The sequence below is a fragment of the Desmodus rotundus genome, chromosome 9 (assembly GCF_022682495.2).
Source record: "Desmodus rotundus isolate HL8 chromosome 9, HLdesRot8A.1, whole genome shotgun sequence".
In the NCBI taxonomy this organism is placed as follows: Eukaryota; Metazoa; Chordata; class Mammalia; order Chiroptera; family Phyllostomidae; genus Desmodus; species Desmodus rotundus.
In genome coordinates, this window is record NC_071395.1 from 89,858,555 (window position 1) to 89,965,500 (window position 106,946).

The window sequence follows — 106,946 nt, forward strand, 5'->3', positions numbered from 1 at the left end:
ATAATCCAAACATTTTAGGGGGTGGGGCCCCTGGAAACAAAAGAGCTACCCTTAGAAGAGTTAGCAGAGACCAGCTCTATTATTTTAGAGAAGAGATATAATGAACCTCTTTGTGCTTTAAGAATTTACTAGAAAGGGGCAGCTGCTCCCTGGTTCAGTAGATCTCTGGGGAGGGCTAGGGGAGCCAAAGTTCCAAACCTATGGGAGGGGTGTGGCTACCCAAATCTGAAGAGCCTTGCTCAACAGCTAATCCAAAGTACTGAGCTCTAAGAACTGTAGCCCTGGAAACCCATGCAAGGAGTCACCTTTAGCTGGACCAAGCCCTGAGGAAGCACATCAAGCTCCTGAAAAAGTAAGGGCAGCTTTTCCCAAGGGAACCTGGATCTGCCGGACTGGGAAGTTTCAGGAACTGGGTAGGACACTCTGGCAACAGTGCCACCATGTGGCAGTGAGAGGCAAAGGCGGGGTAGCCTAAGCCTCCAAGTTTCCTCCAAGATGGAACCAGGAAGTCCAAATGACCCCCTTCCTCCCTCCTGTTTAGGATTCACTGTGCTTCAGGGCACTAGGGTCACTAAGTGGGGTTTGCAGACTCCAGACTTGAAATAACTCCAGACTTGCGGCAGCTGATCCCAAGACACCGAAGTGGCCGGAGCTTCCTGGATTAGATAGTTCCATACTCTTTTCCTCCTAAACCTGTTTCCCCAAGTGCTCAATTCACAAAAGTGAATAATTTACATTACTCACATAATGAGAGAGCAGTGGCTACTATATTTAGTGGGAAATTGAGACTGAAAAGGTCATTTTGGGGGCATGCTGTTTTGCAAAGTCAAGGTATTTCCAATCTCCTCCCGGGAGTCCTGCCTTGGTCCTACGTTCTTGTACCCACCTGTGCTTTCCCCATCACAGGAGTTAAGGCACAGCTGTGGTTTCCTGTTGACTTGCTCCAGCTTCCCCCAGAGACTGGAAGCTTGTAGAAGGCAGAGAGAGTGTTTGGTTCACCATTGTATTCCCACTGCCTGGTATGAGTTGAAACCAAAGGACTGATATCTAATCCATACCCCAGATCAGGAAAGGTCTGGGAAGAATGAATTTTTTCACTTCGATGCCTGATAGTGCGTTCTTTCTATGTGAAAGGCTGTGGGCTTCTCTCTATCTGGAAGTCTGAACTTTAGCTTTAAGGGCAGGTCAGACAGGCTGCTGCCCTGAGCTAATGTACCCCCTGCCCTGGCTGGTTGTTTATGCTACCGACTTGACATTCTTAGAAATTGTACTTCAAGTGCAACCATGTGGCTTTTACCATGTCCCAACATTTCAGGGACCCACATGTGACTGATTTGGGAGAAAATATCTGGTTTTATGATTCCTGGTGTCTTCTCTTTCCATAGAGCAGAGAAGGAAGCTGAATCATACAATCATATAGTGAACATTGTTGCAGAAGGAGCCCCCCCAAAACTTACAGGAAATAGTTTGCAAACACATGAAAATACATATTTATTTATGGAAAGGGGGAGGCATAAACATGGCATTCTAGTCTAAAAGCCTGTATAGGTAAAACAAACAAAAAAAAGTACATGTTAAGTACAAACTCACAGATGTTTACCCTATAATGGATTCTGAAAAGGAATTCAGAGATGTTTAGAGCCCTTCATCTATGAGGCCAATTTCGTGGAAGAATTTCCGCATCAGGGACAGGACACTGAGCCAGGTAAAACCTCATGTGGAATGTCTTCTGACTTTTATGCTCCTCCAAGGCACACAAGAGATGGCTAGTGAGTGGAAGTCTAACAGGCTCGGGTCTGGGAGCCAGCACTCCAGAACCCCAGGTTAGGGGAGCAGGGGAGTGTGTAGACAGGAATAGGGTTCTGATTCTAACCCCTTTGTTTGGTGCTTACTCCCTTCAGAGTCCTGTCCCTGGACTAAGAAATTGGTTCCCACTTAGTTCTGAGGAAACCATAAGAAATGAGTTGCATTTCTGAGACATTTCTATCTCTGGTATTTGGGAGCAAAGAGCAGAGGTGATGGGGGTGATGAGGCACAGACAGGACCTTCTTTTCCGAGTCTGAGTGGACTGATTAAGCACACAGCAAGGAGAGCGGCCCCACTGAGACAAATTCCTGGAGACTACAGTGCACTCAGGGGAGAGCAGCTTGTGGATGGATTGGACACAGGGGCTATGGGGCCTTAGCATGTTTTATGGGACTTCATAACATAGATAGAGGATGTCTCCTCCTTCCTTCTCTACCCCCTTCCTCCCTTAGAAAACCCCAGTAGTAGAGGTCACCTTCAACCAAAGAGCTGTTTCTATTTAACAATTATGTGCGATGCACATTTCTGCCTGTTGAACCACAAACTGGCTTTCCTCCTCTTTGTTCTCTTTCTGCCTATAGGGCAATTTCCTCCTCTCTATCTTACAAGGCTGGTAATTCAAGTACAGTGCGATGGTGATGACACCTGCTCCAAGGGCGACAATAATGATGATGATGATGGTGGAGCTGATTCCTTCATCCAGTCCTGCCCAAGCACAGAAGACACAGAATTGGGAGGGTTCAAGGACAAGAGAATCACCTGCCCCAGCCCACCAAGCCCACTTTTCGGTCTCATCCTCCCCAGCCCACTGAAATCTTTCTTCTTTCTATGTTTGGATAAGAATCCCACACCCTGGGCAACTTCCATCCTGGGCCTGGTGGCAGGGGTGCCGCAGTCACCTTGAACAATGAGAGCAATGTCTTTGCTGACAGAGCCCAGCTGGTTAGTGGCCGTGCAGCAATAAATTCCAGTGTGGTTCTGGGTAGCCTTCTGTGGTACTTCAAGGTCAAAGATCATTCCATTCCAGGTACACACCAACAATGGAGTTGGGTTTCCCTTTGGGACACAGGCGAGCATCTGTTCCATCCCTTCCATCCATGTCTGGTTGCTAGGGCAACCAGATTCCTCTAACCGTGGCCTGTCTGGAAAAAAGAGAGTGCCCAAGGGAGCAGAACTCAGTGTGCACTTTCCCTCCTCCCTGGTCATGCTCCCCTAATCCAAATGCTGTGTCCCCTCCACTCAAGGGTGGACTGGCAGCTCCCTGCTTTGAGCCACTCTTCTTTCCCCTGGACACGACGGGCAAGGAGACTGAGGGGCAGCACAGAGCATTTTCTCAGATGCTGACTCGATGACGTGGATGGCTCCGCCAGTGGTGGCCCTGGGGCTCCTGCTTCCCAGCGAGTGAGAACATGGGTGGCGGTGAACCCAGAGAGGAGCACTTGTCCATTTTTTCAAAATACAAATTTTTATGTGGAAATTTCCTTTCTCAGGATAAACTCCAACTATCACTTCCTATGCTCCCAGCCAACTGGCCCGCAGCTAATGCCACCTGACCACTAACCCACTTCCTCTCTTCTGTTCCCAGTTTCCCTCATGTTCCTCCCCACTCACCTTGCTGGTGGTAAGGTAAGCTTGGAGAGCTTTAATTTAATTTTTTCTTTTGATTTTTTTTAAATTTTAACAAGAAAAAATGTGACAACCCTCATAATGAAGCCACTGGCCAGGATCTCTGGAAACGGGACAGTACTAACCCTCGCTTTAAGAAGAAGGATCGGGTCTGTACTCACATAAGACATGGAGCTGGACTGTAGTGGTTTTGATCAACTGCTGACCCTGAACCTCCAAAGAGGCCTCACAGGAGAAATTCCGGCCGTCATCTTCCTCTGTGGTGGTAAGTAAAAGCCAGGCAGGCTCCCCAGGGGCAGAGAGGACTGGGGCTCCTTGAAGCCGAAGAGTAGGGCTGGGTGATGTTAACACGTGCCCTGAACACGTCACATTAATGTCTGTCCCTACCAATGTTAATTCTTCTACCTCCAGGATTGGTGGTGGGAAGCCTATACAGAAAGGGAAAAGACAACCAAACATCTTTCTCAAAACTGGCAGCCACTTTGGCATTCCTGCTGCCGGTGGCATCCGTTGGGCCGATGGACAACAGGGGAAAGACTATGGAGACCATTTCTGCTCGGTGCTGAGTGGCAGGAGCAACAAAGGTGGTTTGGGAATTGAGAGCTTTTCCTACAACAAATGCGGCATGCCCACAGTTGGCTCTGTCTGTGCAGCACGGACAGCAAGATGTCTTTTCATCCTACAGATTTCCTCCTCAGCTTAAGTGGCTGTTCCTAGAAACGGGTTCGAGCATCCACAATCACTTTGTGAGTAGGATGGCCCAGGGCGAAGGCTGGGTATAGCTACCATCCCAATGCATGTCTCCCACCTTCCTGCACTGATCAGGAGGTCACCAAGGCTTTCAGTGGAAGTTTTCGGTGGCAGAGAACCTGCACGGGGAAGGGAAAAGGCTGGTAACTTACTGTAGACGTGCACTAGCTCTCTTGTTTTCTGTTCCATCGGACCCAGAGATACCCGGCAAGACAGCTCCTGATCGCCAGTCTCCATGGCCCGAACAGTGGCATTGGCCCACACGGTGTCTCCCTCCCAGGAGATGAAGGGGCTCAGCTCCTGGTCTCCAAAGAACATGAGGAATGCCACCTCTTTGGCTGGGAACACCCTAGCCAGCTCACAGCTCACGGTCTCTGCTGTCCCAACCTCCAGAAGTGGAGAGACCCAGATTTGGGGGCGCTGAGAGAACTCTGCCAAGAAATGAGGAAAAGGAAAGAAAGGAGAAAAACCATGATAAGTCATGTCATGTGGGAGCCAAAATGGGAGGAAGAAAGTAGGGCAAAAAGGTCTCTGTCCCCCAGGGTGAGCTTAAAGCCCAAGAAGAGGTGAAGCTCAATTATCCGCACACCTGCATCCTAAATGCTGTGGGAACTTAGTCCCAAAGGCCACAATAAGACAAAGAAAATGTGCCTCAGGATTCCTTCCATACCTGAGCTCCAACTCACCAAAAATCTGGAGCACCCTGCTGGCTGAGCTGGAGTGAAAGAGGCCTCCGCCATGTGAACTCAGGTCTAGTTTTGCGTGGCAGGAGAAATTGCACCTGTGATCCTCCCTTTGCGCTTGGACATTGAAGGTGACCTCAGCTCTCTCGGAGGCCACAGCCAAGCTCACAAAGTTCTTTCTATATAGTTCTTTGTTACCCTGAAGAAGGGTAAGGGTGAGGTTCTCCAGGGGTGCTACCTTGGGCACACGGCACCTCACTGTAAAGACTTCGTCCAAGGCCACCCATGCAGGCTGCAGCTCCAGGACCACCTGCTCCGGTGGCTCTTTAAGACAAAAACATGAGTTTGATGAGAGAAGGCTACTCACCTCTCCGGAAAGAAATGGTATAGCACAGGCAGCCTGTGATAGAAGGTGACTGCTCCCCTTAAACCATCTGAACAACAATGTCAGATGAGACAAGTTAGCCTTTGGCTCTTCTGCCTGTCAAAGGTGGCTAAAGCCAGAACCAAGAAATACGACTGCTGAGGGGAGGTGCCTTGCTTTGATGGTTGCTCCCGTTCTGGAGAGCGTTTACCTCTTACCAGAGTGCTTAAGGGGTATGAGCAGCTTCCGAGGGGTTCCTAAGCACCACACAGAAACCACACCAAGTTAACCACACTCTCACCCGACAGGGATCACACTTGTTCTTAAAGCCGTATCTTTGCCAATGCTATCTGCCCCCTGAAGACCCTCCTCACCCATCCCCATCACTTCAAATCCTAACCATTGTGCCGGAGTGAAGCTCCGGAGTCTCCTCTTCCATGAAGACTTCTCCAACTATCCCAGCCCATAGAGATCCTCCTTTCTCCAATCTCTACTTATTCTAAGAACTTGTGGCAAATAATTCAGCACCAGTTTTATACTTTTTTGACCATTTATAAGTAAGCATTATTATTACATGCTTCCTGTATTTGAACGTACTCTCAAGCACAGATGTCTGGATGCCCTCTATGGTATGCTCCTAATTTAAAAGCCTACAGCAAAAGGAAATAGAAGTCGCTCTAGAGTTCCCACAGTATGATGGAAATCTTTATTAAGGGCCCTAATTCTCTCCCCTAAAAGAAATCTCTGTCTAATTTCCCCCAAATAAGGCAGTCACACTGCCCATGCTTCTCTTCCTCCCCGGCCCTCAGCCCCACTCACGATACATGGTGATGCCCAGGCTTGCGTCCTTTTGGATCCCTGCGCAAGAGAAGAAGCACTGCAGAACGGAACTCTCCGTGACATCCTCCAGGAGAAACTCCTTCCACTGAGGCCCTTTGCCCACCTGGGTTTTCTTCAGGGAGGTCTCAATCCCACTGGGTCCTGGGTCTGGACAGCTGGTGCTGCAGTTGACCATGAGGGATTGTCCAAACTTTACCAGGGCCTGTTCCGGCTGAACAGAAACCTCAAACAGCCCTTCTGTGGCCCCTGAAATGATTAACCATGCATGCCAAAGACTCTGGTGAGGACCACAAGACCCAAAAAAATACAGAGCCTACTTATCTAGTTAGAGAGAACAGAAAGCTGCCCTGAACGAAAAGGTACAGGGAACTAGCCAAGAAAAAGACCCTAATGAACACGTTAGAATCCTGAGTCCACCACCAGTCCCTCCATTCATCAGCTTTCTTGAGATCTGATTTCCCCATTAGTGCCACCGTGGAAACTATGGAGTTGCTAAAAATTATGATCAGGAAACCATTCTCTTCCTAAACTTCCAGAAATCTTGGAAGCTCCCAGGATGACCCCCAGGGTCACTCATTTGCCATGGAACTTTTCACCTCTTCTCAAAGTGAGACTGTTCCATTTTGTTTGCATGCTTAAGCAACAGAAGTTTTTGAATGCTTAAGAGTTTAGTCTGTTAGAGAAATCTCAGGTGCAGTGAGAGAGACATCTCTCAGGTAAATTTTAGACACCTGATGTAGGTGAGGAGCACAGTCTCATGAAAGCTTCCCTACAGTCCCCTTAGCTGTGCCAAACCCATCACCTACTTCGTCTCTCAAATACCAGTCCCCTCTGGAAGTAGACCCTCCTGTAGCAATGCTACCCACTGAGGCTCCAGTTCCTCTCTTGCCATTTGCAGAACTCACTCCTCACACCTGTCCTATCAAAGTCCTACTGTGGCTCTTCATGACACAAAGGGTGGCAACAAAGAAGTAAAAATATTTTAAAGAGTAGAAAAAATAAGACAGCCCTGAGGCAGCAGCGAGCCAAGCTGAGAAGTAACAGTTCTTATGGAGAGTTCTTGCTGGTGGTCTAGTAACATGTCCCTTAATTTGGGTTATTCTAATATAACCAGAGACCCTTAGATTCTGTGTCCTAGTGACCCAAATAATAGGAATCTCTCCTGAGGGGCCAGATGTGTGAATACTAGAGTGTTTCCCCATTCAGGACTTCCTGTCCTCTTCCTCACTGACCTGTGCCCTGGCACATATGGCTAAAGAAACTTTGGCAAATAGCCTCACCTGGGGAAGAGATCAAAGCCAGCAGGGCCCAGACACTAAACGGTAGCATTTCCATCCTTATGAGAAAAGCCAACAGCTGGAGAGAAAGAAACAGCAGTGTTTTATGTATTTTCCCACATCTTACATAGGATTTAGAAAATATCAATTGTTTCTATCTAATGTTATTTTGAAAGTGGCATGAGAAAGGTGCAGGAAAATGACCTTCCCACTGTTTCAAGGGCATGCTTAACATTATTCAGCTGTATAATCTTTTAATATCAGTCACATTAACTCGTACATTGTAGAATCCCAATTAAGTTTTTAATTCTTTGAGATAAAGTATTCTCTTCATAACGCCTACACCAAGCTAGGCACTCACTACTGATCTACAACACTTTCTCAACCACATCTTGTCTAATAATTTTAACATTTAGTAAATATATATTATGTTCCAGGCACTGGACTGCTTTACTTTAATAATCCACCCCCCCAGACGACTTCCAGCCAAGATGGAGTTGTAGGTAGACACACTGTGCCTCTTCACACAACCAAAAGGACAACGATTTAAAAACAAAAAACAACCAGAACTGACAGAAAATCAAACTATATGGAAATCCAACAACCAAAGAGTTAAAGAAGAAACGTTCATCCAGACTGGTAGGAGGGGCAGAGACGGGCAGCCGGGCCGACAGGACTCACAGCAAGGAGGCAGCTGGAGGACCAGATAGGGCAACGGATTGTGGAGCGGGGTGGGCAAGGCAGCGGCTGGGGGAGCAGGCAGTCCCACATTTGCATGCAGATAAACCAGGAGGAACAACTGGGAGCGAGACAGACCATGCAACCCAGGGCTTCAGCACAACCATGCAACCCAGGGCTCCAGCGCAGGGAAATAAAACCTCAAACCTCTGATTGAAAACACGAAGAGGGTTGAGATGGCAGCGGGAGAAACTCCCAGCCTCACAGGAGAGTTCATTGGAAAGACCCATAGGGTCATAGAACGTACACAAGCCCACCCACTGGGAATCAGCACCAGTGGGTAGCGGGGGAAGTGACTGAAAACTGGCAGAGAGTGGAGCAAGCGGCATTGTTCCCACTTGGACCCCTCTCCCACAGACAGCTTCAGGACACAGCGATGTGGGTTGCCCCGCCCTGGTGAACACCTAAGGCTCTGCCCCTTATATGTAACAGGCTGGCAGAGACAAAAAAAAAAGCGGGGGGAGGGGCCCAAATGAAAGAACAGATCAAAGCTCCAGAAAAAAATACAACTAAATGATGAAGAGATAGACAACCTATCAGATGCAGAGTTCAAAACACTGGTAATCAGGATGCTCACAGAAATGGTTGAGTATGGTGGCAAAAGAAAGGAAAGAGTGAAGGCTATGCAAAGTGAATTAAAGGAAAATACACAGGGAACCAACAGTGACAGGAAGGAAACTGGGACTCAAAAAATGGTTTGGACCATAAGGAAGAAATAAACATTCAACCAGAAAAGAATGAAGAAACGAGAATTCAAAAAAATGAGGAGAGGCTGAGGAACCTCCAGGACATCCTTAAACATTCCAACATCTTAATCATAGGCATACCAGAAGGAGAAGAGGAAGAGCAAGAAATGGAAAACTTATTTGAACAAATAATGAAGGAGAATTTCCCCAATCTGGCAAAGGAAACAGACTTCCAAGAAGTCCAGGAAGCTCAGAGAATCCCAAAGAAGTTGGACGCAAGGAGGAGCACACCAAGGCACATTATAATTACATTAGCCAAGATTAATCAGAAGGAGAGAATCTTAGAAGCAGCAAGAGAAAAGGACACAGTTACCTACAAAGGAGTTCCCATAAGACTGTCAGCTGAGTTCTCAAAAGAGGCCTTACAGGCAAGAAGGGGCTGGAATAAAGTATTCCAAGTCATGAAAGGCAAGGACCTACATCCAAGATTACTCTATCCAGCAAAGCTATCATTTAGAATGGAAGGGCAGATAAAGTACTTCTCAGATAAGGTCAAGTTAAAGGAGTTCATCATCACCAAGCCCTTATTATATGAAATGTTAAAGGGATTTATCTAAGAAAAAGAAGATAAAAAATATGAACAGTAAAATGACAGCAAACTCACAGTTATTAACAACCACACCTAAAACAAAAACAAAAGCAAACTAAGCAAACAACTAGAACAGGAACAGAACCACAGAAATGGAGATCTCATGGAGGGTTATCAGCAGGGGAGTGGGAGGCGGAGAGAGGGGGGAAAGGTACAGAGAACAAGTAGCATAAATGGTAGGTAGAAAATAGGGGGAGGTTAAGAATAGTATAGGAAATATAGAAGCCAAAGAACTTACATGTATGTCCCATGGACATGAACTAAAGAGGGGGAATGTGGGTGGGAGGGGATGTGCAGGGTGGAGGGAAATAAAGGGGGTAGGGAATGGGACAACTGTAATAGCATAATCAACAAAATATATTTTAAAAAATAGCAATTCACCCCCCCCCCTTTTTTACAGATCACATGGAGGCTAAGAGAGGTGAAGTAACTTATCCCAAATCACACAACTAATTAAGAGGTGGAGCCAGAAGTCAAACCCAGGCATCGTAACTGCTGTGCAACATTCTTAGGACTTCACTGCTTCTATATATTCGAAGAGTCCAGATTGTCTGTGTTTCGATGGGGTCACACTGTCACAAACAATTCTGAATAGAGGTTAACCCAAGAGCTCCTTCTATTTTATTCATCTCTGCTTAGCTTGCTGATGTCACCTTTCTCTGCAAAGTCCAATCTTGTGAATGACTCTGGTAGATTATGTTCTGCTCCTAGAGCCTTAGCTAAAAAAAGATTTCCCATCTCTGACCACTATAAGCCAAGCTAGTTGGTTTGCCAAGCTAGTGGTTGTCACCAGTATGTGTCCATGCCACATAAACACACGTAAGAAAATTGGGGGGGGGGGGAGTCCTTTTGTTTTCGTACTCTCTAAATTTCTAGACCTATACTGCAGCCAGGGAGAGTGGTAGGCAGCGAGGGGAAGGCCGCAGACACTGAGGTGCAACAGGATGGCTTTTGGCTGTGTAGCCTGAACTGGACTTGCCCCGGTTTCGGATTCTCACCATTGACTTATCTTCCAGGGTTCCTTGCAATTTCTTGTCCGCACCTGAGTCACATTCCAGCCTTGGCGCGGTTCGCTCGCTGGCGCTCGCTCTCTTGCTCTCTCTCTCTCTCCCCTCCCTCCCTTCCTTCCTGGAATTGGCCTCATCCCTGAAAACTCCTTCACCCAGTTCAACGTATCTCTGCACCGAGGGCTGCCACCCCCAGCCTCTTTCAACCCCGATGGCGCGCCACGCCGCTGCACACCCTTAAGCTATGACACTGCTTTCTATCCCCACAGCACAGTCCGAACACATTCTCTCTTACTTCTTAGGCCTGTTACTATTGTCTACCTCCCTCCCTGGACGGCAGGCCCCGTGAGGGCAGGGGCCCCGGGTTTTTTCACTGATGGATCACAAGCACCCAGAACATGTGGGAGTTCAGCAGCTACGAACGCATGAGGACTGCGTGAGGACCTGTGTCCACCGTTTGGACGCGGAGCTCAAGAAGCGCAGTTCGCCCAAAGGAGTTTCCTCTCTACTGTGTCCACAAAATGGCTCTCACGCTCTGAGCCCCGCGGGCCATGAATGCTTTTAAAGGGGGATGGTATTTAAAACATTAAAAACAAACAAACAAACAAACAAACAAAAACCTTGTGGAAAAAAGATAATGAGTACCCGTTAGGGTTTCCAGCCCACTAAAGTGTGAGGAGGCGGAGCTCGCCGTGAGGCCAGATCTCCAGAGACCCCACAAAAAATCCGGGAGGAGACACCGGCATGAGCCCAAGCAAACACAACAAAACCTAATTCCTCACTGAGGGCCGCTGCTCGCTGCTCCGGAGGCTCATCGGGTCGCCCGGCCGGCTGACTCGCCCCCTTCGTCGCGCGCCTCGCCTGAGACGCCGTCGGCACCGCCACGCGCCGAGACCGTTGGGTCGCGCTGAGAGGCACATCCGGGCGGGGCGCGCGAGGACGCTCCTCCCCCGAGGAGCTTCCTGATCTGCCTAGAAACTCGTGACGTACGGGACGCAGCTTAGCTAGGGTTGGTCACAGTGACACCAGTGAGGCGCGCAGGGAGCTAAGACCAGAGGAAAAGTGCCCGGGGAAGATGAGGGGAAGGAAGTTTGGGTCCTGCTCGGCAGAGTGCTCCTATTTTACTCAAGATAATCACAACCAAGTAAAGCAAAAATGAAAACAAGGGGAAAGAGTTTGTTGCAGAAAATAATGGCTCTATAAGAAAAGCAAGGGGTTGTCTTCCCCGGTGCCTGTGCATCTTGCGGTGCCGTCTGAACACAGGAGCCGGTTCGCGCGGGAAGTACCCGGGCTGCGCACGCGGCTGCACTCCTGCCTTGGGTAGCGGAGCTCGCTTGGCGTCGGGCTTCGGTTCTTCACTGGCTCAAAATCCTACCGGGGCCCTCTCCCCGCTCCTCCTGGGTGTACTGAGAGATGGATTGGCGGGCCTCTACCAATATCCGAAAAGTCCCTTTCCGTGCCCTGCCCTCCACGTACCAGGTAGACGCTTGAGCGCCCTAGAATTTCCTCACTACCCACCGAACGTGCCTGCGCTCTTGCTCCGCCCAACCGCGAGGGAGCAGTGAGTCATAAACACAGGGTGAGAGAGCAGATCCACCTCTGTTCCATCTCGCCACCCTGCATCTCTTTCCTCGGCTTCCACGTCAGATGTCCTCCTGGTGTGGTTCTCAGAACATCTTTCCTGAGTCCAAATTGGGCCATTGTCACGGCCGTCATGTCATGTCTTTGGCTCCCCCTCCATAGTTGGTCTGAGAGTGAGCCATGGACTGTGTTCCTTGGTGCAGTAAGATTTGAGGAGTTGGGTTTTTTTTGTTTATTTGCTTGCTTGCTTTCAAAAAGACAGTGATTATGTGCATCCATTATCTCATTTCATATACCTACCATCCAGGGAGGCATTACTATTGATCCCATTTATGGATAAGACTTGGAGAGGCTACACTCTTCTCTATATCAGGGTGGTGGGCAGGGAGATTATTAATGTATTTGGCAATTTTGGTGTCCAGTGCAAGTGTTAAGAACCAAATTTTTTTTTCTTTAGTCTATGAGCGAGTGACTTTTTGCCCTGGAGCTAACTCCTTTGTACCATTGCCTTATCTGCTGTACTGACAGTGCAAGGGAGAACTTGGCATGAAACAGAAGTTTTGGGGCCAGACAAGCCTGTCTATGATTCCCTCTTCCGTGTCTCACTAGATTTGGGGGCCCCTCAGCACATGGCTGCACTGGATATTACTGTAATTCCAGAAAGTCAGAGTTTCTATACTGGGACCAGTGAACACCATTTGATGGTCACCTCTGGGTCATTTCAGAAAGATTCTGCAAAATTATTTTGATACTTCCATTTAGATTTTCCCCAAAATGTTAGTACCTTTCCATAAAAGTACAGAATCTAAGATGTATTAATAAATAAAATGTAATAGGGAAAAAGTGGGCGAGGGAGTAGTGAGAGGGGTGGGGCCAGCTCCACACCTCACCTCTCCCCATCCCCGCCTACTACCTGAGAGTCTCTGCCTCTAGTTCACCTCCCCAATGTCCTAGAGTTCATTGCTTCTCTATCAAAATGTATTTGAAGCTTCTCCTCCAGGCCGCCCCAGGCCCTCTGGCCTTAGGCTGGCCAGTGAGCTGGGGGTCTCAGGGACAGGCAGCAGGCTCTGTCCTGCAGAGACCCAGAGCCCTCCTTGTGGTTGCCCACTGGCCCGGCCCAGGCTTTGAAGCAGCAGTGAACCTCTCCCCCCGCCCCCACCTCCATGACCTGATGTTGGTGGCCTCTCCAAGCCCACATCCTGCGAACCTCTGGATCTCCGGGCCCAACCCTGCAGGGCCTAACAAAGCCCCCACCAAGGCACCAAGGACGTGCTGCCTTTGAGCGTCAGAGATGGTGGCCACTGGAAGGCGTGTTAGGGCCTTCAAGGGCAGGAGAAGGTGGGTCTATGTGGACACACGCTTGCCCACACATAGGTCTTGGAGCCCTGCAGATGGGGCACCTGGGGCCACTCCTCTGTCCCAGTAGGACTGACCTTACCTCATCCGACAACCACGGACAAAGGCCTTAATGGGATGAAAGGTGAGCAGAGCCCCAGTTAACCACGGGTGGAATGATTAGCAGGCCATCAGGCCACTTCTCTTATAGACGTTCATTTCAGAAGAGAGAAATGGCAGAATACCATACCACATTTAGCTAATACAAAGTGCCCACCACCCTTTAGGAAGATTGACTGGCCGTTTATAGAAGGGTTGTATATATAATATGAAAAAGCTGCTCTCAACTTCCCCCATAACCTGCTAAAGAAAACGTTGCTACATCCAGGCCTTCTAGATGTAAAGAGGTTGCTGATGTATGACAAAGTAGAGTTAGGAAATCACACGTCTTGCAAATGTCCATTTTCTTAAAAGAATCAAAAGACATGTCTTCTGGAAATGACTTTTTGAAATGGAATTGTTAGACTATCTCTAGAAGCGACATGTGACATCAGGAGAGACGCACATCCATGTTTGTTCAGTGGATTAGAGGACATGGAGCAGAAGCCCTTGAGGAGGAAGAAAAAAAGGTTCTGTGCCAGACTAGTCATATTTAGAAGATATTTTCATATTCTAATCATTGTTTTATGTGTGCATTTTATTCCTCACTATTGCATAATAGTTGACAAGGCTAAGTTCGTTTTCGAAATATCTATATACATGTTCTGAAGTGCCTGGTGAAAGAAGAGGTAGTAAAAAGGCATTTTAGTAAATATCTTGTTAAGGTTCACATCAAATATTGTTATTTTAGGAATGGCCAACCCACCTCTTTGAACAGAACACACTGTATTTGTGCACTGGGTCGAAGGAGAAGAAAGCGCAAAGAGCTATACGAAGTGGGTTTCCCAGTGAGGCAACATTGACCCCTGTGCTCCTGCATTTTGTTTTACTTAGCTGTGTATATAGTGTAAATAAAGGACAAGTGAGTCTAATTTACAACATCTAGTCTTTCTAAATGTTAAAGAGGCTGCCAGTGTTTGACAAAGTAGTTAGTAAAATTAGCACATTTTGTATACTTTGTGGTGAGATTCATAGGAAAGTTTGTCATCTGTAAAAAAACTTTTGGATATGAGTCTGTTCCACTACGTCTAAATATTACTCATGCCTGTCTGTACTTGTCCACTGGATTGGTGGTGGAGAGAAGGGAGAGAGGCCAACATGGTCCTATTTAGAAGATACCTCAGATTATAACTGTTATGTGTGCAGTTTTAACAGTGCTGTGTACACAGTAGATAAGTAAGTTCTTACATGAAATATCTAGTCTTTCTAGACATTTAGAAGTGCTTGATGTATTTAAGAGTAGAAGTAGTTGAATAACGCTTGTAAATAGCTTTAAAACCTGATAGGAAGTATTTTTAAACCATCTCTCTAAACAGTGTACTCTATATACTTGTTCACTGGGTTGCGGGAGGTGAGAGGGATGGAAAAAAGTGTATTTTAAGGGTGGAGTCCAAACGTTCGGAGGGTACAGACATCTTTAGAGCAGCTGGCTTCATCTTCACTCCCAAAGAAGACTAGAGTTCTAAGTAGTTAGAGCACTTCCCACTGAACTTAAAGATTTTAGATTTTCCAACTCTGTGAGAAATGACCACTAAAGATCCAGTGCTTTGACTTGAGTGTTTTCATGAGTTTTAAATATGCAAAATAAGGGATAACTCATTAAGTCACTAACAGTCTAGCATGAAATCCTTAAAAAGAATTCCATGATTTTCCTACACAGTTCTGGTGAATTGTGAATGTGTGTGTTTGTGGGGTTGGATGATGTGGAAGATTGGGAGGCAGGGTGAGGAGGAGAGGTAAATTTGGAAGAATCAAACTGTCGGCCCTAGTAGGGGACCAACATTGGACCTCGTGGTGCCTGAGAGGCTGTCCTAGGTGTCCTGATGGTGGGCTGTTTTGCAGAGTACTGCACTCACAGGGAAAGTAGGTCCTAAGAATCCCAATTTTAATCCTAGAATGTCAGAACCAGAAGGGACCCTACAGAACAGGTGTACGGAGGTTTCTAAACAACAACCCTGAGGGACTGTGATGAAGTTTTCACCAGTCCTCAGCAAAACAAGCAAAGGACACTATAATCAAGTAAAAAATTATAAAACAAAAATCTATTCCATTTTAGTATCTACAAATATGACCTACCTTCCCTTTTGATGCTAAAAATTAACTTATAAAGAGACTCTAATAGAAGATAGTTTTTTTTTGATTAATACTCTTATTTGGGCATTAAAATAAAAAGTTGGAAATCTTACCATGGTCTTAACTTTTTTTGACATTTTACTGGTCTGTGAAATCCAAAGTCTGGGAACCGTTGAACAGTCAAATCTCTCATTTTAGAGCAGAAGCAGTAAAGGCTCACCAGTTGGGCCCCGAGTGGTCCAAGATAACAGTCTTTGCATGGTCCTTAGCAAGCTGTACCCCACGTCAGCACCTTCCAAGCAAATCAGATCCTACCCAGAAAGCCTTTTAAAATCTAGATTCTAGCCCATTCTCCTAAAGAACCCCTAAATCAATGGCACCTAGCACCATTTCTCTACTCCACCCCTACTTTCTCTACCTCCGTATACCTGACCCTTAGCCCCATCCATTACCTAATTCTGAGCTTTTTCTTTGCTTCAAAAATAGTTGACTTTGGAGGAATTACTGGAGTCCTGATACTGTTTCAAACCAGTAACCGTAGATTTTATTATCCGTTTCGTTATCCATTGTATCCATTTATGTGTCCCTTCATCCATGTATCCATTTGTCCTGTGTGTCTGTCTTTCTCCACCTAGATTAGGAACACCTCAAGAACAATAGTTGTATTTTAGCTTCCTTCTTCTAGTACCTAGCATACCCCTACTACATTAGGTACTCGCATATATGTGGAACTAATAATGAATAAATTAACACATTCTTTGCACAAGGAATGTTTTACAGAAACATCTCCATTGTGGTCCTCTTGGTTTACAAATACCAATCAGGAACCAGGGGCTTGGGCCTGGACGGGAACAAGGAGGAAACCCTAGAAAACCATTTATTCCTGGGTCTCTGGTCAGTTTTATTTGTAACTGGGAAGGGAAGAAAATAACATGAAGTGGAGGCATGAGAAGAGGAAAGGAAGGTTTTCCAGGGAGGAGAGGAGTTTTGGAATGACTCCACAGCAGGCCTGCACCCTGTGTCATCCCAGGTGACATCCTGTCATCCAGTAGGAGAGTGGCCGGTCTGCACAGTGCATCCTCCAGGACGCCCTGTGGAGAGAAAAAGAGTGGTTCTTGCTTCCCACATAGTAGCCGCTTCTCCACACACGTGACCCAGCTCTTAGTGAGTCTTCCACGCAGAGCGGCTTCATTCCTAGCCCTCTCATCTATCTTCCTCCGGCCCCTCTGATTCTTCCTTTAAGCTTCCCTTGTCCACGGTGTTTGCACTTTTCCCCAGTCAGTCTGCTTTGACAGTTTCAAATCCTTATCTCCCTCTTCAGAGGGAGAACACAGGTTTACAGGGCAGAGAGTTACATATATATACAATTTTTTTTCCAGGTGCAACTACTGACTCCCTCCAAAAAGTCTCAGCCCAAATAGTCATGTCCCTTCTTTTGCAAGGTGTCTTTAGAGTATGCAAGGCACTTAACTCCTTCCATCCTCACGGCTGTCTGCAGAGACAGCCACTTATATTATTTATACATCCAGTTTAAAGCTCAGAAAAGTTAAGTAATCATCCCAACATCCAGGTGTTACTAAGCTGACACCTTTGGGGGTCACTGCCCAGCTGATGAGCAACACATTTTTATAGAAAATGCTGCTGCCCACTACGGAGATAGGAGCCCTGTGGTAGCCGAGATAGTATTGCTTTCGTTGTTCCCATGCCTCCAGCTGATGGAACCAAGTGGGGACACGGGGTCTAAGCTGAACCAGTTGGATTCTCTGTCCCAAGCCCTTAGACTGGGACTGAGCTTAGCCAGTCTCAGTGGTTGCTTATGATGTTAGACCATAAACTTGGGCGGCTGTAGTCTGTCTTGTGGACTGTGGAGCAGAGAAAGCTGGTCTGCAGAGGAACAGTGAAGCAAATGCACCAAAAGAAGCAGAACCCTGCCAGGGAAAGCTTGCTGACAGTTTCCAGTTCAACTTCCACTCTTCCTGAGGCCCAGCTGCACCCCCTGTGTGGGCTCAGCAAGACACCATGTCCTCTCAGATTAACTCTCCCTCCAGCTAGCTTGAGTTATTTTGTTACTGTAACCACAAGACTTTTGTTTCATATAATACCAGAGAAAGAACGAGATCCCAGGTCTTCAAGTCAGACTTCCAAGCCCTGTTACTACCCCATACCTTTCTAGACTGCAGAAAGCATCCGGTCCTGGCCTATTCTCCCTCCCACATCCTTTTGGGCCTCTGCCTGCTGGCTGAGTCCTACAGTGTCCTCCTCACCAGTTCCTCATCCCCCCTGCTCCGGACACAATCTTTTTTGCACAGTTGATGGTTGAGAGAAGATTGGGGCTCAGCAGCTCTGAAAAGGAGAAAGAGAATACCTGTGAGAGCAGGGGACAGTCCCAACAACTGAGGCAGGCACTTGCTCTCCCTGCCCAGGCCTGTGCCTCCTGGGGCCTGAGTACTTCCAGACTAGGCAAGGCCTCCCTTCCAGAGGCCATTTTAGACACCCCTACAATGGCTGCTCGAGGTCAGGGGTGGCCAAGGCTGGGGGCTGGAGGACTGAGGTTTGGGCCTGTTTACTGCCATAGTTTTTAGCCAGAGTAGACAGTGGTTCACCCAAAGTTTGGGGGTTTTTAGGGAAAGGAAATGCTGAAACAGGCAGCACAGAGACCAAGGTCTAATCCTGCCTAATGAGGACTCTTCAGGTGAAGATCCAGGGACATTAATCATAATACAAAAGAGGAGGTGAGGGGCAGAGTCAGGCACCTATGGAGGCTCCTGGATCAGTTCTGAAATGGGGACTTTGTCCTTGGCCTTTGGTCAGATCATCAGCCAAAGATAGTACCACTTGTTAATTAGAGCTGAGCCCCCAGGACCACCAATCTGGCCACTGACTTTATGATCCTCAGTTTACTCTTCTGTAAAGTGGGAATAATCATTTACACTGTGGGAAAAGTTGGATGAACTCAGATATGCATGTAAAGTGCTTAATCGATAATATGCTGTCAATAAATGTTGGCTGCTGCTCTACTGTTACAGGCTGTGCAGAGCCTTTCTGGATCACACTCGAGGATGCCCATGAATCTCCCAAGTGGACAGCCATTAAGGCCACTGGTCAGACCCGCTCAGCAAAAGAACCTCCTGATTCCCCAAGCCATCCCTCTGGGGACATTGTCAGACTGTGAGTGGAAAGAGAAGTCTGGTGAGTAGAGCTTGGTCATCTCTCCCCACCCCCCCACCTTGGGGCCCTGGACAGACCTTGACACTCCACGTGGCAAATGTCTTCCGAGTGACTCTGGTGGTCGTTGCACCAGTAGTGGCTGTTGATCTGGAAGATGCCATAGTCAAAGCTGCCATCAGTATTTTCATTTACCTTTGATATGTTGAAGTTGCTTTCCACAAAAGCCAGGCACAGCCCTTAGAAAAAAGAGAAGAGGTTATTTAGAGGAGGCCATGCTGAGGGAGAAGGAAGATGAAGAAGCAAGAGAAATGAGAAATCAAAAGAAAGGAGCAAGGCCTAAGAGGCTAGGTGGAGCTAGCAGGCTAGAAACAGCCCCTAGCTTCTCCTCTCATCCTTCAGTCCATCATCCACCCACCAGCTTAATCATTCATCTGTCCATCCGTGCTTCTGGCACTTTCTAATAATCATCTACTGTGTGCCGGGAACTGTACAAAGCCCTGCAAGGGACGTTTAGTTGAGTCAAATGCAGATGCTGCCTTCAAAGGGCCTATAGTACAAGAATGAAGATATGTACCTAAAAAAAAATCACAAAGCAAGTTAAAAGAAGGAGGTGTTGTAAGACAGGTGCACACAAATTCTGGGCAGAATGGAGGTATCCTTAACATGCAATGGGATGAAGCCTTTGCAACGGCAGTTCCCTCTGCCCAGAATGCTCTCCCTCTGGATATCCTGGTGACCAGCGCTGCTCAATGTATCCTCCTCACAGAGCCTTCCCTGACTTCCCCTGTAGAACAATATCACTCATCACTCTCCCTGCTTTATTCTTCTGCTTAGCACTTATCACCACCAGGAAGAGCTTTATATATTTTTGTGTTTGTTAGTTGCTTATCTCTTCCCCAGAATGTGAACACTTTGAGGGAAGGGACTTTATTTATATCCCCAGCATCTAAAATATTTCCTGGTACATAATAATAATTGTTGAATGAATATGGAATGTTGGGAAAGGTTTCTTGGAGAGGGTTGCTTTTTTTGAACTTAACTTTCATAGATGAAAGAGAGAAAGAAAGATGGCCACTTAGGGCATGACCAGGAGAGGCGAAATGGGGGTGGGGGGGTGAGGAAATGGCACTCACAGTCACTCAGGGAGTAGCCCTCAAAGGCATCCAATTCCTCCTGGTGCAGCACCTTGGCCAAGTCACAGCGGTTGATGAGGCCAGCCTGATTTATGGTAACCAGGCAGCTGACCAAGGAGATGAATAACGCCCTCATCATCCTCCGAGGGGAGTGGGCACTGCAGAGGGCCCGTGGTGCTCAGGGTCTCATGGACTTCCTGCTGGTCTTCTCTGACAATCTGGGGAATCTGGAAAGGGCGGCCAAATGTCCTCGCTCACTCACTCACTGCTCCCCCACCTGCTGATTCCAGTCTCTTCTCTTTTATTCTGTAGTATTCTGGCTAGGGATGCATAACCTGTATCTAATCCCAAGGAAATATCAAAGCCAAAGCCAAACAGAGGGGGCATCTATAAAATAAACCAGCCTATATTCTTCAAAACAGTCAATGCCGTGAAAACAAAGAGTGGGGCTACTTCTGTCAGTAGTGGTGTGTGCGTTGTGTGTGCGCATCTTTCCCCTTAAACTAGGTCTGTGTTCCTGGGGGCAAAGGCCTCAGTTTCTCCATCCACCAGCTCCATGAGTCTGGCATTCAGCAGCTTCGGCTTGGACAAGGTGGCCACCCCAATGGCTATGTCTCCTCACAGATCTTTTGTTCTGTCTTCTAAGACTCCATACCATCCTGAGTTTGAAACCATTCTTTTGTTTCTCTCTCCCACCCTAGAGTTGCCAGATTTAGCAAATAAAATTATAGGATGTCCAGTTACATTAGAATTTCAGACAAACAACAGATACTTTTTTAGTATGTCTCACACAACCCTACCCTGCTCTGATTCAGTAGGTTCCTTCAAAGACAGGTGTCACTGAGCCTTGGGAAGCAATGAAGTCCACTCTTGGTGTCCCCTTGGGGAAGACAGTGGTTCTGGCAGGTGCATTCCTACCTCCCCTTCTGCAGCTTACCTCTCTCCTACCCCTCTCTGATCCCAGGTCCCAGGCAGCCCAGGGATTTCTGTGAGAACCTGTAGAAAAAAGCTGTTTGGGTAGGAGCCTCCTCTTTTTCATGAACTGTACTCTAGACCCACTCAACTCACAGCTCTTTCTGTTCTAAAGAAGGGGGGAGTGCTGGGCCACGACCCACCCCACTCCGCCTTCTGGAACCCCTGTTCTGTGATGTCATCACTCTCCTGGAAATACTCTGGTCTTAACCATGCAAATTGGCTGTGTCTTGATGCCTATTGCAGCTTCATGGCAGACAGGTCTGGTAGGATAGGTGACAACTGTGATGAAGACCACTAGGTGGAAGAGGGTAGAGAGGGCCAGTTGTTCTGTCTGCCCACATCCCTCCCCTACTGGGCACAGGACTGCCTTGGGGGAGAGCTCCATTCCCCATGGGGTTTTAGTGGGGCTGAGAGTTGCAGGGTTGTGTCCTCCATGGGACAGTGTAGTCTGAACTGAAACTAAGTAGAGCAGCTCTTCTGAGAGGACAAGCCTCCTTGAAGAGGAAGCAGAGTCCAGACAGACTTCCAGTCCCAGAGTCCACCATTTCTAAACACACACTTGTCTTTACTACAATCCTGCAATTCAATAAATGTCCCTTCCTGTGAAAAAAAGTTTGAGTTGGGTTTCTGCCACCTGCAACCCAAAGAGCACTGCCTAGTAGAGTTGGCTTAACTGACTCTAGATGGGGTTAATCCTCTATGGAATGATGACCTGACACCCTGTCACCTCCCCATGAAGGCCACACATCTCGGTATCATTAGTCACCAAGGAAGTCTGGAAGACAGTTCCACCAACTGGAGTGAAAAGGAGGTAAGAGAAAGTTTTGTTACTGATGGCCACTCTACCACCTGAAACAAGATGGCAGAGTCTGACCAAAAGAAAGTAAGAAGCACTTTCTGACTTCAGGAACCACCGACCAAGATGGAGAAGTAGGTAGACATGCTTTGCTTCCTCACACAACCAAAACAACCAATTTAAAAACCAAAAACAGCCATGGCTGGTGTGGCTCAGTGGATTGAGTGCTGGCCTACGAACCACAGGATCATCAGTTCGATTCCCAACCAGGGCACATGTCTGGGTTGCAGGCCAGGTCCCCAGTTGGGGGTATGCAAGAGGCAACTGATTAATGTATCTCTCACACATCAATGTTTCTCTCCCTCTCTTTCTCCCTCCTTTCCTCTCTCTCTCTAAACATAAATAAATAAAATCTTTTTAAAAAACAAAAACAACTAGAACTGCTAGAAAATCAAACTGTATGGAAGTCTGACAGCCAAGGAGTTAAAGAAGAAACATTCATTCAGACCAGTAGGAGGGGTGGAAACAGGCAGCAGGGCAGAGAGGACATGCAGCAAGGCAATAGACCAAGCAGACCGGGTGGTCCCATATTCACGTGCAGATAATCCAGGAGGAACAACTGGGGAGCGAGACAGACAACACAACCCAGGTTCCAGCACAGGAAACCAAAGCCTCAAAACCTCTGTCTGTAAAAACCTATGGGGGTTGTGGTGGCAGGAGAAACTCCCAGCTTCACAGGAGAATTTGTTGGAGAGACCCACAGGGTCCTAGGACATACACAAGCCCACCCATATGGGAATCAGCAACAGAAGGGTCCAATTTGTTTGTGGGTAGTGGGGGAAGTCACTAAAAGTGGGGTGAGAGCTGAACAAGCAGCATTGTTCCCTCTCTGACCTCTCCCCACATACAGCGACACAACCCAGCAAGGTGGGTTACCCTGCCCTGGTGAATACCTAAGCCTCCACCCCTTACAATATAACAGGTGCATTGAGACAAAGAAATGTGGCCCAAATGAAAGAACAGATAAAAAGCCAGAAAAAGAACTAAGTGACAAGGACATAGACAGCCTATCAGATGCAGAGTTCAAAACACTGGTAATCAGATGCTCACAGAAATGGTTGAGTATGGTCACAAAATAGAGGAAAAAGTGAAGGCTATGAAAAGTGAAATAAAGAAAAATGTACAGGGAACCAACAGTGAAGGGATGAAAACTGGGACTCAAATCAATGGTTTGGACCAGAAGGAAGAAATAAACATTCAACCAGAATAGAATAAAGAAACAAGAATTCAAAAAAATGAGGAGAGGCTTAGGAAACTCTGAGACAACTTTAAATGTTCCAAAATCTGAATCATAGGGCTGCCAGAAGGAGAAAAGAAGAGCAAGAAATGGAAAACTTATTGGAAAAAATAATGAAGGAGAACTCCCTAATCTGGTGAAGGAAATAACTTCCAGAAAGTCCAGAACCTCAGAGAATCCCAAAGAAGTTGGACGCAAGGAGGAACGCACCAAGGCACATCATAATTACATTAGCCAAGAATAAAGATAAGGAGAGAATCTTAGAAGCAGCAAGAGAAAAGGAGATAGTTACCTACAAAGGAGTTCCCATAAGACTTATCAGCTGATTTCTCCAAAGAAATCTTACAGGCAAGAAGGGGCTGCAATAAAGTATTCCAAGTCATGAAAGGCAAGGACTTACATCCAAGATTACTCTGTCCAGCAAAGTTATTGTTTAGAATGGAAGGGCAGATAAAGTGCTTCTCAGATAAGGTCAAGTTACAGATGTTCCTCATCACCAAGCCCTTATTATACAAAATGTTAAAGGGACCTACCTAAGAAAAAGAAGATCAAAACTATGAACAGTAAAATGACAACAAACTCACCACTATCAACAACTGAACCTAAAAAAACCAAAACCAAAAACAAACTAAGAAAACAACTAGAATAGGAACAGAATCACAGAAATGGAGATCACCTGGAGGGTTATCAGCAGGGAGGGGAAGGGGGGAGAATGGAGGAAAAGGCATAGGGAATAAGAAGCATCAATTGGTAGGTACAAAATAGACAGGGAGTTAAGAATTGTATAGGAGATGGAGAAGCCAAAGAACTTATATGTACGACCCATGGACATGAACTAAAGATGGGGTGGGGTGGGGAGAATGCTGGTGGTGAAGGATACAGGGCAGAGGAGGATAAAGGGGAGAAAAAAAGGGACAACTGTAATAGCATAATCAATAAAATATACTTTAAAGAAAAGGGAGTGCTCTCTAAGTGGGCAGTGCGGCCCCATGCCCTAGGCCTGCAGACTTCTCCCAGTAGGGCAGCCGCACATTGCATCTTGGGATGTGAAGCCAGTGGGAGCTGGAAAGGAGGTAGAGTCCTAGGAGGAAGGCATCCTTGGGGTACTGTGACTGAACCCAACTGATTGGGGAGGTCCTACTGCTTGCCACCTACCAGACAAGTCTCCAAAGACGGAGTTAGGTGAAAAAGAAAGGAATCTTTTATTTGATGTTAAATTTCTGCCTCAAAGTATCTGGGTAACAAAAGCAAGGGGAAAGGAAAAGTCAGAGTATGACATCAAAAATAGCTATTTAAATATGTGTCATTACAACTACTACATCGGTTCAAGCACTGAAAATAACACAAGAACAAAAATCTGTTCACAGTGCTGACTATTATCACCAAGGTCTTTGGAAATAAGGGCAAATTTCTGTTTCAAAGATCATACCCTCTAAGACACCCAAAGAAAAAATCACTCAGTCACCCTCTTTTCCCACCCAAAAGTATCCCAAATGTGGGTGGCTTAACTGGTCTCCAGTCACTGTCCAGCTTCAGGCACCTTTTGGAGTCTGTGTCCCCAGGCCTCCACTCACAGGCCCCCACTGGCCACCATTGGCAGGCTGCTGGGGACTGTTGGCATGCCCCCTGCCCTGGGGAAGAGAAGAACCAACTGACTTTTTGTTTCCTGGTGCTCCAGTTTCTAAAGTCCTCTCCCAGAATCCTATGCATGCCGAAAGCAATAGGGACATCCAGACTTCCAACCAGTGAGGGCCAGTGTTGGCCATGGCTGCTTTTGCCCCTCTTCCAGCCGTGTGTTTAGCAAGGGGGCAAAGTTTCCAGTCACGTATGCGCAGCTCAAAGCCCTCCCCTATTTCCAGGAGGGGGTGTGTCCCTCTGTTACAATACTATTTTATAAGCTACCATTTGTGGCCAAAAATCTACAGGTGCCTCGCTGACCCAAATAAACTTGTCTGTGCAGGATGAGAGCCCTGGGTGGGAGGTCAGCCTTCTGTAGCCCAGGGCCACATGCTGGAAATTTGGCCAGGGGAACTTCTCCCTGTAGCTTAAAATCTTAGAGGGGATGATGTCAGCACTCAAAGGGGGACTGGAAGTACCCTCTGCCCCCACTTCCCCAAAAATGTGACAGACAGGAACCCTAGGTGGATTCCTACCCACTCAAAGAAACTGGAAAACCCAAGCTAGGGTCCATGAACAAATTCTGGATGTCACAGCCTGGGGCAAGAAGGCAAATGGAGGCCACAGATCATCTGTCTAAATGTTTAGAAGTTATAAATCAAACTAACAAGCTGTTAAATAAAATGTATTCTATACTCATATTCTGATAAATATTCCTTTAAAAGGATAAAATTTTAAAATGTGTATGAAGTTAAGGTGTATATATTATGACTGAAAGGTAGCAAAATGTCAAAGATGACCAAATTTAATTTTTATTGGACATGTCTGGGTGATCTGTTGACAGGCTGACACTGTTGGGATTAGTGACAAGTATACACATAACTCATAAATGATCATAACTATTCCATGAAATTTATTTTTCTTACCTTTCTTTTACCAAAATCACTAGTTATGTTATTATCAAGACTTTAAAATATATTTAAGCTTAAAAGCAATTAAATATATTTTCATGAAATATAAATTTATATAAATTTTTAATGATATATTTTCAAAGTTTTTCCAAATGTCAGCTTTTTAAATATTAAAAAGTATTTAATAATTCAAAAGGCAAAATGCAAATTAGAATTAATGCATATCAAATTTTTATACCAAAATTATTTACATAAATCCAAGCGTTTTACTTTACTCTTTGAGAGTTTAATTCAATTTTAAGTAACTTTCAATTATAAAACTTAAATTTTATTTAAATTACAAATTTAATTGAAATTTTAATTTAAAACTTCAGTAACTTTTTAAGCAAAAATGTTCAAATTCACAATCCTAGCATTCAGTGTCCATGTGCCAACGTAAAGAATCAGTATCATGTTATGTCTAAAGTCTAGACATACAGACAAATTTAAGAGTAATGAGTAATGTGATTTATACAATATGAAAATGTCCTCATCTTCCATTTACAGCTGAGGCAAATACCGTACTAGTTCATGTGTACCTCCAGAATCACTAACAGGATCACAAAACCAAGAAATTGTACACTCAGCATTACTATAAAGTGCTTTTTCATTGCTCTCACATCTATTGTCATCTGAGAAGAAAGCTCTGACAAGTTCCTTAACTTGTCTTTTCTCTCACCTAAGTGCTTTTCTGCTCACAGCCTCTTTGCACTTCCAGAGAGTACCCAGCAGGGGCCCCATTAAGCTTTCTTTAAACCTGTAGAGGCCTTTTTTTTCTCCCCCATTGGGTTTAGGGTAAGATGTGAAGCACCTCCCTGGGCCTTGAACATTACAAGTCAAGAGAGTGGATGTTCAGGGTTAAGTCAAGCTGTGCCGGGGCTGTGAGCCAGATCCTGCGTGACAGAGGCATCTGTGGTCGTTCATAAATTAAATCATTTTGTATGAAGGGGGCTCGAAAGTACAGGGCCCAGGGAGGGGATCCTCTTGCCAGTACTAAAGATGATAGTGAAAAAGTATGCTTCTGGAAATACATTGCTATAGAAAGCTGAGAAAAATGTGAGGAAACGTCCACTTTGAGTTTTCGATCGAATATGAGAAAACCCCTAAATGATACGGCCTGCTGAAATGCAGAACATGAAGAACTAAAACCAGTGACAGATGAAATCTGCCCTGAAGGCAGAAGAGAGCAAGATTCTCGTGCAGAAAACTCAGCCAAGGGTGCAGTCACACATTTGAGAAGTTCCCCAAATGCAGAGCAGAAGGACATGTGGAAAACAATGAGACAAAAGAGTACGGGTACAGATGACCAAGATCAGTGCCTTATACTGGGACAAAGACCCCAGCGCTGAAACAGGTGAGGATGTGGGTCTGACAGGTATCCTACATCCCAGGGAAACACATGAAAGGACAGTCACCACTTGCACAGATGCAAACTACATATTAATAACGCTGAATTTTTGGCCTTATTTCAGTCTTATACTTTCCCCACAGAATATATACCTTTTCAAATACTTTACATATTGAATATAAACTAGACTACAAATAATACCTGAACTATCCCCCCCCCCCAAGGAGGGATTATATAGACTCCATACTCTGGCTACAATTAGAAAACAAAACCAAATCAAACAATGAAACACACACACACACACACCCCGAGTGATTATTGGGCCAAAGGTAAATTGAAATCTGGAATTAAAGGTTTCTAAAACCATAAAAATGTCATTAACACATCAAGTTTATGAAATCATAGAGTTGGTAATGGTTTATGAAATCATAAAGTTGATAACAGCTCATGAAAAGGGGAGTTATGGGTCTGCCAAGGTTGAGAATTACAGCATCAGGTAGATTCAGAAGTGGGGAAAAGCTCCCTCATCCCCATCTTCAGGCCAACTCGTTGTGCAATTTACCCAGTGGCCACTAGAGGGCAGAAGCAGCTTATGCACAGGAAGTTGGGGTTGCGGGCACCAACACAAAATTCTCTCTGTGCTCACTAGCTGGGAAGGTGGGAATCAACATCTCCATTTTACACAGTGGTAGAGCAGGAATTTAGGGTGTGGTCTCTTTATTTCCCAACTCTGCCTTGTTGGTTGCTTCACACCAAGTGGCCTCGCTGTGCTACCATAAATTTTAAAAGGGCATCCTGCCTCCAGTGGGGCAGCAGTCATAGCCCCAGACTGCAGTGCTGATGTAGAGTAGTTGGAGATGACATCAAGAGATGTGATTCTCGAAGTGCCTCTAGAAGACCTCCCAGGCTGGGAATACTCTCTGTATAGACCTTCCACCTTGTCGGAAACCCCACCGTTTTAAAACAAAGCAAATGTCCATAACCAGACATTGCAACATCACAGACTTAGCCAACCAGGCTAAAGAATGGAACGCTGGAACAGTACTTTTTCTACGGTAGAGGGAAGGTTTACATAGGGTGGGGTGGTGATGGTGGAGCACTTACTGGGATGCTGCAGTGGAAACCTCTCAATAAAAATGATTGCTGACAATATTGAACCCTCTCAGTGTGTTAGGCAAGAGGCTAAACTGAATACAGTTAATCAAGACATGTCAGTACTGGACTCAGCTTGGGCCCAGGTGTAAGGCGGTAGCTGTTTACAGTCCTGCTGCCCTAGGTCCTGGGGCTTGGCTGTGGGGAGAGAGGAGCTGCAGAGGCTCGCCGCAGGGCTTGGCTGTTGGTGAGTACCTGCTACTGCAGCCCCAGTAGGGATTTTGTAGCTAACCATGGCATCAGCCCAGGAAGAAGCGTCAGGGTGAGAAAGCAGGTGGGCGCATTGTCAAGGACAGGCACAGACTCAAAGGCCAATAGCTGCTTGATGCCGTGAAAAGCATCCCCAAGATGATAAGTCCAGGGCCTTTTCCCAGGAGGCAGTGAAGTGGCTGATGACAACTGCTTTTTTGATTTAAAAAAAATTATTAAAAAATGTTTACTGTAGATTGACATGCATATAGAAAAGTACACAAATCATAAATATACAGCTCAGTGATTTTCACATAAAATTAATACATCCAAATAACCAGCACCCGGATCAATAAATAAGACAGACATTATTACAACCCCAGAAAGCCTCAAATGTCCCCTTCCAGTTACTATCCAGTCTCCCTCCTTCCAACGCCTCCCTTCTCAGCTTCAACCCCTTCCATGCCCACCTTCACCACCAGCATTTAAAAATTCTTTCTAGGGGTTGGATGTGAGAATCAACATGTTGATCAACATGAATCAACAAGCAAGTCAATGTTGAAAATAACTGTTTTTATAATAATGGTTATCAAACTTGGCTACCACATTCAAACAAATCAACTGGGGAACCTCCGCCTTTTGAGGTAGAGTAGGGAAGAGACAGCTAAGGCAATGTGGTGCAGTAGAGAAACTTGGAAGCCAGAGAGCCTGGCACTTACAGTGACAAAGAGAGAGAAGAAAAGTTAAGCAAGAGTTAGAGGCAGAGAGGTTCTGATGTGGGAAGGGGCTTAGCAGTTTGAGAAATTGTCAAGAGAACCTCTGCACTGACTTAGAGAGCCAAAGGCAGTGATTTAAAATGAGCGGAAGGAGGTAAGCAAGAGCTAGGCCCTGTAGAACCTTAGGTTTCATAGGAGGGACTGTGATGTTCAACCTAAGAGCAATGGGAGCTTGTTATCAATGTGGGATCTCGAGCCCTACCTCAGATTCTAGGCCTACTGAGTCATAATCTGCATTTTTGACAAGAGCCCCAGATGTTTCTTATGCTTATTAAAGTTTGAGAAGCACTGGTATGTATCATGGGGAGGAAAACCCAGACCACCAAGAGGATAGGCTACTGGGCATAGGCACTTTATTTTGAATAGCTTCTGATACAGGACAGTGGTTTTTGAAAAGGTATTTAATATTTGAAAATTACATACTATAAATCCTAGAGAAAGATCTTGTTTATTGAACTTCAGGGAGTTTTCTCATAAAACAAAATTCCTTCTCCTAGAAACAGTTCCTGTGGAGTCAAGTACTCAGCTTCCTTAAAGTGAAGCAGGGCCACATTAAAAATATGAGATACGAAATCATCGCTTGGGCCCTGGCTGGTGTGACTCAGTGAATTGAGTGCCCGACTGCGAACCCCAGTCAGGGCACATGCCTGGGTTGCAGGCCAGGTCCCCAGTTGGGGGGAGAGTGAGAGGCAACCACACATTCATGTTTCTCTCCCTCTCTTTCTCCCTGCCTTCCCATATCTCTGAAAATAAATAAAAATCTTTAAAAAAGAAAAAAGAAATCGTCGCTTGGCCCGGTCAACCCTTAACAGAGCTGGATTGGATCTGGGATAGCTCATGTCCCTTGGCAAGTCAGAGCCAACACGGTGGACTTCTAAAGAAAGTTAAGTTGGCAGCTGCTCTGTCCCTGAGTGCAGCTCTAAGTTGGGTCTTTAATGGTGAAAATGTAGAAAGGAGACTTGACAAACCTATTTCTAGGAGCAAAACTATTTCTAAGAGCGTGGCTGGGTATTTCGGCGAGTAGGGTACACGGGGTAGATGGCATCAACTAACTATTCTCGCTGAAGCCCAAGCTGACCTTCGACCTCCGACCCCTTGCCTCGCTCCGCGTTTCCCGGAGCAGCTTCCGCCTCCGCCCCTCCAGCGAAAGGCCCGCCCTAAGGGTGCGGGCAAGGCCCTGGGGTCGGCGGTTAGGGACCGGGCTTGTTGGGGGCGGTTCTCGCGAGGGGCGGGATTTGAGGAGGTATCCCAGCATTGGGCTGCTGGGTGTAGGCGGGGCCTAGCGCGGGGCTGAGTTGGGCGGAGCAAGGAGTTAGTTGCCACCTCTGGGTTAACTGGTCTCGGGTGTCCAAACCTCCGGGGGCAGCAGGCACACCCGAAGCAGGTCCCGCATCTAGGATTTCCCGGGCCGGAGCAGAGTCAGGATCAGCTCTGCTACACACCCAGTCTGTGAGGACCTCGCGAACTTGGATTAGGAAATCCCGGAACCTGGATCCACAAACCCCAGAACCCGGAATTTAGATCGGAAAGTCCCGGAGCACGGATCGCGGAGCGGACTCGGCGCGGAGCCCGGAGTCCGGATCTCTCCACCGCCGGACGGGACGGAGCGATGTCGGGCCGAGGCGCGGGCGGGTTCCCGCTGCCCCCTCTGAGCCCCGGCGGCGGTGCTGTTGCTGCGGCTTTGGGAGCGCCACCTCCGCCAACTGGACCAGGCATGCTGCCCGGACCGGCGCTCAGAGGGCCAGGGCCGGCTGGAGGCGTGGGGGGCCCCGGGTCCGCCGCCTTCCGCCCCATGGGGCCCGCGGGCCCCGCGGCGCAGTACCAGGTGAGGAGGACGGATGGGCGGGCGGCGCCACGAGCACGCGGGTGGCAGGGGACGAGGAGGGGTGTTCTTGTGGCAACCTCCTGGACAGAAGACACAGGGGCCCTGCAATGTAGAGCTCGCAGGACATTGTGGAGGGCAAGGCTAGGGACCCTCGGAATCTCTAGGTGGTGGTGGAAGACTTGGGGACAGGAGAAGAGGGTGGAGGATTTGAAGCAGTTGGGAGGCTCTGGGGGCTTCTTTAGAACAGGGATTCAGAGTACCTGAGAGATGGAGGAGTTGTGGGAGCCAGTAAGTTGTGGGCGAATGGGCTGAGAAATAGTGTAGATCCTACGGTAAAGGTTCCTGGGAAGTGATCAGAAAGTTTTGGGAAAGGGCCCTCCCTGAGAAACCAGGGTTACCGTGCTATTGGCCTTGGTCCCACTCCAAGTCTGCTTTGTTTTTTGTAGTTGGGAACTGGCATAGTTCTAGCCTGTCTTGAGATGGCTTCCAGCTGCTAATGAGGAAGAAGAACGGCCTGGCTTCCCATGGGCACGGGAGGCCTGGGCTAGGGCCAGGGGATTCTAGCCTGTGCAGTGGAGAGTTGACTCCTGGGTCAGGCCCAGGAGTCTTTGCACCGGACGACTCTGAGTTAGACCAGAGAGAGTGGTGGCCAGGCCCGAAGAAGGAGGATACAGCCCGTCGCGTTCTGGGCAGACTCTCTTTTTGGCTTTCTGCCTGGTGTCGCAGTGTCCAGGAGTTGATTAGTTTGGAGGAGCGGAGAGGCTCCACTGAGCCCTGCTGCTCTGGGGCTGGAGGGGCCTGTGATAGTTGCTTCAAAGGGTTCTGTCCTGACCCTTTTGGGGTTTGGCTTCAAAGAGAGCTTCTCAGGTTGCAGCTTCAAAGGCTACTGAGAGGCAGAGACACGGTGCCTGTGTGAGGAACTTAGCCTGACTCTGCTGGTGGGACTCATCAGTCTCCCAGTCCATTGTTTCTGGTTGTTCTAGAATGCTTGGGATTGCACCCATCCTTTTTCCTGCCCTCTCTCCACTTTTATTTAGCCTTTAGGTTCTAACAGTGCCATATTCCCAACCCAGGGCTCCCAGCTTTTGGCTTCTAACAAGTTTGAAGGAAGGAAGGAAGCTCGGACTTCCTCTATTCTCTCCTCCTGTCTCCAGGTAGAGGTCCCAGAAATGGATCCTCATAGAACACGGTAGATGCATGTCTTCCCAGGAGCCCTGGGCCCTTACTTTCTTAAGAGATGCTTAACTGGGAACAGTGATTTTTCTCTCTTACTACTCATTCTTGTTACTCCCTCTAAAAGAAAACAAAGAGTCTGGGTTTTGACAGACAGACCTGGTGTGGACTGTAGCTCTTCCCCTTGGGGATTCATGGGCCTAAGGTGTCGTTTAGGGATGCCTGCATCAGCCATTCTAATCCTGGGCCCGCTAGCTGAGAACTGGCCTGGGAGCCTCCCTGTGGGCCTTTGGCCTGAGAAGGATCTAAGGAATGTTAGGAGCCTCTCCAGTTTCCTCACCTTGCAACCCATGAGACAAGTGCCTTGGGAAAGCCCCTGAGAGGGTAGATTGGGACAATGGCAAGGCTGAGCAGGCTAGCTGGGTAGCCCCTGGCTACTGGGGCTGGTTAAGGGGGTGAGGAACATGAGGAAGGCACTGAGCTTCTGCTTCCCTTGGCCTCTCATCCCACCAGTTTCTCATGGCCTTCTCCTCCTCTTTCAGGGAAAAGTCATAGAGGTAGGTGGCAAGAGGGAGGACACAGTTCTCTGTCTGACATCAGGGGGATCACATTTGGCCCCTTACAAAGTCCAGCTGTGTGCTCAAGGAGAAGGGACTTGACATCTGAGGAGCAAAGAGGTTCCGTCTATTAGGGCGCATGAGGTGAGCTGGAAAGAGCAAGGATTTCAGGGCATTTCAGGGCCCAAGTTGAGCAGATAGGGAAGCCTGTTGACAGAAGGGAAGTGATGACCCACCGTCCTCCAGGCAGTGGTTCTAGCTGTGGATCACAGCAAAGTGTACAGCTGAGGGCCTTAAAGAAACAAAATTACCCCACAGATTGCTGGGTTCACTTCAGAAAGTTTAAAACACTTTTTACTGGTGGAGGGGTATGTTCTCTTCTTCTAGGCCCTAAGGCCCAGCCTCCAGGAGCACCAGTACCACCAGCTATGAGGCAGGGCCGAACGTGCTCTCTGGAGGCCTGGAGGCGGCAGCATCAGGCCCAGCCTTCTGTTCCTGGGTGGTGGAGGTCGAGTAAAGCTTAGGATGTGGGTTGGTGCTAGGCTACAGGGCGAGGAGCTCATTGCACACTTCTAGGGCTCAGGGCACTGAGCCAGGTCTACCTAACACTGCTGCAGGTGGGGAGTTAGGGAGCCTGTGAGTTCTGGGTTGCATTCTTTTTCATTTTTTATAACCCTTGGGTTGTTTTTTGGAAGAGGAAGAGTTACTAGTAGAGCTTGGCAGGGCCAAGCTGGGACTTCATGAACTGTAAGCAGCCTTCCCCTGGGCCCCTTCCCCCTCTTAGAGGAAGCTGAGGGCCCTCAGCACGCAGAAGGCTCTGTGCCTGGGAAGTCTGGAGCAGATGTCTGGGAGGGGCCTATTCCAAGCCTGCATGTGCCGCCTTGTCTTGGGACTTCCTGTTATTGGAGCACCTGCCCAGGAGGGGTGGTGCCGCAGAGGTTTTGTGAACACCCTAGTGAGTAGCTTCGTGGGGAACCACAGCTCACATTCTGCAGGTCTCATTGCCTCAGTTGTCCCTCCTCTTCGGATCAGGCACTGGGTGGGAAAGGCCCACATCTGGGATGTCTGAGAGCTGGGCTTCCAGCTGTGGCCACACTGACTTTTTTCTGTAATCTCTGGCCGTGGCTCGTTAAGTCAGAGAAACGACTGTCTTTTACGTTTCAACAGCTCAGATGAACCTCTCCTTGATGAGGAGAGACTTATGGCAGGACTCCCGAGGGTCCCTGCGTACCCCTGGTGTTTAACTCTCCATTCTCCCAAATGTTTCCTTTTCACCCTGCTCTTCCTTTTCCCTTCCCCATGTTTTGGGTCATGTTTCTCCCTATCTGCATCTGTTCAAGAATCTGACCCTCTGTAGTGAGAACATGGGTCTCATGCTACATGAGGAGATGGGGGAAGGATCTCATCTCCCTGATGCTGGGCAGGGGTCCTTTGATTTGGTGCCAGGCCCCACCCAGCCTGGCTCGGTTGGCTGGCTGTGCTGCTTGCATAATCTGGGCCCTGGGGCCAGCCCTGTGAAGCTGCCAGGGACAGTGTGTGTGTGAGGCAGAGCTGCCAAACGGACCTTGCGCGAGGGGGGCGGGAGCGGAGGGTACTCCCAGATGGGCTCCACAAATGTTGGGGAGCTGGACTTCTTCGGGAAATCCTTCTGCAGACTTCTAAAGAAGCCGTTTCTGTCACCCACATTTCCTCTGCTGACCTTATGACTCTGATTCTTGCGTCCCAGGATAATCTTATCTCCATTCTCCAGCTTGGAATTGTGAGCGCTGAGTTGAGCCAGGTGGTGTGTGGACCATAGGCAGCATCCAGGTGTCAGCTGCTTTGTCTCCCACAAGCCACCCAGAGTCACAGCTCCCCTTTTGGGATCTCCTGGTATAGGGGTTTGGGGGCTGGGCAGTAGGGAGGTGAGAGAAGGGTCTAGTTCTGGGATGTGAGTAGGGGCCATATGGTAACCAGATGGTCTCTGTGCTGTGCCTGCGGCCACCCCCACCAGTTGGGACCTGTCCAAGCCAAACTGTTGCAGCTTGCTCACCTGGAGTGCCGCTGCCTGATGGGCTTGCCAGCCTGCTGGACTTCTTTCCTCCTCAGTCATAACACCAGGCTGGCAACAGAGGGTGGGTGTAAGGGCTCTGCGCAGTCAGCCTGCTCATATTCCACACTCCACCCCACTGCTTGGCTATGACACAGCCCCTGCACCCCTGCCCCCTCTGCCCCCCGCCAAGCTTCCCATGTTGTGCTTCTCCATCCTAGAAGGATGGGAGGTGCTTGGTGGGACCATTTGAATGCCTCAAGAATGCCTTGAAGCTGGTCCCAGGGAGCAGGGGCATAGCCTGCTGGGGCTAGAAGGTGGCCATAGACCCTGAAAGACTCCCCCAGGCCTTTCCCTCTGCAGGCAGGATTCTCCTCCCACCCTGTGGACTCTGCAGGCCTCGTTCGTTGGCACTGCTGCCAGGGGTTGAAGGGGCGGGGCAGGTGTGGTTTACACTTCCGCTCTGTGTGCCTGCTCCCCTTTGTTCCTGGCACTCTAGCCCGGCCTCTGTGGTGTGCTGCTCAGGGCTGGACCTGGCCGAGGACAGAATGGAGGGAATGGGCTGTGGGTCTCATGGGGCCCTGCCACTGACCTACGCACCCCCGTTGGCTCACTTCCCCCAGCGGCCTGGCATGTCTCCAGGGAGCCGGATGCCCATGGCTGGCTTGCAGGTGGGACCCCCTGCGGGCTCCCCATTTGGTACAGCTACTCCACTTCGACCTGGCATGCCACCCACCATGATGGACCCATTCCGAAAACGCCTGCTTGTGCCCCAGGCCCAGCCCCCAATGCCCGCCCAGCGCCGGGGGTAAGCCTATTCTGTTTCTCCCAGCCTACCGAGCATAGCCTTAGTGGTAAGAGAGGGCTTCCTTCTGTCCTAAGAGCTGTGAGGACTGAGGAAGACCCCTCATTCCATTGGGGGAGGGTCCTGGGGACTGGAGGGATGGATGAGGAGGTCCTTTGGATCACTGACCTCTTAAGTGAGTTTCTGTCCTTCCCAGGTTAAAGAGGAGGAAGATGGCAGATAAGGTTCTACCTCAGAGAGTGAGTATTTTGGGAGAGGGTGTAGGAGGTCCACCCAGTGGCTAGCTGGCTATGGATAGAGTCAGTTTCCCCCAACCATGTGACGGAGAAGGGAGGAAAGAACCAGAGCTGCAGCTGAAACACGCTGCTAAATTCCTTCTTCCTCCAGATTCGGGAGCTTGTCCCAGAGTCTCAGGCGTACATGGATCTCTTGGCTTTTGAGCGGAAGCTGGACCAGACCATTGCTCGCAAGCGGATGGAGATCCAGGAGGCCATCAAAAAGCCTCTGACGGTGAGTGCAGCCCTGGCTACTCCTGTGCCTTCTCAAGTTCTCTGCCTCTCCTTGGCCTGGTTTTCCAGGGTCCAAATGAGGGGCTACAGTGGGTAAAACAGAATTTTCCACACTGCAATGCAGTCCTTTAGTGGAGCATGAACTCAGTTTAATGTGGTAGGACCAGCATGTTTTGATGAAATAAACAGTAGTAGAAGTTATAATAATAATTCTTCACAGTAAGGTATTTACCACAGTAGTAAAGGTATTATGTCATAACATTTTTGTTTCAGATGTTTATATAGGTGTGTGTAGAACCTGGGTCATGATTTAAAATGTAAATCATGTTGCTCATGGTCAGCAGTTTGAAAAGTGAGACGAGAGGGTAGATGAGGGTAATTCCTGTCTCCTTAGCTGTCCCTAGAGAAGCTTTCCTTTTTTTTTCCCTCTTTTTAATGATAATCTAGAACAATTCCCTGAAGGGTTACTAGGAGATGAGAATATTTGGGGGCCATGATGGGTAGTTGAGTTTCATTAAAAATGAGAGCTGGAGGTTTCTGGTTTGCCCGATAGCACCCCATGTCCCTCGGTCACACCACTGATCCCACTGTGTCGGAACTGTGGGTAGTGTGTCTCTCACCCCCCAAAACTGCAAGTTCCTTGAAGGCCAATACTTGGATTTCCTACTCCCAATTCCTGGTGTCTAACAACGTGCTTGGCCCACAGTCGCCACTCAGTATTGATGTTGAATGAGTTTGGATGGGAAGATTGGGTAGCATTGTTTCCTAACATGTTGGCCCACCTGTAGCTGGTTGTCTTTTCTTCTCTTCAGCAAAAACGAAAGCTGCGGATCTATATTTCCAATACGTTCAGTCCCAGCAAGGCAGAAGGTGACAGTGCAGGAACCACAGGGACCCCTGGGGGAACCCCAGCTGGGGACAAGGTGGCTTCCTGGGAACTCCGAGTGGAGGGAAAACTCCTGGATGATGTGAGTTGGGGAAGGAGGTGTCTGGAGAGGACGTGGCCTGTGGGATTTAAAGGCTGGGGCCAGACAGTTGGGTACATCTGGGGAAGTCCTGCCTGAGGGAGAGCGCAGTGCTCCTGATCAAGCTCTGCACAGGGCCAGGCCAGGCCAGGCCAGAGGTTGGAGATTTGTAAGGTTATTACAACAGTTCTCCTGCAGGGGGCAGTCAAGGGTCTTGAGGAAAGGTTCCCCTTTTTAATTCATAATCCTGTGCTGGCAAACAGTGGGGCTGCATGGAGAGTCCTTTTCCTGCCTCCAGTCTCTCACTCTTCCCTGCTTCCTTCAGGGCCCAAGAATCCTCGGTACCCTCAACTTCAGGCCTGAAACAATATTCCTCTTTCTGGGGCTTAGCATAGCTTAGCTTTGAGAGCTCAGCAGCACTCCCATCTCAACCCTTTTTATCCCCAGCCTAGCAAACAGAAGAGGAAGTTCTCTTCATTCTTTAAGAGTCTTGTCATTGAGCTAGACAAGGAACTGTATGGACCTGACAACCACCTGGTGGAGGTGAGAGTTGACCTGGGGCTTGGGAGCACAAGCTGATGCGCCAGGTGGACAGCAAAATGGCTGTGGGCCCCTTGGAGGGCCAGGTGTGTAATGTCCATGCCCATCCCCCTGGTGACGAGTTCTGTTCTCCTCCTCTGCCAGTGGCATCGGATGCCCACCACCCAGGAGACAGATGGCTTCCAGGTGAAACGGCCTGGAGACCTCAACGTCAAGTGCACCCTCCTGCTCATGCTGGATCATCAGGTGACATGCCCTGGGGCCATGTCTGGGGGACCAGCGGGCCTTACTGTAAACCCTTCCTGTCCCTGCCCTGTTCTTTTGCTTTGATTTTTCACAAGAACCCCTCCTCTGACTCCCTTCTGGCCATCCCCAGCCTCCTCAGTACAAGTTGGACCCCCGACTGGCAAGGCTGCTGGGAGTGCACACACAGACGAGAGCCGCCATCATGCAGGCCCTGTGGCTTTACATCAAACACAACCAGCTGCAGGATGGACACGAGCGCGAGTACATCAACTGCAACCGTTACTTCCGCCAGGTTAGCTGGGTTGCTGTCCTCCCTCCGGTCTTCGCAGCCCCTGCCTTGCCTGCTGCTCCAGAGCCCCCCTGGGCTAGCTCTGGGCCACATTCTTCACACTGACTCTGGGATGATCCACCTCCTCCTGTGCCCTGAAAGGCATTTTTGTTACTTTCCAGATCTTCAGTTGTGGCCGACTCCGTTTCTCCGAGATTCCCATGAAGCTGGCTGGGTTGCTGCAGCATCCAGACCCCATTGTCATCAACCATGTTATTAGGTAAATGGGAAGAGGGTGGTACGAAGGCTCTTCTAAGAGCAACTTACCTGTGGATTGCTCTAAAGCCAGAGAGAAGCAGCAGGTGTGGTTTCCTGCTCCCCAAGTATGTGCTGGGGTGGCCCAGGTGGGCGGGATCGACACTACTATGTACTCACCCTTCTCCTCCTATGTGCTGCCTACAGTGTGGACCCCAACGACCAGAAGAAGACAGCCTGCTATGATATCGACGTGGAGGTGGACGACCCACTCAAGGCCCAGATGAGCAATTTTCTGGCTTCTACCACCAATCAGCAGGAGATTGCCTCCCTTGATGTCAAGGTGGGCTCTCTGCCTTCTCAGCCTCCTCTGGGGCCCAGAATGGTGATGGGAAGGCTCTGTTGGGCACTTCCATACATTTAGTACCTTGGGATGGGATTTTGGTCCAAATCCTTTGGTGTTAGGCCTGGAAACAGACCCCCTGGGGTGGGGACCAGTCTGACACATGTATGTACCCCTTCCCCCAGATCCATGAGACCATCGAGTCCATCAACCAGCTGAAAACCCAGAGGGATTTCATGCTCAGCTTTAGCACTGACCCCCAGGACTTCATCCAGGAATGGCTCCGTTCACAGCGCCGTGACCTCAAGGTATGGTCCTCTTTGCTGGAGTTGATCCTATGTTAAGCTCTGGGTGGTTTCAGACTATTCTCAGTTCTAGGGGCAGATTGGCTGAAAGAATGGGAATTAAGCTATTACTTTCCTTCTGGCTCTTTGCAGATCATCACTGATGTGATTGGGAATCCTGAGGAGGAGAGACGAGCTGCTTTCTACCACCAGCCCTGGGCCCAGGAAGCAGTGGGGAGGCACATCTTTGCCAAGGTGGGAGTCTGCCCTGTTTGTCCTCTTGTGGTTGTAAGCAGCGGAGGCCTGAGCTGCTGGTCTCTCTGTCCTCCAGGTGCAGCAGCGGAGGCAGGAACTGGAACAGGTGCTGGGAATTCGCCTGACCTAACTGCTCAGGGATCCCTTCCTTTCTTCCCAGCCCTGGAACCACCCCCTCCTCAGCATGGAAGGGACCGCCATCTGAGGCTACAGACACACAGGATAAGGAGGGGGGTGGGAAAGGGGTGTCTCTTGTTACCCTCTGCTTCCCAGCTTTAGTTTCGTAACTGTAGTGATAGGATTCCTTGTTGCTTGGTCCCCAAAGCCTTATTACGTACTTTATGCATTGGCTTTAATTGGGTACACAATGGATGCCTCTGCCCCCTGCAGGCAGGCCCAAGTAGTACTGGAGGCCTTGCTTTGTCATTGTAAAGCAAAAGTTTTGGAACCAAAGGCCACTCACTGGCTTTGCTTGTTTACAGACTCCCCCATGGGGCGAGTGCCCTAGCTGGCTCTGGGGAGCTGGGCAAGGAGGAGGGCACAGCCCACACTCTTCCTAGCCTTTCTAAACCAAAGTTCTTTGCCATTCCTACCAGCCCAGCCTTGCTGCTGGATTTTTTTCCTTTTCTTTGGGTATTTGCACTATTTGGGGAGCAGGTTCTTCTATTCGGGAGCCATTTTTTTGTACAGAGGGTAAGTTGTTTTTCAGGGAGCCCTATATGGTGCCTCCTCCCTTATTTTCTTTCCTCAATCTATGCAAGCGGCTCTGGCCGCCATCATCTCCTGGGATGCCAGAGGGCTGCCACCCAGCTCTTGGGCCCAGGGCTATAAAGCCTCCTAGAGGAAGGGGACGAGGGGACACTCAGGTGCTCTGGCATGGCCTGAGGTACGGGTGTACGAACTTGGCAGAGGGCAGGGGAAGGTGGGGAAGAACTTGTTGCCATTTGGAGGGTGGGCCTAGGGCTTTAGAAAGTGCCACTTCTGGCAGGTTTGGAAGTTTCCAAATAAATCCTTGTTTATTGGTGGTACCCAGACCTGGTCATTCAACAGTGCAGCCACTCACAGCCTCATTAACCGACTGAGTCCTAAAGGGCTTGTCCTGCTGAGCTTTATTTGAGGGATCCACACAAAGAACATCCACCTCACTTCCATAGCTTCTTGATGGACATGTTTTTCTCACTATCCTTCTGCATGACCTGCAGAGAGAGAAAACACTTAGTTCCGAAGTGAGTGAACACAGGCCCTATCCCCACTGCTCTAGAGCCACCGTCAGCAAACGCAAAAAAGACGTAGACGTATACCTTGGCTACTGCCATTTCAAAGTCCTCCTGGGTGACATGGACTCGCCGTTCCCGCAGGGCATACATGCCAGCTTCGGTGCACACGCCCTGAGAAGGGAAAGGAAGACAGGATGTTGTTGGGCCCTTGAACCCATGGCTTCCTGCCTCTGCCCCCTTCCTTTAACTTGGGCACTCCGATTACCTTCACTTCAGCCCCTGATGCTCCTGGCATGAGCTCAGCAATTTTTCTTAGGTTGATCCCCCGGGTCAGGTTCATTTTTCGAGAATGGATCTTCAAAATGTCCAGCCGGGCCTAAGGATGAGAGGAAAAGACTGAGCCCCGTTGCCTACACCCATAGCCAGAGCCATTCCCAGCACTGCCCATCACAAACCTCCTCGTTAGGGGGCGGGAATTCAATTTTTCTGTCGATGCGTCCTGGGCGAAGCAAAGCCGAGTCCAGGATATCAATCCTGTTAGTTGCCATGATAACCTGAGTGGAGAAGGGGCATGGCATCAGCTAAGCCCCTCCCCAGGCTGCACCTCACCCAGGGCCACGGCCAACACCAGGTTACCTTGATGTTCTTGGTGGCCTCAAAGCCATCCAGCTGGTTGAGCAGCTCCAGCATAGTGCGCTGCACTTCACTGTCGCCTCCAGAACCCCCCTCCAGCCGCGAGGAGCCGATGGAGTCAATTTCGTCCATGAAGATGATAGATGGGGCGTGTTCTCGTGCCATGACAAACAGCTCCCTCACCATCCTTGCCCCTGTGCAGAGGCCAAGCTGGCATTAAGGAGCTGCTGAGCTCCCTACCCTTACCTCCACCCCTTACTTCTGCTTGGTTTTCATGTTTCTAGCCACAGTTACCTTCCCCGATGAATTTCTGTACCAACTCAGAGCCAGAGACACGAATAAAAGTACAGTCTGTATGATGAGCGACAGCCCGGGCCAACAGTGTCTTGCCAGTGCCTGGGGGTCCATACAGCAGCACTCCCTACAGAGAAACAGCAGGACTCAGGGCAGACAGCCAGCTCCACGTGTCATTCAGTGAACCTTCACTGAGCCTGTGCTCTGTGCCACATCCCTTACTAGATGCTTAGAGATACATAAGAATGAATGTCAAGGTCCCTTCTGGAGCTTACATCCAAACTGCCTCAGTGCCCTGGTAGCATCTCTCCTACAGGCCCTCTTCGCTGGGGAGGGCCAGCTTGTACCTCCCCAATCCCTGCACTCAGTTTGGCCTGGGACAGGTGTAGGTAAGAGTATGGCCCTCCCACAGAGGCTCACTTCTCACCTTGGGCTGCGCTATGCCCAGTGCTTCAAAGAGCTCAGGATGCTTAACAGGCAGCTCAATAACTTCTTTGATCTCTTTGATCTGCTTGTCCAGTCCACCAATCATCTCGTAAGTTGAATCTGGCACCTTCTCTACCATCATCAGTGATACCAGTGGGTCTACCTTGTTGGGCAGGATCTTGTGCAGAGTGTAGCTGTCGTTTCTTAGAGCCACCCGGCAGTTGGGTGTCACCTAGGCAAGGGGGGAGACTTTTAGGAAGCTGTATGATGAGAACTGACCCCAACTTCCCACCTCACCTGCTACACTCACATCATTGATGTCGATGTTCTTGTCCACATCTACGACAAACTTGCCCTCAGGATGCACCTAAAGAAACAGGGCTCATGACCTTTCCTGACAGCCACCAAATCACCACCTCACTCAGGAAGACCCATAGTCCTAGAATAACGCGACAGAACAATGTGCTCACAAGGCTACACACCAAGGTATGGGAATGCACGAATGGCCCCTGGGGTCATGCTGCCTTTACCTTAACCAACACTTTCTTCTTATCCATGGCCCGGACTACTTCCCCAACATAGGAGCCCTGTTCCTGCAGCAGCTGCAGCTCCTCCCGTAACAGGCGAACTAGACCGGAAACAGACAGAATGGTCACCCAGCTTCTTTGGTGTGCTCTCCCCAACAACTCAATTCTATGTTCGTGAACTAACCACCACTTTGAAGTTTTGAAGGAATAGCCACAAAAAGAAAGTAAAAATTCATGTCTTTAAGGGGGTTACATTGGGGGGGTCGGGAGAGAGATGCACATGTGGACATCACCTTGGATGGAGAAAACAAAAGCACCAATGTGAAGACTCAATTCAGGGAGATCCAAACAGTCAGACCTCAGACCAACTGCCCACATGCACCCTTGCCTTCTCCCCCGCTCACCTTTTGCATTAAGCTCATTCCTCTGTGCCTGCAGCCTCCGGAGATTTTGGCTTTTATCATTCACAATCAGCTGTGGAGGACAAGACATTTCAAAGAGCAGAAACCAGTAGGAGGTTAAGATACTGGCTGAGACCCTCAGGCTGGTATGAACGGAGTGAGGGGAGAGCATAGGCACCTGCACGTTTCACATTCTCCACTATGATCCTCATGACCCTGGCCTGTCCTTCAGCCGCTTGAAGCCTAGGGCAGCCATCAACACTGGTCCAGGAATAACAAACCCCAATGGGGAAATGTTACAGACAGCAGTCTCGTGTACTCAATTTCTTGCAGGGCAGCACATCCACATGTTAGAGTGGCAAGATCTTTGAGCCAGAAGCCTAAGTTCTAGCCCACCTGCTGCCACTTAACAGCTAAGTAAAGCTAAAGGAAGCCATTTAAAAGGTCACCAAACCGCAAGTGGGCATAGCATCACTTACACCCCGCTTCTTTTCAGGACTGTTGTGAGGAACAAATGAAATCACGCATGAATCCATTTCAAAAATGATAAACCATATACAATACCTGCAAATGTACATGGAGTACAGAAATTTTTCCTATGGCTTTCCTCCATCCAACTTATATTAATTATCTTCCTCGTCCTTATGGTCCCTGCTCCCTCTTTGGACTAGAGCACTGGCTCACCCAATTCCTTTTCATTCAGTCCCATGGAATCAGCATTGTTTCTGCCTTCCCTTGGACTCACGCTGCCCCCACCCCGTCTGATTAACCTCATCTCCTGTGGGCTCCCTTTTATATGAAACCCTCTCTATTAGGCTTCTACCAAAAGGAATGGCCTTTTCTACTTGACTCCTGAAGATGTGTGACAAACGATGATCTCTTCCACTGCACCCCCAATGGAATTTTCTGGATTTGCAGAAATCTGCTCCATCAATCCTCCATCCCCCCTTCTATTCCCTCTGCACCTCGGGAGTCCATCCTCACCTGGAGTTCTTCGATCTTGGACAGGTAATATTGGCGGAGTCCACTGCCTGACTTCCCCTCCTCCAGCTCCATCTGAAGACACAGTATAATTATTAAACAACCAAGAGTGAAAGCCACCTTCCAGCTTGAACTTTGGAGGCTTACTATTTGGATTCTAATCCCCTACTGCAGTTCTTCAGAGCCCTCCATTTACCATAACCAAACTAAAAGCAGAATGAGAATGCCGCCTACCTCCTAAAACTTTCACAAGGATCAATATTCGACATGGACCGGAGCGCGCTGTACAGAGTCAGGCGCTAAAACGGACGCAGGTTGTTATTACCACAGGCGGAGCCAGAAGGAAGAATGGGCTTCCTGTATCCTGCGACTCGCGCACGGACCTATTCCCGCTTCCAAAGCTCCCCTCACTCAGCTTACACCGTGTCCTCTCCCGCCGCTGCCCCGACCCATCCGGGCGGCGCTGACACAGCAGATCTGGTCCCAAGCAGGGCCCAGTCTGGACTGGCCCACTTACTCCCGACCTACCTGATCGTGTTGCGCCGGCCGGCGACCCACCTCGAATCATGCCTTGCTTCGCATCCAGCCCCAGCCCCTACCCACCCGCCGCCGCCTCCTCCATACCTGCTCTGGCCCGTCAACCGCCATCTTCCTTCTGTCGCGGACAGCGCCGGCATCCCAGCCGCCTCGGCGCGCAGGCGCAGAAGCAGGGACTTGGAGCCGGAAGACCGGGGCAAAGAAAAGTTCCGGGTCAATGGGCGGGGTGTCCGTAGAAACAAAAACAACTGGGATTCTGATGGAACCGGGGAGAGAGCTACGCAAAGTCAGGAGCTTTGGAAGTGTGTGATGAATGCACAGAACTCCTAAATGTTGCTTTCTAGACACTCGGTTTTAGTATAAGTGGTCTACTCTCTTGGTCCCAACTTCCCATTTATAATACCCGACAACAGAGTGTAGATTTTTTTTTTTTTGTGGCCACGCCCCAAACGACGGAAAACTCGGAGCCGGGGGCCAGGCTACGCAAGCGGAAGCGGAAGCACGTTTGCTGCTTCCATGTGCCAGTCTTAAGGGTGGTGGAAACGGCGCTGGTCGGTGGTGAGTGGTGTGGCGCAAGGTGTGTGACTGCTGCTGAAAGTGGAATCTAGCGCTCCGGGAAAAGACCTCTCAATTTCTACTTTTTCCCTAGTTTGAGTGACACTCCCCGTTCCACCATGGGCAAGAAGGGCAAAGTTGGGAAGAGCCGGCGGGACAAGTTCTATCACTTGGCAAAGGAGACCGGTGAGTCAGGGTTCGCATCTTCCGAGAGCTAGACGAGCGACTTTGTCGAGTTTGCCCCCCTTTCCGAATATTGAGTTTCGCAGAAGGGGTAGTGGGTTGTGAGGCCACCGAAATCCCCCTGGGAAAGCACTTTGTGGACTTTATTATAACTTTACCGACGCCCACAGGTTATCGTTCTCGCTCTGCTTTCAAGTTGATTCAGCTGAATCGCCGCTTTCAATTCCTGCAGAAGACCCGAGCCTTGCTGGACCTGTGTGCTGCGCCAGGGGGATGGTGGGTAACAATCGGCACCCGTCGCCCAGGACGGCGGCTTGCTGGGCTCCATCCGCCCTGGGGTGACTCACAGTTGCATTGGGGAAGAAAGGGGGATACAGTATATCAGCCTCAATTTCTCTGCTCCCCCAAATATACACTGCAGAGAAGAGGTTTGGGACGTGTACGGAAGACATGCTCTGGCCACTGCACTTGTCAGGATTCCTCCTAACAATGGGAGTGACAGATCATATTGCCGAGGGAGGTGAAGGGATAGTCGTGGGTATTTAATCTTTGCTTCTCTTTTATAGGCTGCAGGTGGCTGCCAAGTTTATGCCTGTATCCAGTCTTATTGTGGGTGAGTGACAGGTGGCTACCCCAGGTGCTTTAGGGGTGGCAGTATAAGATACTGTGTTCTAAATTTCCTTTCTTAATGCCTGAGGCAAGTTTTGCAATATGCTGACTTGATTTCTTCCAGGGGTGGATCTGGTTCCAATCAAGCCTCTTCCCAATGTGGTGACGCTCCAAGAGGACATCACAACAGAACGCTGTAGGCAGGTGATAGGAATCTCTCTTTTCCTGTTCCTTTTATCACAAACAACTATTTCTGTGCTGATTCCCATCCAAATCTTCTAAAGGCAAGATTTTTCTTGTTTACCATGCTTTGGGCAGTGCCTGCATGATGTCTGTAAGCCAGAGATATGTTGTGTGACTGTAGCTTTTATTTGCTCAGGAATGTGGTGTATAGAGTGGGAAGAACATGGATTTCGGTGAAATTCTTCCCAGTGAGCTCACTAGTAGACTGTAAGCTGTCTGAAGACAGATGTGTTATTTTTATTTACCATTGTATCCTCTGTGCCACGCACAGTACTTGGCCCTTGATGGGCACTCAGCAAATGCCTGGGTGGACAAATTGCTCAATCAGGGACTCCATTCGAAGGCATACCTGTGTTTCTGCTGCTGTAATCCTTTTCCTTCTTTGTAGGCCTTGAGGAAGGAGCTGAAGACCTGGAAAGTTGATGTTGTGCTCAATGATGGGGCCCCCAACGTGGGGGCTAGCTGGGTCCATGATGCTTATTCACAAGGTGCCTAGGGCATAGGGATGAGGCTGCAGGTGGGCGGGCCATGTCAGGCTGCATACGTCATCAGCTAACTCTCTCTCCCCCCAACAGCCCACTTGACACTGATGGCTCTGCGTTTGGCTTGTGATTTTCTGGCCCGTGGTGGCTGCTTCATCACGAAGGTTTTCCGTTCCCGTGACTATCAACCCCTGCTGTGGATCTTCCAGCAGCTATTCCGCCATGTCCAGGCCACCAAGCCCCAAGCTTCTCGCCATGAATCCGCAGAGATCTTTGTAGTCTGCCAGGGTGGGTGGGCATTGCTTCCTTCCTCCTCTTGTCTACCAGCTACCAAAGCACTTTCTTATATATCGTATCATCTTAGGATTCCTGGCTCCTGACAAGGTTGACAGTAAATTCTTTGACCCCAAATTTGCCTTCAAGGAGGTTGAAGTTCAGGCCAAGACTGTTACTGAGTTGGTGACTAAGAAAAAACCAAAGGTGTGTTTGAGGAGTGTGGCCATCCTCTCAGATCCTGGAACTCTGGGGAGATGGAGCCTGGTGGGTCCTATAGACACCCCAGAAGGGACTGCTCAACCTTCTTTGATTCCCTTTCTAAGGCTGAAGGCTATGCTGAGGGCGACCTTACTCTCTATCATCGTACCTCAGTCACAGACTTCCTCCGAGCCGCCAACCCAGTTGACTTCCTCTCCAAAGCCAGCGAAGTGAGTCCCCAGATTTGAGGAGGGTGTAAGGGAACCCCAGAAACACGGACTGAAATTTCCCCAACCCCCTTCGCTCTTCCCAGATAGTACTAGATGAAGAAGAGTTAGCACAGCATCCAGCTACCACTGAGGACATACGGGTGTGTTGTCAGGACATTAAAGTGCTGGGGCGCAAGGAGCTTAGGTATGCGGTGGGGGTGGTGGTAGATGCCAAACCCCAAACAGCAGGAAAAGGCCTTTGAAGGCCATGTTGTTGGTGTCTGGGAACAGGATGCTGGTCTGCTAGAGGTTTGGGGTGGGGACCTGAGCCCTAGGATTTGTGACACAAATGTGAAACTAGGGTGTGGGCCTAAAATAGGATGGGGCAGGGACATAGGGAGATGTAATGGTATTTGTGGGATAGGTCCTTACTGAACTGGAGAACAAAGCTTCGGCGATATGTGGCAAAGAAGCTGAAAGAGCAAGCAAAGGCACTGGACATCAGGTGAGGGGGCAACTAAATAAAGCAGGGTAGGTGTTGACTGGTGTTGGGGGAAACTGCCTGGAAAATAACCAAACTCCTGAGACTGTGTTGTCAGCCTCAGCTCAGGAGAGGAAGAAGAAGGTGATGAAGAGGAATCAACAGCTGGGAATGTGAGGCAGATCTCTGAGGAGGAGGAAGAGGAACAACTGAACCGGACCCTGGCAGAGATGAAGGCCCAGGAGGTGGCAGAATTAAAGAGGTAATAGTAGCAGGGTAGGAGCTTGGGGAGTGGGAATGGAGGAAGAAAATGAAGGAATAATTGGGATCTTCAGGGCTGGGCAGGTGTAATTCAAACTGTTCCCTCAGGAAGAAAAAGAAGCTGCTGCGTGAGCAGAGAAAGCAGCGGGAGCGTGTGGAGCTGAAGATGGATCTTCCTGGGGTTTCCATCGCAGATGAAGGGGAGACTGGCATGTTCTCCCTGCGCACCATCCGGGGTCACCAGGTGAGGTGGGGTTGGCACAGACTGAGCAGACAGGAAGGTCCATTTGTGTATTTGGAAGGGGGACAGGGATTGAATGTGTCTATTTAAGTATGCTGCGTGATCATCACTATGGTTGCTGTGTCCACCCACAAATACATAATTCTGTGAGGGGAGACTGGGGGAAAAAAATAAGAGCTTCTTGTCTCAAAGGCCTGGAGGGAACACAAACCTAACATGAAGTTAGTGAGATTTGTGAGTGTGATTGATCCAGATTTGTTCTTGCCAGAACTATAATACAAGAATATTATGTGTTTGTATAATACATAATACGTAAGAATAGAGGAACCAAGAGGCACATTTTGCAAGAAGCTAGGTTCCAGCAGATGCAGCCAGGGCACTAGGTTATCAGAACGTGATGGAGGATTTCCTTCAGAGGGGAGCAACATTCCTCAGTTCACTGAGGCCAAGTTAGCATCTTGGTGCACTTGGCCACTGGAAGTGTTTTCTGCTCAATACTGGGGAACTTGCTTAATAAAAGCAGTGTCACAAGCAAAATGAGCTTTTGTGGCTCTTATGTGGGAATGGAAAACCAGGTCATCTCTGTTGTACAGAAGAGCAGAACCACTTACCCATGTTTTGCCTCAGTTCCTTCACCTGTAAAAAATAATAAGTTCAGAACTTATGTCCTAGGGTTAGGGGGAGGAAGAAAAAGATGTGTGTTGCCTGGGCTCCTTTATTCAATGGAAAAAAATTTGTAGATCAATTCTCAGAAGGTGATGAGGTACCTTCTGAGAATAGTTTCTAAAAGAAAAACCAGTGTTTCAGGACATTTTAAGATTTGATGCTGTATAGGCTGTGGGAACTTCTCCATAACCCTATTTCTGCTACCACTGAAGATGAGACAGCTGAGCGGCACAGGCGAGTGATCCAGCCTAGAACGGGGCTGGCCCCGCCACTTTCCTGTCTAAAAGGCCAAGTGTTTGCCACAGCATACTTCCTAATGTTGCTGAGGATAAACTAAGATAATGGATGTAGGAAAAAAGCAGTATGTTCTTTTAAGTACCCTTGCTCTCTTTCTCTGTCAACCTTTAGTTGTTAGAGGAGGTGACACAAGGGGATATGAGTGCTGCAGACACGTTTCTCTCTGATCTGCCAAGAGATGACATCTATGTGTCAGATGTTGAGGATGATGAGGAGGCATCTCTGGATAGTGACCTGGATCCAGAGGAGCTGGCAGGAGTCAGAGGACATCAGAGTCTAAAGGACCAAAAGCGGTTAAGGTGGGGCTGGTGTGCCGGAGGTGCTGCCAGAGGGATTGAGCAGGGCAGGGTTCTCCAGGGCACTGACCCTCCACCCACTTCCCTTGGGTCTACAGTGTACAATTTGCTGAAGCAGAAGATGATAAAGAGGAAGAGGATGAGGAAGAGAATCCACTGCTGGTGCCATTGGAGGAAAAGGCAGTCCTGCAGGAAGAACAAGCCAACCTGTGGTTCTCAAAGGTAAGAGGTGGCTGGGGACCAAGATAGACAGGGGACTGGCATTCCCTGGAGTAGGATGGCTGATTTCCCCTATCACAGGATGGCTTCAGTGGGATAGAGGATGATGCTGATGAGGCTCTGGAGATCAGTCAGGCCCAGCTGTTGTATGAGAGCCGTCGAAAGGGGCAGTCGCAGCCACCACCACCTTCCAGCTTGAAGACTGAGAGCAAACCTTCCCGGTACCAGGACGAGGCCCCTAAGGAGGCAAAGGCTCCATCAGGGGCAGAGGCTTCATCAGGGATGGAGGCTGCCACTGGCGGGGAAGACAGTAATGACAGCTCTGACAGTGACAGCAGCAGTGAGGATGAAGAGAGGTGAGTGGTTGCAGCTGATGGGAGAAGAGATGAGGAAGTAGTGATACTAATCATTTCCCTTAAATTGGAGGTTTTCAACCTTTGCTATAGATTCCGAGAGCTTTAAAAATACTGATGACTCAGCCCTGGCTGGTGTGGCTCAGTGGATTGAGTGCCAGCCAGCGAACCAAAGGGTCGCTGGTTTAGTTCCCAGTGAGGGCACGTGCCTGGGTTGCAGGCCAGGTCCCCAGTGGGGGTTGCATGAGAGGCAACCACACATTGTTTTCTCTTCCTCTCTAAAAGTAAATAAAATCATTAAAAAAAAAAAAAAAACCCACTGATGATTCTGATTGAAGTGGTATGCAGTATAGCCCCTGGCAGGGTTTCTGGAAGTTACCTAGGCAGTCTCAAATAGGAGCCAGGGTTGAGGTGAGGTGGGAGTAGGTGAGTGGTGTGGGGAATGGTAGGGCATTCACGCACGGTCCTCCCCTCTTCCACAGCTTGGAACCACGCCACAGTAAGAAGCGAAGCCGTGGGCCTAAGTCAGATGATGATGGATTTGAAATAGTGCCTATTCAGGACCCAGGTGAGGGTGGGTCTGCACCCAGTGAAATAGGAGGAGTCAGTGGAAGTTTCAGGGTGGGAACTGAGCTTGGACTTTTGTATTCCTCTCTCTAGTGAAACATCAGATACTAGACCCTGAAGGCCTTGCTTTAGGTGCTATTATTGCCTCCTCCAAAAAGGCCAAGAGAGACCTCATAGATAACTCCTTCAACCGGTAAGGGGGCCAGAAAATCATGAGAAGTGGCCCAGGATGAGGTGGGTAAGTGGTGGTTTCTTCTTTAGAAAGCCTCAAGTGGTCATTAGAAGTGTGTTCTCTCCACCTAGGTATACATTTAATGAGGATGAGGGGGAGCTTCCAGAGTGGTTTGTGCAGGAGGAAAAGCAGCATAGGATACGGCAGTTGCCTATTGACAAGAAAGAGGTGGAGCATTACCGGAAACGCTGGCGGGAAATCAATGCACGCCCCATCAAGAAAGTGGCTGAGGCTAAAGCCAGAAAGAAACGGAGGGTACGTGGTGGGTGACATGAGGGGGTTGGGTTAGGCCGGAGTGGGTAAGAAGGTCACCCTGACTGAGGGCCTCACACAGATGTTGAAGAAGCTGGAGCAAACCAAGAAGAAGGCAGAAGCTGTGGTGAACACGGTGGACATCTCAGAACGAGAGAAAGTGGCACAACTTAGAAGGTGATGGAGGGAGGTCACCCACAAAGGTACGAGAGTTTTAAAGAGTGGCAGAAGGAAGCTTCTAACCTGTTTTTCCATTTATAGTCTCTACAAGAAGGCTGGGCTTGGCAAGGAGAAACGCCACGTCACCTATGTTGTAGCCAAAAAAGGCGTGGGCCGCAAAGTGCGCCGGCCAGCTGGAGTCAGAGGTCATTTCAAGGTAGTGGACTCAAGGATGAAGAAAGACCAAAGAGCACTGCAACGGAAGGAGCAGAAGAAAAAAAACAGGCGGAAGTGAGCAGAGCCCCCAGGATCTCTGAGAAGGCAGTGTGCGCACAGGGAAGAGGCATTCTGTGCCATCTGCAGGGGCCTCCTTGGTACCGGCCCTGCCCTTGCTTGCACTGCGGTCACCTGAAAAGACTATGAGGCGGAATACCTAGAACTCTGATGAGCCCGGTGAGGACATGTAACGGCTCCTCTTAAAGCACTGCTGAAACGTCCCGCTGGTGCTGTACCAGACCCCACAAGCCTGCCAAGGTAGAATGTGGGGTATTGGATGAAAAATACCTTTGTTAAATCATAAGAGGAAGTTGCGTGTTGGAGTGGCATTCATTCTAGTCTTACCCCATGTCACCATCCTCTCCCATTATCATTAAATAAAACCATGGTTATAGGGGTCTTTTCTGACAGTTCCTGTTAAAAGCTAACCTTACATGCTGCACTGTTATAAATCATACTTAACATGTACTAATTCCTAAGTAGAAATGACAATCCACAGGTCCCAGTAGTAAAACATTTACTAGAGCAAGCAGAAAGGAATGCACATCTTAAAGAAACCTTCACAAAAATCACAAAATTTGAAGTATGTATATTTCTTTTATAAACAAGATAAAAATGATCAAAATCATTTGAGCAAAAGATTTTTCTACCATTGTGGCAAGTTAAAAAAAAAAAAAAGAAATAGTTAAAAGCTGCTGGGTTTTTGTTTTTTAAATTTAGCAATACTTCAGACCTGGAGCAATTCTGCTTTCAGGGTCATCGTTCCCCCTTCAACAGTAGTGGCTCTAGGTCAGGTCAGCGGCTGCTGCCCATCTCGGGGCCGGATCCAAACCTGGTTGGGGAGCCCGAGAGCACTGACTCCACTTAGGAATCAGACACCTCCAGTCCCTGCAAATGTCTGGAAGCGCCAAGGTGCTTTCCAAACATCCCTAATACCTCAAAGGACTGCGTTTGCAGAAGCCAACTCCTAAAGCAACTGCCTGGCCACATAGCTACGAAAAAGAATTTTCCTTACAGATGTTTGTAAGATGACAGTAAAAAATATACACTACACATAATAACATAATACAAACCTAGAGTGAGCTTGGTACCCTATAAGGCCCTCCCAAAGTATCCTCACCTGGCCCTCCCAAACCCAGAGCCAAAAAGCAGCTTCCCAGCTCTCGTTGCTCCTAAGGACCAAAGCAGCTTCCCAAAAAATTAATCTGAAAAACAATCCAGATGAAGGGGTTACGTCTCCAAGCGCCAGCTATCCACTAAGGGCAGAGGGCCTTTACATCTCAGGCCCCAACCCAGCCCTGAGACACCTAGTTACCAAAAATCTTTCTAAAAATAAAATTAAAGGATTTCACACTTCAGCACATACCATCTAACTGTCCCATCGACTTTTCTTGCGCTTGGGAGGCTCAGGGACAGCAAAACCATCAGCTGTCTTATCTGTCTTGCTATCCATCTTGTCCGTCTTACTGTCCACTTTGGGGTCCACCTTGCTCTCGCGGTTACAACCTTCTTTCCTGTTTTCACCATTCCGGCCATCATTTGCACTTCGACTCTCCCCATGTCGGCTTCCACCTCCTCCATGTTTGTTCTCCCCATGACGATGGCTGTCGGCATGCCGGCTACTGCTTTCTGGATAGCGGTATCCATCTCCATAGCGACCACCATCTCCATGATGCGGGCTATCGCCATGCTTGCCACTGCCACTCTCTCCATGGCTATGACGGCTGCCACCCCGGTTCTCAGTGTATCTCTCTCTCTTCCCATTGCTACCCCCAATCCCTTCTCGGCTGTTACTCCCTGTGTTGTTGACTCCCTGGGTTCCGGTAGTGGGGTAGGTCACTGGGGCACTGCTGAGGTTCCCAGTATTGCCAAAGCCTGGGATGCCCTTGGTGGCACTGGCAGTGGGGCTGTCAGGACTGCTAATGCCCTGCTGGGCTGAATTAGTTGGAACAGAATTCAAGCTCCCTGCACTTGTCCATCCACTTGCCCCAGCAGCAGAACTTCCAGCCTTCTGGTTGCTTAAGCTGGCAGCAACGAAGTGACTCTTGTACTGTGACTAAAAGAGAATGAAAATAGGTTAAGATGGTGAGTTCAAGAAACTTGACTATATAAGCCTGGCACTGATCAAGTATACAGAAACTTGGGTGTCCATAAACAAGATACTATCCATGGTATCTCGGCACTTCAGCATCCCGATGGCCCCGCAATCCTGTGGTTTCTGTGCTCCTCTATTAGTGAAGAAAGAATAAATCCTGGGACCTAACAAAGATACTGGTCTGGAAATGGATAAAATGTGCAAATTAAGGCCAGCTAGCAAACTGGAGGGTAAGTGTAGAAGAAAGGTTCAGAGTTCACAAGATACACAGAATGAAACTTGTCTTAGCTAAAAAGGCAATCACTGACAGCCAGCTGACAACAGCCCTGGAGGTAGGCCACACGGCAGGCTGCTGGGGCAGGGAGGGGCCAGCGAGCCTGCTACAGCACAACAGTCCGGGGCTCTGGGTGTGCCTGAAGTAGATGACCAGCATGAGGGGTTTCTGCAACCTCTGCACCTGCATCTCTAGGTCAGCTACAGTTAAGTTTACATTCAAATGAAAAGCAGTAAGAAGGCCCTAAATCCAGCATTGAGCCTACAAGCCCAGCTATTTCTTAAGACTAGGCCCCCTTGTGACTGACCGAGGTTTGGGGTTTTTTTCCAAGACTATTTTTAGAGAGAGGGAAGGGAGGGAGGGTGAAAGAAAGGGAAACACTGATGTGTGACAGATACATCAAGAGAAACACCAACGAGTTTCCTTTCACGTGCCCCTAACTGGGGACCTGGTCCACAACCCAGGCACAACTCTGACTGGGAATGGAATCAGCGACCTTTCAGTTTGTGGGACAACACCCAACCCACCGAACCACACCAGTCAGAGGGAGACTGCCCAGGAGTTACTGCTGAAAGCTCTTTTAGTTAAATGCTTGTCTCAGACCTGGAAAGCTGCTTTCATCGCCGTCAGCCGATCTCCCATGGCTCCTGTGGAGGGCTTGTAGGCCTCATAGTTGCTCATTACATTGTTGTTATTCCCTCGGTCCTAAAAAAATAAAAGGCACCCATAAAGATGGACGAAAAGTAGGAAAGCCCCCTCACTACATACAGAAAGCTAGAGTGGGAATGGGGCTGGGATATTTTTAGAAAGTTACTTATGGTTTGTGAGAAAAGGTGCTGAAATGAAGAATCATTTTAAAATGCTATGCTTTTCAATTCAGTACTTCTATTTCTGGGAACTAACCCTGATAAGCAGAAACGAGGTCAGATAACACCCAAAGCTGATTATGTAGTAGTACTTACACAGGCAAACATGACATGTTTACGTAATTATATGAACATTATAGTAAAGATGAAAAGGCCACAAGGCAGTAGAGCACGTGCACGATTGTTCGGGCTTTGAACCCAGACCCTCGGGTCTGACTCGGCTTCAGTGACCAGTGTGGAACCCGATGCCTCAGTTTTACTGTCTGTACTTTCTCCCTGAGTGGTCGAGAAGACTGAGGCAACATGGTGCCTGCTTGGAATGGCCCGGGGACAGATAAGTGCCTGATACGAGCTATTGCTATATCATCTGCAGCATCCGCATCATCATCAATGTCATGTGGGAACAGATTATTTATCAAAGACACCAACTATATTAACTATAATGCTCCAGAAATGTAGACTTGAGTTAGGAATCAAGAGTAACAGGAAATAGGCAGTTAAGACAGACAGTCAGGGGGAAGCTCTTGTTACATGGTCTGTGAGAAAAGCTCTTTCACGTCTCTGATGAAATTGCCCAGTTTAATTTAGTTTAAAGATATTGCTAGAGTTTACAGTGACCCTTTGGCAATGTCTTTCCAACAGCAGCCTCTAGGCCAGTCCTGGTAACTGGCCACTAGGCCCGGCCTCCAGAGTTTCTAGTTCACCAGGTCTGCAGAGGGTTCATCTGCATAAATGTTCACCTGCGGCTAGTCCAGGATCCACAATTTGAGAACCGCTAACCTAGACTGATTTCCTAAGCATGTCTAGTCAGCCAAGTACACATAGGTGCTTCTTCAACAGAAAGTCACAACACTAGAAACTAGCATTAAGATGGACTTAAACCAGCAGATTAAACAGAAGCTCCCTTCTAGACAATTCTAACCTTACTGGGAGTTTCTCAGATAATAGTCCTAGCATCCCCCAGGACTCGGGACCACCTTACGGGCACTACTGTAGTGTGGACTCACCGTGTTTTCTGAGCCCAGGCCAGGCCGCTCCCTGTAGCCCAGGCCTCCTCCACCAATATTCAGCTTCTTGCCTTTCCCTCCTTTGAAGCGGGATTTTCGAAACCAGGCATTCTGCATTAAACACAATTCAAGGTGAAGCCAGGGTATGGAGAGGGGTCCAGAGGAAAAGAAAACTAAGTGGAAGAGAGAAGAATGTTTTGCTTAATCTTTAGCCAATGTATTTATGGCAAGGAAGAACTGCTTACAAGAACCACAGATTTAATCTTTTTGGTTGTTTAATGCACCAGTTTATCAGGAGGTTTAGATCCTTATCTAAGGCTTCCTTTACTGCTCTTTCCCCCAGGCCTCCAGGAAGGGAAGTGATTAGTTATTCTGGCCACTTCTATCTTCCTTGAGGAAAATGCATTTATTTTCTATTTTTCAAAAAACCTGTATGTACCACTGGACATAAAAATTCACAGTTTTTAAAGAATTAGTGGGTTCAGAAGTAAAGGAAAAAAAAATATGTGAAATAAGGTTTTTAGAATTCAGTCTAGGGGCAGAGGCCCAAGACTGGTAGACACATAAAAAAATAAAACAAAATTTTATTTACCCATAGAGCCTAAAAGTTTTCACTGAACTTGGTCGCTGCCAGAACACTACGAAATCAGATTTATTCACATTCTCTTCAGAATGCGAACCTCTCTGGAGGAGGCAAGTACTTTATCTGACAACCACACAGGACAAAGTTCTCTAGAGGCAGGGCAGGCTCGGAGAGGGGCTGATGAGAGAAGCTGATCAGTCTCAGAGCCCAGGAACCCCGAGGCACAAAAAGAGGTGAGAAAAATGCCAAAGACAAAACGTACCTTGTTCAAAATTTCAGTTCAGGACTGGCTCTCTACACGCACGAAAGGGAAGGAAACACCATTCTACTCTTATGCAATGCAAGTCCTTTACTCCCAGGACCTGAAGCATGAGCAGGAGCACACGACAACTGCATTGTAGGTAACAGTGCCGTGGGCTAGCCTATCTGAAAACACCTAAGTCACCGCTATGAAAACGTGGATCTCAAGCACATTTATAATTTGGGGACTGCGTGTATTAACATGACTCAAGGCTTAATTTGGTAGGAAGCACCACTCAGTTTTGGATTGGTAATCAGTGGGTCCAAATCTGAGATCTAAGTCTATGAGGAAGAGTTAAATATATCATTTTTTTAAGACATCACATATTTTTAGCCTCCCAAAGACTGGAAGCAACAGAAGCCATCTTTGAGATCAGACTTACTCACAAGTGCACTATGGGGCAAATAGGTAGAAATTTCAGAGAAACAGATTTTTAGCACAAAGGAAGGAATAGTTTTTCAACATAGATGCTGCTGAAAGGAGAGGATGAGCAGACAGACCAGATGAATTTTAATGTCCTACCATACAGTCAGTACCTCATAAGCACCGTCTTCCCTACCCTCACCCGCTTTCTGGACATGTTCCTAGGTTATCTGCCTCAGGCTTGTTGAGTTTTTTTCACTTAGTTTTACAACTCGGAGCTTGTGAAGTGTGCCCAGGCCCTCACCTGCATCGCCAGATCTAGGAGTTCCTTGGAAACATGTTGATTGGCTCCTTCCAAATTCCGGACAAGGTCACCAGCAAAATTGCTGTCCTTGGGGGTCAACAAGGTGTAGGCCACACCCTTCTCACCCGCTCGTCCTGTGCGGCCAATCCTGTGAGTATGGGTATCAATGTCTCGTGCCACATCATAGTTAATGACAGTCTTAATTGAAGGAATGTCCAGACCACGAGCTGAAATTAAAAAACAAAACACAAAAAAAACCCACCAACAAATTCTTTTATTCACTTTCAGGAGTCAAAAGACCAAAGTAAACCAGAATGCTAAACCTCTAAGAACTCACATTTATCTTACCTAGGCAAAGTGCATGGTTTGCTGACCTGAGGTACAAGTAATAAGTTACCCATCTAGAACAAATGCCACTATTATAGATTCTATGATGCTGGGCCACCGATTTTAAGGGACATACATCTTGTGCCATCAATAACCTGCCACGGCCCCTCTCTTGTGGAATATATAAGAAATTTAAAACCAGCATCAAAGGTGCCCGAAGCTAAGAAAGTAACCTCTTTCTGGTTGTGATCAGTGTGCCCTGAATTGTTGCTCCATGGAGCCTGGCCAGCAGGGTGCCCTCAATCAGCTTGGCCTAATACTGTAGGTCTTATATAGCAAGACTGAGCACCCGGACAGCACAGGAATCCAAGGTTATTGGGGAAACTCATACTCTACCTGCAACATCTGTGGCCACCAGGATGGGGATGTCCTTTTTCTTAAAGTCTGAAATGACCTTGTTTCTTTCACTCTGGTCCATGTCCCCATGAAGCAGCCCCAGATTATGGCCCTCCTGTTTAAGGTTATTGGCTAGCTCCTCAGCATTGGCTTTTTTAGTAACAAACAGAAGGACACTCCCTGAAGAAGTAAATTCCACCAGACGCCGGGTAAGCCAGTTCCATTTACTAGGCCCAGAATGGAGAATCTCCACAATCTGTGTCACATCTTCATTTGCCTGAGAAAGAAGAAACAAAATAGACGATGGTGACCTTTGTGCCACAGGGCACCTGAACAAGGACCAGGTATCACATATTCTACTTATACCTAGAAAAACCGTGAACAATCCCTTTCTCTGGGGCGTTCCTTCAGCAAGTCAAGTGTAGCTCAAAACTTAGGTCCCTTCTCAAATCACTCTGCTCTCCACCTCCCGAGGCGTATGTGTACCAACTCATCTGTTAGCTGCGATACATTTTTATATGCTATTCAGATTATTCTTAATAAATTAGGAAGTCATTAGGAAACTGTTATCTCGCCCTTTATTATTCTCATCAGATCATTTTTGATGCCATGTCTGCTTATAAAATAGATGTTTATTCTGAATATAAATGTGGCTTAATAAAACTGCTTCATACATACTCTGCCAGGACAGACATGACTGGCTATGGATTGCACCCTATCCCTCACGGTTCCTAGTACAATTCAGACACATACAGAAGGCACACAAAAATGAAAAATAATTGACAATAAATTCACAACTATCAACAACCAAACCTAAAAAACTAAGCAGACAACTAGAACAGGAACAGAATCACAGAAATGGAGATCACATGAAGGGTTTTCAGTGGAAAGGGGGATGGGGAGAATGGGGGGAAAAGATACACGGAATAAAAGCGTCAATAGTAGATACAAAATAAGACAGGGGGAGGTTAATAGTATAGGAAATGGAGAAGCCAAAGAACATATATGTATGACCCATGGACATGAACTAAGGGAGGAGGAATGTTAAGAGGGATAGGGGGCGCAGGGTGGAGGGGGACAGAGGGGAGGAAAAAAATGGGACAACTGTAATAATATAATCAATAAAATATACTTAAAAAGAAGAAAAGCAAAATGAAAAGCAAAATGCTAACTGCACAGAACTTCAATAAACATGGCAAAAAACTTAAGGAATTCTCAAGGCAATCTTAATTGAATTTCAAATCTCAATTCAGAGAAATTTTCCACACAGGGAAATCTACGTAAGTAAGGAAAAAACCCTTAACTTATTTTTACCAGGCCTTTCAGGTCCCCGTCCCCCCCCCATGCTGTGCAGACCTCCTCCCACCATTATTTCAAATGTTACTTCTATCCTAACTGACTGGTCGTCTTCTAGGCAAAGCTTGCTTCCCACCTCCCAAAGTTTTTAAATTTATTATGGAGGGAGATGAAGAAGGGTATGGGGGACAAATGATGATGGACCGAGACTTGACTTGGGATGGTGAAGACACAATACAACGTACAGACGATGTGCAGCAGAACTGTGCACCTAAAACCTGTATAATTTTGTTAACCAGTGTGACCCCAATAAATTCAGATAAAACATTATTATGGAAGAATTCTAAATATTCAAAAAATGTGAAATTAACATAATCAACTCCCATGTGTCCATCACCAAGTTTCAACAATTATTTACCTCAATTTTTTTCATCTACCCTCCTTCTTGTGATTTTTAAAGCAAGTTTGAAACATGCTGCCTCATCCATAAATATGTAACATTTTCTTCTCAGTAGTGAGAAATTAGTTCCATGTCTCCATAACATGAGAAATAACCCTTTGGGGTCCCGTCCAGCCCTGCTTAGGGTTACCTCTCCAATATCCCCCTGCACCACTCGAATAGGGTCGATCAGGATGTCTCTGGCCAGTTTTTCAATCTTTTTCCGAAAAGTTGCACTGAATAGGAGAGCTACAAAGTAAAGCAAATTCTGTTAAACAGTATGACTTCCTTTTTGAATAACCATTTCATTTCCTCTAAAACATATCTTTTAAATATTCAGTTTTTAAAGATAAACCTACCCGAACTTTAGTTTCAAACAATGATTTACAAAGGAAAAAAAGACTTGTTCCTACTCTGTTTTCACACTTGTCGGTTAAGACGGGTTGCTGTCAGATTATTCGGGAAAAGGCTCTTGACCTCACATCAGTGGAACTGCACTGTGCGTCGCCTCTATCCACCAACAAAGCTATGAATTGGGGGAAGTCACTTAGTTCTCATCAGCTATAAAACTGAGTGACTTGGGCCTGATGACCTCTAAGGTCCCGTGCAGCTAAGATAAACTCTCATGATCTCACTCTTTATCGTTCCCATCAGATCACTTTTAAAGCCAGGACTGATTATAAAATAGAAAGAAGTTTGTTCTGAGTATAAACGTAGTTTAAAAAACCACTTCATACATACTCTGTCTGTCAGGACGGACATGACTGGCTATGGATCGCACCTGGTACTCTGGAAGAAGCAGAACAGTAAAATTAATGTTATGACTCTGTAACACAGTTTGGAGTATCTGGAAAAGTCATTTTACTAAGTCTTTATATGAGAGGTTATAAGAATTAAGAAAATTTTGAAACTCCTAGACCTTTCATTCAGAATAAAATTCTGCAACATCTGCCCTCCCCTCAGCTGGGTTAAGCCCCGTGGTATTCCAATCAATACAGATAATTCAAAAAGTGAAGGAGGACAGGAAAGCAAAGGGCCTTGAATGATATCACATCCACCTACCTGAGAACATAGACCTTGACCTCCACAACCAAAGGCATATGAATAAAAATAAAGCATGGAGAAAATATTCCCCCTTTTACAAAGATACTTCCAAATAGCCTCAACTCAATTAATACCTAAGACTTTTCCTGAGAAAATACCTAAATACAATTAATGTTTCAGCCCTATCCAGTCTAACCCTACCAGTAGTATTTTTAGCTTTTCTCATGCAGAATCCCCACCCCCACCCAAGTCCAGACCCAACTAGTATCATAAGGTAGGGGACAGGAGAAACTGGTATTCAAAGCATACCAAATCCCATGTCAAACATTCGATCTGCTTCATCAAACACAAGGTAAGAGACTCTTTGAAGATTGGTAGCTTTCTTCTTTACATGATCAATCAGTCGGCCCTACAAGATCCAGAAAATGAATACTCAGTGTAATTAAAGGTATTTACAAAAACTTGCTAGAGCTGTGCTCCTGGCAAAAGTATTAATACTCCAGTCTTAGACCGTAAGACCCTAGTCGGACAGCCTTGGACTTCCTGCACTACAAAGCCTAAAAGAACAGAAAATTTGAGAACTGTTAGATTCTTCCTTTACATTGTGATTTAAATTGTGGGGAAATAGCCAGAACTACTTTTGCGAGGCATGATGACCTAATTTCAAACCTTACTGGTGGGCTTAGTTTACACTACACTCTTCTAGGTAGTTTAACCGTCCTCTGAATGTCTTTCTGATTCTAGATGCTCTCCAGTGACCTCAAATCCATTTTCTTTCTTTCTTTTTTTAAAGATTTTATTTATTTTTAGAGAGAGGGGAAGGGACGAAGAAAGAGAGGGACAGAAACACAATGTGAGAAACACTGACCAGCTGCTTCTCATACTCGCTCCACCCAGGGGCTAAACCTGCAACTTAGGGATGCGCCGTAACAGTGGATTAAGCCAGAGACATTTTTCTTTGCAGGACAAGGCCCAGCCAACTGAGCCATTCAGGTCAGGGCCTGCATCTTCTAGGGGAGTGTAAGAAATACTATTTGAAAGAAAGGGAAATATGTACCTATTAACACATATATACTTCAGAGAATCTTACTGCACTGCTATTTTAGTCGACTAATCAAAACTAAACCAAAGCAGAGTATTCTCAACCCCTGCTCTACCACATTTTAGGGAAAATTCCCTCCAACAACGAAATATTTTCCCATACCAAGAGAGGCTGAGAAGCCATTTAAACCCAAGACATACTTACTGGGGTACACACAACGATCTCTGCCCCTTCCTGAAGGGCCTTGGCCTGCTCCCACATGCTCCCTCCACCATACACAGCCACCGATCGAAGATTATATGCTTTCCCAAACCGCTTACATTCTGCATGGATCTACAAAATTGTTGACACAGTGACATATGAACAAACTTTGACACCAACAAAAACCTCTGTCACAACCCCAACAGGAGTGCTAAGAAACACTCAGAATGCATTGTCACAGAAAATAAAAAGCTAGAAAATACTTTAAAATCAGTTTTATTCATAAAGTAAGTAAATAGGTTATCATTACCATGTCTCAACAGGCTATCTAAAGTCTTATTATTCATTCTCCGCTTCTCTTCCTGGCCCTCTCACGGCCCTTCTACCAAGGAAAACAACTTATCCAGGAGAACACAGGGAGCACACAATACAAACAATTTTCCTCTGTCAGATTTTTCCTCTTAAAACAGTAGTATTTTAAGGAAAAGTGTGTATTTAGTTATACAGTAAATATGTAACAATATTTTCCAAAAGTTTCCTGGTAGCAAAACAATATGAATTACTCAATACCACTGAACTATACACTTACAAATGGTTAAAACAGGAAATTTTATGTGTATTTCACTACAATTAAAAAAGACGTTTCCTGGTAATTCTACTCACTTGACTGGTTAGTCCCTTGCTAGTTCACATATGAAAGGAGGCATTCCACAAAAGGCACACACCTGTTGGCAAAGCTCCCTAGTAGGACACACAATCACTGCAATTGGTCCGTCACCTGGTTCCAGCTCCTTCTGGTCCATTATATGAATCAGCATGGGCCAGATAAAGGCTGCGGTTTTTCCACTGCCTGTTTTGGCAATACCAATCATGTCTCTTCCACTTAATGCCACAGGCACACCCTATTTGAGAAAAAATAAAGTATATCTACTCTCAACTTTTATTCTAAAGGTGTCCTGAAGGAAATCCTGGGAAAGGGGTAAATGACTATTAATGACGCTTATTTCCACTGGAAAATACCCAGGGCTAGGCACACGGACTACAAAATAACAAAAAACACCTGGCATTCCCCTCAACTTCTTGGTTTGTAAGGAACAGTATCATTCTGCTCATGTGGATCAACCAGGATTTACAAAGTGTGAATGACTCCATTTTACTTAAAATATAGTGATAAAAAAATTATAATTTATAATATAAGTAGATTGCTAAAATTTAAAAATCTTATCCCCTTAACAAGGTATAGACTACCTCATCCATATCCAGAAAATTCTCATTTTCTGTGTAGGAATGAATAAATCTCATAAATAAATGTGAAACAGCAGCTATTACTTTCATGGACAAAGTACTCCTAGTTACTGAGAGTGCTAAATCTGTTCACACGCAAAATATTTTTTACTTAGTTTAGGCCTAATGAAGCATTTTCTTCAGATTATATTTTCAAGACATTTATCAGATACAAAACATTTCCCAGCCCCTTTAGCAACTTTTTAGAATGGTAAAAAATTTACTTTGATCTTTAATTTCTGAGGTTTCAAAAATACTCATGTATGTCTCCCCACCCCCACCCCCCCTTATTTAAAGCAAAAGTTGAAGACTAGGCCAGACAGGGAATATATGAACACATTCTATCCATGTCAACACAGTTCTGCACTAACTCGTGTTTTATCAATTTGACTTGTTTATGAAATAAATATAGCCACTGACTATCATTCTACTTCATTTCTCTTTCATTATGTTCTGTTCTACTTACCTGGCACTGTATTGGAGTGGGCTGTGTGTATTCAGATTTCCGAATCTGGTGCATAAGTTGTTCATCAAACCCAAAATGAGCAAAACTACTTCCTGGTCTAGGAGGTGCAGCACCAGAGACCTGGAGATAAAGACAACTTCCAGGAATGACTTGTACTTCAAAATCAACAGCACTGGAAGTTCAAAATTATTTACCAGTATCTAGCATTTAGCTTGAGTATAAAGTGAAAATGTAAGCCTATAGCCAAAAGCATAGGCTGTTTGAAAAGGTGCCTAGACATCTCTTTAATCAAAATTAACTTTCTATAAGGAATTTAAAAAGACGTTCTATGAATTGGGAAAAGTCATTAATTTTTGAAATCATTTTGTATCACTATTAGCCAGATGGTAGAAAAAAACAAAATTTACTCTTGAAATACAGAGTGCAAATGAGCTGTAAATATGCCATGTCTATACCCACTGGCTATAAAGCTATTTTCTACCACCTCCATTTTCAGTCATGTCCAAGGAGTTAATGTCCCACTTAGTGATGGTCCAGCCACTGGCAAGCATTGTTCCAACTGTACCCAGGTGAACAATGAGGCTTATAACCTCCACATTGATTCCAACAGTGGTAACCTTTCAATGTTTCCTCTAGTGATGCTACTTCTAATCAGGATTTCATGTAAAAGGCATTTTTATGGGGGAAGGGAGACTTTTGGAACAAACGAACACACACGCACCCCCCCCCCCAAGAAAACAGAAGTTCAAACGTCACATAGCAAATGGTAAGGCATAGGCCAGAAAGCTGTCTATACCAGAGTAGCTATCGCCATAGCATCTACATGTATTTCACTTAAATAATATCTAGCAACACCCTAAACAATGTGGCCAATGTGGAACCTAAACGTTTTGGGTAGACTATTTAAACAATCACTGTGAAGTAAGTACATGTGTTTTTTAAAAGGTGTTAATTTCTTCTACTAAAAAAAACTGATGTAATTTGAGAAGCAAGTGTATCACAATTTTGAAGTATTCTGACTGTACATACTGTTCACATCTACTAATCTTGTCTCCTCTTCCTGAAGATGGGGATCCTACCCTTCATCTCTAGTCCACCCAATAGTTCTCAGCACACTGTATTCACTGGAGAAATACTTGTCGATTAATTTTAAGATCTCAATGATTTACTGTGCTACACAACATACAGATTTAACCAAACAATTTAGCATTCATGCTGTATCATATGAAAGAAAAACAATCCTATCCTAAAATAGCTGGAAGACTAGTAATACAATAAAAACAAGACACATGAGCCCAAGGGATATATCACTACTCTACCAAAGACAGTCCAGACACTATTAGAAAAGAAACTCAGTGTTATTTTAGTTTGGGTAAAAATACTACTAACACTAAATATTACTATTTAACTTAAAAGAATATCCCAGGGCAGTGCAATGGAAGTAAGTGGTGAAGGTGGAAGAAGGTATGAGGGGTATAAATGGTGATGAAAAAAATAAAATGAAAAATGCATTACAAAAACATCTGGCATAATGACTGACTTACCCGAAGATTGAGCTTATGCCGGAGATCTATCAGCTGCTGTGGGGTGAGGTTGGTTATCTCTTCATGCTCATTGTAAAAATTTTTTTCAAATGGTGGATAGTCAATCTGCAGGTCCAATTATTCAAAGTTAGTCTAGAATTCAAGAGTCAATCCTGTGAGTTTGATTTTAATGCAAAATAACCTTTTACAAATACTACATACGTAAAGCCATAACCAACTAGAGAACAAAGGATTCGCTTAATCATGACACCCCCCCCCCCAAAGTGTAGCTGGCACCTTCCCCGAACCCCACCTTCAACACAAACACCAACCTGCATTCTAAGGAGAGTCTTAAGAATACACTTCAGATTTGAACAATCTTAATGCAGACTAAAGAATCTCTCTCTACAATGCCAAAGGCCTCAGATTTTAAAGAAGTATTTTAAAGGAGATAGTCTACCCTATAATACTTAAATGATTCGGAGTAAGCTGTCCACTTAGCCTAGGCATTTAAAAACATTTCTAGTATTTCCTTTGGGGAGAGATCTGTGTTCAGAAGAAGAGGTCCTTTTTTTTTGAACATGGAACTGTTTACATAACTTTAAAAAAAAGGACTGATCAAGCATTTCCAATTTCAAAGAGGGAAGAAGTAATTTCTGCTATTTTTCATAGCTTACTGTACTAAGAATACAAAACAGAAGCAAAACATCACATATGAATTTGGCCACATGATTTCCTTTTTGACAGCACGGTATGTCTATAATAAACTTTTTAAAAAGAATGTAAGCCTTTGCTAGATGGTCAAAATTTTCATAATTCTAGATACAACCTAAAATTAATTATTAACAGGCAGGAAATTTTGTTATGCACCCCACAGTGCTGTACATAACAGGATTTTCTTCAGTTGTTTTCTCTTTATCAGAATGGAAGATCAGCGAAGGCAAGAATTTTTGTCTTTGTTCATAAACTTTACACATAAATATGTACATTTTTGTATTAAAAAAGAAAAACAACCAGGGGGTGGAGAGTCAGCAGCCACCGCAGGGGAAAAAAAGAAAAGAAAAAAAACCCCAAACCACTAGAGCATGAAGAAAGCTACTTATAGGCAGAAGGGGTATCCTTCCCTTACTGCTGGTCTCTCCTGGCAGACTGCCCATTACATACATTAAGACCACTGTGAATACACCAGAATGAAGTTTGAGTGCTTTGTCAAGTATCTCAAATATTTTTAGTAGATGATTATTTCAAGTACTTATGCGCTTTCCTTACTGGATTTTCACTCTTTATCGTGCACACTTCTTCCTAGAGCAGGTTCAAATATTTAGTTTCATTTGCCACATGTAAAATACCAAGGTATTATGTGGTAGCATCTGTGCAAAAGGAAACATTTAAAAAATTGAATAGACCAGCAGTTCTTAAACTTTTTAGACTCAGGTACCCTTTACACTTAACAAAAATGAGATTTCACTTATGTGGGTTATGTCTATTGATATTTACTGTATTAAAACAGAAAAATATGTAAACATATTAATTCACATCTTTACAAATCTCTTTAATGTCTGACAAAAGAAAATGGTTTCCAAATCCAGGCAAATTGTTGTGATATGTGCTATCAGCCCATGAAGAAAATCTAGCTTCACAAAGATGTTGGAAAAAAAGCATTTATTAATAGCCTTTTCAAATTCTCGTGGCTTTTTACTCTTCTTCAATGCTATACTAAAACTTGACAAGAGGTCATTTCTTAAAGGTTATTTTTATTGTGTAATCTGAAACTGTATCATGAACTTTTCATATTTCGTTAATTGTAACCCATGGGTCCGTCATGCATTTTGAAAGGAGTCTTTATTCATGCATGATTTTACAACAGCATGTACTGGCCATTTGAAAATACTGGTTTACTGGGCTAGTAGGCAGATCATTCAAATGGTGAAATTTCATTTTATATTTAAAAAAAAAAAAAGTTATCACCACCAATTTCATTACAACAAACTTTAAATATAGGAAAGCTATCAAGCTCACTGTGGTGATTATGTTTCTCAAATTCTAATTTTTGGTTGAAAGCCTAAATTTCTATCCTTGTTAATAAACATTCTTAATTGTTTTCCTTTAAGTGTCATTGATTTTCTCAAGTGAAAAGAACATTCCATGGAAAAAGCAGCTATTTCAACTCACAACTCAAACACCCAAGTGCTTTGCTAGTACTTCCCATTTTGTGACACAGAATAAAGACGTGTAATGTAAGGGTCAAGATTCAATAAATAATAAGTTTTACTATTTCAGAAGTATTCTTAAGTAACTGGTTTGTTTTTTTTTTTAAACTGTGATGGTCTGGCAGGAAAGAGTATATTGTCTAGAACAGTTGGTCCTGGTGTCTTGACTCATGCTAAGGTGTTAGCAGTTTTACCTACCATTGCTTTCAGCCACTAATGCAAATGCTGACCCAGTAACAAAAGGCAAAAATCACAGTATTATTATGACAAGTTTTTTGACTTTGCAGAATCCCTCAGGAGTCCTTGGACTGCACTTAAAGAACCACTGTTCTAGATCTAGAATCATGAGGGTATGCAAGAGCTGGTCTGACATTTAACCTCGATGAGATACTGATTCTTTCTTTTCATGTGTGTATACTAGTATCCTTATTTCCTTTTCCTAATTTAAGGAACCTGCAATTTCTGGTACCCCTTTGAAAGAACAGTCTCTTATCTGCTCCAGATCTGATAAAAATTGTAAAGGTTTACAGCAATTAAGAAAGTGCAGGCCTAAGGGCCCATTTTGAATGGAAGATGGTAAATGATAGTGTAGAAAAGTAAAAATGCTTGAAAAAAAATTCTTCACATAAAATCAAATGTGAACAGGCGGTTCAGCTGCACTTTAAACAACAACACGGGCTGTAAAGCCCGCATCACTCAGTCACTTTTTGACTCAATCACTTAGCAGAGCTGACAAGATCCCAAAGAACAAATAGTCTCATGACTTAAGAAGTGTAAGTCAGGAGTACTCAGTCATTGAGAAAACCTAAATATTAATGCTGAAGAAACTGTATCAGCTTGAAACCAGAATCAAATTCAGCAAGAAATACCATACCTCTGAATGATCAATGGGAGGAAGAGGATCAATGATTTTTTTGGAAGGTGCAATTGGATTTCCATCACTATCATATTCCAAATTATCTTCCTCTTCCTCTTGAACCACACCAGCAGTTGGGTTCTCTGCCATGTATCGAAAATAAGCTTCCTGCAGGAAAGCACAAGAGCATAATCATACCAAGTACAACTGGGAACATTTCTGCTCCTGTAATTAGTGTACACAGTGTACCAGATGACTGCAGTTTAAATACCTACCAAGTAAGACAAGACTTTTACTAGTAATGATTCCTTTAATAGCAGTATTCGGAGGGACAATCAGAAGAAATGAGTGAGACAGTTAGTACTATGAAATGATTTAACTTGTTTAACAAGAGACTTACAAATCTGTCTGTTCCACATCTTTCCTGGGGTGGGGTGTCTATCTACCCTGCCCAGGGCTGTGGACACATGCTGTGGCTTTACCAATCCAAGTTTAGAAGCTGACACTGATGAGAAAGAGTCACAAACCTGGGAAGGGCTACTGTTCACTTTGGTTCCTTTCTCACCATCCCATAACTGAACAATGAGGGAAAAAATACTAAAGGACAGTCATTAATGTTCCATCTCGAAATACAAAAATCACAAACAGAATGCCTAGGAAGAGGCAGAGGTTAGATGTTGCTAAAGGGCATCAGTAGAGCCCACACTACTCTACTTCTTGATTTATGAGAATAAACATTAATTTGAATTTAAAAAATCAAGCTGAATAAAGCTATTTGTTTTTGATGTCACAGTTGATCAAAAGTTCCATCTTCAACATGGAGGAAAGCCATGTGAATCTTTATATTACCAACTGGTCACACATGTAGAAAAGGAGCAAGTCAAATGACATTCCCTGCTGAATGTCAGGAATGGCCATTTCAGTGAAGGCAAGCTCTAGCTTGTCCCCAGTACGGACTTTGCGGGATAAAAATAAAAGATAGAAATACTGCATAGGAACTCACTTGGTCATCTTCCTCTTCAATGTCATCTCGAATACCCCTGGAAAAACAAGCGGAGAAACAAACTTCCCTGCAAATGTTCCACATACCCAGCTCCATACTTATAGCAGATTAGTGTTGAATTCCATATAGCACAGGAACTCTCAACACTAATAACAACAAAGCAGCAATAAGCACACTGTAAACTATCCATCCATCATATATGTCTAATTTCTTTTCACTCTATATGCTGTAGTTTGCATTGCTTTTAAAAGGGGTGATATGGTACCCCTAGAAACATCAATTACTAACAAAGGTGTAAGGAGTAAAAACTTCTGAAGACATATACCCAAGGATCCTACCCATGTGAACCCCATACAACAAACAATGCAGTGGTGAAAAGCATTTTGTATTTAAAAAATTCTTTTGTTATACGCCAAAAAGAACGTCACGATTTTCTTAATGTCCCCCAGTTTCTAGCTCCAGGGTAACTGCATTCAGCCAGAATCCTTGGGGACAGAGAGAAAAACTAAATCAACTCTTGGTAAATTTGAGACTATAACTCCTAAGCAGCTTACACAGAGGAGGGGATAAATGTCACCTGCTCCATCTCTCAGGAGCTACTGAAAATATGGTTGCTTCGTTCACACAACCATCTCTTTCTAATCAGACTTTCTGCCTAACCTAGAGCACTTGCTATTCCAAGGCCAGCTACACCACTAGTATAGGGTAACTGAAGGAGGATGCCACACACAGTAAGCAGCGAAGAGAGGGCTGAACCTCCCTATGGCACAGGAACCTTGGGGGCGGGCCTAAAGCACTGATTAGCAAGCAGAGGGAAAAGTCTAATCATGCCTACTTGTGTCTGGTATCAAAAGCTTTAAGAGGACTGTATTCAGCTAGGGATAGAGAATTCTCTTTCCCAGAAAATAATGTATTACAAGTTCTGACCGATTGCTAAAGCATGGTGTCACTCTTTAAATAAATTAGATTTTATTATTTATTAATAATATAGTTTTTAAATGACAACCACCATTATTTCTCATTATCAATCCTATAGGCATTAACCTATTTGATATTAACTATGGAACAAAACTCGGAACAATGAACCCAAACTTTAGTAATTATGCTTTAACTTCCACTGTAACTCATTCTTTAGTTTACTAAAAAAATTACAGAACACCACATACCATTCAACCAAAAATGCTTTTGAATTACTGCAAATTTAAAGACTTTTGTCATCTCTATTATCTGCAGAAACATATTCAAGATACAGGGATAACTTCATGTCAAAAAAATGTATGTATTTTAATTTTTCCTCTATAAACTTTGGGAGATAGTATGTCATATAATATTTTGTTTCTGTATAACCTTTGTGAGGGATAAAACAACTTACTTTACGTTTTTTCTTTCCTTGTCCTTTTCTTCAAGCCGCTTCATGTCTCTAGCCGCCTGATCCTAATGAAACAAAAGGCTGTGTGGAATCACATCAACTAAAAAGGAAATTTCTTTACAAAGAATGTTTAGATTTGAACAAGGACCACCATACTTTCAGCTATGCATTTTGACAACTGCATTTTTACAATTTTTCAAATACCCAAATGTTCTAAAAACTTGGCTATACGTGGACTGTACAACTTTCATTTGCAATCTATTACATGCACAGAAAAATCAGTAAAAATGCTTGGTCACTTTTTAAAAAATTGATAATAATCGTGACTGTAAAGAACCTTAAAATCAGGCAGATCAGGCTTTCTCAAAGTGCAGCATCAGACCATTTGTATCGCATTGCCATTGGGGCTAGGAAAAAGGGCAGATTCTGGACCTGACTCTGGAAAGGTTGTTGTCAACCTGGGGCAATCTTGTCCCCAGTGGACATTTGGCGATATCGGGAGACATTTCTGACTGACACAAATTGGCGGGGGAGAATGAAGCAGAGGTTCTTCTTAGTATCTAGTGGGTAAAGGCCACATATGCTGCTAAACATCTGAGAAAGCACAGAATAGTCCCCACGGCAAAGAATTATCAGGCCCCAAAAGCCCTGAGGTTGAAAACCCTGCTCTAAACCTACTAAATCAGAATCTGTGGGGGTAGAGTTAATGCGTGTAATTTTTCCATAGGCATTCTTATACAAAACAAACTAACAGTCACCGATTTAAATTAATTCTTTGTTTTATACGTGTGAAAACCAAAGTTAGAAAAATTTTTCCCAAGGTTAAACACGTGCTGCAGAGCTGTCGCTTGTTATAAAGCAACATGAAATTTTCTGACTTCTTTGATTTAAAAACAACAACACTGCATTAAACCTGACATGGCCAGGCATCCTACCTAATCAAATGTCCTGATAAAAAGAAATTATTTTATAAAGAAGTATTACACACAATGCACTTTTCAAGGGATTGAACCCAATTAAGATATAGAGTAAGGCAAAGGCATTCCTGTACACCAACAACGAAACTGCAGAAACACAAATCAGGAAAAAAATCCCATTCGATATAGCAACAAGAAAAATAAAGTACCTAGGAATAAACCTAACCAAGGAGGTAAAAGACCTGTACTCAGAAAACTACACAACACTGAAGAAAGAAATTAAGGAAGATACAAACAAATGGAAGCATGTACCATGTTCATGGATTGGAAGAATTAACATCATCAAAATGGCCATACTACCCAAAGCAATTTATAGATTCAATGCAATCCCTATTAGAGTACCCATGACATATTTCACAGATATAGAACAAACATTGCAGAAATTCATATGGAACCATAAACGACCTCGAATAGCAGCAGCAATTTTGAGAAAGAAGGACAAAGCAGGAGGTATCACAATACCTGATATCAAACTGTATTACAAGGCAACGGTAATCAAAACAGCCTGGTACTGGCATAAAAACAGGCTCATAGACCAATGGAACAGAATAGAGAGCCCAGAAATAAACTCAAATCTATACGATCAATTAATATTTGACAAAGGAGGCAGGAGCATAAAATGGAGCAAAAACAGTCTCTTCAACAGATGGTGTTGGGAGATCTGGACAGCTACGTGCAAAAAAATGAAACTCGATCACCAACTTACGCCATACACGAAAATAAACTCAAGATGGATAAAAGACTTAAATATAAGCCGTAACACCATAAAAGTCCTTGAGGAAAACATTGGCAGGAAAATCTCAGATATTCCACGCAGCAACATCCTCACAGACACATCCCCTAAAGCAAGGGACATAAAGGAAAGAATAAACAAATGGGACCTCATCAAAATAAAAAGCTTCTGCATGGCTAAAGAAAACAGCACCAAATTACAAAGAGAACCAACAATATGGGAAAGCATATTTGCCAATGATACCTCAGACAAGGGCCTGATCTCCAAAATATATAAAGAACTCACACGACTCCACTCCAGGAAGACAAACAACCCAATTAAAAAATGGGCAAAGGACTTGAACAGACACTTCTCCAAGGAAGACATACAGAAGGCCCAGAGACATATGAAAAGATGCTCAGCATCACTAGCCATCAGAGAGATGCAAATTAAAACCACAATGAGGTATCATCTCACACCAGTCAGAATGGCCAACATAAACAAATCCACAAACAAATGTTGGAGAGGATGCGGAGAAAAGGGAACCCTAGTGCACTGTTGGTGGGAATGCAGACTGGTGAGGCCACTGTGGAAAACAATATGGAATTTCCTCAGAAAACTAAAAATGGAACTGCCCTTTGACCCAGTAATTCCACTGCTGGGATTATACCCTAAGAACACTGAAACACCAATCCAAAAGAATCTGTGCACCCCAATGTTCATAGCAGCACAATTTACAATAGCCAAATACTGGAAGCAACCGAAGTGCCCATCAGCAAACGAGTGGATCCAAAAACTATGGTATATTTACACAATGGAATTCTACGCAGCAGAGAGAAAGAAGGAGCTTATACCCTTTGCAACAGCATGGATGAAACTGGAGAGCATTATGCTAAGTGAAATAAGCCAGGAAGTGAGGGACAAATACCATATGATCTCACCTTTAACTGGAACATAAGCAATAGAAGGAAAAAGCAAACAAAATATAACCAGAGACATTGAAGTTAAGAACAATGTAACAATAGCAAGGGCGGGGGTGGGGGGTGGGGGCGGGGACAGTGGGTAGAGGGGATTACAGGAACTACTATAAAGGACACATGAACAAATCCAAGGGGGAGGGTGGAGAGGGGGGAGGGAAGTGGGTTCACCTGGGGTGGGGTGAAGGGATGGGGGAAAAGGCATACAACTGTAATTAAATAACAATAAATAAATTTAAAAAAAAAAAAAAAAAAGATATAGAGTAAGGCAAAGGTTTAGAGTTGTGACTGTGCAAAACAGAGTTTATTCTTACATTATTAATTATCGTATTATGTTCCACATGAACAACTGTAAACCTGCTTTTGCCTCCACTTGTATTTAAGGCTATAACTAAAGGGAAGATGACATAAGCAATGTAACATAAGGAGTGGGACACAAACCCTTATGAAACATTTTTTAAGCTACATAAATCTTTTTTGGGGGGAACAAAGGCTAAAAATAAATCCTTGTTTTGAGTCTTATCACTAGAAAAGTTTACATATATCGAAGATCAGGAATTAATACAATACTTCAGCAACAACTCTCTCTCCATGATCAGACAATACTCAATATCTCTATTCTAAAATCAGCAAAACCTCTTCAGATACTATACCAAAAAAATTCCAGAAGAATGATTATCATTCAAAAAGACCGAACCTCCAAACTGCTTCAACTACTTGAAATGACAAGCAAGAGAATACGGGCCATTCTTGGATACTCCTACTCAGAAAGGGCGATGGCAGGTTGCACTACCAAAAACCAAATCTAAATTTAAACCTAGAAAATGAGCTGACTTTTCTTTTAATTCATCGCTAGGGATAGCTCAAGAAATAACGAGAAACACTGCCCTTTGAGAAATGTCCATATCTCAAGAAAATGAAAAATACATATACATATGTAAAAAGATATCTCAAACATGACAATCTTTATTTATTGCCTTTACTTCTAGAGAGAACCATTTAACATTTTTACTAAATCATTACCATGGTGCAAAGCACATGTATATTATGAAGAGTTTTGGTAAGTGTTATATGGCAGAAATACATGGTGTTATAAGAACTCAGATACAGAATGATACCCCAGAAAGAATATGGGCTTTGGAGTTGAATCCTGGCTCTGTTAACCTATTGGGTGTACATTCTTTGGCAAGCAATTTGAGTTGTTTTAAATCAAAGGTAGGAAATTCATATACCTAATGGGTGCCAATCACAATGAATGAAGTGAGTCAGGATTAAGAAAAGGTGTATTCTTTAGACAGACATGCTTTGCTTATACTTTAGTAAGCAGGAATATTCTTCTAAAGCATGTTCTAATTTTTCTTGTATAACATAGCCATGAGTCTTTTATTTTTTGATATTTGATAAGAGGCCCAAGCACTGAAAAGTATACCTCCACTGTAAGAAAACCACAATGCAAGTGTGATAATAAATGGCTCTAACTGGTGGGCCTCTATGTCAAGAAGACAATAGGGATTGGTAGAACTATGGTGAACTAGAAAAAGCATGCCTTGTCTACAGAAGGCAGTCATTTACTCAGCAACAGCCTGCTTTTTCCAAGCGAGAATGCAGGCCTAGTATTACCAAATCTTCCACTTTTTGAGAGTCCAAACTTTTAGACAAAATCTCCTGATCTTAAACATGTCAGTTCACATTTTTAAAAAGCAATATCTAGGCCAACCAAAAACACACCCACATTGGGTTCTTTCTTTCCCTCCTTCCTTAGAGAGATGAACTAAAGACTTCAAGTAACAAGTAAGTCAGTAATCTGGAAGGATTCTATTTCATAAGCAATGAAGTGACAGTTTTGAAAAGAAGAAACATGCTTTAGTGTTAGTCTACCTACCTAGCTATATACCACATAAATGAGAGAGCAAAGGGCCTAAAGCAGGGAGAATTTAGATCAGGCAAGAATTCATAAGGGAATAAAGGATGAACACAGTGAAAACAAAAGGAACAGATGCAAGAGAAATTGTAAAGACTGACAGAACCTGGCAAATGAGTTAAGGTAGCATGATGTACTAGAAAGAGCTAGGCTATCAGCACTACTAAGCAAGTAAGTCCCAGCTCTGCCATGTAGTACCAATATGATCTGAGGCAAGGGATTCAAATTATCTTAGGGTTCAGTTTTCTTACTAGTTATATAATTACATTTACATATTTTCTTTCTGCCTATTCCCCAATGTTATCCTGAAGGTTGGTTAAATGAACTAAGTGATGAACATGCTTGATCATCTGCTAAAAAGAAAATGAGAGGGACAGGTAAAAAGAAGTTAAAGCCAAGGTGACTGTGTGAATATTGGTGCCATTAAGAGGCGTGAGAAGAAAAAGACAATGAACTGGTTTCAAGGTGCCAGGGGCACATACCCATATAAAAATGGCCAACATGCTTCTAGAAAAGCAGAGCTGAAACCAAGGAGAGACTAAAGACATGAATTGTTCATATAGAAGTTAAGTTGTAGAAGTGGATGAGGTCCCCTTATATATACATACATAAGGAATGTATAGAGTGAATAGAGCAAATCAACTGAGAATGGTAGAATTATCAAATTTGAAAAACTAGAAGAGAATCACAAAAACAGGTAACCATCACATAGATATATAATGGTAATAGTGGTATAACAATAACATGGTAGCCACATTTTTTAAGTTATCTTAAATATACAGAAATACTGACAGATGAAATCATTATGTTTACTTTAAAATAATCTAAAAGAGGTGTGGGATGAGTTAGATAACAAAAGTTCACAGATAAAGTAGGGTGAAGGGTACACAGGGCAAGGGCTCATTTTATTCTACTTTTGTATGCATTTAAATTTTTTCTTAATAACAAATAAGTAAATAAGTAGAAAGAAGTCAAAGAGCGGGAAGAAAAGGACAAAATTCAAAATCACAAAAGCCTAATGAGAAGAATTTTAAGAAAAGTGGTCAGCAATTTCAATTACTACAGGGAGGTCATGAATGTTGATGGCAAGAAATACTAAACATTAGAAGTACAGAATTTGTAATTTTAGCAAGTTCCTTCAATTTAATTGCCTCACATATGCATTTAATATAGACTGAATGAGATAATGTTCATTCCACCTAAGAATATACCAAGAATTATTAAAATAAAATACACACAAAAATCTTGAGCTATTATGTTCAAGGGTCACGGGTCAACTGGAAGTGTATTTAAGAAAAGAGTACGAGAGCAAAATTCTCCCCCAAAAGGGACAGAAAACAAATTCTGAATGAGGATGGAACAGTAGGTTAATTTGGGCTCCTTCTAATCATGAGCATTTTAATAAAACAGAGTTGATACTTGCTTCCACTTCAGCCATGAATGCCTCCAAGGGATCATCATCACTGTCAGAATCTGCAGGCTTGGAACGGAATTGCTGGCGAGTAGGTGAGTTTTCAGCAGGAATATAAGGTAAATCAACATTGCTAGAGTCTTCTTCCTCGTCTTCAAAATATCTGAAAATTAAGATGCATGATTGGCAAAGTCAATGTTTAGTTTGGGGTCAGTGAATTTTTAATTTAACAGAAATGTTTATTATGATACTATTTATGTTTATTATGATTATATGTTACTATTAAGAAATTTAAATTACATAGGTTAGACACCCCCAGGCTTTGGCTAAAAACTTAATAATAATTATTACTTAATACAAGCAAAATTCTAACATTGCCAAAAACAAAAAAGTCACAGCAGATTCACTACTTCAACAGTGTCTGTTCAAATTAATTTTCAGTTGTAAAATTTTCAGTACAAGTGTGTCACTGTTGGATAGATATAGCAAATATTAAAGAATGTATGCTATGGGAAAAATTATTATTATTTTTTAAAGTTTTTATCTATTTATTAACAAAGGGAAAGGGAGGGAGAAAGAGAGGGAGAGAAACATCAATGTGTGGCTGCCTCTCACGCACCTCCCACCGGGGACCTGGCCTGCAACCCAGGCATGTGCCCTGATTGGGAATCAAACTGGCAACCTTTTGGTTCACAGGCCGGTGCTCAGTCCAGTGAGCCACACAAGCCAGGGTGGATAAAAATTACTTTCATATGAAATATTAAAAACCTATTACTATTATAATCCTTTAAAATTTTTAGAGATATGTTCATTAGCCTAGGGACTCTTCCATCGGAAGTTCTGGGCTATTTTCTGAGGACCAACAGAAAACGTCTAGAATTAAAAAAAAAAAAAGCTCAATCTCAAACCATTCACTATACTACCTAAGTATTCAGAAAAGACAACTTCAAAGCCTGGAGAGAGTATCACTTTCTCACTAACAGAAATCCCAGAAATGGCTATAGCTCTTTATAAACTGAAATAAAACAAAAACATTGTTTAGACCTTACCTCAAAATTAAATAAAAACAGTAATATAACCAAATATTTAACAAATAAGTTTAACTATAGTATAATTATAAATATTGAAAGTATAATCATAAATAAACAAGTGTAAACAAATAACTACAGTTTAAAATTTTAAAGCATTTCCTCTATAGGAATTTTTTAAAAGCTGTTATGTGCTACACACACATGCATATTCATTTACATAGGTTTCATTTAACTGAACACGGGTTTTTGTTTAATAAAAACGTGTCCCTGAACTGGTAAACTGCTCTCTAGAATAATGACTCTTGACTTTGTTGCACCTTAAACACCTACTTCTGTACTGAATTCCTGAATGCTATAACAGCTTTTTAAAATGCTGCTGTTGTACTTTAAGCACTCTTGATATTGAGGAGCTATTTTTTAATTAAAAAAAAAATCTCCAGCTGTGTCACAACCAGGTAGATATTAATAGCAGCAAGAAATTCTTCAGATTTAGCAAAGACAGAAATTATATAGGAATTAGAATGCAAACCTTCAAATCCCATCTTTCTATAATAACCGCCTTATTAGACAAAGTTAAAAAAGAAAATTGCTAAATATGTTTCCTGAGAACTGTGGGCAAAAATCTGAGATTTTCCACCACTATTAATATCTTACAACATAATAGTTTTAAGGACTTGGGTGTTGAGGCAAACTGTGTCTCTACCAGTCCTGACAACTACCTGTGTTTACAAAACAATTTATATGGTGTCAATAGAAGACTTCAGTAAAGACCATCAAAAATCTCTTCAGTCATATTTAGGTCTCAATGACCTCAAATCCTTTTTGGATCAAGTAAAAGGATAAGTAAGCACAAAAGTATTATATTCCTTACAAATAAGTAAATGTGACAATTTATCTTATTAGCAACAATGTAATTCAGTGAGATATCCAATTTAAGAAGTCATATTATTGTTCAGGAAATAAAGTATTTCTTTGCCGCAATTTCTGCTGACAGAATGAATTATCTCAAAGCCCAACCTTTGCTAAATTATCAGGAATTACCACTTACGCATTTTCTTCGTCAAAATTGGCTCGTTTAGATCCAATTTTGTAGAAAGAAGGGAGCTGTGGTGGAGCCGACTTTCCAAATCCGGAAGAAGAACTGGTTGCCCCAAAGGCACTGTGGGATTGTTGTGGGAGTTTTGGTTCCTCCTTCTTTCCAGCACTAATGGCAAAACCTCCAAAGCCAAACCCTCTCTTCGTGCCAGGGCCACCTTTATTCCAGTTCATGGTGTCAACAATTGATCTGCTAGTAACAAGATACATTAATATAAATTTAACTTTATAGATAGCCCATTGATTTTGTCTTTCCCAACCTCTACCTACAATTTCATTTTAAACTTTTGCCTCTCACTTAAAACTTCCTCTTTGTAATTCAGATATGCAATATGCTAATCTCAGAGAAATGATTACATTCTCTCAAACACTGAAGACTACTTTTATTTTTCATTGCTGTTAGAGAGAAGAAAGGAGAGGGGAAACACCGAGCCGAGGCCACAAGACAAGAGAAGCAAAAATCAGTTGTCTCCCACACACATCCCCACTGGAGATCAAATCTGGAACCAAGGTGATGTGCCCTGACTAGGAATCAAACCCATAGCCTTTTGGTTACAGGATAACGCTTCAAACAACTGAGCCACACTGGCCAGGGCACAAGTTACCTAAGTTTTGTTGAAAAGCAGGAGGCTCATAAAGCAGAAACAAAATTTAAAATACCTGATATTTCCTCTCCTAGATATGTAATTTTGCTGATCCCTTGTTATTTTTTCTACATTTATGTATACATACACACAATTTAGACACAAAACTAAAACCCTACTGTACATAGTTTCAGTTACTGATTTTTTCACCTAATGATACACTATGAACACCTTTAAATGTCAATAAATGTATTTCTCCACTGTTTTATGATGTTGTGAAACATATCATACAGCTGTACCTTTGTGCATACCCTTAATTATTTCTTTAGGATCAATTTTTAAAATGTGATTGCTTAGCCAAAGGGTCTATGCATTCTGACTTTTAAAAACTTTAATTACTACTCACATTTATGAAAAAGTATCCACTACATGTTCAGTCAAGTAAGAGAGTAAAACAAAGTGGATGATTATGATTCAATGTAAAAGCATGAGTTACAGTATACAGAAATAGTTGGAGGGCTGTTAACCAAAATGCTAACTGCAGATACTTGATTTTTACTTTCTTCTTTGTATTAAAGTTTACCAATGGACTCTGAAGCCAACGTGGAAACGACTTTCAAAAACAGCTTTTTACTGATGACATTGTTGAAAGGACAAAGAACAACATGCTCTACTTTTCTGGTTCTGTGACCCTCCCCCATATACACCTTACAGGTTTTGTTTGAACTATTACATAGCCCTTAGTTCAGTCTGCTTAGTATTCAATTTGATTTACACTATGTCAAACCTCACCCTTGGGGCACCATTAGTTCCAGATAGAGACTGTCTTTACTCATTTTGGACTTTCCACAGAAGTTAACGCACTGCTAAAACAATTACTTGATTGAGTACCAGTTTGCCTAAACTTAATTAAGACCATCTCCTGCTGTCTTCAGGAATCCTTTAATGGAAATAATTCTAACGTAAGTCTAGTGAGATGAGATTCAGTAAGAATATTTACAAGCAAGATGTCATTAATAATGTGGAACTAGGGAAAGTCACATCCAAGTGAGGTGAGCTTTCAGACACTCAGCAAAAATCCTCTTCCACGTTCTTCCAGATCCTGGCCCCAAACCCTCCTGACACATGTTGCTGATTCCATCATTCCCTTCAGTTCAGTAACTCTTCAGTTACTCAAGTAAGGCTGGAAAAAAGACTCTCCATTGTGGCAAGAAACTACTTTACCATTCTTATCTCCCAGGGTTTCCCCACATGGTTTCTTTGGTAAATGCTCTTCCCTCTACCTGGATTCCCTCCCCACCAAATCTCTCATTACACCTACCTACCACAGTCCTATCCTTCAAAGCCCATCTCAATACCAACTGCTACAACTATGACAGGAATATGATTCCAACAGAGAAGTGCCATCTCCTTCCTCAATTTCCCTTCCTGGTCTTAAAACACCCAACATTTAGTCCTCTTCGTGCCTTTGTTTTCTCTCTCCAACTCCATGTTATGGGTTTCACGGGTGAAGAAACAGGCTTCTCCATTTATCTCTTTTGTTTTCCAAACAAAAGAGTATATATTCATTAATCAAGTTTATTCAATACAGGGACCCAAGGAGATTTACAAATTGGGGAAAGAGAAAAATTAAAGATAGTATAAGGTCCCACCTGGTATGGTTCTGGACACTAAAATACTGTGATTTAGTAGGAAATCATAATACCAGAGTAAAATAACACAAACTATGGAGCCAGGCTATGTTCAAGCTCAAGCTTTGCCACTAACTTGATATGAATCTCAAGGAACCTCAAGGAAGTTACTTAGCTTCTCTGGGCCTCAGTTTCCTCATCTGCAAGATGGTAAGAATATCGCCTACTTCACAGCTGGTGTGAGAAATTGAGTTCATACACAAAAACACATTTACAACATAGTATGTACACAATATTTATTAGCGGTCATGTTTATCATTACTTTTTCTCCAGAAATCCATATCTCTATTGGTAAATGAATACCAAGTTACACTTCTCAGATCTCTTTCAACTCAGGGATTCCATAAGTAAGTGCTACGTGACACTGATGATGTCAGAGATCACTACCAGCTGACAAATGAGAATAGGATTCATAAGGGAGCTACAACCCATGGGAGGCACAGAAAGATGCTGCGTAGAGAAGTATGAAGGAAGACATTGTAGGGAGAAAAGCTAGAAATAGCAAAGGCTAGAAAGTCAGAGTAAGTGTGGAACATAAGAAAGATAAATTGTCTCAAGTTTATGTCTTGGACAATGGTGGAAAAGAAATACAACTGATTATAAAACCACATTACTGTATCAAAACTTGTGTTTTGGGAGTAAGAGGAGTTCTGGTGACATCTGATTAGCATTCACCTAGTAATAAGCCTTGAGAACATTTCACACACCATAAACCTGCCCATTCTTTAACAAAAATCTGTACAAAACCCAAGAATTCCATTACTTTCTTCTAAAGCCAAATATAAGTGAATGCTGGGTTATACTTATTTTAAAAGCATCTCTTTCCTCTCCATTAGCTTAAAGAAACTAAGAACTAATTATGTGAATAGTACCAATTGGATAAAAACTAAAATAAAAACAACTGTACCCCTCCATGAATCATACTAAATTTTAACAATACAATCTAAGTCGGATCTTATCACCCCTCTGCTCAAACCCTCAGATGGTTCCCATCTCAAGCAAAGCAAAAGTGAAAAAGCCTCCCAATAGCCTAAAAGGTCCTGGCTGTTCTGCTCCCACCCCCAATTCTTTTTCTTTCCTGACTTTGTACTCCTAATACTCCCTCCTTTGCTCACAGTGCTACAGCACATTGGTCTTCTAATTGTTCCTCTAACATCATTGTCCTCTGCGAGGCCTTTTACACTTGCTGTTCCCTCTGCCTAGAACATTCCTTTCCCCAGACACTGGCTAGGCTCATCATTCCTCACCTGCTTTTAGTCTGCTTAGGTATTAGCTTATCTATACATTCCTTATCTATAGCTTATCTATAAATACATTCCTGACCACTCTATTTGAAAATGCAACACCTTCCCATCTATCTTTCCAGGTGTATTTTTTCCTAAGGTACTAATAATCTTCTAACATACAGTATAACATATATTTGTTTACTGTCTCTCTTCCCCTCACTGGAAAGTAAGTTTCAGGAAGGCAGGAGTCAAGAGACCTAAAACAGTGCTAGGGAATAGGCACACACTAGGCATCAATGAGAACATTTCTTAAATGAATGAATTGCAAATTAGGCCATATAATGCCCCTTCTAGGTACAGGAAAACACAGCATACTTCTTTTTTTCACCAATGAGAATCTGAAAATTAATTTTTGTATTAAACACTTATTGCTCACCTCGTATGTGCCAGAACTGTGCTTGGCTCTGCAAAGTAACAGTGACTAAAAAGTAATCTCTGCCTATTAGGAGCACCGGGGTGTTTATACGGGGGAGAAGAGATACAGAAACATCGTAACCTCCCCCCCCCCCCCAAAAAAAAACCCAAACACAGAAAAGCCAAAGGAAATAATTGGAACCTGAAGGAGGGGCAAAAGAGGAAATGTTTCATTCACTAAGGTGACAAGGAAGGTATGTATGATTCCCCCCAAACTCGCGACTAGTAAAGTTTCCCTTTGTATAATTGGTTCGTAAACTTGCAACTCCATGTAAATTATTTACTCACATCAGGCAGGCTTTTAGGCAGGCTGCAAAAAAGTTTCGGTGATGATGGTGACGCTAATCACTATCTACTGAAGGCTGCACGAAGCTCACCGACTTTGTCTCTCTCTCCCGCTTTGGCAACTTTTGCCTACAGGCTCCCTCCGACTTGGAGGCTTGCCTCCGCCAACTGCTGCTGGCTAAAGTCAAAATCCCCCCGTGGCTATCCGTACGAAGGAGCTCGGAACCTTGCAAATCCCCTCCGCAGCCAAGCGAGCGGGCGCCGCCTCGGGAAAGCCGCCAACTGGGCCTCCGTAAGAGTTCCGGGAGAAGCGGGAGCCGTGGGAAGGCGACGCGGCTCGGAAGAACCTTTTGGGGCCTCAGCCCCACACTCGCACCTCTCGCCGGCTCCCTGGGCCTTCGGCGCCCAGGCGCTCCGCCGACTCTTTGTTAAGTGAGGCCGCGGTTCCCCGGCCTCCGCTAGGCCCCGCAGTTGCCTCCAGTGCCATCAAGGGGCCGCAACCCCGCGTCCAGACCCACCTCGCACAAACCTGCTGCTGTAGCGGCACCTACTACTTCCTCCGACGCGGGGAGAATCCCACGGCCCGAAATACGCGCGGACCAGGCCGCGTCCCGCCGCGCTCCTCCCTCTCCGCCCCTTACGCCGCCGCCGCCGCCGCCGCCGCTTCTAGACCCGTTGCCCACTGTGGGGGAGGGGAATACAAACCTGACATGCGCATTGCAGAGCGCGGGCCGAAGGGCGGGGCCTGAGCCTACGGCTCCCGGAAAGCGCTTTGGGCTCTTCTGGTCCTTTTTGCTCCAGAATTGCTCGCAGGCTTCTCACACACTTTGACTTGGGCTCTGCTCTTGGGCGAGGAGTGTTCCTGGCCTGTGTAGGAAGTGGGCCGGCGACTGAATAAAGAGTAGCAGTGACAGGAAGCCGCCCAATAATTCCAAGAAAAGGGTTTGGGCGGAAACCGCATATACATAAAATTGTCGATCCCTTAAACTCTGGTCCTTGGCAAATACGACCTAGGCAACCTTTCTCCGCGTGCCTCTGGCCACGTGGTTCCATAGAGCATGGCCACCTTTAGCTTCCGGAGCACCGGTTCAGTGTGATGACAATTTGATTTAATTCTAGCGGAGAGGGCTGGGATTGGTGTGAGCAGTTCCGGCCCAGGGGCCGGGATTATGTAATTTTCGGAACAGCCCCACACGCCCCTGCAGGGCAGGGGTGGGAAGGTCTCGCGCGGTCCCTAGACTGCGTCCCGCCCCCTCGCCCCGCGCAGGCTCCGACGGGCCGCACGCAGTTTACGTAACGGATGGTGGCGACTACGTGCAGAGTGGGGCGGTGTGACTGAGCTACCTGGTGTATCTGCGTCCTAAAGGCTTTAGGGGCACTAAAACCGCGGTGACCGCGCAGGCGGCGGCCAGGCGGAGAGGCCCGCGGGGTAGAGGTGGCGATCGCAGGAACTCTGAGCCGGTTTCTAGCCCCCGGTACAGGTAGGAAGCGGGCCATGACGTGTTAGTCGCTGGGGGCCGGGCCAGGCCGAGTGGTCACCGTGAGTTGCGAGGCGTAGCCCCGTCCTGTTTCCGTTTCCCACCCAAGCCCCTAAGTCAGGCCTGTGGTGACATGCATCGCTCCCTGCTTCTCACTTCTCCCAACTTTCTTAAAACAAACAAACCAACTTTGTCCACCCCTAGGCCCGTTTTCGTTGGTCTTACGGATTGGGGTGATTTTAACGGTTTTGAGGAGCTCCCCCACAGTTGTGAGCGTATGCAACCAAATGGCAAAGTTCGAGGAAGTTCGCAATGTGAAGCTGGAAAAATGGAGTACAGACGTTAGGATGAATTGACTAGACCTCTTGTGGTTTAACAAAAGCAACCCCCTTTAACTAGTCTAAGTCCAGACCCAATCTGTGAGAGACTCAAGTGAACTTGTAGAAGATAATCAAACCAGGCTTGTTAGTGCTTGTGTTCCTTGCCGCGCGTGGAGTCTCATTCAGGACTGGGTGGCCTGGCAAGGAATTGTGCATTTAATAAATGAATTGACAGGTGAAGCAGAGAGCTTCTGAGAGGGAAGGCCAAGGCACAAATAGCTTGCATAATTTTGACCTAAATAACCTTGAAGGAACCCTGTTACAGTGCTGAATTATCTTAGAAACAATTCTATGGTGTGAACATTCTAAGTGGAAATCCAATTTGAAATGATCAGATCTTTTGGCAGGCAGTTTAGTCGACTGTGTCAGTGTTAATCTTTATTTGCTTCTATTTGAAAATGTTTAAAACAGATCTTAAAAGGGAAACACTAAAAATGAAGTTTTTAAATCTTACAAGGTGTTCATAAGGCGCAGGGGAAGGCAATAATGGGAACTAATGTTTATTGCATATCTTCTGTGTGCCAGGCACAAATCTCCTGTGCCACCCACTGTAGCCCTATGAGGCAATGGTATCTCTTTTTTCTACGTGGGGAACAGGGAATTTTAAATAATTAGCCCAAGATAATATGGCTAGTAAATGGGAGAGCTGGCATTAAACCAAATCTAACTACACCAAACTGCTTGCTGTGTTCCCTGTTTCTTCTACTTTTGACTATAATAAAAGATTATTAAAGGAAGTCAGGGATATTTGGAGACACATCACAAACTTTTTTGAGGTTGACGTTGAGAAGGCAGCTATGTTTTCCCATAAAATGTTCCCTGGTAGAGATAGAGAATATTGGAAAGGGTATAGTATATGGCATTTCTCAAATCATATGTGCCTTTCAGATTTATGAACTTTGTCCAGTTCAAAGACTGTTTCTTGCAGCCATGTGTTGCAAAGTGTTAGGCAATAATTCTTTATAAGAATTAAATCCTTTTAAGAATTTATGGTATTGTAGATATAAGATGTAGAACAGAATATTCACTATCCCAGAGCATCTTCTTTTTTGAAGATTTTATTATTTTTAGAGGGAGAGAAACGTCGATGTGTGAGAGAAATATCAATCAGTTGCCTCTCATACTCACCCCGATCGGAGACCAAACCTGCAACCCAGGCGTGTGCCCTGACCAAGAATCAAACCTGTGACCTTTTGCAAACTGAGCCACACTAGTCAGGGCACCCCAGAGCTTCTTGAAAAAGTAGTACATACTCCCTTGTGCCACCTGCTCCCCTCCATTAAAACCTGCATTTCAGCTTCCATTCTTACCACATACATACCTGCAGTTGCCAAAAGTGATTTATCAACATTTGGAAAATTTTGGCCCATCTCTTAGTGAACTTTTCTTTCTAAGAAATGTGCTTCTCCTTTGACTTCCACAACATAATGCCACTTTGACCAGAATCTCTCTTTCTCTAACCATTCCTTCTTAGTTTCCCATTCCAGTTCTTCCTATTATAACCACCTTTTAGCTGTTTTGTTGTTTGCACTCTCTCTCTCTTTAAAGATTTTATTTATTTTTTTAGAGAGAGGAGAAGGGAGGGAGAATGAAGGAAAGAAACATCCATCAGTTGCTTCTTGCACTCCCCCTAACCGGGGACTGAACCTGCAATCCAGGCATGTGCCCTGACCAAGAATTGAACTGGGGACCTTTCACTATGAGGGATGAGGCCCAACCGACCGAGCCACACTGGTCAGGGCTAAACCTAACTCTTAATACACCCTAAGAATTTCATCCATTCCCACACCATCTCTATTTCCAGCTTAGCCTTGTACCCTGACTGTCAGACATATATTTCTAACTACTTCCCTTTCTTCCTCTGTAAAATGGGTTATGATACCTTTTAGGGGTATTGTGAAAATTAAGAGATAAATATAAATCATTTAACATATTGTTTAAAAACACTCCAGACTTTTCAACAAGTACTAAAATTGATATCTTTCTCTCCAATATTTTTCTCCTTTGTTCTTTATCTCAATGAAGACTTTTTCCAGTTATTAATCAAGCCAAAACTTGGAATCATTCCAGATCTTTCTTTCCTGCATCCTCTAAATCCAAACATTTTATGGTGACAAATACAAGTCTTACATCTGTTTTTCTGTTCATTCCCAATACCACTGTAAGTTCAATCCTGTTTTCTCTCTCATCTTTTTATTCCAGCCACTTATTTTTCCTGCCTCGGGTGCCCTTCTCCAAGTCACCCTCTGTAAGAGCTGACAGGATTGAATTGCAAATCTGAGTGTCACTCTCCTACTTAAATCCTTTAGTCGATTCTAGTTATCAGAATTTATTAGTTTGGTATTTAAATAAGGATCACTGTGATCTGGCCCCTGCTGGCCTTTCTAGCCTCACTTCCCCCTCTTGGGACTATAAACCCTTTACATCAAACTCTTATAATATGTTGTTTTAGGCCTTCATACTATAGCTGTTCCTCCATCTGCACTGTCTCTTCTTGAGTACAAGAACCATACTTTTTATTTTTTAAAAGAACTTTTTATTACAAAAGCCCATCATAGGAAAATAAGAAAATATAAAGAAAAATAAAGGCAAAATGCTCATAATCCTACCATACAAGATAATTACTGTTTATATGTAGATGTATATACATCCTTCTAAAACCTTTGTTATATATATTTGCTTCTATAATAATGTGGGTTCTAACTTCATTTGTAAAAATGTTTAATGTACAAAATAAATGTTTTCGTGTGTACCCATGGTGTAACCAAACAATTTCAAATTTTTCACTGTCGTAAGTAATACGGTAACACGTGTCCTTGAAGCTGAATTTTTATGCATATTTACAATTCTTCAGGAGTCGTGTTTCCTCTTGGACTAGTGTCTGACATGATATGCTCAGTGAAGGTATATTTTGATCAGGTATGGTAGGAACGTCTTATGAAAAGCAGTGAAAGCCAGAGTTTCTCTGTTCTGCAGGAATTGCTTAGCCTTTGATGGCTACCGAGTCCTTACGTAACGGAAGTTGTGTTTTAGAAAGATGGTCATGGTTTTTAGGAAGTAGGGAGTAGGGAGAGCTGAGACAGGGGAGACCCTTTAGGGAGATACTGGGGTTCTTCAGCAGGTGATGGTAACTTAGATTATCATGGTGGCTTTGGGAATCAAAGAAGGAAACACCAGGATTTGGTGGCTGATTAGATTTCAAAGAGAAAAGAAAGTGAGAAATTAGGTATCTTGCTTTTTTATTCAACAAGACTGTGAAAGTGGGGTTGATACTAACACAAAAATAGAGAAAATCAGGGACTTGTTGATTTTAAGAACATTTTGGGGGAGGGATCAGCAGACTACAGTCTGAGAGATGGACTGTTTTTGTACAGCCTGTGAATGAAGAGTGGTTTTTCCCATTTTAAAGGGTTTTTTGAAAGCTTTATTTTGTATTAGTTTCAAGTGTACAGCGTAGTGGTCAGACAGTGATACTTCACAAAATGGTCCCCCTGATACTTCAAGTACCCACCTGGCACCGTGCGTAGTTAGTACAGTATCCTTGACTGTATTCCCCATGCTGTACTTTACATCCCTGGGACTGTTTTGTGACTACTGATTTGTACTTCTTAATCCCTTCACTCTTCACCCAGTCCCCAACCCAGCCCCTCCCCTGTGACAACCATCAGTCTGTTCTCTGTATCTATGAGTCTTTTTCTGTTTTGTTCATTTATTTTGCTTTTTGGAGTCCACATATAAGCGAAATTATGTGGTATTTGTCTTTGTGTGATTTATTTCACTTAGCATAATGACCTCTAAGTCCATTCATGTTGTTGCAAATGGTAAGATTTCATTCTTCTTTATGGCCAGTAATACTATATCGTATACATTTACCACAGCTTTCTTTTTTTTAATCCTCACCCGAAGACATGCTTACTGATTTTAGAGAGAGGGGAAGGTAAGGAGAGAGAAAGGGAGAGAAGCATGAGTGTGAGAGAGAAACATTGACTGCATCCTGTATGTGCCCTGGGGAGCTCTTGTAGGCTCCCAAACTGGGGGACCAAACCCGCAACCCGGGCATGCAGCCTGACTGGGAATCAAACCCACAGTTCTTCCATTCATGATGACCTCCAACCAAGAGAGCCACACCAGCCAGGGCAGCTTTTTTATCTGTTCGTCTGTTGATGGGCACTTGGGTTGCTTCCATATCTTTGCTATTATTAATAACACTGCAATAAACAGCTCTGGCTGGTGTGGCTCAGTGGATTGAGCACCAGCCTGCGAACCAAAGGGTTGCTGGTTTGATTCCTGGTCCGGGCACAAGCCTGGGTTGTGGGCTGGGTCCCCCGTTGGGGGCGTGCAAGAGGCAACTGATGGATGTTTCTCCCACACATGGATGTTTCTCTCCCTTTCTCCCTCCCTTCCCCTCTTGCTAAAAAACCACAAATATTTTCAAAAAATTAACACTGCAGTAAACATACAGATGCATGTATTCTTTCAAATTAGTGTTTTGGGTGTCTTCAGGTATGTACCCAGAAGTGGAATTGTGGGTCATAAGGCAGTTCAATTTTTATTGAAGTTTTTGAGGAACCTCCATACTACTTTCTATAGTGGCTGCACCAATCTGCAATCCCGCCAACAGTGCATGATGGCTCTCTTTTCTCCACAACCTCACCAGTAGTCGTTTGTTGTTTTATTGATGATAGCCATTCTGATAGGTGTGTTCAAGGGGGTTGTTTTTTGTTGTTGTTTTTAAGACTAATATGCAACAGAGACTCTATGTGGCCCACAATGCCTAAAATATTTACTGTCTGACTCTATACAGAAAAAGTGTAGGACATCAAAATGGACATGTCTGTTAGACAACTGGCGATATGGAGCTGGTGGTTAGATTACAGCAGAGGACTAGAAATACAGCCTAAATAGGTTTAATAGTTGAAATCTAACTACGTTTAAAACTCTGGCTCAAATATTCTCCCCCACCCCTTCTTTTTCATAGAGTCTTATTTATTTGCAAGATGATTGCAACATCCTTCATGTATTCATATCATTTGGGATGTAACTCCATCATGCACACTAGGAACAATTTTGTTAGCCAAAAATAGACTACTGTAAGTAAACAGTATAAAATCATAGCCATTGGTTTACATTTAGGAAGTGGCCTGGGAAGTGGTTCATGGCAGGGATTCTAGAGGCAACACTGGAATTAATCCGTAGCTCCATGTTACTTGGTAGTTGTATTATGTGGTGTCTCTGTGCCTCATTTTCTTATCTGTGAAATGGGGGTATTAATAATACTGCTTTTGCTCAAACGTTGTTAAAAAGATAAAATTGCTTTTTGTAAAGCCATAACAGTGCCAGTGACTTGGTGTCTGAAACATTTGCTTTTATCGTAATGATGTTCACACATGAACACAGAGTTGATCTAAGCATGATTGGCTTTTCTAGTAAGAGAAAAGCAGGAGAGAGTCATAGATATATTTTTAATTGTTTCCAAATTTGATTGGTGTATGTAGAGTAACAATCCATTTAAGCATTTTGTGTTGTTTTTTTTTTTAACTCATTTTTAAGGTGCAATGAAAGTCTTCTACGCTTTCTGTGTTGTCCTTTTGGTGTTTGAGAGTGTCTCTGAAGCCAAGTTTGATGATTTCGAGGATGAGGAAGACATAGTAGAGTATGATGATAATGACTTCGCTGAATTTGAGGATGTCACGGAAGATTCTGTCACTGAATCTCCTCAGCGGGTGATTACCACTGAAGATGATGAAGACGAGACCACTGTGGAGTTGGAAGGGCAGGACGAAAACCAAGAAGGAGATTTTGAAGATGCAGATACCCAGGTGAAGTTCTTTTTTATTGATTTCTTAGAAAATTGGAAGGATGAGAAAATCTGTAACTAGCATTTTTCCCAGACATTTAAAGTAAGACCCAGGTTTCAGGAGACCTTTACTCCCTGGTATCTTTATTTTTGTTTAGTAGGTGGAGCGCTTCTGAATGTTTTGTGGTATGTTCCCACCTTTCACATTGATGGAAGAATGAATTGTACTTTTCTCCTCTGTGGAAAGCCTTGCTTGGAGAAGGGCTAGCAAATAGATTCTGTGTGTGGGTGAGAATTATATCACTTAGAATTCAGGGTTCAAAAGCATAGTCTTCATCCTTTGTTAAAAACATGTAATATTTCTGTGTGCTTGCTCCTTACATGTTCTGTTTTCCTCTACAACTGTTGCCTACAAAAATGAGATACACTTACTGGTGACATTAGGGAAAAACAGATTGTGCCTCATTTTTGTAGGAGGGAGATACCGAGGGTGAGCCATATGATGATGAAGAATTTGAAGGTTATGAAGACAAACCAGATACTTCTTCTAGCAAAAATAAAGACCCAATAACAATTGTTGATGTAGGTATACGGGATTCTGAATTCCATACTAACCAACCAAATATCTTGCTGTTATTAATCCCAGAAATATAATTAGTAACATTTCTGGTGTTGATGTAATAGTGGGAGCGGTGAAAGAGTTTGACATCAATTCTTCTGATAAAACTTCATGCCTAGATAAGAAACCCTTGTATTTTTGTTCTAGCTCTCATAGTTTTTGTCAGGGAATGATGAGAAGAGGATGACGTTGGATTTATTTTGGGGTGGGGCTCAGAATCAAGCTTAATGCAAAGGGCTTTCCATCTTTATTATCCCATTTGACTGTCCTCACATTTCCTGTTACAAAGCCAACCTGGAAAATCAAAATAGGCGTGTTTTTCAAAGTATAACCATATTTAGTGACAGTTATCTAAAGCATCCACTTCTCTTTGTGGGTTTTCTCATTGTCTTTCATCTTGTGAGTTAGACTCCATCCTTCAGCCTCAGCCAACATTAAATGAGATAATTGTTTTTCTTTAGGTTCCTGCACACCTCCAGAACAGTTGGGAGAGTTATTATCTAGAAATTTTGATGGTGACTGGTCTGCTCGCCTACATCATGAATTATATCATTGGGAAGAATAAAAACAGTCGCCTTGCTCAGGCCTGGTTTAACACTCATAGAGAGCTTCTGGAGAGCAACTTTACCTTAGTAGGTAAGTTAAGCTAATAGTGGTCATGCTCTGGGCTGGAAAACTGGTAACAACTGTTTTCTTGGGCTTTAAGAAGATGCTTTTTTATTCTCTTTTAAGGATCCTATTTTTTGTTAGGTTTGATATGCTGAATAAATGATATGTATGAAATAATTTTCTCATCCGTCATTAATCAGCAATTGCTAAACAGCTTCTGATTAGAATGAGATCATCAGTGTTATCAAAACAAGCTGACAAAAGTCTGACTGAAGGCAGGGGGTTTTGACATTTTAAATGGATTGATAAAAGCTTTTAGTCATCTTTTAGAAATTAGAAATCCCTCAAAATTCCTTCAGGGTCTGGACACTTGAGTTTTGGATCCGCCAAAGAGGTACACTGAAGTACCTTAGGAGCCCCTGTAGTTACGTAGTGTAAGGAGTAAGGTGAACTTGCCCACTCAACCTCTGTTTGGCGTTTAACACTTTGTTTCTCTTTAATAGTGAGCAAGTATCCATCTGCTTTCCTTTTTAGCAGACCATTCATATATTGTGCTAGGTACTTTGCTATAGTATTTCTTTAATTGGATAGTTTCTATTTTCCTAAGGAGGGGACTGAAATTCAGAAATGGTAGAACTTACGCTATTCTATTGCAACCAGCATATTAAACGTAGTCTACATGCTTTCAAACTCCACGCTCTCTGCTGTACCGTGTTATTTCAGTGTACTTTCCACCTGGATGTTGGGAAAATAATAAGCAGCCTTTAATGCCTTCCACTTCCCCTTGTGTGTTTTCCTTTGATGTATCAGTTTGTTTTACCTTGTGAAGTTGAACAGTTTCTTTTGTACACTTAATTAAATGAAGAGAGGAAATAATTGGAATTTGAACTTTTTTTTCAGGTCTAAATACAGCTGTTACTGCCACTGTTATCATTTTGCTGTTGGAAAAGCAGACTTGGTTAAAGTTAACTCATAGAAAGCACAATGAGGGAATGTTAGTTTGTAGTAATGGTAGTTGAGGTTTTTTTTTAAGATTTTATTTATTTTTAGGAAGAGGGAGAGGGAGAAAGAGGGAGAGAAATACCCATGTGTGGTTGCCTATCACGTGCCCCTTACTGGGGACCTGGCCCACAACCCAGGCATGTGCCCTACAATGGGAATCCAACTCGAGACCCTTTGATTCTCAAGCTGACACTCAACCACTAAGCCACACCAGCCAGGGCAATTTTGCTCCATTTTTTATCTACTCTTGTTTTTTTAAAGAGTTCATTTATTTCTAGAGAGAGCAGAAGGGAGGGAGAAAGAGAGGGGAAGGAACATTATTGTGTGGTTGCTTTTTGCATGCCCCAACTAGGGACCTAGCCCGCAACCCAGGCATATGCTCTGACTGGGAATTGAACTGGCGACCTGTTGGTTTGCAGACTGGCACTCAATCCACTGAGCCACACCAGCCAGAGCCATTTTTTATCTAAAGAAATTTATAATCCAAGCTGATTGTCAACAAGGACACAGGAGTAATGCTAGAGTCTAACTTTTTAATAGAGACAATGAAGAGTTTCAAAAGTAAAAGGAACAATGACCATCTGTTGTCATCTATGTCCAAAGGAGAGTTCTGTAAGATAGCCACGTATTGCCACCCTGATCAAGTGGGGTCAGGGTGGAGGAGGGTATGGTGATTAGGCATAACCTTGTCAGGGAATCACATTAAGTGATTTTACCCCTAGGGGATGATGGAACGAACAAAGAAGCCACAAGCACAGGCAAGCTGAACCAGGAGAACGAGCATATCTACAACCTGTGGTGTTCTGGCCGAGTGTGCTGTGAGGGGATGCTTATCCAGCTCAGGGTAAGTAGGGAATTTCTGGTACAATATTTATGTTTACCTTTTGTTTTTTCCAACACTATTCCAAATCATCTGACTTTAGTGTCTTACCCTTTCATGTTTGACTTAAAATGAGGTCTAAAAATCATCTTTCTACTATTGACTGGCAAATGTCAAGTATATTTGAAGCATCTGTTTTCAGATCCCCCTCCAAGATCTCTTATTTGGAATAAGTAGAAGTTACAGCTGTTCTTGCTGTGTGTGCTTTTTTTGTTTTTGTTTTTTTAGTTCCTCAAGAGACAGGATTTACTGAATGTCCTGGCCCGGATGATGAGGCCAATGAGTGACCAAGTGGTATGTGTTCTTCCTGCTGGTTTTCTCTGTACAGACTGAATTCTTAACTTCTTACAGCTTATTCCATGCTTGCATTCTGTTTGGAATTTCTGACAACTTATGTCCTTTGCCAAAAAATGGACCTTTTCTGTTTGGATGGATCATCTTCCACTCAGTGTACAGCTGTTGTGGGGGCAGGTGCATGTTTTTAGGTCAGTCGCTAGGATAATGTCCCTTTTGCTTAATAGCAAAGTCGGCTGATAAGGGACCTTCTACCACATAACACAGCAGAGTCGTTGGGGTGACAGCCCATCATGTTCCCAAGTCCCGCTCACATGCAGAGGGGTGGGGGTCTTGGGTTCCATTGTAGTAGTCTGCCTATTACAGAACCGAACAGGGGAGCTTTGTTGTTTTTTTTTTAAAGCAAATAAAAGTAACCATGAATGATGAAGACATGGATACCTACGTGTTTGCTGTCGGTACTCGGAAAGCCTTGGTACGGCTGCAGAAAGAGATGCAGGATCTGGTATGTCGAGTTATTCCAACTCAGATACATGTGCAAACTGCCTATTTGCTACATAGACGTTCACCTTCAGAGCATAGCATAATTAACCCCTTCAAAATAGGTCAGTGCATATTCTCTTGAGAAGAAAAAGTCTGTGCATAATAAAATGTGATGTCTTACTTTCAATTACTTCTTCACGTAGAGTGAGTTTTGTAGTGACAAACCTAAGTCTGGAGCGAAGTACGGACTACCAGACTCCTTGGCCATCCTGTCAGAGATGGGAGAAGTCACAGAGGGAATGATGGATACAAAGGTAAGTGCAATAGATGACATGTGTTTGCAGACCTTGGCATTTACAGGGTGCTCTCCCTAAAAGTTACTCTGTACAAGTTCTTTATTTTATGACAATGCACTGGTTATGTATTCCTTTCCCACAAAACCATTAAAATATTTTCTTTAAGCAGTAGATTAACTTGTCAAAAAATTTTGACTAGTGAAATTCTCTCTAAATCAAGAACAAATTGTTCCTACGGTTCCTAATGGCTTTCAGGTTTTTTGAAAAAGGACTACAACTTTAATCTCTTTTTTTTCCAACTTTAATCTTAATCACCATGTGAATTAGTTCATTATTTTAGTTGAACTAGTGTAAGAGAAGAGGGATGAATAATCATTTTTTTGTTTCAGATTTAACGTCATGCTTTCATTCTTATTTAGAACATCATTTTGACTACTCAATAAGGACAATTTAAGTATTGGTATTACTAAAGAAAAGGTATTGGTTTCATTGTAGAGAGATTTCTTATCTTATTTAAATTTAATTTTTTAAAAGCTTTAGCCTTAATGACATTATATAAAAGTCAGGTGGATTGAAGAGTGAATTTTGTTTTTTTTTAAGATTTTATTTATTTTTAGAGAGAGGGGAAGGGAGGGAGAAAGAGCAAGAGACATACATCGATCGGCTGCCTCTCACACACCTCCAGTTGGGGACCTGGCCTGCAACCGTCCAGTTTGCCGTCTGGGGCTCAATCCACTGAGCCCCACCAGCCCGGGCTGAAGAGTGGAATGTCGTTATGAAAAAAGGGAAATGCATCAAACCCTACTTAAAAAATAATAATTTTCTCTATTTCAGATGGTTCACTTTCTTACACACTACGCTGACAAAATTGAATCCGTTCATTTTTCAGACCAGTTCTCCGGTCCAAAAATTATGCAAGAGTACGTATGCAATAAAAATATTGAAAATTATTTTCTTCTTTAGCATTCTGTGTTGAAACACCTGCAAGGTGCTTCTGCAGTTTTCCTTAACCGAATGAGTGAGGTAAGTTCCTGACTCCCAAGTTTTCTTTTGCTTTGACTACATGCATCGTGGAGGTAGCTAGAAGCCCACGAGAGGCAAACAAGCCTCCCCTGTTTGCGTGTATCACTGCGCCTGTGCACCTCACGCTCAGTGACTGGAAGAGAATCTTACAAAATGGCAATAGTGAGAAAATGCAATTGCTAATCTCTTCGTCCTTTGTAGTCTAGGGGGGGTTTTTTCTTTTTAATTTATGATACCCATCTGTGATGTTTGATTTGTGTTTGATAGCAAATCTGGCCTTTTCGGACTTCCTTCTTTGTATAGTAGGTGATTATAGTTTTTCCTAGTATATTATCGAGACACCCTCAACACCTATTGACTTTTTGGCTTTATATTAATATTTTTCAAATGTACATATTCAGGGCTTAAATTTGTTGTTTGACTTCATACCCCGTTTCAGGAGAGCTTACTTATTTAAGTTTACCCTTAGTGTAGAAATGTTCTGACCTAAATTTTTGGTTAAGGACTACTCTCTCATAGGATGTGGAATTGAGTACAATTAAAAGCCATTCTGGATTCTCATTGTGTGTCTGAATTACACGGGTCCTTTTGCCTCTAGATGTTGCCTCATCCTTGCCATCCTCATCTCAGTGTCAACACTGTGGGCAAAGCACCACATTATAGTAACTATGGAGCCTTTGGGGTGGGGGAGAGTGAGTTGATAATCAGAGATTACAAGGGAATCTTTGGTGAGTTGGAACTAAATTATATATGCTATAGTAGGTTATTTCTAAGTTTATGCTGAGCCTGGCTCAAAAATAAGATACTTCATTATAGGAAAGAACGTGGAATAAGAGTTGGAAATAAAACATAAAAACCCACCAAAATAAACCAAAACATTGTTTAAAATACGGGTCTCATACTTAAATATAGGCTTACTGTTCTCCAGGTGAGATGGAATATCTCTTGCCTGGAGGGTACATCGTTGGCAGTGTTCAAGTTTAAGATAAAGATCACTTGGGAATGCATTCATTAGAGAGACAAGCAGATCAGATGTCCTTCAGGTTCTGAGATTATATTTGACTTGGGGATGCCAAGCTAAATATTATGGTGATTATTTGTAGGTACCTGTTCATCTAAGTGAACTGGGTGACTTGTGTGCATAGAGAATATCTTTTCTGTGTTCTTTTTTAATAGCCTTTTCTTTTATGATAGGGAGGGTCAGCCTTTAAAGCTACCTGAAACTAAGAGGACGCTACTGTTTACATTTAATGGTAGGTATTCGTGTCCTGTCTGTGTTCTTTGTTTTCTGAGATGACCTTAAGGAGGATATTGTTCCCTACTTAGTGACAGCTATAAAAAAGTACATTAAAACTAACCTCATGCCCTGGCTGGTATGGGTCAGTGGATTGAGTGCTGGCCTGTGAACCAAAACGTCGCCGGTTTGATTCCTAGTCAGGGCACATGCCTGGGGTATAGGCCAGGTCCCCAGTTGGGGGCGTGCAAGAGGTGACTGATCGACATATCTCTAGCACAATGTTTTCCTCCCTCTCTTTTTCCTTCCCTTTCCCTCTCTAAAAAATAAATAAGATCCTAAGAAAAAAAACACTAACCTCATTCCTGCTTTTATTGCCTTTGGTTTGTTTCAATAAGAGATTCCAGCATAAATAATGCCCCCTTTTTATTACAAAATTATAAGCGTGTAATTCTGTAACATAACAATATCATGTTCAAGTACACCATATGACATTTTAGGTGAAATGTTCAAACTAAAACTATAAATTATTACACCCATATTATTACCCTACCAACCACACTCAAGCAGGCCTTACTTCTGCTGGCCTGTATTTTAATTTATATTTTTGCTGCATGTTAGCTGCCTGAGAAGCATGGAGAAAGGATTTTATTGATACAAAAAAAAAAAAAAAAGAGGTGGGTGACTGAGAAGTATTAATGCTGCTGTTAACTCAATAGGAAAATGGCTTTGTTTTGCAGTGCCTGGCTCAGGTAACACTTACCCAAAGGATATGGAGGCTTTGCTACCCCTGATGAACATGGTGATTTATTCTATTGACAAAGCCAAAAAGTTCCGACTCAACAGAGAGGTAAGACCCGCAGCCTTTAGTATAAGTTGGCACCTTTCATTATTTTTTTCCTCTGAGGGGATCATCGATCGAGGATTTCAGTGATTGTATTTTGCTAATTTACTTTGAAAGTGCTAGATGGGAGTTTTATGAAAGAATACTAAGTGGAATTTTGCTTCTTTTGGATTAAAATGGATTTCTCATGAAATGTTTTGTTTCTTGGGGAAAGGGCAAACAAAAAGCAGATAAGAACCGAGCTCGAGTTGAAGAGAACTTCTTGAAGCTCACACATGTGCAAAGACAGGAAGCTGCACAGTCTCGGCGTGAGGAGAAGAAAAGAGCAGAGAAGGAGCGAATCATGAATGAGGAAGATCCTGAGAAACAGCGCAGGCTGGAGGTAAAACAAACTTTTCTTATCGTGGGGATTAAAATGAGATTTATAAAGATACCTACTTGTACCATATTAGCTGTTACAGTAATGTTGTGGAGAAATGTTCACAAATTAAAAGTTTAGCATTTTCTCAGTAATTGGGACAGTTAGTTAGTTGATAGCACTATAAAGAAAAATAGGGCTTCAAACCATGTTAAATTGAGTCTGATCCTGGAGAATGATATGAATTATCCTATTCCCCCAGCACAGTCTCATTTTGAAAGTTCCACTATCATCTTTCAAGCCAAATACTTAGTGTGGTAGAAATTAGGAATTTTATTTTTTATTTTTTTATTTTTTTTATTATTATTTTTTTAATTTTTATTCAGTTACAGTTGTCTGCATTTTCTCCCCATCCCTCCACCCACCCCAGCCAATCCCACCTCCCTCCCCCAGAAATTAGGAATTTTAATAGAAGCCAGCACATGTGCCCTGTGGTCCAAATAAACTTGTTCTATAACATTTTTAATTTGATTATAGAATTAGAGAATGCCGATTTTCTTGTGTTTTGTTTTGATTTTTGGTGTTTATTTTGTACATAACTAGAACTCAGGAGCTTTTTAGGCCGTTATGTTTCAAACATCAGCATGCTCACACTTTCATGAAATAAGGTGCCATAGTCCAACTCTAAAATTTTAAACCTCATAAATGCTGGTCAAAAAAGGAGGAGTGGAACAAAGTTCTGGGAGATATGAATTTTAATGAGGATAATCTTGAGGACTGAAGAAAATTCTTAGAAGTGGAGGAAGCATGCTGCCAAGTCAAAGTGAGCTGCTGTTGGCACTTCAGTTGCCCGTAGAATCATTAATGCTATTGAGCAAAGTGCCCAGGACACCACAGGCCTCCTCCCATTTTACCATTTCTTATCATTTTTTCTTTGTTTTGGTTTAGTTGATGAGTATTTTTCCCCTGAAAATAGAGCTCTGTGTTTATGCCACCTTCTGTACAAATTAAAATAGCTTTTTAATGAATAAGTGGAAGAATCTATGTGGAATCATTAATAGATAATGCCTTTCAGTTTTTATGAAAAAAGAAATTCTCCAGCTCTTTCTAGGATTTGAAACAACAGCAGATTTAAGAAAAAGGGGGGCCCAGAACTTAAGTATGGGAAGCAACTAATTGATATTTCTCTCTCACATCAGTGTTGCTCTCTGTCTCTTTCCCCCTCCCTTCCCCTCTTTCAGGAAATAAATAAAATCTTTAAAAACAAAAGAATGTGTCTTTCCATATCTGTGCTTTTCTATATCTCCTGAGGAAAAGAATCCTGGGGGTGGAGAGAGAGATAGGCTGTCAGTAAGAAGTTGTATTAACTTATACTTTTCCCTTACCAGTATATGATGTAAGAGCTCCTCTTAACTCATATCTTTATGACAACTAATTCCCAGTTTTTTACATGTGTGATTCTTATAGTGGGGAAATGGCATCTCATTTATTTTGCATTTTTTGATTTGTAACTGAAGTTGAACTTCTTTCACATATTTTTGACATTGACCTAAATCTATGTTAACATAAGTAAATTTCTCTTAACCACTATATCATATTCACACATAAATTAGTTTTTCTTAACTCCTATACCATATTCTTTATACTGGTAGTTCTGTACGTGTGTATAATATGTAATATGGGAAGGGATGGATCACATTGAGGAAAGAATGAATATAATGGACGTAGGGGTTGGGACAGTGGGAAGAAAGGGGCCTTAGAACAGTACTTTAGCCACGTCGTGTAGCTGTCTCAGAGGAGTATAGCTTTTGACATGTACGCTGTTGCTGTTTACTTGCTACTGAGCCTTCACAGGAGGCAGCACCTGCCACAGGGGTGGCTCATCCTGCCTTTGTGAACCCAAACTCAGAATGCATTTTCCCATGAAAGCAGTGCTAATAATGATCAGTTCTTCAGGATACTTACACAGTAGCACAGCTATAAATGGATCAACATTCAGACTTTTGTTAGTAAAATAATGTGTTTGAAGCTTCTTTCTCTCCTTTTGCATAACAGCTTAATTCCTAAATAAAAATCTAATAAAAATTACCAATTGAACATTATGAACTAATGTGCTCAAGTATAACATCTATGCTAATAAGACATTTATAATTAATAACTTGCTTAAACAAGATCTTACGGTTTTCTGAACTGAAGTACAAATCCTTGGCAAATACATATAAATGTTGTGATGAAAGTTGAGCTAGTGTTTACTGGGTATAGAAAAAATCAAACTGAACTAACAAAGCTACCTTAAATGTAGTATTTAGTTTCTGACTTGAAATTTTAGTTACTTTTGCTTCATTTCAAGTTAATTTTTTGTTAACCAATGTAGATATTAGCAATTTTTTTTAAAGATGTTATTTATTTATTTTTAGAAGGAGGAGGAGGGAGGGAGAAAGTGAGGGAGGAAAACATGGATCGGCTGCCTCTCCGAGGCAGGACCCAGGCATGTGCTCTAACCTGGAATTACACCAGTACCGTTTGCTTTGCGGGACTACATTCAACCAGCTGAGCCACACCGGTCAGGGCAATATTAGCAATTTTTATAACTGTCTTCCGGAATGTTATTTTTGGTGCAAGTCTAGGTTTTTGAATAATACTTTAGGCAGTATTTTCTGGTTTTGATTTTTTTTTTAAACATGTACAGAGCTTAGTTTGGATTCTCTCTCTCTCTCTCTCTCTAGGAAGCTGCCTTGAGACGTGAGCAAAAGAAATTAGAAAAGAAGCAAATGAAAATGAAACAAATCAAGGTGAAAGCCATGTAAAGTCAGCCCAGAGATCTGAGTCCTGATGCCACCTATAAGCTCTGAATTCACAGAAAATGGAATTTCCAGTCCATTTCTCATCTTAACAAACACTCCCGGTGACTGAGAAATCTGTATTTCATCATCTGTTCTGCTTTTGATTTGGACTTTTACAGAGGTTAGAGATATATTGGAAGGACTTTGTTCCAGTAATTTTCTTCCAGATAATCAAATTATTTAGATTATTTTTTTAAAGGAATGATATATGAACTCTGTGTAGTTTTAAAATACTTTTAAAATTATAACATGAATCATCAGTGCTTTTAGTGCTATTATATTTTAAAACATCATGAATTTATAGATATATAATTAGAATGTTGCTTGTTGTTTAAACTAGGCAGTTGAAATGGCTATAAAGAATGACTCTAAACTAAGATTCCACAAATAACTGTTGGAATTGCACAGTAAACATTGCTTGATGTTTTCTTCTGTGTCTACATTAAACTTGTAAAAAAAATAAAATTTAGAACACTATCTGTGGTATTGGAATTTAAGGGACTCAAAACAGTGTAGTTCAGTGTATGTTTTGTAGGTGGGGGGTACTGATGACAGTATTATAGGGTATCTGGAGACTTTAACCTACTGACATGTATGTGGAAAATTCTAGGGATAGGTAGTGCAGGAGCACAGTTTTCTCCTTAGCTGATACCATAAGCTAATGACATTGTGGATGCTGTATTTTAAGTGGTTGTATGTTTTTCGTGAGTAACAAATGCATGAGAAATTAACTGCTTCACCTAGAGCAGATCAGTGGTCTGTGTGAAGTCGCAGATGTTTTCCTTCTTGGTTGCTTCACTCGATTGGATGTTAATGGAGAAGCTCTGTTATCTGTGCTATGGCTGTGCCCTTTGCTTCTCCTTTACTTTGATCTCTTCCACAGCTGAGGCTGGGTGTATCCTTTCAAAGAAATAGCCATGAATATGCATAAATGTACTTTTAAAAGTGAGCTTTTCTAAACTGTTGAGAGTTCTTTCTGCTCTTGAGGAAGGAACTCATGGGGGAGAGGCCCATCTATCTGCAGGAGCATTTAGCTCGTTCAGATCTCTGCATTTTATAAATGCTTCCTACTAAGAAAGCATTTTTTTAAGTCACTGCTTGTACCAGGTAACTTTTGCTGGGGTTGGGAAAGGGTTGGGTTTTTTGGTGGGCAAGGGGTGGGCGGGTATTTTTTTGTTGATGCTTTTTGTGCAGGTATGTTCTGAGGCAATAACAAGCTGCTGTGGAAACAGAATGGGCCTTTGTAACTGCATGGAAACTTTTCACATGGGTTTTTGTCTAGGTTAGTGAAGAAATGTGTCAACTGGGAGATGTAAATGTAATTTTTTTTAACAGTTCATGAAATTAAGTTATTAAAATAATAAAAATAACAAAATTTAATGCTACATAATTCTAGAATAAGCCTTGTTTTACAAATCTTTAAAACATATTTTAGAAATCAAAATTGATATGCTTAGCTATCTTTTGATTAATAAAAGCTTTCTTAAAGTCCCACACATTTGGACCATGGCAGCTAATTTTGTAATTTAAGCATTCATATGAATGGTAACTAATAAAGATAAATTAAACTCATTGACAAAAATCTCAGAGTGCCTACTTTACTTTTCTGGGGTTTCCATACAACAGTATAAGCCCATAGGAATGTTTTTTCCTGTTCAATAAAAATCAGCACTGAAATGCTTTTCCTTCCTAAGAGTTGGCCTTGACAAAAATCCCTTATTTGTTGCCAGTATTTTTAAATGTTTTCTATTTTTAGAGCTCCATATAAACATACGGACTCCTCCCTGAAGTCTCCCTCTTGAACTAGGTCACCATTCTCTCTCCTAGGAATAAGAAGGCAGAGAGAGGAGGATGTTGTCTACTGTCACACACTGGAAAGCCACTAAGCTCTCTGATTTTGTCCGCATGCCTGTGCATGCAAAACCAGTAACAAATCCTTTGACTTGGGGCAAGTCACGAACCTCTTTGATTCTCTGTTCTGTTCTCCCTCCTACAAAGTGAGGATAGTAATTATTTTCTCTACCTACCTCACAGGTATGTCAACACGAAGAGATAGTATCTGCAAAATTCTCTTCTAAACTATTGCACTTTAAAAATATAAGGGGCGCTTTCCTGTCCCCCCCTTTTTCCTTCCTCTCCACCTCCACCTCCTAAGCTCCAAGGGCCCTTTTGCTTGTTTCCTGAGCCTACACAGCCCAGCTGGCTCACTTCTGCCACCTTTGTAACTTTCTAAATAAATTTACTCTTACAGTTAAAAAAATTAAAATGTAAGGTATCTTCTAGGACTATTTCCCATGGTGCCTTTTTGCTTTACTCTCTTGTGTTTCTTTCTCCCATTGGAAACCAAGCAGATTCTTTCAGAGTTCTCTAACTTTGTCTGCAAAATTTGATGGCATGCTCCTTGTAGGGGGAAGGTAATAGTTTATAATTCTATTTCGTTAGTAATACAACCTTTTCCTGTCAAGCACCATATGTGAAACTCTCTTCTTCAGATGGGACTTAGCCCAAAGATAAACACTGATTGATGTTTTCATTCCACTTATCCAGCAGAAATGGGCAGTGTAAAAATTATTTAGAGCAGCGTCTACAAGGATCTATTTTGGTGGGAGAGGTGAAATACTGTACTTTATATCATCCTGGGTTCTCTTTCCTTACTATTCCTGCCTTCACTCATTTTGAATAAAAGTATTTAAGAGGGGGACAGTTATACCCATTGGAGTGGCTTCTGTTACAAACTGCTAAAGCAATATTACTTTCTGGGTTTCTGGAGTTTGATCAGCAAAAGATTTATTTGTACTGGAAGAAAGTGGAATGTTTTTATCTTTGTACAGGTTGAATGCCATTTTCTCAGCTCCCTGAACTGGGAATACCATCTTTACAAGAAAGCTAATTTTTTTATTTTTTTAATCCTCACTTAAGGATTTCTTTATCATTGACCTTTTTGAGAGAGAGAGAGAGAAACATACATCAATGTGAAAAAGGAACACGGATGGGCCACCTCCCACACACACCCCAGCTGGGATTCGAACCCACAACCTTTGGGTGTAAGAGTGACAATGTTCCAACAGCCACCCTGCCAGGGCTAATCTTTTTCTTCTTTTTTTTCAATGAAACAGAGAACCTTGTGTTTATTGCAATACCACTTTTAATGGATGTTATTAATTTTAATTTTCATCTTTTAAAATAAACTGACCTCTTTATTTTCACCTCCTTGGTTTTATCCAAATAGCATAACTTTACGTAAAAAGGCACCCAGGCCCTTTTAATTATTTAGTTCCTTGGGAGTTATTTGGAAATCAGATAACATAACATCTGCCTAGGTTATTTATTGGATCAACTTTGCTGGAGGGAGGACTCTTAACTGCTTTCTTATCATATTTTCAAATTAAATGCTTAAATAGCTTTCTTTTGCATCTTTTTCTTGCATGTGACTGTATCACTTAGCAAGACTGTAGCAAAGCTAGAATTGAAGCCAGTTTTCTGCTTCAGGAAAAAGCCCTGGATTTGTGGGCAGGGACCCAGGTGCTGTCCCTGTACTTGAACAAGTCAGTTTCCTTGTCTATAAGTGGGCATTATCTCCTCCCCTTCTTAAAATGGCTGTTCAGAGGAACATATTAGATAACATGCATTAAGTGCTTTGACATTTAAAATCTGTAAATTAAATAATCCTGCTCAGTTTGTTAAACTACACATCATAAATATTTTACGTGAGTATTCTACACTATTAGTTTTACCTTTCTCACAGTTAATTTATATATTATCTTGAAGAGGGCAATGTACTTACCGTATTTTTCAGACTATAAGATGTACCGGGCCATAAGATGAACCTAGGTTTTAGAGGAGGAAAATAGGAAAAAAAATTTAATAACATAAATAACATAATATTTCACCAATGTAAATGTAAACAGAACTCAACAGCAGCATTAACAACAATTATTACTGACTTTAAGCTTTAAGTACGGAAACTCCTGTAGTCAGCAGGGAACCCCAAGAACTCCTTGTCACTACTGGCCACATTTATGAAGCTCAGTTCCTCACGATCACTAGTATCACTGTCTTCACTCTGTTCCTAGAGGATGTCATCTTCAGAGCTGTCTAAGGCATTGCTGACACTTAGGGGAGAGATCTGCTGCTGGAGGGCCACAGGTTGTGCAACACTCTTATATGGGGACAGCAGTTTTGCACAACCTGTGTGGCTCTGCAGCTGTTGCCAAATTACAGCTCCCATCGTCCCAACCTGTCCAAGCATGATGAGAGTTACAGTTTTGCAGCAGCTGCGGGGCCACATTGACAGGTGACCCTGCAGCGGAATTTGCCTATGTTAATGTTAATGGGGGACACACCAGTCACGTGATGGTGGCACGTTGGGGCACCACAGGTTTTCTTTTAATGTGCCTGCACCACCTGTACCCGCCTCCCTAGCACTACAGTATGCCACAGCGGGGACTCTGCTCCTGCCTCCCTTGCTTTGCACCTCTGGGACACCCGCTCCTCCCAGCCCAGGGCCCACAGCATTGCCCCACTCCTGTCGCTGCTGGCTTCCTGCAGCGGCAACCCTGCTTCTGCCTCCTGTGACCCTGCTCCAGCGCTGCCCCCCACCCCCCAGTGAGCCAGGTATGCTACATTTGTACTATAAGACGCACCCCCATTTCCTCCCAAGTTGTGTGATGCATCTTACAGTCCAAAAAATACGATAGTTTAAACTGGGTGCTCAGAGTTAAAACCAAAACAGGATCTTCAGTTCATCTCCATCCCTCTGGGCTTCAAGCCAGTTTCAGAAAGCGCCAGAAATCTTGGAGAGTCCCAACTCTTTAAGTGAAAAGCAGTAGGGAGCTTGTGCACCCCAGGGCTCATAACAAGTAAAAAGCAAAACAGGAAGGGACTGACTTCGTAAACTCTGAAAGTTGACCTTTCTTTACACCAGTTTTCTAAATCTTCTAAATTATATAAATTGCAAGGAAAACTAAAGCTGATAGAATTTTGCTCCTTGAGAAGGAACAGAGTCTGGGCCAAAGGTTTCTCTAGCTTTTGTGGACAATCAGGAAGATGGTGAAATCTTTTAGCCCCTTTGGTAGACTGATATCCAGATTGAAAATGACAGTTACTGGGCTAGGTGTTAGAACAGAGGGAAAGTGCTTCCGTATTTAAATTCCCCAATATGTTGGCCGCATCAAGTTTGGCATCTTTTTAGGAACTGACTTCTCTAGTACCCCCAAATGCCAAAGACCACACGTGAAGGTCTTTTCAGAGGAACTCCACCAAGAATTTTACTTCAGTTTCCGCTACTACTGTATATTGCTTTGTCAGTTTACCAAGTTTTTGCTGAGCAAGGCATCTTATTTTGAGAATGAGAGAATAAAGAAGAAAAAAAAGAACAATGAGGTGTAGTGCCTTGGAATGTTAAAGCACTAAGCAGATAAGATCACTGATGTCGGTAAAATTTAGTGAGACCTTGAGTTGTCTGTTGCTTCACAGGCAAAATTCCCCTTCAGTGTCCATATTTCCATCAGACCCTGTTGGATGTAACTAAACTCTCCCATCCTAGAAGTTAGACCAATATAAATCTGCATTAAGGCCCCTAGCTGGTGTGACTCAGTGGATTGAGTGCCGACCTATGAAACACTGTCACTGGCTCAATTCCCAGTCAGGGCACAGGCCTGGGTTGTGGGCCAGGTCCCCAGTAGGGGGTGTGTGAGAGGCAACCTCACATTGATGTTTCTCTCCCTCTCTTTCTCCCTCCCTTCTCCTCTCTCTAAAAGTAAATAAAATCTCTTTTAAAAATCTGCGTCAAGGGTCAGAGCTGGGGAAAGTGAGTGTTCATTACTTGATGGTATATAACCAGTTTTGGAGACAAAACCCTCCTTGGGTGGAGTAAGTCATTTGGGATTTAAAAAAAAAAAAAAAACGCAGCCTCAGAGGGGAGACTTGCTCCATCACTTGAGATTGCTCCCTCGTTTCTCAAGCCCTGCCTGGTCTTAGAATAACCTTACAGGTTTCTGTAGTCAGAGCATATCTCTAAGAGTTGCAGATAAGGAAGAGTCCAGGGGAAAAAATCCAGAAGGATAAAAATTAT

General features: G+C 44.0%; 7 protein-coding genes across 16 annotated transcripts; 3 read left to right on the forward strand and 4 right to left on the reverse strand.

Annotated features, from left to right (window-relative positions):
- Positions 1 to 1,512: 1,512 nt before the first annotated feature.
- Positions 1,513 to 11,302, reverse strand: LOC112316513 (intercellular adhesion molecule 1). Its single transcript, XM_024573384.3, has 8 exons — positions 11,209 to 11,302; positions 7,350 to 7,425; positions 6,049 to 6,315; positions 4,869 to 5,189; positions 4,335 to 4,613; positions 3,594 to 3,860; positions 2,706 to 2,948; positions 1,513 to 2,511 (listed from the first exon to the last, which is right to left on the reverse strand). Exons 1-8 carry the CDS (start codon positions 11,239 to 11,241, stop codon positions 2,306 to 2,308), a joined length of 1,692 nt encoding a protein of 563 aa, XP_024429152.2. The 5' UTR covers positions 11,242 to 11,302; the 3' UTR covers positions 1,513 to 2,305.
- A 5,226-nt stretch (positions 11,303 to 16,528) lies between these two features.
- On the reverse strand, positions 16,529 to 20,014 carry LOC112316238 (lysozyme-like protein 6). Its single transcript, XM_024573017.3, has 4 exons — positions 19,876 to 20,014; positions 18,820 to 18,978; positions 17,839 to 17,917; positions 16,529 to 16,665 (listed from the first exon to the last, which is right to left on the reverse strand). The coding sequence occupies exons 1-4, from the start codon at positions 20,012 to 20,014 to the stop codon at positions 16,596 to 16,598; spliced, it is 447 nt and encodes a 148-aa protein (XP_024428785.1). The 3' UTR covers positions 16,529 to 16,595.
- Positions 20,015 to 30,255: 10,241 nt separating this feature from the next.
- On the forward strand, positions 30,256 to 40,054 carry SMARCD2 (SWI/SNF related BAF chromatin remodeling complex subunit D2). Its single transcript, XM_024573079.4, has 13 exons — positions 30,256 to 30,800; positions 35,183 to 35,367; positions 35,561 to 35,603; positions 35,752 to 35,874; positions 36,686 to 36,841; positions 37,286 to 37,381; positions 37,523 to 37,624; positions 37,755 to 37,916; positions 38,075 to 38,172; positions 38,355 to 38,490; positions 38,676 to 38,798; positions 38,928 to 39,029; positions 39,106 to 40,054. The coding sequence occupies exons 1-13, from the start codon at positions 30,585 to 30,587 to the stop codon at positions 39,157 to 39,159; spliced, it is 1,596 nt and encodes a 531-aa protein (XP_024428847.1). The 5' UTR covers positions 30,256 to 30,584; the 3' UTR covers positions 39,160 to 40,054.
- A 66-nt stretch (positions 40,055 to 40,120) lies between these two features.
- Positions 40,121 to 44,226, reverse strand: PSMC5 (proteasome 26S subunit, ATPase 5). Of its 2 annotated transcripts, none has more exons than XM_024573080.4 (12): positions 44,133 to 44,226; positions 43,512 to 43,583; positions 42,531 to 42,600; positions 42,130 to 42,227; positions 41,910 to 41,966; positions 41,601 to 41,831; positions 41,174 to 41,300; positions 40,883 to 41,073; positions 40,702 to 40,800; positions 40,512 to 40,622; positions 40,331 to 40,417; positions 40,121 to 40,225 (listed from the first exon to the last, which is right to left on the reverse strand). In XM_024573080.4, exons 1-12 carry the CDS (start codon positions 44,154 to 44,156, stop codon positions 40,172 to 40,174), a joined length of 1,221 nt encoding a protein of 406 aa, XP_024428848.1. In that variant the 5' UTR covers positions 44,157 to 44,226; the 3' UTR covers positions 40,121 to 40,171. The 2 variants fall into 2 exon arrangements, with proteins under 2 accessions (XP_024428848.1, XP_045038049.1); XM_045182114.3 differs by lacking the exon at positions 44,133 to 44,226 and adding an exon at positions 43,743 to 43,817.
- Positions 44,227 to 44,311: 85 nt separating this feature from the next.
- On the forward strand, positions 44,312 to 51,607 carry FTSJ3 (FtsJ RNA 2'-O-methyltransferase 3). 3 transcript variants are annotated; one of them, XM_024573048.4, is made up of 21 exons: positions 44,312 to 44,347; positions 44,695 to 44,786; positions 44,954 to 45,059; positions 45,350 to 45,396; positions 45,517 to 45,596; positions 46,024 to 46,123; positions 46,211 to 46,405; positions 46,482 to 46,597; positions 46,717 to 46,821; positions 46,905 to 47,005; positions 47,225 to 47,305; positions 47,400 to 47,543; positions 47,651 to 47,786; positions 48,858 to 49,045; positions 49,141 to 49,264; positions 49,343 to 49,617; positions 50,097 to 50,182; positions 50,275 to 50,374; positions 50,485 to 50,668; positions 50,748 to 50,842; positions 50,927 to 51,607. In XM_024573048.4, the coding sequence occupies exons 2-21, from the start codon at positions 44,720 to 44,722 to the stop codon at positions 51,117 to 51,119; spliced, it is 2,523 nt and encodes an 840-aa protein (XP_024428816.2). In that variant the 5' UTR covers positions 44,312 to 44,347; positions 44,695 to 44,719; the 3' UTR covers positions 51,120 to 51,607. The 3 variants fall into 3 exon arrangements, with proteins under 3 accessions (XP_024428816.2, XP_024428815.2, XP_045038048.2); XM_024573047.4 differs by lacking the exon at positions 44,312 to 44,347 and adding an exon at positions 44,475 to 44,603; XM_045182113.3 differs by lacking the exon at positions 44,312 to 44,347 and adding an exon at positions 44,569 to 44,622.
- Positions 51,601 to 83,783, reverse strand: DDX42 (DEAD-box helicase 42). 7 transcript variants are annotated; one of them, XM_024573045.4, is made up of 18 exons: positions 83,439 to 83,783; positions 78,427 to 78,663; positions 76,360 to 76,510; positions 70,353 to 70,414; positions 68,981 to 69,017; positions 67,996 to 68,145; positions 64,933 to 65,037; positions 63,389 to 63,508; positions 62,364 to 62,540; positions 61,642 to 61,770; positions 60,705 to 60,804; positions 60,093 to 60,140; positions 59,503 to 59,600; positions 57,617 to 57,893; positions 56,894 to 57,120; positions 55,343 to 55,453; positions 54,073 to 54,174; positions 51,601 to 53,156 (listed from the first exon to the last, which is right to left on the reverse strand). In XM_024573045.4, exons 2-18 carry the CDS (start codon positions 78,645 to 78,647, stop codon positions 52,470 to 52,472), a joined length of 2,802 nt encoding a protein of 933 aa, XP_024428813.1. In that variant the 5' UTR covers positions 78,648 to 78,663; positions 83,439 to 83,783; the 3' UTR covers positions 51,601 to 52,469. The 7 variants fall into 7 exon arrangements, with proteins under 7 accessions (XP_024428813.1, XP_024428814.1, XP_024428812.1 ...); XM_024573046.4 differs by having other exon boundaries at positions 78,427 to 78,666; XM_024573044.3 differs by lacking the exon at positions 83,439 to 83,783 and adding an exon at positions 83,263 to 83,411.
- Positions 83,784 to 83,893: 110 nt separating this feature from the next.
- Positions 83,894 to 102,460, forward strand: CCDC47 (coiled-coil domain containing 47). The gene is made up of 13 exons (XM_024573039.3): positions 83,894 to 84,214; positions 90,142 to 90,410; positions 90,863 to 90,970; positions 91,469 to 91,643; positions 93,341 to 93,462; positions 93,727 to 93,792; positions 94,196 to 94,297; positions 94,479 to 94,589; positions 95,406 to 95,491; positions 96,789 to 96,847; positions 97,569 to 97,678; positions 97,887 to 98,054; positions 100,757 to 102,460. Exons 2-13 carry the CDS (start codon positions 90,147 to 90,149, stop codon positions 100,835 to 100,837), a joined length of 1,452 nt encoding a protein of 483 aa, XP_024428807.1. The 5' UTR covers positions 83,894 to 84,214; positions 90,142 to 90,146; the 3' UTR covers positions 100,838 to 102,460.
- The last annotated feature ends 4,486 nt before the right edge of the window (positions 102,461 to 106,946 follow it).

What these genes read in the sequence shown, in the direction of transcription:
- SMARCD2 (XM_024573079.4), top strand. Translation starts at nt 30,585, where the DNA reads ATGTCGGGCCGAGGCGCGGGCGGGTTCCCGCTGCCCCCTCTGAGCCCC. An exon ending in CCATCAAAAAGCCTCTGACG is followed by an intron (nt 35,875 to 36,685) that starts GTGAGTGCAGCC and finishes TCTTCTCTTCAG; the next exon opens with CAAAAACGAAAGCTGCGGAT. An exon ending in GCAACCGTTACTTCCGCCAG is followed by an intron (nt 37,917 to 38,074) that starts GTTAGCTGGGTT and finishes GTTACTTTCCAG; the next exon opens with ATCTTCAGTTGTGGCCGACT.
- LOC112316513 (XM_024573384.3), bottom strand. Translation starts at nt 11,241, where the DNA reads ATGAGCCTCCGGAGCAGCGAGCAGCGGCCCTCA. An exon ending in GGCTTTGATCTCTTCCCCAG is followed by an intron (nt 6,316 to 7,349) that starts GTGAGGCTATTT and finishes TAATCATTTCAG; the next exon opens with GGGCCACAGAAGGGCTGTTT. An exon ending in AGTCCAGCTCCATGTCTTAT is followed by an intron (nt 2,949 to 3,593) that starts GTGAGTACAGAC and finishes TCTTTTTTCCAG; the next exon opens with ACAGGCCACGGTTAGAGGAA.
- LOC112316238 (XM_024573017.3), bottom strand. Translation starts at nt 20,014, where the DNA reads ATGATGAGGGCGTTATTCATCTCCTTGGTCAGCTGCCTGGTTACCATA. An exon ending in GGGCTACTCCCTGAGTGACT is followed by an intron (nt 18,979 to 19,875) that starts GTGAGTGCCATT and finishes CTTTTTTCTAAG; the next exon opens with GGCTGTGCCTGGCTTTTGTG. An exon ending in GCAGGGGGGATGAGGAACTG is followed by an intron (nt 16,666 to 17,838) that starts GTGAGGAGGACA and finishes TTCTCTCCACAG; the next exon opens with GGCGTCCTGGAGGATGCACT.
- FTSJ3 (XM_024573048.4), top strand. Translation starts at nt 44,720, where the DNA reads ATGGGCAAGAAGGGCAAAGTTGGGAAGAGCCGGCGGGACAAGTTCTAT. An exon ending in CTGGGGCGCAAGGAGCTTAG is followed by an intron (nt 47,006 to 47,224) that starts GTATGCGGTGGG and finishes TTTGTGGGATAG; the next exon opens with GTCCTTACTGAACTGGAGAA. An exon ending in GCACCATCCGGGGTCACCAG is followed by an intron (nt 47,787 to 48,857) that starts GTGAGGTGGGGT and finishes GTCAACCTTTAG; the next exon opens with TTGTTAGAGGAGGTGACACA.
- DDX42 (XM_024573045.4), bottom strand. Translation starts at nt 78,647, where the DNA reads ATGAACTGGAATAAAGGTGGCCCTGGCACGAAGAGAGGGTTTGGCTTT. An exon ending in AATTTTGACGAAGAAAATGC is followed by an intron (nt 76,511 to 78,426) that starts GTAAGTGGTAAT and finishes CTTAATTTTCAG; the next exon opens with ATATTTTGAAGACGAGGAAG. An exon ending in TGCAGGGGGATATTGGAGAG is followed by an intron (nt 57,894 to 59,502) that starts GTAACCCTAAGC and finishes CTTCTTTCTCAG; the next exon opens with GCAAATGAAGATGTGACACA.
- PSMC5 (XM_024573080.4), bottom strand. Translation starts at nt 44,156, where the DNA reads ATGGCGGTTGACGGGCCAGAGCAG. An exon ending in AGAACATCGACATCAATGAT is followed by an intron (nt 41,832 to 41,909) that starts GTGAGTGTAGCA and finishes CCCCTTGCCTAG; the next exon opens with GTGACACCCAACTGCCGGGT. An exon ending in TTGAAATGGCAGTAGCCAAG is followed by an intron (nt 40,226 to 40,330) that starts GTATACGTCTAC and finishes CTCTCTCTGCAG; the next exon opens with GTCATGCAGAAGGATAGTGA.
- CCDC47 (XM_024573039.3), top strand. Translation starts at nt 90,147, where the DNA reads ATGAAAGTCTTCTACGCTTTCTGTGTTGTCCTTTTGGTGTTTGAGAGT. An exon ending in ACCCAATAACAATTGTTGAT is followed by an intron (nt 90,971 to 91,468) that starts GTAGGTATACGG and finishes GTTTTTCTTTAG; the next exon opens with GTTCCTGCACACCTCCAGAA. An exon ending in GAGCAACTTTACCTTAGTAG is followed by an intron (nt 91,644 to 93,340) that starts GTAAGTTAAGCT and finishes TTTTACCCCTAG; the next exon opens with GGGATGATGGAACGAACAAA.